The 121,896-nt window shown below is 41.3% G+C and overlaps 5 protein-coding genes across 12 annotated transcripts in view; 1 reads left to right on the forward strand and 4 right to left on the reverse strand.

Moving 5' to 3' along the window:
• LPAR3 (lysophosphatidic acid receptor 3) overlaps positions 1-6,955 on the reverse strand; it is an 11,199-nt gene extending 4,244 nt beyond the window's left edge. The window contains exons 1-2 of the mRNA XM_066325139.1: positions 6,436-6,955; positions 3,172-3,929 (exon numbers count right to left, since the gene is read on the reverse strand). Coding sequence (XP_066181236.1) covers positions 3,172-3,907 — 736 coding nt within the window. The 5' untranslated portion in view covers positions 3,908-3,929; positions 6,436-6,955. The remainder of the gene's footprint in view (positions 1-3,171; positions 3,930-6,435) is intronic.
• A 14,616-nt stretch (positions 6,956-21,571) lies between these two features.
• MCOLN2 (mucolipin TRP cation channel 2) lies at positions 21,572-42,506 on the reverse strand. Of its 3 annotated transcripts, none has more exons than XM_066325140.1 (14): positions 42,421-42,506; positions 39,018-39,177; positions 36,793-36,966; positions 33,127-33,271; positions 32,532-32,619; positions 32,306-32,402; positions 31,753-31,852; positions 30,173-30,288; positions 28,936-29,085; positions 27,500-27,601; positions 27,229-27,351; positions 24,654-24,860; positions 23,577-23,692; positions 21,572-22,324 (listed from the first exon to the last, which is right to left on the reverse strand). In XM_066325140.1, the coding sequence occupies exons 1-14, from the start codon at positions 42,468-42,470 to the stop codon at positions 22,288-22,290; spliced, it is 1,665 nt and encodes a 554-aa protein (XP_066181237.1). In that variant the 5' UTR covers positions 42,471-42,506; the 3' UTR covers positions 21,572-22,287. The 3 variants fall into 3 exon arrangements, with proteins under 3 accessions (XP_066181237.1, XP_066181239.1, XP_066181238.1); XM_066325142.1 differs by lacking the exon at positions 42,421-42,506 and adding an exon at positions 42,249-42,280; XM_066325141.1 differs by lacking the exon at positions 42,421-42,506 and adding an exon at positions 42,036-42,096.
• A 3,949-nt stretch (positions 42,507-46,455) lies between these two features.
• On the reverse strand, positions 46,456-66,137 carry MCOLN3 (mucolipin TRP cation channel 3). Of its 5 annotated transcripts, XM_066325147.1 has the most exons (15): positions 66,077-66,137; positions 62,283-62,614; positions 58,003-58,232; positions 56,011-56,178; positions 55,290-55,443; positions 54,733-54,817; positions 54,556-54,652; positions 53,877-53,976; positions 51,873-51,985; positions 51,646-51,795; positions 49,631-49,732; positions 49,397-49,519; positions 48,659-48,865; positions 48,167-48,296; positions 46,456-46,991 (listed from the first exon to the last, which is right to left on the reverse strand). In XM_066325147.1, exons 2-15 carry the CDS (start codon positions 62,335-62,337, stop codon positions 46,972-46,974), a joined length of 1,734 nt encoding a protein of 577 aa, XP_066181244.1. In that variant the 5' UTR covers positions 62,338-62,614; positions 66,077-66,137; the 3' UTR covers positions 46,456-46,971. The 5 variants fall into 5 exon arrangements, with proteins under 5 accessions (XP_066181244.1, XP_066181246.1, XP_066181242.1 ...); XM_066325149.1 differs by lacking the exons at positions 62,283-62,614; positions 66,077-66,137 and adding an exon at positions 61,198-61,299; XM_066325145.1 differs by lacking the exons at positions 62,283-62,614; positions 66,077-66,137 and adding an exon at positions 58,778-59,170.
• Positions 66,138-67,109: 972 nt separating this feature from the next.
• Positions 67,110-87,808, forward strand: DNAI3 (dynein axonemal intermediate chain 3). Of its 2 annotated transcripts, XM_066325144.1 has the most exons (22): positions 67,110-67,209; positions 67,449-67,487; positions 69,953-70,134; positions 70,675-70,779; positions 71,593-71,724; positions 73,118-73,317; positions 73,542-73,658; positions 74,335-74,519; positions 74,953-75,077; positions 75,181-75,270; positions 75,709-75,819; positions 77,200-77,328; positions 79,304-79,377; positions 80,795-80,942; positions 81,662-81,749; positions 82,390-82,520; positions 83,852-83,915; positions 84,271-84,401; positions 85,060-85,264; positions 85,666-85,757; positions 87,003-87,130; positions 87,704-87,808. In XM_066325144.1, the coding sequence occupies exons 1-22, from the start codon at positions 67,110-67,112 to the stop codon at positions 87,708-87,710; spliced, it is 2,583 nt and encodes an 860-aa protein (XP_066181241.1). In that variant the 3' UTR covers positions 87,711-87,808. The 2 variants fall into 2 exon arrangements, with proteins under 2 accessions (XP_066181241.1, XP_066181240.1); XM_066325143.1 differs by lacking the exon at positions 87,704-87,808 and having other exon boundaries at positions 87,003-87,490.
• A 5,318-nt stretch (positions 87,809-93,126) lies between these two features.
• SYDE2 (synapse defective Rho GTPase homolog 2) lies at positions 93,127-119,977 on the reverse strand. The gene is made up of 7 exons (XM_066325151.1): positions 119,854-119,977; positions 115,745-116,458; positions 106,011-107,110; positions 103,171-103,297; positions 97,785-97,966; positions 96,686-96,917; positions 93,127-94,538 (listed from the first exon to the last, which is right to left on the reverse strand). Exons 1-7 carry the CDS (start codon positions 119,960-119,962, stop codon positions 94,036-94,038), a joined length of 2,967 nt encoding a protein of 988 aa, XP_066181248.1. The 5' UTR covers positions 119,963-119,977; the 3' UTR covers positions 93,127-94,035.
• Positions 119,978-121,896: the final 1,919 nt, after the last annotated feature.

Here is a 121,896-nt window from a genome sequence, read left to right on the forward strand (position 1 = left end):
TGAACTGACACGAAAATCTCAATTCCCCCAACTCTCAACTGTAGGGCCACAGGAGGAGAACACCCAGAGAGGACAGGGATGTTTTGCTGGAAGGGCTGCCAGCCACAGCCCAGCCTTCCCAAGGGGGGAGCAGGAGCAACTGGTAGGAGCAGCATGCCAGCAGTACCCAACCACACAGAGCCTCCTTCCACACAGCAGCAGAGGAGAAGGATTTTGTGCTGAATGTCCCATGAAACCAATAGAGCACATGAACAAGAATGTTGGGGTTTATTACGCTTTATCCGACACAGCATCTTGGAAAGGGCTTTTAGTTAAGATGAAATCAGGCATGTACTCCAAAGCATTTTCAGATATTTTGGGAGAAAAAACCACATTAAAAACAACTGCCTTGTGTAAAACTTACATGCTGCATATAGCTCTAGGTTCTTGCATCGATGATTATACACAGAATTTTGGAAGAATCACTTTGGTCACTTGGTGACTCCTCTGGTAATTGGAAAGTCCAGAAAACAAGCTATTTGGTTTTTAATACATTTTGCACCCAGCGCTTGAATGACTTGGCCAGGAGACAACATTTCAAACTGTTTAAAAAAATAAGTTCTCATTCTTAGAAGTGAATGATTATAAAAAGCCCCTCAGAGTCAAAATTTGGAGAACTGATATGAAAGAACATGCGAAGATTCATTTCCTCTGACCCATAAACTTGAAGTAGATTGTACACTCAGCAACACCAGCACTAATTTCACTTCTTTGGAAGCAGAGTCTGTTTCAGTTTTGTCTCTGACTGACAAAGTAAATATATAAAATTATGATCTCTAAAGTAGCACCCAGGCTAAGTTAAATTTGCCTGGCTCAACACACAATAACATTAAATGTTCTGCCTGAATTATAGTTCAATTTCATGGCTGAAAAGCCATATGCTGTGAGTAAGAAGCAGCTAATGCCAAACTTCATATCAACACATAGCTCTAAGACCCCACTCCCTAGTAAAAGAAAAATCAACTTCAAAATGAACTTTTAAGTGGGGTTTATTTCCACAAGCAGCACAGTCACAGAGAACACTGAAGGCTTGCCACAGGCTAAAGGACCACGAGGGATGAGGGGATGGCAGCCACCATCCCTGTCCCTCCAACTCCCACATCAACTGCAGGGTGCAGTTCTGCCTTTGACAGAAATGGTCGGAGAACTGCTTTTTAAAAGTGCTGTTTTCTCTCTTTCCAATGCAGCAGTTAACTGCAGTCTACTCATCCCTATGCATTAGGGCACGATCACATTTGGAGCAATTCAGAGTTTTCCTGCTGGGATTTTCTCCTTCCAGGTGGATGGTTTAGGTTTCACTGCACAAGAGCTTAGGTGGAGCAGAAGATCAAACCTTGCTCTTCCAAGTCAAGGGCAGGGGGACAGGAAGAGCCACCAAATTGATTCTCAAAAGGAGAACAGCTGGAGAAGGATCTAGAAAGAAAAGGCTCTGGCAGAGGACAAGCCAACACCAGAAGACACAGAAGTATAAGCGAGAACTTTGTGCATGCTTGAACCATCAGTCTACTTTCTTTTATAAGGTCAGGTACTATGAAGTTTAATGGATTTTAGCTTCTGAAACTTTTTAAGACATCATTTGGTAGACAAAGGTGTTATTTAGCACAGCACTATTATTTCAGAAAAAAAAATAAAATCAGATACCTGACTGTGCAAACAGCATCCAAAAACTGCAAAGAAAAGAAAGTGCCCTCAACTTGAACTTCCTACCCTAGCAAGTCTCACCTCCATGAAAAATTACAATTTTCTCCAAAAGCTCTCTAATACTACCATGCTGCAGTATGACACAACTGAGTCCCAGGTATACATGACCACCACCTTTCCCAAAAGCTCCAGCTTTGCTACATTGGCTGAACCAACCTCAAAGAGGCTGTTAGAGCAGTAAAGGCATATTTGTGGGTTTAGAGTCCACCACCACCCTAGTCCAGCTTTACAAATGTCCAGTTCCACCTGGAGCCCTGCTCACACCATATCTGGTTTCCAGGACACATCTTGCTCAGATTCAAGTAATTCTGGGGAAAATTAACTGCTAAAGATGGCATTTGTTCCAAGGATCAGTCACTTGCTCAGTTCATCTCTAATTTAATGTGCACTACATCAATAATGTGCAATCCCCAGATGAAGTAATCTGAGCTGCTCAAGTATCAACAGTGTCTTTAGGGTAGAACTCAGGGCAAATCTCATGTTATGATTTAGAGATCTAAGGCTAGACTGTACTGTCACCCTGAGCTTTTTCAGCCTTTTGATGTTTGCATTTTTGTAGTAGAGTTTCTCACAAATTTTCAGGTAAACAAAGTGACGCTTACATACCTCTCCAGAGGAGAGACAATTGATGAACCTCTAGTTTGACCAGTGTGGTGGGAAAGGTGTCAACCTCATTGTCCAATCCCTGGTCATTTTCCAAAATCTATATAAATCGAGGTCGAAAAGTAAATCTCTTTTTACTCTGACGACCTGACAATGTGTGTGTCGTTCTTTTCATGTACTATAGCAACACTGTACCAACATTATCTAAAAGTATTTTGCACCATGCAATATCCACAGAATGAAGGTGAATCCTTCCCTTGAAAAGCAAACCTCTATCGAAATCACAGACCCACCAACCATTCTTTCATTTCCCAAGGAAGGTGCATTTCTAGGGGGAAGAATTTTCTATATCCAGGAAACAGCCAAGAGTAAGATGTGCAAAGAAAACTATCGACATCCAACATTAGTGCTCATGGCCTTGTGCAAATATTAGAAAGCATTATTTTGAAAACATTCTACCAGGTGGTTATAAACCTTCACAAGCCTTTCTCAAAAGTGATTTTGTATCTTCCTGAAAAAAAAAAAAAAGTGCCAAAAACCTTTACCTTCACAATTTGTGTTTTGTAACAAGGCACCTACTCTTTTCTTCTGTGTGTTGACCAGTCCTCTATCTCATGTTTCTGCATAGTGCAACAGCTATTTCATTGTCTAAAGCACACAGAAGTCTAGGTGCCTACAGCACTTACAAGTTCAGTGAGGGATTTTTGTGTTAGGAGGGCTGAGCAATTTTTTGTTGGTTTGATTCAAACAACAACTAAACCAAACCAACACAAACCAATTCGCTGGCAGTGCCAGCCTTGCTCACCATGGTTTGTCTTTGTCTCTTACCTAAGACAGTCATGACAGTCTTCATAAGTTTCACAGGGGTTCTCCTCCGGCTAATGGACCCGCTAGTGTGTGACGACAAGACATTGGTTTTCCTCTGGACGTACATGTAGATTCTTATGTAAACCACCACCATAATGAAGAAGACAACCAGGTTTAAGACACTCCAGAACACCAGGTAACTTCTGCTGTAAATAGGTGCCAGGGATGAGCAGACAGTAATGTCACAGAGGCAGTTCCAACCCAGGGTCGGAACAGCACCCATGAAAATGGCAATGGCCCAAATTGAAAAAATTAGGAAGGTGACTCTCTTCTTGGTGAGGTTGCTGTGGATCTTCATGCGCATGATGGACATGTGGCGTTCCACAGCGATGACGAGAAGGTTCACCAGGGACGCTGTCAGGCTGGTGTCCAGGAGACCCTGGCGCAGAAACCAGCGGTTGACCGTCAATGTCTTAGACACCGGGCCCGTGTTGAACATCAAGAAGACATAGGCAATTCCAGCAAAAAAGTCTGCGGCTGCTAAGTTGGCCAGAAGATAGTAAAAGGGAAAATGAAACCTCTTGTTCTTCACCACAGCTGCTATGACCAATGAATTTGAAATAAAAATGAAGAGGCAGAAAAATGTCCCAAAGCATAGAACACCAATGAGCTGCGGTCCTGTCCACTCATCCGCCGTGTCTGTCTTTGTCCTGTTGTAGAAAAAGTCCATGCGCTTGTCATAGTAGCATTCATTCATCCTGGATTAAAGCCCCTGCATCCTAGGAAGGGTGGAAGGGGAAAAAGGAAGATTAACAATCAGCTAATATTCCTTGCTTCAATCAGCATACCTTCCTTTTTGGGGGACAAGGGATTGTGACAGGGACATGAGAGGGTATATACATGGGGGCCTTAAGTAAAAATTCAAACTGTACAGGGTAGATGCAGAAGGTATTCTGGAGGACCATAATGCATAAAGCTTGGATGAAACAGGAATTTTTAAAGATTTTCCTACTTAAAAAAATTCCAGCACAGTTCTTTTGCACTAGCAGTCATACTGTACGGGCAATGAAGTGGAAGTTAAGAAAATTATTTTCTGGAGGTCATGGAGAAAATCTGAGCAACAGCCAAGCCATCCTTGCTGTGAAATCCCATGTTTCAGCCACAGCCCCATCATTATTTCCATTTCTCAGTGTAGCAAGTTGGGAAAGGGAAGCATAAATCATAACTCTTCCATTTTGCTGACTAAGCAATAAAAGGCCCATTACAGAATTTTTTTTTTGCTTTTTCAATTTTATATTAATAAATGTAAAAAATGTATGCATATAAGATACTACAGGCATATATATTCTGAGCACATATCTGTTATTTTCTACTAGAGGACTTAAGTAAATGTGCTGAAAAGGGAAAAATATTTTCTAGATACTTGATTATTCTAAAGCCAGGAATTATTTTACTGGGCTCTCAACCCACAGACTTGTGAGCACCACACAGCCCAGTTATCTTTAAAACCAAAATCCAGTTCCCTACCTAACCACAGGTTAAAGCCAGCCCCAGGAACAGCAGTAGTGCAGGGGTTTATTTCTCATACCTATTCAGCACTATTTTGGACACAGGGTTATTAAACCTGATGATGAGGGAGTCCAAGTTCCAGATTACATCACATTTCTGCTGCTCTGGTGAGGTCAATGTCAGCTGCCTTGGCAATTTTACTGCCTTTTTTATGAACCAAACTGAACCTGGACTAATTTACACAGGAGATCTGACAGCAATTGCTCATGGCTGCTGGACCCCATGCAGGGTCTCACAGCACAGAAGGGAGGGTTTGTGTCTGATCACAACTAGCCCTCACACTCACTGTCAGTATCTGAAGAACGGTTTTAACAACCCATTAATAGATTTTGCACAGTTTTAGCAAAACCCAGGAACACAGCCATCGCACAAGATCCTAATCGCATTAGATATTATACAGAGTGGCAACCAACAAAATACCTAGAAGAAGTGGTTACAGGCAGAAAGATTTAAAAAAGCACAGGCTTTCCACCTCTGCAGCTAAAATTGTTAACAGATAAACATCAGGTTCACTTAGTCTGTTATTACCTTGTGGTTATTTTACAGTTAAATCTCATCTCCCCAGGGACTGAGAAGCAAATTAAACAATCCCCAGCAGGCTGGCTAATGCACCATTGTTATATTAAAGGTTCTTTCTAAGCTTTAAACTAAAAAGGTCCACCTTTTGTCGTTTATGTTATGCTGTGTTATTTAAAGCAATATTTACAGTAATTTTAAAGCAAATCACACTATTCCATAATTAATATTTTCAGGAAATTTATCTTTTTTACTATTCCATCTTTCTGAACTAGCTCCTTAGCCTCTTTTCCTTGATTTTTCTTAATTCCAACCCAGTAGTCAACATGAAAACAGGCCACTGGATATTGTCGTCCATTATCCTCAAAAACCTGGCCAGCCACTTTTTATACAAAAGACTGAATTACTTCAAAGCTCATATTTAAGCACATAGTCAGAACTAGAACAGCTACTTAAGGACAAGAAGTGGAAGGAAGTCAAGAAGTACAAGAAGTAAATCATCCCTTGTGCTGAAATATTACAGAGCATCCCTCCATCTAAAAATAAAAAGCCTCAGCAATGCGGATCCACTGCAATGAGTCAACTGGAATCCAACGCCCACTGCTCCCTGTTCACGGCACCAAGGGGGAGCTGGGCAGTCGGTACATTCCCCATTCTCACCTAGGAAGTACTCGACAATCCAATTCAGTCTGTAAGTGACCAGAAGTCCCTGAGGAGCTGCAAACAACAGCTACTTGAGCAGCCGAGTGCTGGGAACCCTGCCAGCAGAGAAGCTCAGCTCTAACACATCAAGGCAGCGAAGGACTTACTGAGCTTGACATTAAGCTTTTACAGAACAGCCCAAATGCCTGCAAATAGAAGTAGCATTTTGGGCAAAAATGGCAGGGGAAAAAAAATCAAACAAAACTGTGAAAATTACAGGGAAGGTCTTCTGAACATGTTGTATTCTACTGTGTAATCATTTCAACAGATGAATCTCTTCCTTGCAGTGACAGGAGAGTAAAGAAATCTGCAGATATGGGGGGTTTTTTGCATCTCATATGTTTAAAAGCTTAAAGAAATCCAAAATATCAACCATGAATTTATTCTAAATACTTCAGCTTAATGATGTCTCGTTCTTATCAGAAGTAGTAACCAAAGAAAAGAAATATTTACACATCCATAATTCTCCACTGAAATAATTACAGTACAAACACTTACTGTCACACAGCAGAGCTCAAATGACAAATGATTTTGAAAGAAATGTCTTGAGGTGTTGAGGTAAGATGAGAAGGAGTAGAAAAGCATCCAGCTGAGGTCTCAGGGTCAGAGGGCAGACTCTGGAGCTTTACAAATGGAAGTTGCACCAAAGCAGAAGCTGAACTGGAGCTGGTTTACATGCCAGCCCTTCGAAGTGGAGATGCAGCCCTTGGCTCTCTGCACCAGCCTGTGTGCAAAAAGCACAACAGCAGGGCCTCGCAGAGACCTGGGCAGTGGTTGTCTTCACACCTTTATCTGAAGTCCTCCCAGCAGAATGAGCCTGGTCTCAGGGGAGCTGTACAGCCGTGACAGAGCTATGCAGCTGAAACCTCAGTGGTCCTGCCCCAGTCCGCACCAGGCACAAGACGTGGGACAGGGTAGCCCATAGTTCCTGGCATGTCACATGTCCTGGCAGGACTTCCTTCTCCAGGTCTTCTCTTCTGCAGCCAAAGCAGAGATGCTTATCTTAATCGGGGCAGGTTTAAACTTAAGAAGAAAAAAAAAATAACCCTTAAACACAACCCTTTATTAAAAGCAATCCTTAAATATTACATATTTCAGATCTGTTTATTAAGTACACAAGAATTTGAGTATTCAGGAAAAATATTGTTCAAAGTTAGTAGAAAAACAAGCAAACTTATCAGTCCAGACAGAGCAGAAAGCTCCGCTGTTGTGCTACTCACTTTATGAAGAATTGCTGTATTTTGCTGTGAAATTTGCCCTCCCAAGCTTGATAGTTCTTGGGTTTTTTTATGAGAAAAGAGAGCAAACAATCTCTATTCACCTGTTCTAGGCCACTTGGTATTTTCCATCCCACCTTGCAGACCTCCCGCAGCTATCACACACTCCATATTCTACAGGTGAGTTGAGCTAACAGCTTGCTCTTTTACTTGCAGGCAAAAACATTGACACTTGTCAAGTGACAAAGGCATACCCTTGTCTAAAAGGTTCTTTTCCTCACTTCATTTAATTACCTCATTTCAACCAACATTGGCCACAAAAATCACAAACTGATGGACTATGAACTGCATTTTCCTCTACCACTCTTGAGTAAACGTTCAAGATTTTTCTCTTTGTGTGTTTTTTTTTTTTTAGGTGCTTTTTTGTTTGTTGGTTTGTTTTGGGTTTGTTTTGTTTTTTCTTTGAGTGGGAAAAATCCTCTGTTCCAAAAAATCTTAAATGATTTGGGATTTTAGTTAAAAATTTTTCAAATGCAAAAGTACACTTTAAGAAATCTTCCCAATACATAACATCTTGAACTTTGTCTTAACGACAGTTTGTATATTTTAATTGTCTACAAATTCCTTGATGAAAGTATAACTCCTACCAAGTCAGAATATGCTCTTCATTGTTCTTTAAATAAAAATCAAGAATTTGTATTAGTATGTAGGAATCTATTACACTAGCTACCTGAATAAAGTGAAATAAAACATCACCTAGATAATGTTTTCAAAAAAAGTTGCAAGCTTGGTTGTTATTCAATTGGAAAATTGCTTCAAAAAATTCACCAAAAATCGGTATATTTATAATGAAACTTAATATCAGTTGTTTAAGTCAAGGATTTTGCTGATTGAAACTGTGATTAAAATTAGCTTTCAATAATTTTGATTAAAAATTAAATCTTGCCTGTAAACCAGCTCTAAGTCTCATTATTAAAGCAAACATTCCTGAAGGAAAACACAAATAGTATTTTAATGATGAAGTCATTATAAAATTTAGCCTGCAAGCCATAATGTGATTCATGGCACACCCCCATGGTTTCCTGCTTCTTCCCTGTCCATTAAAAACCAATATGTTTCAATACATTGGCTACAACTTTATTGAAGGGCTGGCATCAGTTTGGGGGACTTTGATGGCCCCTACCCTGTTTCTGTATAAATGCAAGAGAGAGCAGACAGGCCTGGGTTGGCACAGAAAGCTGCTGTGAGAGGATGCAAGTCAACCTTAGAGATGGACTGAAAGGTCCTGAGAGCAAAACTGAGCCTACAAGGAGGACGAGAGTGGTAAAGCCCTTTAGCCGGGCAGAAAGTCATCTTAGGGGAAAGAGAGAGGTGTTTGCCCAGGCAGACCTCCAGCCTGGTTTACTGTTGGTTTTCCTGAGCTGGCACAGGAATTTCTGTGCAGAATTTCAGGGTAGTTCAACATCCAAAATTACACACTCTGGAAAAGGAGAGATCACAAAGCCAGTACAGTCCAGGCAGGTCTGTGAGACAGCACAGAGGAGCAAGCTGTGCCCAGGCTCAGCCTGCAAAGCAGGCAGGATGCCAGCTCTACCTGAGCACTTTGCCTCCTGGCTCCCTTTCTCCATTAGCAAAGATTAGGTATTAAATACAGATCTCTGAGAGATTTTGAAACTTATTACAAAAGTTACTCTGCAGAAAGCTGAGTTTATCACACTGAGTGATCACAGGCAGAGGTGGCAGAACAAGGAAGAGAGTCACTTGAAATAATCTCTTCCCATTCAGACTGTCACTGCAGAGAAATATCAGCATACTTGCACATTTTCCTTCAGCTTTTTAAATCTACCTTACAAGGAGCAGATAGCTCTTGATAGAGCACCTCCAAAGGAGTGTCTGGAGGCTTGCAGCCTGTGCAGCCCCTACCAAGGGCTCAACACACCACTGCATTTGCCTGCCCACACCCTGTGCCACAGGCAGACACAGACACCCTCTGTCCACTCCTCTTCTGGATAAACCACTGCTGCTGCTTTTGTTTTTTCTCATTACTGAAAAGCTCTCTCTCACCTTATTCCTCAGAGGAAGGCACAGGCAGAAGGAAGCCAGGGTGCTGGGCAGCCAAAGCTATACATACCAGCAGCAGCAGCTCAGAATGGGAATTGGTTCCTGGTTCCCCTCCACACCCTGCTACATGTATGGCCACGGAGGAAAATACAACCACATGATTGCACAGTAACCCAAGAAACCCATCCAGGTTACCTCAGCTTAGAAAGAAATACCAGTGTAGAAAAGGGTGTGTAACACAGCTGAAGCCAAAAATGTTAATATGTAACTGTAAGGAAGAGTTTTGTAAGTGCCCCGGCTCACTTTTAATTGTCTTCAATAGTTTATTGATATTACAACCAAAGTCAATTTAGAGAAACAAACTGAAAGGAAGCACAGAGAACGTGAAATTATGCGCACAAATATATCTAAACTAAAGGGTTTTTTTTTTTTATCTGGTAATACTAGAAGATGTAATTGAAGCCAACATTCATTTAACAGGTTTTACAGAAACAAATTATCTCAGAAATGCAACTGTTTTACATTTTGTTTATTACAGGAATTGTGCAGGCACTGCCTGTACTTGAAACAGCATGGTACATGGTACACTTCAAGGACCTGAGAATGTAATTTTTCAAAAACAATTCTTAAATGCAGATTTACAAATTGAAAAAAAAAAAGTTATTAGTAAAAAACTATGAGGCCAAATTAATAAGTTCTTCCACTAGAGAACTTGCTTATTAGAAAGGGAATCTACTTGTAGTTGCATTTGGCTCTATTTTTTTTTCTTTAACTGAAGTACCTTCAAGTTCAAATAACTGGCTGAACTCAAATCAATCACTCCTGAGCAGCATTATTCCATTACCTTTTAGACTTAAGGAGAGCAAAGTGCCACATCCATTTTCTCTCCAAGCCTGTTTCACATACATAATGTTAACTTATGGGAAGTACAGCAGCACTCATACTTCCACCGTGGTTCTGGGTATTTCCAGTAATAGTCCACTTCTGTGGTGTCATCTTTTGGACCGGGAATGGAGCACAGCAAAAGGAGTAAAGAGGATTCTTTGCTAACTCTTTAAGTATCCGTGGTGGAAACATTTAAAGTTTTTATTTATCATACATCCTGCATAAAAGACCAATGCTATATGGTACAGCAGAGAGCCTCAAGAAAAGTATTAAAGCTACCAAAAATGTAGAACCTCAAGACTAAATATTTAAAGTTGCAGAGAGAGGAAGTAGTACCGCCAGCCACGAACCACAGTGCTCTGTACACACAGTCTGATAAGAGGCTTAAAAATCACTGTCAAGGCACACAAGTGTCACCCTGTGCATGTAAGTGACAGTGCTATTCCTCTGCAAACTGCTGCAGACTGACACCAATACTTAAACTGTGAAACAGAAATACAGAAGCATCTCCACCAAAGTATTACAAAGCTCAGGCTCCAGCTCCTGAAATCCCTTTAGAACAAACCTAGTCTCGTGCACCAAGTTGCTTCTGAAAGCTCTGATACATTGCAGAATTTTCTAAGGAACAGATAGTAAGTAACTCACTAGTTACCACAAGTTTAGACTTCAGACTTTGGTAATTTAAGACTTTCTGAAATTATGGTTTGCTAGATCTATATATGGAGTTCAAACTAAAAACTTTGCTGCAAAGCCTTCATTTAGTCTCCTTTAAGTGTGGTTCTGGAAGGAGCTGGCAGGTCATCCTATAATGGGGAAACAGACACAGCATTTAAAGTATTTAAAAGTCATTCAAACAGTCTATGCATTGTGAAACATGCCTAGAAGAAAATACCTGTTCTGCTTCTAAAGTAATTTTCCTGTTTCTGCAGAACTTCTAGGTCCTCTCACTGATCACTACCAGCTCCATTTTACCATTCAACAAATCAGCCTCTCAGTCACAAAACCTACAGAATGTGGATACAGACTATTATTTCAGCACAGTCCCAAACAACTCAACTTTTTCTCTTTATTTTAAGCACATACTGACGAGGACTTAAATCACACTACTCCTGATCAAAACAAGTCACTTGACTACATCTGATCTGTTAAGAGATTCAGAGCCTGGATTTGCAAGCAAATGTGTCAGTGGAACTGTTAGAAATAGCACACTCCAAAACAAATTTACTCGTGACATAAAAGCTGGCCTAATGGCATAATAGTAGAATTCAGGTAGATCAATCTTTAAGACTAATAACAAAGGTAAATGTATTCTCTACGGTGTCAAATCATATATTCAGAGATTCTATTTCATTATCTGATAGCATAAAGCCTGTGTTGGAAGACATTCCTAAATGGTTAATGGTCAGTGCAGCACAAGAGGATAAGGACACAGCCAGTCTAACTTGACTGAAAGTTTAACCTAGCATTCTGAAAAAAAAAGCTAAATACATCTCTCAGCTTTACATGGTGGTAAGAACTGCTGCGTCTTTACTGATTACGCTGATTTGATTTGTGCGGTTGATTTGTTTCTTTGCTTTTAGTTTAATTTTCAATAGAGATAAGCCTAGTGAAATCAGATTTTTCCCCATATGGGTTTGAGTTGCGCTTTCTATTGCACCTTTTAGAAGACCATAAGAACATGCAAGAAAGCACGCACTCAGCACAGCTTAAGGAACAAAGCTAAAGCAATGCAGTTTACCAGTCTACAACAAGAAACATCTTTTCCTAGACTAAGATAGGAGAGCAGACCTAAGTACACGGTCTCTAGAAGCACAAGGGTACAAAACTGCTTCCTCTCCCTCTTCCCCCCCCCCCGCCCCGACTTTGCTTCCTTAAGGGAAAAAACTTCTCACGCAAAATAATGTCAGTGAACTTTTTTCCCTGTATCGCACAGATTAAAATAACACCGTATTAAAAAATCCACTTAACAGAAGACCCTTTGCCGGCGCCCGCAGCCCCTACCAGCTGCCCTCGCCCCAGCAGGGCCGGGCCCCCGCCCCCAGGGCTGTGCAAACGGAGTCTCGAGTGGATGGAAACTCACGTGTGTGTGTTTGTACGGGGGTGTCCGGGTCCGCACACACCGCGACGGCTCCGGCACAGAGCGGCAGCCCCGGCGCTGCCCCGCCGAGCTCGGGCTGCGCTCCGGGCGCTGCCCGCTCTGCTCCGGCACCACCGCGGACAGTTTCACACAACTGCAAAAAGTTTAGCCAGCCAGACTCCCTGGAGGACAGGCGCATTCCTCCCGGAGCTCGTCCAGCCCGCAGTCGCCGTGTTCCCAGCGCTGCCCCCTTCACCGCCCGCCCGCACTCACCGGCAGCCCGGGCGCGGAGCGAGCAGCGCCAGCGCCGCCGCCAGAGCGGGCCCGGCCCGCCCCGCTCCGCTCCGCCCGCCCCGCTCCGCCCGCCCCGCACCGGCCCCCGGCCCCCGGCACAGCTCGCCCGGCCTTTGTCTCCTCCCCGGGGCCAGGGCTGGCTCTCCCCCGGCACGGGCGGCGGAGCAGAACGCTAGCGCGACCCCTGAGCCAGAGGGAGCTGCGCGAGTCTAAAGGGCTGCGCTGCCCGAAAAGCCCATCAGGAAGTCCACCACACATTAGGAAACAAACGCAAAACCCAGATAAAATTGCGATAACTTCTGCGAATAGATCCGAACAGTACAGAAAGGTAGAGCACCATACGTAGCTGTTCTTTGAAACATAGTGTAAAAAGCAAACAAGAACCACTTCACACTCAGCAGTGCTGCAGAAACTCGTTGGCTCATGCCACCTCCAAGGGGCAGGACTGAGAACACACAGCTTTGCAATCAGATAAGTCAAACTCAAAAGTAGACAGTAGTACAAACTGAAATTTGTCTGTGATCAAATGGATCTGACCCATTGCTACCTACCTGAATCACTTACTGAGGCCAGGCTTGTGCCCACATAGTGCAGACCCACGCACAAGTCTGCTCTGAGCTGAAGAGCTGACAAAAGAAAATCTCACCAGATCTCTCCCCCAGTTCTCCTGGTAACAATTACAGCATGAAACTTCGGGTGTTAAAGCCTAGGTATTGTCTTGCACGTGAGCATCATATATGAAATGCCAAACAGACTTCATTCCAAATTTTTTTTCTGTTTTTGTCAAAGAAAACGGAAAACAACCTCAGATTAAAATCCAAAAATCTTATTGACCCTGTTCCCCTCACTTGAATGCTCACCTTGAAGATGGCTCAGGAAATTTTCTTCTCTTCCTTCCTGTCCATGTCTTTCTTATACAAGCTTCTCACTGTCTCATCCATTTCTATCCTCCTTTTTGTTAAATCCTATAAGCAATTAGCAAAAGCTTCTTACTCCCAGAGAACAAGACTATGAAAGGCAACAGCCCTTTTCAGAGCACTTTGCAAAGTTTATGTTTGAGTCCTGCTTCCGTTACTGTGCATGACCTCCTGAGCAGCTGGTGTGGGACCACCTATCAGCCAGCAACTGTGTTCAAATCTGTATTAATGTGCAGAATTCAGTCAACATATGCCAGATTCCCTGTTAAGTTTCACCTCAGTGGAATAGAGAGCCAGTAATAGCCTCCAGCAAGTGTCTCCTATCTCTTTTTCCTAGAGGAAAAAAAACCAGAACACCATATGGTGAAGATAAAAATTGGTTTCTACAGCACATTAGTGACCTGCTCTAATATGGTAGGGCTGAAGCAGCAGTCTAGCTAGCAAGCATTTCATATGAATTTAAACCATTAAAAAAACAAAACAAAAAACAAAACAACAATACTGGACAAGAAAGCTTTATGATTCCATTACAGAAATTAAGTCTTAAAATCAGTTAAGAATTATTAAGTATCCTCTGCATTACTTTTGTTGATAATGCTTTCCCTCATTCCCTGAGGGATTCTCTCACAAACAAGTCTTTATCTGAGCAATGGTTTTGGCAGGTCACATTAAGAAAGAGTTGGAGCCTAAGTGAGGAGCCAGGGCTATGGGAGGCACCTCACCTGCTTTAGAGAAGAGAGGCACCAGGCCTCTGGAGGTGATGAGCCTGTTATACTGTTCATACACTACACAACTAATTATCCACACACATGCTTTAGTGTCTGCTTTTGCCAAGTTCCAGTCTCTAACCCACGATTTCTCCCAGTACTGGGAGAAAGCAGAGCAGTAAGGAAAACACAATTCATATTCAGACATGTTGGAACTGTTTGATTCAGAAAGAGAAACTCCAGAAAGCTAACCAGTAAAATAGCAGCAAATTCAGAAAACACTAGCATCTTGTACATAACCAAATAGATTGTACATTGTAAGGGACAGGGGCACCTTGGCAATCAGTTAATGCTGATCCTTGTGTAGTCTGCAAAAGAGTTTTGGGTTATCCAGGGCCCCAGAGCAAACACCAAAAGACTTAACATTACCTCAAATAAGTTCTGCAGATAAACACTGGGAGAAAAGTTGACTCTTCTATCAACAGTGGAAGACAATAATGCTCTGTTCTACATGACAATTGATGAAAAAACAATTACAGAAAAACTTTGCTAAGAGCACAGTGTCTTGGTTGTTGGTAGCAATTTGAGTTATAGCCACAAGGTGTAGTAAGATTAGGCCACAGCAACACATTGCACAGACTGGAATGGGAAAAAAAAAAATCACTGTCCCAAATACATTTCAGCAATAGAAGCATTCAAATGCGCAGAGCCTGGATGCATCAAAATCCTGACACGGAAAAATCTGTTCTAGACACCTAGTTGCAGCCTAAGCAAGCCAAAATGACATTCACTTTCAACAACAAAAAAAGTTTGTTACAAAGGTAAACACTAGGCAGGAGGTTAAAACAAACAAACAAACAAGTTGCCACTCATCTCACTCATACCACGGCAGCATTTTGAATTGCCTTTGCCGTTTGAAACACTAACAAGCCAGAACCTGCAGAGAACACCATTAGCAGTAAGAACACACAGCAAGACCAAGTCTGAGCCACCACACAGACACCATCGACTAAAGAGTGTTTTTTTTTAAGAGAGCAAATAGTGGAGAGACAAAAGTGGAGCATCTAATATAATAGAAGACCCACCCCAGGAACCAGCACTCCTGAAAGCTTCCAGAAATACCTGGTTAACATTTATGCACTACTATCCTGGAAATGCTTTTAAGTTCCCCAAAGTCTCCTGTTCCCATGTGTCCTGGGTTGTAGTTTAGGGTGTATTCTATCACCATCTTCAGTTAATGGCCCATCAATGCCTTTTGCATGACTCAGAGATAACTCCCTCCGGGCGTTATCTCTCTCTTTAATGGGCCATTAAGGCTCTCTTCCATGACTCATCATCCCATTGTGAGATGCTCCGCCCATGGGGAAGAGCCAAGCATTCTCACCTGGATATAAGCTGGGATTTGGGACAGTAGAAGCAGCCCTCTTCCACTGGATTCCCAGAGGACCGGAGCTACCAGACCTTTCTACAAGATTTCTGTTTCAAGAAGACCACCTCGTCTGGACTGTTTCCATCACCCTGATCAGGTTGTATTCTGACTCTGTCACTGATTTTTCTTTTTGTATTTATTTTATTTTATTCTATTTTATTTTCCTTTTCTTCTCATTAAATTTTATTTCTGACTTAGAGCCTCTTACTTGGTTTGTTTTTAAACCACAACATATTTTTGGCGCCCAACGTGGGGCAGAGGCAATAAGAAAAGTCAGAAATTACAATCTTATTGAGGACACCTGTCTGTTATGATGCCCAACATGCTTACATGTGTCTTATACCTATCTCTCTATATTTTTCCAAACGTGGGGCACTATCTGCCGGCATTAATGCTCCTGCATAGACCAGGATATGGTACTAAAATTGCTTTACTGGTCTATTATGTCAATTGCTTGATAAAATCTGAGGCAATGAACATTATTCAGAATATATACCCAGTTTTGTATTCTTGTTCTAGTCTAGGATGCTACGTCTGGAGCCTCAACAATCTCACCCAGCCCCTGTGGGGAGGAGTAAAGAATGATTTTTTCCAGCTTTTCAGGAAGGACACAGCAGTTTTTGAAAATATTGAGTACCCTCTGGATGCCAAGGACAGCATGATGTTCTTGTTAGTCTTGCTTGGTTTTCTCTGTACAGCCCGCACCATGCTTAGAATCAAAACACTACATGGTGTGTTGGAGCATGTTCTTAAAGAAGTAGAAGAGGTAAAAAGAAGCAAAGCAATAACATCGACGACTACACAGACTGTCACAGAGGAAAAAGGAACCAAAAGTGCTGTCAGCATCTCCACACAAACCGTCACTGAACCGGAACAGCCTAAACCAGTAGCAGTTGCCACCACTCAGAAGAAGAAATCAAGGAGCAAATCAGTCCGCATAGCGACTGACGAGGATGGAGCAGGACCTTCGCACTCAGCTGAAGAGACAGAGACAGAGATCATCACCCGCTCTCTATCTCTGGGTGAGCTGCGTGACCTGCGAAGGGAATTCACCCGCCAGACCAACGAGTCCATCCTCACCTGGCTGCTCCGCATCTGGGATGCTGCAGCCAATGACACCATTCTGGATGGAACTGAGGCCAGGCAACTGGGATCACTGTCCCGCGATGTGGTCATTGACCAGGGAATTGGAAAAACCCAAGAAACTCTCAGCCTCTGGCAGCGACTGCTAACAAGTGTGAAAGACAGATACCTTTGTAAAGAAGACCTCCTAGTGCACCAAGGAAAATGGAACACAATAGAACAAGGTATCCGATGCCTAAGGGAATTGGCTGTGCTGGAGATCATTTTTGCAGAAGATGAGAGATTTCCTAAGAGCCCAGATGATGTCCAGTGCACATCACGGATGTGGTTGAGATTTGCACGGCTTGGACCAGAAATGTACTCGCGTTACCTGGCAACACTGCAATGGAGAGAAGGTGAGGACAAGGTGGGTGTCCTGGCTAATAAACTAAGGATTTACGAGGACACTGTCACCGCCCCAGTTCGTGCCCATGTCTCATCTGTGGAAACAAGACTGGCTGAGCAAGTCAGGAACTTAATTGAAGAAGGCCATCAGAAACTGAAAAAAGAACTTAAGGAAGAAATTTACGATATTTCACCAGAGCCGACGAGAGTCTCTGCGATTAGGAGCAGGCGTCCCCCAGCCAGGGAGAGAGGATACACACCCCGAGGTAACCTTTGGTCTTTTCTTCGGGAGCATGGAGAAGATATGAAGAAGTGGGATGGAAAACCTACCTCCTCCTTAGCAGCCCGGGTACGTGAACTGAAAAGAGAAATGCCTACAACAAAAAGCTCATCTAGAATCAGTGTTGCTCCGGTCTCTCGTGCACAGAACTCCAGACGTTACAGGAATGATGATATGACTGATCCTCTTGAAGGAACCTCAGCAACTCATTTACAGGAAGAGAACAACGTATGCGATGACCAGGAATAGGGGGGCCCTGCCTCTAGCCAGGAAGAGGAAAGGGACAATCGGATCTACTGGACTGTGTGGATCCGATGGCCTGGCACATCTGACCCACAAAGATATACGGCATTGGTTGACACTGGGGCCCAATGTACCATGATGCCATCAAGGTATGTAGGAACAGAATCCATTTCTATTACAGGAGTAACAGGAGGGTCCCAGGAACTGACTGTATTAGAGGCCGAAGTGAGTTTAACTGGGAAGGAGTGGCAGAAACACCCCATCGCAACTGGCCCAGAGGCCCCATGCATCCTCGGCATAGACTATCTCAGGAATGGATATTTCAAAGATCCAAAAGGATATCGTTGGGCTTTTGGGATAGCCGCAGTGATGAAAGAAGGCATCAGACAATTGAATACCTTGCCTGGTCTCTCAGATGACCCCTCTGCTGTGGGACTGCTGAAAGTAGAAGAACAAGAAGTACCAATTGCCACAGCAACAGTACACCGTCGGCAATACCGCACAGACAGAGACTCTGTGATCCCCATACATGAGATGATCCGCAAACTGGAAAGCCAAGGGGTGGTCAGTAAGGCCCGTTCACCTTTCAACAGCCCGATTTGGCCGGTGCGTAAGTCCAGTGGAGAATGGAGACTGACGGTGGATTACCGTGGTCTGAATGAAGTCACGCCACCACTGAGCGCTGCTGTGCCAGACATGTTAGAGCTTCAGTACGAGCTGGAGTCCAAAGCAGCAAAGTGGTATGCAACCATTGATATCGCCAACGCCTTCTTCTCCATTCCTTTGGCAGCGGAGTGCAGACCTCAGTTTGCCTTCACCTGGAGGGGCGTGCAGTACACCTGGAACCGACTGCCCCAGGGGTGGAAACACAGCCCCACCATCTGCCATGGACTGATCCAGGCTGCACTGGAAAAGGGTGAGGCTCCAGAGCATCTGCAGTACATTGACGACATCATCATATGGGGGAATACACCAGAGGAGGTCTTCAAGAAAGGAGAAGAAATTATCCAAATTCTGCTGAAAGCTGGTTTTGCCATTAAAAGAAGCAAGGTTAAGGGACCAGCTCAAGAAATCCAGTTCTTGGGGGTCAAATGGCAGGATGGTCGTCGCCAAATCCCCACAGAGATAATCAACAAGATCACAGCCATGTCCGCACCTACCAACAAAAAGGAAACACAAGCTTTCCTAGGTGCCATAGGCTTTTGGAGGATGCACATTCCTGAGTACAGTCAGATCGTGAGCCCTCTCTACTTGGTGACCCGCAAGAAGAATGATTTCCACTGGGGGCCTGAACAGCAACAAGCTTTTGTTCAGATCAAGCAAGAGATTGCTCATGCAGTAGCCCTGGGCCCCGTCAGGACGGGACCAGATGTGAGGAATGTGCTTTACCCGCAGCTGGAAACAATGGTTTGTCTTGGAGCCTTTGGCAGAAGGTGCCTGGGGAGACTCGAGGCCGACCATTGGGATTCTGGAGCAGAAGTTACAGAGGCTCCGAGGCCAACTACACTCCCACAGAGAAGGAGATCTTGGCTGCCTATGAAGGAGTTCAAGCCGCCTCAGAAGTGATTGGCACTGAAACACAGCTGCTTTTGGCACCCCGACTGCCAGTGCTGGGGTGGATGTTTAAGGGAAAGGTTCCTTCCACACATCATGCCACCGATACCACATGGAGCAAATGGATTGCCCTCATTACACAGCGCGCCCGCATTGGAAACCCAAATCGCCCTGGGATTCTGGAAGTTATAACGAACTGGCCGGAAGGTGAAACTTTTGGATTATCGTCTGAAGAAGAAGAAGAAGAAAAGCAAGTAACACGCGCTGAGGAAGCCCCACCATATAATGAGCTACCGGAGACTGAAAGACGATATGCTCTGTTCACTGATGGCTCCTGCCGAATTGTAGGAGCTAACCGGAAATGGAAAGCTGCAGCATGGAGCCCCACACGACAAGTTGCACAAGCTACCGAGGGACAAGGTGGATCGAGTCAAGTTGCAGAGCTTAAAGCTGTCCAGCTGGCTTTGGAAATTGCTGAACGAGAAAAGTGGCCGAGGCTTTATCTCTACACTGACTCATGGATGGTAGCTAATGCTCTGTGGGGATGGCTGAATCGCTGGAAAAAGGCCAATTGGCAGCGCAGAGGAAAACCCATCTGGGCCGCTGACATTTGGCAAGACATCGCCGCCCGAGTAGAGAGGCTGACCGTGAAGGTTCGACATGTGGATGCGCATATACCCAAAAGCCGGGCTAATGAGGAGCATCGCAACAACGAGCAGGTAGACAAAGCTGCCAAGGTGAAAATATCACAAGTGGATCTAGATTGGCAGCACAAGGGAGAATTATTCCTAGCTCGTTGGGCCCATGATGCCTCTGGTCATCAGGGAAGAGATGCAACATATCGATGGGCCCGTGACCGAGGGGTGGACCTTACTATGGACAGCATCTCACAGGTCATCCACAGCTGTGAAACCTGCGCCGCAATCAAACAGGCCAAGCGAATGAAGCCTCTGTGGTATGGTGGACGATGGCTGAAGTACAGGTACGGGGAAGCCTGGCAAATTGACTATATCACCCTTCCCCAAACACGCCAAGGAAAGCGGTACGTGCTGACCATGGTGGAAGTCACCACTGGATGGCTGGAAACCCACCCTGTGCCTCATGCCACTGCCCGGAACACCATCCTGGGCCTTGAAAAACAAATCCTGTGGAGACACGGCACCCCTGAGAGAATTGAGTCAGACAATGGGACCCATTTCAAGAACAACCTTATAAACACCTGGGCTAGAGAACATGGTATTGAATGGATATACCACATTCCTTATCATGCACCAGCTGCCGGGAAAGTTGAACGGTGCAACGGACTATTAAAGACTGCCCTGAAGGCACTTGGTGGGGGAACCTTCAAGAATTGGGAACTAAACTTAGCCAAAGCCACATGGATAGTTAACACCCGAGGGTCTGTCAATCGAGGTGGTCCTGCCCAGTCTGAACCCTTACACACAGTGGATGGAGACAAAGTACCTGTGGTACACATGAAGGGCATTTTAGGAAAGAGTGTTTGGATTAATCCCACTTCAGGCAAAGGCAGACCCGTCCATGGGATTGTCTTTGCTCAAGGACCTGGCTACACTTGGTGGGTAATGCAGAAAGATGGAGAAACCCGTTGTGTACCACAGGGAGACTTAATTTTAAGTGAGAGCAGTGTGTAAGGTTTCATTCTGTATGTATATATGCATTCATCTGTAAGAATGTATTGATTTAGGCATGTTGTAGATGGTAATAGAATAAGGGGTGGATTGTCCTGGGTTGTAGTTTAGGGTGTATTCTATCACCATCTTCAGTTAATGGCCCATCAATGCCTTTTGCATGACTCAGAGATAACTCCCTCCGGGCGTTATCTCTCTCTTTAATGGGCCATTAAGGCTCTCTTCCATGACTCATCATCCCATTGTGAGATGCTCCGCCCATGGGGAAGAGCCAAGCATTCTCACCTGGATATAAGCTGGGATTTGGGACAGTAGAAGCAGCCCTCTTCCACTGGATTCCCAGAGGACCGGAGCTACCAGACCTTTCTACAAGATTTCTGTTTCAAGAAGACCACCTCGTCTGGACTGTTTCCATCACCCTGATCAGGTTGTATTCTGACTCTGTCACTGATTTTTCTTTTTGTATTTATTTTATTTTATTCTATTTTATTTTCCTTTTCTTCTCATTAAATTTTATTTCTGACTTAGAGCCTCTTACTTGGTTTGTTTTTAAACCACAACACCATGGTAAAGTGTTTGTAAAGAGGAAAGTCTTTGTAGCTGACCATCCTAAAGACAGTTAGGACGTCACCCAAACAAACCAACTGCAACACTCAGTTGCTACATATTTTTTTCCAATTAACAAGTGCTTGAAATAGAAGTAAAATTCCATGGCACTGTTTTTGCCTGAATTTGTCCTCTGGATTATGATAATACAACAGTACAATTTACCCCTCCCCCTAAAAAAATCTTTCCAGCAGCCTTCAAATAATGCTTACCATGAAAATTTCCAACCATGCAAAAAAGTATTTAACTATAGCTGAAGCAGTAAGTTTAATCTGGACACGGTACAAATCAATACTGTGGAAATAATAGAAAAATCAGCCAAAAAAAGATAAAAGGATAACAAACTGCTTTTTAGCAAAGCTGTTAAAGACTGTGACCTATAAGTGGTTTGTGTTAAAATGATACACAAGAGGGAAAACAGCAATCACTTTCCACTTTTGTGCAGCTTTTTCGTTTCACATAAATTTAATCCAAATAAATGAAATGTGCAAGTAGAAATGACAGGGTGAATACATCAAGTTAAGTGAAAAACTCCTCCCTTCTTGACTTCTTTTTATTTAATACTTTTAAACACGGGATTATTTTTTTATGATTTTCACATAATTATTTTTCTTATTAACAACAGTTGATTCAAGGCCATTTTCCTTCCTCCTCAAGGTCATTAGCAAACAGAGCTTCCACAGACAGTGCTCAAGGATCAGTCTTCTCTAATATGACAGAACTTGAGGAAAAGATACAGAAGTCTTCACATCTCTCCTCCAGAAACAGCATCTGGGTCTCCTGTTGGTCAGCCAGCTGCTGTCACATTAATAGCTTTCTTCCTCCAAAAGCCTTAATTAGCTAAGATGTGTTTGTTCAGGAGGCAGATCCAGATGGCAGGTTCCACTGCAACTTGGAGAACTACCCTTCTCTGTACGACTATGCTTTCTTGGCATATATCAGTGTGAATTTCAATGTGCAGCCATCAATTAATAAGGATCAAGTTGTCATCACTCTGTTGTCTGCAAAGAAAAAAATCACAATTCTCCATTCATCAGGGAATGCAATAGGAAGCATCTACCCATAGGAGCTCTGTTTAGATCTCTGTTCTCTGCTCTCCCATTTCCACATGCAACTCTAAAACCTGCACTGGACAATGATGCAAAAGCTGCTACAGCAGCAAAAGCTGTAGATTTTCACTCCAACTACCAGGCTTGTGCCCTCAGTACTGCACAGTATACGTGCTGTGGTGTGTATTTATTAAGCTCAAGCACAGAAATCTAAGATTTCTGCAGAGTGACTTGCAGGTGAAACCTGAAGCTGGACCTAGCTGGAATTCTTGTTAACTAGTTGATTTTCATGTGCCCCCAGCAACCACTGGGATACCTGCCCATCTCACATGTTCCTTTTTTGGCTATGGGGTCCCCCTCTTCCAGGGTACACCAAAAGTATAAAATTGCATTTCACAAAAGTATCAGTATATAAGTATACAACTATCCAACTGTTAAAGGGGGATTCGTTACACCAGTTGTGATTAAGTGTTCACATTTTGGTCTGTTCCTTCTCCCATAAACTGGCTTCTTTACACAGTGCCCACAACCATTCTGTGCACACGAATGGATTATCCTGGACTGCCTAGGGACAGTGACAAGATCCCTCCTGTCTCTAACAGGGCTTCAGAGGTGTGTTACATTGCCTCAGAAACAGAATTCAAAGAATAACCTCTCAGACCAGCAAGCACCACATGAGATGCTCATCTCTCATCACCACCTTAAGAAGGACCACTGTTACAGTGCCTTCAAGAAGGCATTCACCAGTGTGTTTTCAATATTCTGGATTCAAACAGTTTGCTCAGACACAGCATAGTTCTGGGATTAAGTACGAACCTCTGTCTCAATCACCCTCTCACTTTCTGCTACTACTCCAAGCTTAGTAGTAAAGCTTTTTAGAAACAGACAGTTTGAAGCAAAGACTTGGTTTGCTCCAGGACCCTTGGTAGTTTCATGCTATACTCCACAGTCCTCTCATCAGCTTTTGCATAGTGGTTTTCATAAGAGTATAACAGTTAAAACATGTTTAAGCTCAGAATTGCTCCCTTCGCATCATCAGCTGACTAAAGATCTAACGTGAAGTAAAGTACAGGAGGAACAGCAGCATCCAAATATTACACAGGCTGAGTGCTTGATACTCCAGCATTTGTGAAGCAGCGCTTTGCAGTGAGAAGGTAACGGTTGTACTTCTCAGGAAAATACTCATTAAAAACACCCTACTGACCTCCTGCAGCAGCAGATTAATGGAAAAGAAGTTCTGTCTTTTCTGTAGCCAGCACTGCTATGGTCTTTTAGAAATTCATGTAAATCTGTTGCTGGAAAACCACTTTGTTGGTATTTCTGAAAGAAAAAGCATTTCATTTACAACACAAGAGAAATCACTGGGCATGAAGCATTCTAAAATTTCCTCCAGAGTGACAGTTAAACCAGATTACTTGATTCAATAATTCAACGTTGCTGTAGAAAGGAAAAAACCCATTCCCATCCTAGAAAAACTACATAGCTTGCTTTGTTCCACCAACAAGGTAAGTGACAGAAAATTCACAGATTGTTCACAGGTTCTCTTATGTTTTGTTTGCTGCCCATATGGCCAAGCAAGTGCTCCCAGGCCATAATGGTATTGATTCTCCCTTGTTCACAGTGAGCTGCTGTGCTGCTACAAGTACCCTGGGCTCCTTCTCCCTAAGAACTCTAATTCTGGATTTGAAGGGTTCCAGTGTGACTATTCAACATTGCCATGCTGAAGAAGTGCCACAAAACCACCAAGTTCAGCATACTGAAACAACTCCCAACTGATGTGTGTGGAACGCTCAGAGAGTCAGTAAAACACCACTTTGCAGATCAGACTATCTGCCTTCCCACTCCTCACTGAGGCTCCCAGTATCAAAAAGGGCAGAGAGCACTTCAGGTCAAGAACAGAAGGTAATTACCAAAAACTTTGGTTCACTTTCAGACACTCCATACTGGAAATGGATGGCACAATTTTAACTTGAACGAGAAGTAGTGCATCTCTCAGAAGACATTTCCTTTTAACAACACATTTCCAAGCAGCACATTAAGGCAGCCTGGACGCCTAAATGACTTTAGAGTTATCTGCTTGAACCTTTCCAAACTCCTGCCAAAGGACATCTTTGAGATGTCAGCAAACCCAGCCACCCTTCCAATTTTTCAAGAGACTAAACGAAATGATTTTAATAATCTTATCACACACCAGAACCAATAGTAGGTGGTATGATGTTGAGTAATTAACAAGAATGAATACAAAACTGATTAGAAGTGTAACAGAAAACAAATGCTTTACCTTTATGGTGTCATAGGAGTCAGTAATGAGTGCAATAAAAAGGCTGAGGATCATGTATATAAACAGACTAATGAAAGAGTACAGATATAATCGGCTGAACATCCACACCAGCGAACTCTTCTGTTGGATTTGAGCAAATGTTGCAAACATATCATCACCATTGACCAAAGAAAACAGACATTCAGCCACTGTGTTCAGATCTTCAAACTAGAAAATGAGTACAAATTATTAGTCGAATGTGAAGATCAATCAAGACTCAAAGTTTGAGTTTTACTCAAAGCAGACAAAAAAGCCAACCCAGGCAATCAAATGCTACCACACTTTCTTTTACATTCAGGCCAAAATACACATGTCAGTAATAGACTTGTGATGTTCAACAGGCAGAACAGTCAATAACTGACCACCACAGAAAGCTCCTGAATTACAAGCAATTCTAGACCTGGAGAAAAGTATCATTCCACTTCCCAAAGCAGAGCTAAAGTGAATTCACGTGATCTATACAGTAAATCAGTGGTAGTGTGCGGGGAACACAATCCACATTCTCTGGCTTCCCAGCTCTGGAGCATCACTGAAGTATAGGTAATAAATCAATACTGTGTTAAGGGGCCAGCATTATCAAATAACATTCAGAACTCAAATGGTCTAAACTGAATTAACAATCTGTCACTTAGAAAGCCCTCTATGAGCTGTAAGTACAAGCTATAGCTCTGTTATGAAACTACTGGAGTACATCCTGTATAAAAATCATGGTTTAATTTCAGGGACAGTTCTCTTAAATTCCAAATTCCATTTCCCCAAACTGTAATGTGTCTTGAGGCTAAAACCTTTTTATCTACCAGGTAAGCCCACTTCCCATTTTGCTCTGCCCTTCCAAATAAGTGGATTTCTTAATGATAATTTATTGGACAATATGTATTAATAGCCACAATAAAACATTGTGCATTACCAATGAACTAAGACAATTATGTCCCCATAGTGAAAACAAGATGTTATGAAGTATCAGCTTGTAAGGAGAATATATTGGTGCATAGGAATAGCAGGTCTGGTTTACACCTATGGCTTATTTTATTATTCTTTTTAATTGAATTTTGAAGCCATTGTGAAACTCGGCAGTACATTCTCCAGAAAGAAGGGAGCATGGCACAGGTTATTTTTGAGCAACTCAAGTTTTGATACACTGACACAGAGAGAGACCTGCTAAGGACTTCTCACCTGGAAGGCCCCGGACTGACACAGCACAAAATGCAGGATACCCACTCCCTCTCTCTGACTATAGTAGAGGGTGTATTTCTATATTTTTGAGTATAAGGGGTTCTCCAGTGTTTCTGCACATCAGGGAAGACTTCCCATTTCTTACCAGCATGGCTCAGGATGGAGAGCCCCAGGAAGGCAGCCCTGGGCAGGCCTGCCTTGCACAGTGCCACATTGCCTTCCTGTGGGACACTGGGGAACTGTCAGGAGTGGGAATCCTCCACAGCTACAGCTGCTTTCCTTGACATTGATACATGATATTTAGGTAAGAGGTAACATTTTCATAGATAAGCATGTTGTTGACTATCCTCCCTTGGGCTCAGATAATGTACTTGTTGCAGGGAAGTTACAACAGTAATTACGCTGTGCCTTATAATGTTATAAACAATTGAGCCTCCAGTGTGGCAAAGGATCCCACTGCATCCCACATCCCACAGAGAAATGCATTGTCATCAACTTGGAACGTGCACACTGACTACCTACACTGCTCAAAGGAGAGACTTGCAGTAAGTCAGAGCAATGCAAGCTCTGGGGGCAGAGGAAGCTGAATCAAGCACTGCAGCATGTCTGTTACATACACACTGCGTGCACCCAGAGATCAAGAATAACAAATCAGACATTCGTTATTGGGCATTTGGAACTTGCCGGGGCAGGAATCTGCCTCTATTCAAACTGTCACATAGAGCATCTGCCAAGAGGAAAAGCAAACAAGCTTTAGGCTTGTTTTGCTTGTGTTCTAGAATATACAAAGCCTTACTCCTGCACCCAGGTCTCAGAAAAGGCATACCAGGCACACACTTTCATACTAACCTTAAGAAAACAAACAAACAAACCCACAACACACCCCCACACAGGAAGCAAAGCAAACAAGACAAACATTCATCCATCCCTTTATGAGTCATAGTTTAGGAGCTGAAGTTACATGGCACTGGAAATATTTGGAAAAACAAGGCCAAAGCCAAGGAGATTAAAAAAAAAAGTTACAGTGAACAGCCACAGTTATTTAGTGCCTCTTTAACCCAACTGAAGTGGGATTGCCAGAAGAGGGCAGAAGAGACAGACCAACACAGGTGGCCCAGACAAACCAAAGTGCCTGGTGCTGGAGATCACTTCAAGCACACAGTAAAAGCAAGAATAGGTATTTTGTTAAAAGGAACAGGTAGAAGGAGGTACAGAGGGAATGAGAAACACTCATGTTCACATTACAGCTTTTAAACAGACTTTTTCATTTAAGACACATTTCTGTTGATTTGGCTAGGAGCTGTACACACACAGAGATTATTCCCATCGTTACACTGCAAAAGGAGTGATACTGCTGCTGTACCTTCTCATGATAAGGTCCCAGGACAATCCAGCCACAGAAAGTATAGCCAAGATAGATCATCCCAGCACAACAACAAAACCTTAGCACTTTCGGCAACGATGCCTGCATTGTTAAAATGAGCACCTACAAATGAGAGTGGAGAAAAGAAGAAGGGGGGCAAAAGCAAAAAATTAGAGAATTCTGGAAAAAAGTGACATGTATATGTGTGTGTCTATATATATATATATATATATATATGCTTTAATTGTTAGACATTTGATTCCCTCCTTACATTGTAGGTTTGAAAATATCCCAGGTATCTGATGACTCCAACCCAGACAAACAAAGTTGATGTTCCAAGTAAAATGCTGCAGACATCGTAACTTGTGAGGTTCTGAGGGATCCAAACAGAGCAGGTGGTCAAATTACAAAGCAGTAGATATGTCAGCTTGACAGCTATTCAAGTTCCAGCAGTTCTAACAAACAAAGCAGGGCAGTCTAATACTGAAAGCCTGTTGCTACATCACAAAAATTAGATCAATGTGAACTGCAGTTATTTACTGAGATAATGCAAACACAACACTGCTGCAAGCGGAAGTACGCCTATGCTGAAATTCTTGAAATTTTGCATAAAGTGCAAAGTCTGGAAGAACAAAAAAAGCTCTTAGTTTGGTTACAACAGTCTCAAAACTAGATTGAATAACTCAAAATTTTTGTTTAAAAAGCTTACTATTTGCTGTTAGGCAAAGAAGCTCTCATTCACTATTTAAAAAAACATGAGCCATCATTTACATGAAAAGTGACCCTTGGGACTACAGCCCTTCGCATGCTTGCATACATTTACATCTCTGAACAGGTTCTCTGCCAGCGTTCAGAACCTTAGCATTGTTTTACTACAACCAAATTTACTTGCACTTTACTTTAGAAAGCTTGTACTTGTTGCAGTAAATGCAAGAGAGCCATCTAGCTCAAGTTTTCCTACCCTCAATCCCCACCTCACCCTACAGCCAGTGATTCCCAAGTGCTTCCTCTGAAGGCCACTCTGGGATGTGCCCTTTGAGCCTCAGTACACATGAAGCAGAAGCAGCACACTACCTACTCTGTTTTTCCCAGAACACAAAGTTTTGTGAACACACGAATTGTTGACACACATCTATTGAAGATTAAAAAAACCACACCACAAAACCAACCCCAAAAGCCTCCTGAAGAGCTGCCAGCTGGACAAAGCACATTGATTTCAGCAAGCCCAGACAGGGAGGTTAAGGATGAGCACGTGGTGACACTGTCTGTGCCTGTGCTTGCCAGGAAAACAACCTGTGACAGCCATGTTTCCAGTCCTACAAGCCACCGAGACCCCTGTTTCATTCAAGGGGATGACTTGTGGTTTCCCAGTACTGTATGTGCTACTACTTCTTATAGAACTGACAACTCAAATTGCTGGGTCTTTCTCTTAGGAACTGTCTACCCACAGGCCCCATACCTGTGGGATTAGGGTTCTTAGCACTGAGGAAATAAGATGTTTAAATATCTTACATGGTCTTACTGAAAGGTTTTGGGGAAGAGTGACTGAAAGTAGTTATGAGATAAACTATCACTAGGAAATGGACTAAAATAAGCAAACAGATGACTATTGACTATTATAGCTCACTTCCACCTGCCCCCTAGTTAAAGCACATTACACACGGTTGTAGCAAGATTAGTATTTTGGCTGAACTACGGAATTCTTACCTTGGCTTTTATTTCCATTTTTAGGATTGACCCAATGATTGTCATCACATCACTAATAATTACCAGGACATACCACCCATTTAGGAACTCCAGGCGATCAGCATAGCAGACACGGCGCTTGTGTTTCTCCAAGAAGAAATTCACAAATCTCTATTGACAAGCATTTAGACGGTTAGTTACAGGTTGCCTTGGATGAAAGACATGGCAATGTTCAAGTTCCACACAACCTCTTTTCCTATAGTATTCACTCAAACAGTAGTTTAAAGTTAATCCTCAATAGCAACAGAAATTAATAGGAAAAAATTTAAGATGGATTTAGGCCAGTGAAAATGAACTTTCCACAGAACATCTGATTTCATAACCCATTCCCACTAACCTAACCATGGCCTGTTATCCCCATGGGTTCCATCCACCTCTAACAGAGCAAGGCCACTCAACTAAAGAAGTGAAAAAGAATTCAAATGCAACTACAGAGCAAGAGCTCTCATTTCCATTAGAGCAAACAATATCACCTCTATGCCCAGCACTGCCCATCTGCTTTCATTTGCTCTTTTTGCTCAGGAATAAAAGTGAAGTGCCTGTTCCTGAGAGCAGTTTGACAATGCCCCTGTTGAATCATGTCCACTTGACTCTTGGTCTTGTTTCTAAGCTACAAAAAGGATATATTGAGCTAGATAAACAAGTAGTTGTGTTTTCATATCCTATCTACCCTGGACTCTTCTTCTAACTCTCATGAGCCAGATGTTTACAAAAAAAATGGCCAGAATTAGACAGTGTGCTATGCTTTACATTTTTTTCAGTTAGAGCTAGCTTTGAAGGATGTTCATTACGGCATTAATTTATGACTAGACCTCTATGAGAATTCTACTCTGAAGACAGGGAAGAAAGATTTGTGGCTTGGAGGTGCAGGACACATTGCCTGTTTGCAGCACAAAGACTCAGATGTGTTTTTGTCTAAAATCCTGGAGAGCGGAGGGGGATCTTTTTTTCCCATTGAGAGATACAACAAAATACTTCAAATTACAGCACTACACAAATAGAAATAAAATCTATTTGCAGTTAGCAATTGTCCACCAAGATACCTACACATCCTTTCTAGAGATAACAGTAAGAGGGACATCTTGCAACAGATTTTCTCACTTTAATACTCCATGTTTCAAAATGTACCCCTTCACAAGACTAGCAGCCACAAAGGCAGAGACCAAATAAGCATTAAGGTCTTCAGCCCTGTGCTTACCTTCTGTAGTCTCCAGGCAAGAACAATGGATCGTGTGCACAGGATGAGAGAGGCCAAGCAACTTAATATGACAAATCCATCAAAGACTAGAATATATTGAGTGTTTTTCTGGAGAACTGTAAAGAGCCAAGGAAATAACACTAAGGTTAATCTTTTCACATGTCTTTTAATGCAAGTTTTGTGACATTTTGTAACAATTCACACTCAAATACTCTCAACCCAGAGGCAGATGGGTTACAAGCTATATTCTCCCTGCAAGCATATCTTCAACACAGCTCAGCCAAGACAGTCATGGAGACTGGGCCGCAAGAATGAAAAATACGTTCAAGTTCTTCAAAATAAACCCAAAGATGAGTATGTTAACATAGGTATCCTCCTTTTTACCTGTCCATCTGTGCTTCCACAGTATTACAACTACACGAGGCAAAAGAAATGCAGATTTGGTCTGTATCAACACTATTAAATTTAAAAAAAATTCCACCTTAGTCTGCAATAAGAAACTTCTTGGACTTTCTGTACTGTTTTCTTTTCATCCACAAGTTTAAAAGCCATCAAGTGAACACAAATTAGATGTCTTCCCTTGCTTCCTCGCATCAATGGTCCCTATCTTTTCCGTAACATACATTTTTAACTATATGAAATAGAGGGCATCGCTCATTTTTAATTGTGCCAATAGCCCATCAGCTCACCATTTTTACTGAATTATGCATGCTTCCTCAGCTGGTAATTAGACACAAAATAAACTACTCTGGAAAAAGTAGTTGAAAGAGAACCACAAGAAATTACTTGACAGAGATGTAAGCCAAGGCACTTTGAGGTTATTCAGAATATCCTATAAATTACCACTTAAATATCATACAACATGGCATTATCAGAGAAAAGTTGGCTTTACCAAGGGAAAAGGCAGGACACTTGACATTTATTAATCCAGATACTATACAGCACACTGAAAAATATTGTTCTATTATAGTCCTTTAAAGCAAGTCAACACATGGGAGAAGCAGCTGCACAGTTACTGCACAGCTACTATTCCTTTAAGAGGCCTTTAGTGCACATTCCTGAGCTGTCATACCCAGCTTTAACACTAGAAATAAATGACAGATGCCAGCCTTTGTTCATACACATCATTTAATCTACCAGCAGTGGCAGGAAAAAAAAAAGTGAACATGAAAAACAAACTTCAGAAACAGTATGCTTCAATCAGGTAGAAGAAAAAAAAATTGAAAGCTGTAGGTTGGAAATTTATCCAGTGTTAGTGGATTAAATTGAGTTATCTCAGAACAGCACAATTAAAAATCTGTGAAGAAACATTCATCCTCCTTGCAGGTAGAGCTCACTGCTAACACACACTGGTGTGCAGAGATGGTCATGTAATCTCACAACACCCTCACAAAAGGAATTATTTCCTAGCTCTTGATTAGCAAGAGATAACAAACTGCATTAGGCAAGCTGCATTATTTTACAGGCAGAGGGATGAAGAGGCTGGGGAATGTCTTACTGGACAGACTTCTACAGACCAGGGAAAGCAATGGGAGATGCATACCTGCTGTTATGTAAACACACACACACACCATACCTACCAGAGTTAAATATGTGCCAGTCTTTGCATTCCTGAATGTCAGTGTCACTATCAAAATAGATCTTGATTTTTCCACTGTGGGCTCTATTATTGAAAGTTATCTGAAAATACAGAGCTACATCAGAAACAGGACTAGCAAGATTGTATGCCAGAAAATAAATCCTGCTAAATGCTTTGGACACAGTGTGCATTAATATTGTTGACCAGGCAGGCTTTAAGAAAGTTGTCACCATAAATGATGGTGTAGACATAATTTGAGTAGATAACATGTATTGCCTAATGAGCAGTATTCCAAGAGGCCAAACTTCACACTTAGTCTTTAGATGAAGAACACTTCCTTGTCCCCTTTTCTCAGGTTATCAAGTTACCAACTAGAATATGTTACAAAGCAACAGGGTCCCATGGCAACACCTTTTCAGCAGCCTTTGGGAAGGAGGAGTAAGGCCAGGACATACTGGCCCTGCTTCTTTTGCAGGCTAGATATGAGGATGACACCTAAGCCTAAACTCTCATTACATACAGTGTTGGAAATGCTACAACCCATTTTCACTTACAGTATTTTGAAATACATAGCAGTCAGGCAATTCACGGGCATGGATTGTCTGTAGAGCAATGCCTTTCAGCTTGAAGGAGATTTCAACCTGTATTAGCCTGGATATTCGAAAAAGAGGAAATATATTTAAATATCACAGAAATATACACAAACTGCACAAATCAGAACCCACTATATTAATATGAAAGGACAAGTTGGAATAATTTAAAAAAACCCCATCACTTTACCTGTAAAACTCAAGATTGAAAAAAGAAGAGTTCAGCTTCAGTTCTGCCTTCTTACCAGTTAGTTCCTTTGGCTTTAAAAGGATACATTCTGGAAAGACAAGAGGAAACTATGTTATCATAAAAACTTCACACTGAAAGTAGCATTAAATTGATCAATATGTACAGCAAGTCTCAATCAGGGAAAACATTAATTTTGAGCTAGTGGGGTCAGAAGCAGGTTTGTGTACTAACTCATGAGCAGTTAGCAGCCAGGACTCAGCTCTGAGAGGCACTAAGGGCACCCACCCATGGGAGGTACAGACTGACCAGCATCCAGAATTCTGTATTTGAACCTCCTGCAGAGAGGGGGAAGAGGTGTGTTTAAGAAAAAGAACAACAAAACACCACCTCATCATCAACTGCAAAGATTTGTATGTGATTGAAGAGTCTCTCATAATCACAGCTATCTTTTCTAGGCAGGTACTAAAAACCAATGCAAGAAGCATGGTAATGTTCCTGTGATTGCCACACAAAAAACTATTCTATTGGTTTTAAGCTTTAGAAATAGAATTTAAGTACTCTACACCAAGACATTTTAAGTACAGCAGTACTGTACCTGTTTCAGTAGAAACATCTGTGTTCAGTGTATCATTGGAAGGAAGCATTGTGCCTCTCTTGTACTGTTGTTTACAGACTTTTAAACCTGATTCTTCATGTTCATAACCAAGTGTCCCCAGGGATATGTTCTTTAAGTGCCTGTACTAGTTTAAAAACAAAAACAGAAGTTAGAGAAAGCCATCTTTTTTTTTTGCATTAGATAGCAAATAGAAACCTCAGTTATAAGTATCAAAACAGGGTATTAAAATAAAAAAAAAATCTTTACTTTTACATAAAAGCTTCCCCCTCAATTTACAGACAAGAAGGCTGCTGGCCACTAATTAGTAGTGATCAGCATCCTGGTGACACAGTGACCGGGAACCTTGCGCCTCCTGGGCTGCCTGCAGATGACCAGCCATGTGTCAGACAGCTGTTAATTAGATGCCTGGCAAAGACTTCAGTGCACTATTGCTGCTAACCAAACACCCCCAGGGATATCTTCACCTCATGAAGGGGATAGTTTTCACACCACTAGAAACTTGATCATTGTACACGTGATCCAAGTCACGGTTCTTATCAAATCCACGCCAAGATCAAAACCAAAGCAGCTCCCCGTGTCACTACAGAAGAGGGAAGCCATGCATTCACTATAGAGCCAGCAACCAGTGAACACACAGAGAGCTCGAGCAGCCTCCAAAAGTAACTTAACCTGCCTGCTTTACACAGGCACAGAAGTAGCTGAAAACATGCCAGTGAGGAAGGTACATTCTTTTTCTGCTTACTCCAAAATACAGCACAAGTCACCTTCTTCACTTGCAAGATGCGCTTGAAAACAAGGACTAAAAGTGAAAACAAATAAAGCTGTGCCAAACCAAGCATTGTCCAAACATGGATCAGCCCTGAGCAACACCAAGAACTACATTCTGGGCCAGTCCCCTCCAGACTTACTTTCCACACAGCCTTGGTGTCTGCTGGAAGCAAGAATCACCCTCTGATCCCTGGAGTCACACCTTCCATTCCCCGCACAAGTGAGGCAAGCCCCCAGGGCACACCTCTTCTGGTAGCTCTTGGCTCCTCTACAGCTGATCAATGGACTAACCATGAAGGACAGGAGATCAAGGACTAACCATGAAGGCAGGTGCCTGCCAGCTCAGTTTCCCAAGAGCTAACACTGACCAAGAGAAGCCAGACAGACCCATGGCCTTTTGGGGAAGAAGGCATAAACACACAGCAATTCATTAGTTTTTATTACTACGTGACCTAGCAAAAGAGCTCAGGGCAGCATACAGCAGTGGTCAGCTCTCAAGAAAGCATTTAGCTTTCTTGGAGGCCTGAAGTAAATAAACCTGGAAATTCAGGTAAGGTTTCCTTTTACTCAAAAATTTGTTCAGCTGGCTTTGATAAAGATTAGTCCCTTTTCATCTTATCATGAATTTCTTTATTATGCATCATTCATTGTCATCCTATTTCCCCCCTCCTATGGGCATTGTGGCCATTAGCTCATCTTGTGAGGTACAACATCCCACCAGTCATTAACAACCACACGCTCCAGGTGCACAACTGGAACTGCAACAGAAACTACCACACTTCTATCCAAAGTTGTGCCTTGCAGTACCACTTCAGTACAGAGTTTAGACAGCCCAGGAGTAAAGCATGGCCTCCTCACCCTGTCAGCCTCTGAACTCAGAGCAAGCTAAGGAAGCCATATCTGACTAAGGCAGATCAAGTGAGTGGAAACAGCAGTTAGTTAGTCACAGCTCCTCATCCCACTGAGGACATCTCCAGATCACTGCTTGCAGCAGCTGTTGCCCCACTCATGTGTGCTCTCAGGCTCTGCCCTCCTGACAGCACGAGGTGCTGGGCTACCCACATGCCACTTTCAAACAACATTATGAAACAATAAAAGCAAAATTTCTGATTATAAATTTCCAAACAGCCACAGAAGAGGCAGAACAGGCAGCAGGATATCCTGGTCTTACAGCCTCTGCCACAGGGCAGAGCACAAAAGTAACAATTTCACACAGCTGCTTCATAATAGAAACTTCAGCTTGAACCCAGTAGAGAAGCAAGGGAAACCTGTGTACTCTTCCAAGTGTAAAACTTATATTTGGGGTTTTATGTTGCTGGTCTGTTTGGGTTTTTTTCCAAAGTGTTAAAATATCCCCAGTGGTATACTACACAAAGGCCAAAATTTGGTTTTTACAGCTCCAGCTTTGCTGTACACAATTACTATTTTCTGTAACGTCATATCCTTCCGCTTCACTCACCCAACCATGCATTTCAAAAACACAAACCAGAACACAAAATCCCATGTCTTCTAGCTGCCCATCTCAAAATAAAAAAAAAAGCTTTTCTTTTATCTTACGAGTCACCTAGATTGGTTCTTCCCACAAGGTACCCTCTACATACAAACAAAAAAAAAGGCAGCAGTAGTGATAATGTTCACCTGACAGCATGCTTTTTAAATTCTTATACATGATATAAAAGTCTCAGGAATGACACAGGACACTAAAGAACTCAGATTTCACAATTTAAGTCTCCTTAAAGGATATGACTACATTTATACCACACAGACATTTTATGAAGAGACCTTTTTCTGATGCCTGGCTCATTCTTGAGGATATAAAGCTATTATTTCTCTATTGTCTTGAATCTGGAATTCACCTCAGTCTTAGTGCCTACAAAAGAAGGAAAGTGAAACAAAGCAAGCAAGGAAGAAAAAAATAAGAAAGTAAGCATGGTTTATTGCAGAAACAGTGGCAATATGGAGAGTTCAAAGAAAGATTGAGAAAACGACTTCACCATTCATTTAAAATGCCAGGAATGAGAGTCTTAGGTCTTGTCCAGCACACTTGATCTGCTGGTGGCTCTGCTGTAGCTTACAAGAGAAGACAGGAGAGCAGCAAGCCCCACAAGTGATTGACAGTGAGCTTTGGCAATTCACAGCCGTGCAACTCTCAGATGCTGCTGAACACAGCTGCAGTGGCAACACTGCTTTAGTCCAGGTGCCAGAGCTCATGTGCCAAGGCCAGTGAAAGTGAAAGGTGGTTTAAAGCCACTTTTAATTCATTCAACGTTAATAATTTCTGGGTTTATCATCATTCCCAACGCAAGAGACATTCCATATTCCAGAGTCTTTCATCTCATGACTTCCAAAGGTGTTAATATTAAATACAAAAACATTTACAAAATTTCATCCTAGGTTTATTCCATTTTCTCTGAAAATTGTAAAGGGACTGTTCTTTAAAACACCATCCCTAACCAGGGTGAATGCCTCTACACTCCTAAGTACCATATTCCCCATTTTGAGGCCTCCAGCCCTCACTACAAAGCTGCAATTCAGGACAGCTGTCAAGGACATTTTTAAAAGCATGCATAGTTATATTCAGGCCCATATATCTTCAAAGTAAGACCTAAACCAAGATTCCAGTTCATGAAAGATGACCAATTTTCAAATTTTCTGGATTGTGGTATTAAGAACTACCTGAGTAAACTTCTGGTTTGGATTCATCTCCAAGAGACAAAAATTCAGCTGTAACACAAATTTCAAGACACCCTATCTAAACTGATCAAGTGAAATACCAAACTGAAATTCAAGAATGGAAACAGAAAATCAGAAACTTAGCAGAAGTTTGTAGCTGTATCTGCAGCCTTAACACAGTTATAAACACACACTCACACCTACCTGATTAATAACATAAAAAATGCTATCATAAGCATCCTGTTGTGTATATATACTGCAGCTGTAGTCGTCTTCATCAGTTCCAGAATAGCCTTTCAGGAATAGGTGTTTAAAAGCAACAGTGTTTTCCTCTTTGAATGAGACCACCAGCTGGTTACTCAAACCAAAAAAAACAAGCTGGCAAGAGAAAAAAAAATGGATTTGAATTTTGAATAGTGGTCAAGCAGTAGCATTTTGGAATGAGCACTAAATTACAATAAATACAAACCAGACAGGTGCCTGATGCTGTAACTCTGCTGGCAGGAGCTGAGAACCTGTTAACTAATGGCATAAGATTGCCAAAGCCAAGGTTATCACATGCAGGGTAAGTGAAGCAGAACTCTTAGTGCAGCACCTGAACAGACAGCTATATCACTTGCAGTTCTAGATATCATGGACCAACAACTCCAACTGAGATTTGCAAAAACCTTTGTGGAGGATGCAAATGGCAGACAAGCTAACATAACAGCACAACCTGCTACCCCTGGAATGATCTGCTTTGCTATAGACAAATTCCTGCACCTTTCCTACCTCCAGCACAGGATTCCAGCAAACCTACGTGAGACCCTGCAGCAATAAAAAATATCACCTGCCTGACTCAGGTGCTGCTTAAGGAAGCTATAACAAGAGGAACAGCAAACAGCAGAGTTACTACTGAAGACTACATGTTCCCCTGCCGTATGGATGTGCCCATTTCCACCACCACCACGGAAAATAAACAGAGTCTAGAAACTGCTTGGTTTTTCAGCAAGAGCTTTTTCATAGGCACAGCAGCAGGAGGATATCCCAGCTACGGTGCCTATGAAACATCCTGGAAGCCCCAGCTATCTGCCTGACATCTGAGCAAAACCAAAGGCTGAGAAGAAAAGTCTCAAGCAGCAGTCCAGAAAATCTTGTGCCCTTTGAAAACCAAGCAGCAGAGCATCCTTTCAGCTCACAAAGGATAGTGGGAGACTGGGCAGCAGACAGAAAATCACCCCCCAAAATCAAAGTCTGTAGGTTAGGAAAGATGGCAGTACTGAACCTTTTCAGAGACATGTGAAGTTGTATTTTGTATCATCATTCACATGCACAGTTTACTGTCCTGTGTTCGAAGGAGGAGGAACAACCCACATATGAGGTGCAGCTGCCAGTAAAGAACGCCAGGGCACCTCTTCCTTTCAGCTTGCACTGTGCTCACGCTGCTCACCACCTCCCTCCCTCACACACTTCACTACAATCCCTGTTCCACCAGCTCTATCTCTACAGGTCACAGTTGTGCCAGCACTAGTGTAATTCATTTATTTTAATTAGCTTTAGCTAATTAAACAACCACTCCATCCCACTCCTGCTGCAGAGAGAGGCCTGTCAGGATTTGGGCACAGCACCAGCAGAGACCAGACCCCAGAGCCAGCCATGGTCAATAGAACACCAGCACACACGAGCTGGGGTTGTACTTCGTTTCATTCATAGCAGGTAACTCAAACACAAACCAGGGATCCCACAACTCAGCAGGGATATTTAGCTGCTCTTGCAAACTGTCATATGGCAGTCTTGCATTTCAAAGGTTCAGAAACCGTAATTTCTACCTATGTGTGTGTCCCATTTTGCTTCCATCCACACGCAGTCACAATTAGAGGATTGTAAAATAACCAACTGCACTGTGATACCAGCACAGTTTACAACCACCCTCTTCTTAGTATCAAGCAGTACATGACTTTTCAAATGCATTATTTGATGGCAGAAGCAAGAGGCACATCCAATTCCTGCAGCCCAGCTATCCCATCATCATCAGAAACCATAGCATCTCTACACTGAACATGGACACTTTAATTTTCAGATTAGATATCAGGAAATATCACATTTGAAATAGTCCAGTGAAACTAATCTAAGAATGTAACAAAAAGCAATACTGTGAAAACAAGCCTGAGGACAGTGCTGAACTTAGTGGGAAGAGTAATTCGCTTTAAAGTATTATGTCAAAAATGGCAAAAATATCTGGTCAAACACTGCCCCAGAAATCTCCAGGAGACTTTTGTAGTTTATGTTATTCTTCCTCATGGAAACACCTTTCATAGTATGTTTTCTTTATGGACTGAAGTGGGAAGTTCAAGCCAGTTAACAAACACCAAGGATGCTAAAGGCCCAGAAGCACAGGCCTGCTACTCTTGCACATCATTGCTTCTTTAAGAGTAAAAACAGATGATTACCTGTGTTGTAACCATAAGTATCTTCAAAATTTGCAAAGCCAGTTTCCATGGTATCTGACGTCTTGCTCTGTATTTTTCACATGGATTCATGAAGTAAAACTTCAAATCCTCTTTCAAAGCCTTCTCTTTTAGATCTAAATCTGATTGAGTCATCATATTTCTGCCACAAATAACATATTAATTAGAAACAAACAGAATGCTTTAGCACACTATTTCCTCATTGCAGTATCACTTCAGATCAACACATGACATAAAAGGTCCAAAATAGCTTTTGGGTTATTTTATGGAAATGTAAAAATATTTCCCTGTGATCACATCATTAAAAACCATTTCAAACATATTGTTAAACCACAGCATTTAGAGATATAATTAACAGGCATTAAATAAGAAGGTCTCTAATAGAAAGAAATGTAGACTTGCTATTATGCTCTTAAAAATCCATTTGAAACAAAGAGACACCACTATAAACATATTTGTCTGAGTAACCACATTCTAGCAGAAGAAAAAGGTGTCTTAAAGATTAAACCAGAGCAGGCTTCACACACACTTCTGCTATGAACATGCAGCTTCAAGGGTTAAATACCTTGGCAGTTATTTATTGAAATACCTGGGCACGTAAAACTCAGAGGACTAAGTCCAGAGGACTGTTGTTTTAAGTTTCTCCTTCTCAGCTGAAAGGGACATTGAAAAAGCTTTCCCCATCTCCTAATCATTTCAACCCTGCTTTCCGGTGTCATAAATTTTGTAACTTTCCTACTTCACACACAGATCAGAACCAAATTTGTCATCTTTTTTTTCCTCTCTTTACATGTTAAGAGGATCATATCTGACACCAGCTGATTATCAGTCCCATTTACCATTCAGAATATTATTCCCAATGGTCTGAATTTTATAAAGGATAACATTTTATCTGAGAACTCAAAACTGAAAGCATCAATTCCAAGTTTTCAGGTACTTGTAATATTTTTTCATTTTTACTTTTTGTGTCCTCACCGGTCTGAAGTGCACAGATATTTAAGCTCAAACTGCAGCTCACAAAGCACATTTTATTTGCTAGAGCCAGCTGTCCCACAAGAAGAGAAATTTCAGTTAAAGAAGCACAGTAAAACTGATATCATGGTGTTTCTTCAGAAGAGGAAGTGAAAACAACAAAAAGCCTGTTTTAATGTTAAAAGCTCAAAAGTCATCTTTCCTACACAGGCTTAAATCAATTTTCCATGAAGATGATGAGAGGCAGGATGATTTCGGTTTGTGAGGCAGGAAAAACATGGGAAGCTCCCAAGAAAAAGAAACCGTGGGCAGCATTCCTATTTAAGCTTACAATAAAAACATAGTGTTACTAAAGTTAGTCAACTTTAGTAACACCTAAGATACAAAAACTTTGAAAGATGTAAACACACCTGACAGAAGAGCATGTCATAATCACAGTTGTGAGCATTGATTAAGGAAACAGGGACATACATTTTTCAATCCTGCATTGACACACAAAGACATCACTGCTCCTGTACCAGCTTCTCTCCAACAGGCAGCAGCATTTTTGTGGCTAAACAGTGAACAAGAGCTAACCCAGAGTGAAAGTGATAGGAGGAGGTAAGAAAGAAAGAAATAAACAGAAAGAAAACAGAAGAAAACAGTGTTCAGCTAAATCTGGTCAAGCTTTAAAGCATGAAGGTATGACATAAGAACCACTCCAAGACTTCAGCAAAATCCTCCCCTAAGCTTCCAGTAAAAGCATAGTAGAAGCAACAAATATTTACAAACAAAACAAAACAACAAATAAACACACACACACCAAACAGGCCAAACCCCTCCAAATCAAACAGCAAACCCTAAAACAAACATTATTTTTTTGTGATATTCAAATACATACCATGAAAAACAATGGTTTACTCAAAGATGTGTACCAAGACCTTACAGCTAGTCCAAAAACTTGATGTTGACTAAGAACAGCACTTTCACCGTTACACAACTCTCATTTGTGGCTAGGGATTATTTTTGTTGGTGTCTTTAGCTCCCTTTATTAATTAACTGGAAAAATTATGAGCAGGAAATTTGTCAAAGAAAGCAACACATTTTCTAGCTTAAGAGAGAGAGCCAAGATTCAAGCCTGTATCACTATTGGAGTTTGTCTTCCAATAAAAAACAGGCATTCTCTGGTGTAGTATTTAAAAAATAATTAATTTCTTAAACAGGTAACAGGGCAACAGGTGAAATATATCAACTGTTTTTCAATTCATTCATTTCTAGAATAGATTAAAAATTACATCCAAATAGACTACACTAAATCAGCAGAACTAGGACCTCCAACCAAAGCACCAAAGAAGTTCAAAAGCTCTAAGAGATTACCAGTGACTTACCATATTTATAACAAACCATCCAGTTCTGCCACAGGGTCATTAGCCTAAAAACCTAAACCTAATTGAAAGAAACTACCCAGCTCAAGACAGAGCAATGAAGCAATTAAATTCTGACACACTAGCGTAATTAACACCACTCAAGGGCTTTCCACACCGTGTTTTGAGAAGTCTGACACAACCAAATGTTTTTGTGAATGAAGACCAAGTGTGTCTAACGCGTGCTTAGGTGCACACCCAGGTGTCATGTGTCTCATCTATTTTAACTGTTATTAAATCAATTCTAACAGCTGCATTACTGTAACCAACATTTTACTGCTGTAGCTGGTAGGACAGTTCTCAAGAAAGAGGATTCAACTGTCAGGACTACAATTTACAGCTACCTATTATGAAATACACTTGTAGTAGTCAGCTCTTCACCCAGCAGAAAAAGCAACCTCGAATCAGGCGGGTAAAATGCGCTTAGTAAGTGAGCGCTGTCACTTTCTTTAGTGAGTAACTCACTACTGTAGCGATACTAACAGTGTCCATCAGAGCTCCGTATCAGCAACATTTATCTACTGTGTCTTGAAGAGCTATTAACGAGAACGATGGGGTGCTAAGGGGGCAAGAAAGAGAAAAAACGCGGAAAAAAACCCCCATCACTGAGTTGAGTTCTACATACCAGCCTGGGCAACCCCAGCTTCACCTCCCCGATCTCTACTAAGCTCCGCACTCTGCCAGAGGACGGCATCGCCTGGCGCTTCTCAGAAAGGGCGGGGAAAGGCCCCAGCGCAGGGGTCACACCGCCGCCCCCCGCCCGGCCGCCGCGGGAGGAGCGGGGCGCGCACGGAGCGCTCCGCGGCCAGCCAGCCTCCGGGCGGAGGGCAGGACCTACCTTGTGCAGCACCCGCCACACGAGCGTGCCGCGACACCCGTGCCCGCTCCCTGTGCCCGCTCCCCGTGCCCCCGGCCCGCGCCCCGCGCCCGCCGGCGAAGGAGCGCCCTGACCCGCCGGGCGGGCTGACCCGAGGGCTCGGCGCCGCGCCCCCCCGGCCCGCTTCCCTCACCCGCTGTGGGCGGCCCGCCCGCCGGGGAGGGACTTGAGGGGGATCTCCATGGCCCCGGGCTCGGGCCGCTGCCCGCACGGGGCAGGACTCCGGCGGAGCGGCCCAAGCCCCGCACCGTGCCCCGCCGGCCGCGCCGCCTTTATGGGCCCGGCGGAGGAGGGCGCCCGCCGCCCACGTGCCCCGCGCCGCCCGGCCGCGGTCCGGCTGCCCCCGAGCGCGGGATCCGCCGGCAGGAGCAGGGCTCGCTGCTCTCAGACGCGTGCTGTCGCCCATGGGAATGTCCCCTGTGGAGGGCTGAGAGTTGGACTGGATCATCCTTGTGAGTCCCCTCCAACTCAGCATAATCTCTGATTCTGTGGTAACAGTAGTTACCTTCCTGCCAGCTAGTAGTTGTAGACACGGAGATAACATGCAGGGAAGACTGCAGGTGAGATTGGCTACTACAGAATTGGTCGTTTTGCAGATCAAGGGGTATTTAGTTCCTCAGAGAATGTGGTTTATTGCAGTTACTCCAAACTAGGGCGTTCAAAACAGAATGTAGACTCATAAGAGGCATCATTGCAGCAACTGAGCTCTTTACCTGCCCACACAGTGGGTATGGGCAGCACAGGATTCTTACATAATGCTCTCAGATGATGCTTTATTTGGTTGTGGTCACACTGTGTAAGGAAGAAGTAGGAACAAAAGCCCAGACAAACATCCATATGCAGTTTCTTAACATTAGCTGCAAGAGCATTGTGTCAGCTCATGCATGAAAGTTTTCTTAAGGCTTCCTCTGCTGTTAGCTACTGCTTGAGGTAGGAAGATGTCCCTCACAGGTGCAGCCACAGGTTTTGTTTTTTACGACAGTGTCTGTGTGTTGTCCTACCTCTTGTCTCCGTTCCTGTTCCCCCATCTGCCAGATAAATGATGCCTTTACACATTTTAATACTGGATAGGTATGAGCACATCTGAATTTGATTTCTTACTCTTTTGCATGCATGCCGATTACCGTCCCTTGAGAATGTGCTTCAATCCAACATGGAAACTGGTACTTAGAAATAAGTGAGCCCACCACCTCTTCCTCTCAGTGTGATTTCATTATGTTAAAAGATCTGGGCTCTGCTGAAAACAAGAAGTTCTCCCTAACTGTATATGCAAAACATTGGTATTGAAGTAAGCCTTGGTGTGAAAACAGCTGTTGCCCAATAAAACACTCTGCAACTTATTTTCATGAGGAAATATTGACTACCAGTACTTTCAGGTGACTTTCCAGGACCCAGTGAGAAGCAGAACAAGGAAAATCTCTTACCCCTCCACAGTTTCTTGGTCAGGGCTGAAAGCCCTATTTTCCTTAGGAGAGAACATTTAAGCATGAGTTTATCAGATGCTTTATCTGCTTCCTTGTTCTCCCCCACTGCATTTTACAGTTCTATCTGTGCCCGCTTGATTGTATCAGCATAAAGATACCGATGTCTCCAGGATGCAGCTTTACACGTGCTACCAGCATTGCTAATGCTGAGATCCCTGACACTCTGAAGTCACAAGGGGGTTTTTTTTAGAGTGAGATCATTGTCACACATCTTGGCTCTGCAAGGCAATAACCAGCACATCATATGTTGATAAGATTAAAAAGCCTCACCACACACACAGCAGCAGCAGCCACAGATCTGGCAGAGCTGTACTTCATCTCAAATGCAGCCAGCGGCTAGAAAACACAGGATTGACTCACTTCTTCTCAGGTGAGTAAATACTCAGGCAGATGAAGATCTTAAACACCAAGGATCAAGCAGGTCAGAAAACTGAATAAGCAAGCACTTGGACTGCCAGCAGTAGCACCAAGGTGAACAATACGTGTTTGAGTGTCTGCTTTCTTCTTATAAAAACCAGAATGTGTCAGATATAAAATACAAGCAGCATTTCTTTTCCCAGTCAGAACTGGGCATTTTTATCAGTTGTAAGCCAGTAACCCCTCAGGGTACTGTTCTTCCTTCCCAGTATAACAGCCTGCACCCATACCCAGAAATACATGATTACTAAATTGCCCTGCAAAATTTATAAGCAGTTGTCCCTTCTTTTCTCCTCATCCAGTCCTATCCTTCACTTTAAACATCCTTCTCCTACTTTTAGATAGTTCTCCCCTCTGGCTCTTTCCTCCCCAAACCCACACAACTCCCAGCAATGCTAAATTAGAAGTTGTGGACTACAGCCGAAGTTACACAGACCATCGTCTTCCAAATAACTTCTGCATCTCAGTTGATTGATTTTTTAGCTGTAGCACAAGCACAGGTCATCACTTAAAGACTCTGCCAGGGATTTCACTCCTTCATTTCAGGCAACAGAAACCAATCTTCAGTGGAAGACTTTGCCACTTGTATTATGAATAGAAAGAATCTTTATTTTTTCCTGCTTTGTGGTCACCCGTTGTAGCTTTCCATACCTTATGCTCATACTGCAGGCTTCTATTAACCTGCTTTCTCTCTATTATTGTAAAACTCTGTAAGAACTTGATACTTAAGAGCTCTGTCAAATTTTGTCAAAACTTGCAGTCAATTTAATAAGTTAATGGTGACAAAGCACATGTTCTACCGCATTCTAAATGAAATCAGACCACTTCTTGCCTTCTAACTGTATTAGCAAAGTATTCCAAACCTGTTTACAAAATATACCTGTATTTTAAGCGAATTATTAATCTTAGCTTTCTCTTAACTCTGTATGAAAAAGCCATGTAAGTCTGCCTTCTGCATTTCATTGATCTTAAAGTGCTTCCCACCCTTCCCAGAATTCCTTCCATAAATTACTGTATACTATTGTGATGTGCACATTATATCTTGAGTGTTGTCAAAGACACATAAGGGGTTAATTGTATCAAGAGAAAACATGGTCACTTAATTTTTGCTTTTTGAGGCAAGACCACCTTGAGTCTTCTCAAAAAGCTTCAAAAGTCTTCGGTCTTAGGTGAGTGTTGAAAGAGAAGGACCTCAGTATGCAAAACTTTCAGATATTGTGCATAGTCTGTTCTACCTATGCCTTGCATTTGGTTTGCCTTTGCTGAATTTGAGGAGTGTTTTTAGTGTAAAGATAAATACCTGAGTATTTGTTTCTATGGCAAATTCTGAAATTCCATCAGCTGGAAACAGGTCCTTGCCAGGGTCCACAGGAACTATCATGACTCCAGGAAATCCAAGTTTACACACTCCACACTCGTTTTCATGCCAGAAATTGCATAGCACTATTAAAAAACAAAGCTCCTATATTAACTCCTATGTTGCTCCTAGCAACGTATTTATTCTGAAAATGAACACTGACACACCCCATACTTACTGCAGCTGTAAGTGTTTATTGTAGCACATTTACAATGTGTAAGCATTCAGACAGAACAAGTTTAGTGTCCTCTGCAGCACTATACATTGTCATACACAGCTACAGCAATGTTGCTCACAAATGCAAGTTCTCTAAAATACACTTCCCTTTAGTTTTCTATTCTGCTCCCAGAGTGAATAGACTGTAGAAAATAAGGCATTCATTAAATAGCATTACAATCAACAAAGAATATAAACTAAGTTGTCAAAACTGAACTTTTATAAGAGCTAATGTTTCAGCCAGCCACCAACAGTAGTAGGTTATTAGGTTGCTAGGAAACATCCAGTTTCTAAAGTGTGGAGAGATAAGACTCTCAGAGACATACCTCCTGTGTCTTTAATTTAGTTTAGACTTCAGGTTTACAGACTTGTATGACAGGGAAAAATTTCAAATTTTTATAAAACAGGTATTTTGAAAAAGGTTTTGTCTGATTTTTCCTTTAAAAATGTAAGATCCAAACACTGATAAACTGAAGACTGTAACTGACCCTGCCCAGTGCTTGATACATGAGAACATGTCTCCTCTCAGTTAATCCCTCAAACTTCAGTTCAGCCTGGCATATCCCAGCCTCTCTGAGAATAGATTGCCACTTACATCCAGTGGTACTTGTGTTTAAAGAAGTATTTATTTTGTGATTTCAGCTATTTTTGAGTGACTTGTGTATCAACTCACTGTAATGACTCCAGAAACAAATTACACCAAATTTCATAGTATTTATTTTTTCCGTGAGTGCAAATAAACAAACAAACAAAAAAAAAAAGCTGAGGGCTCTAGTGAGCATTCATTCAACAGGTCAGCCATAGACAGATAATGCCTGCAGTACTGAGGGCTAGGTTGGTGTTCAAAGCTGGAATTGTCTGGCACTAGTTCTACTTATAGTTGAAAGTTACTACATTTATGTTCTACTCTTATAATCTAGCCAAGTCTCTGAACACAGACAGGTTTTTATTCCCTTTGCATTCTAGCACAATTTAACTTAGGAAACAAATAAAATAAAACTAATATAAACCATCCCCAAGCCCCCTGAACTAGAAGTGAATGCCTAATCAAAGAGTCTGTAAGTTTAGCATAAACTTCTGCCACAGGCTTACACTGTTTTTTGAGAAAAGCAGATTAAGTCTTCAGAGCTAAGGTTTTCCACCAGCTCCATTGTCCAGTTCTTCCAGTGTGTGCTGCTTTAAAGCCTCCATGATATGCTCCCTCAATCCATTAAATACGTTCACTACAACCTGTACAAGAGAGGAGGGGGAACTTGTCAAGTTCATGCATCAAAATAAGAGTTTCACCATACAAGGAGACTTAAAAATGCAACTGAACTATTAATAATTTGACATCCATTGACAAGAAACTGCTCTGAATACTAGAAAACATTTTGAACACAAGACTGCTCTTCTAGATGCCTGATCCCCCATGCACAGTCAGTAGGAAAATTATTATATCCTCACCCTGTCCCATCGTATGCTGGCTTTCTTGTCTTGTCTGAGAGGTGTGTGCAGAAAAGGAAATATTAACATGCCCATGCCCTTTACCCAGGAACAGGATGCCCTGCTCTGTGTCATCCCACACTTTTATCTCCAGTAAGACACTCGGTCAGAACAGGGGCTGGCTCACAGCAGGCTCTGTCATCTCACTGCCCCAAAATATGGTCCCATCGCCTCCCTCTCACAAATATGTTCTATCAGACATATAACAATACAGCACCAGAAAAGCCCAACACCAAAGAGTTGCACCTTTGATTTTTTTAATCAAACGGCAAATATTTTTCAGCTCCCCTACTAAAAGACTCTTCAGCAAGGAAGACTCAGACTTGCTGCCAGCCAGGTTAAAGATAAACCACGTATCCTGCAATCAGTATTCCCGAAGAAACACAACTTCAAATAACTGAAGCATTTTCTCCATGATGGAAGTTAGGCAATGTTTTCCAAGTGCTGTGATAGCATCGTAAACTGCATGCTGTCTTAAAAAACCTTGACAAGCTGATTTTCCCCCCAAGTTTCAGGCCTGTTACCTACACAAGGTGTAATTAAAAAGTGGATAAGAGAACACTGAATGAGTTCTCTAAGTCCTGCCTGTTGCAGTGAGCACAGGAAATGTTGATGCTTACACATTACATATATGGGGTTCCCAAGTTACTATAAATATTATCTGACTTCCTGTATAATTTTGCACCTGTTAAGTGATTCTTAATTTGGAAGTTCACTCACATCTTCTAAGAAATCTGTCAGCTGCAGACATTTTGCTGAAGTGCCCTGTTCATTAGAAATAGTTTGGGATTTCTGTGTGGGTTTCCCCCACACATACAGCTTCCCCCAAATTTTAAGTACTTTTCATAAACAGTTTCCATAAAATTTTTTCAGCATTTTTTCCATATATCTTAATAGATAATTTTAATATCGATACATACCATTACAACAACAGAAGAGAGATGCAGAACTTTCCTCCTCTAACCTGTACCTCCCAGAGTTTGGTGAGTCTTTGCACTGTGATATAAATCTCCGAAGTTCTGTCTCAGGAAAGCCATCTTGCTGGTAGTGCTAAAGAATGGTACTTAGTTAAACCTTTACCAAGGCTAGAACCTACAATAACCCAAATTCCCCCCAGACCACTTTTGAGACACTGCTCAAATCTGAAATTAAAAGATTCATAGGACCTAATGTGAAAATACTGGTTTTTAGTTATTTAGCTTCCATTGGAGCAGAAAAACAGACAGACTTTTTAAGAAAAACAAAGTAGAGAGGGATTAAAAACCCTCTTGTCCTCACTTTGGACCCTCAAAAGTAGTCATTATATTTATTCTTGAGATTGGCATGCACTGCAAGTTGAAATATTGAGGGAGGTGAGAGTTTTGATAGCACCAATCTTGCACTGTTATTCCAGATGAACAGTCTGTGCTTACCTTGACTGTTTCATACGTATCTGTAATGAGTGCAATGAAGAGACTCAGCACCATATAGATAAACAGACTGATGAAGGAGTAGAGGTAGATCCTACTGAATAACCAAACCAAGTAACTTTTCTGCTGCATTTGTGCAAAGGTGGCAAACATGTCATCTCCATTGATCAGTGAAAAAAGGCATTCAGAAACCATGTTCAGAGTGCGAAACTAGAGAGTAGGGAAGAAGACAAGGAAGTGTCACTGCTTTATTTGACACAAAGACTGTACCTAACACAAGGAACATACACCACTGATGACTGGCTGCCTCAGATCAATTCCTACACCCAGGGGATGATGAGGTGCAAACAGCAAAACATCTGAGGAACAAGCAAAGTTTGTTGCTTCCTATACCCACATGCATGCAATTCAGATAAGCAAATTTCTCTTTTAAGAGGGACAAGCATAATGTCTCCAAAGTTTTAGTCTGATACCAGTGTTTTGCAAAATGCAAATTATTTCTTAAAATATCAGCATGTGATTGGGAGTCATGGCAGCTTCCACTTCTGACTTGGAGCTTTCATAACTTGAGGAAAGTCTGATTGAGTCATGGAAGTCAGACTCCTCAAACAGAGCAGCATCATGTTGAAGATGCACTATTTTTACATTAAGGGAAGCCTTGACATGGAGAACTAGAAAACAACAGTAGTAATCTCTCATTCTCTGATTCAAATTGTCTTTTTTTCATGGACAGAGCATTACCTTCACGTGATATGGTCCCAGCACAATCCATCCACAGAAACAATAGCCCAGGTAGATCATAGCAGCACAACAGCAGAACCTCATGACGTTGGGTAACGCTGCTCGCAGCGTTAGGATGAGAAGCTGCACAAAGCAATGCAAACAGTTAGAATTCAACCAGATACTTCCTCCAGTCCTCTTATAGCAACAAACAGAATAAATACCAACAGTATGAAGATCCCAGGAGATCCTTACATTATACTTCTGAAAGAAACCTAGGTAGCGAATGACTCCAAGCCACACAAGCATAGTGGATATTCCTAAGAGTATGCTGCAGACATCGTAACTTGTCAGACTCTGAAAAAAGGCAAGAGAAGAAGCAAAAAGTAAGAAAGGAAAAAATTATGTAACAACTGACAGGCTTTAAATTGTGACTCCTGTTACAACAAGATTTGTAAAGAACGTTTTTCCTTTGGCAAACTCTCCTAATTAGAAATTAGTTCGAGGCAATATAAATTAGAAAGATGTCCCACTAAAGAGCAGGGGCACTTTCAAGTGCAACTCATGAAATGCCTTTACACGTGGCTGTTTGTAAAACAGATTCTAACAAGATTACCTTTATTTGCAAGGCAGTTGCACTGCAGAAGCAGAGACACCTCCTCTGTGCCCAGCTCACCAAGATCTGCAGTGGCACTGCAAACGTTTTTATGCTGCTTCCAGACTTGCAGAAACTGTTTCTGGAATCTGCATTGACAGATTCCTCAGAGCATCTTAGGAATCTCTGCACTGCATCCCAATGGACAGTGTAAACATGACACAGAATAAAGAAAGTTCTTCCAGTATGTAGGAAAAGCTCTTTATAAAAATTAGCATGGCTTGCCAGCATTTTCCTCAGATACTCAGGATACTACTTTGTTATGTAGTTGGGAACTATGAGCTACATAAAGCTATCAAGGAAATGACTAATTAGCTTCTAACGAATTCTATCTGGAACTTATATCTATTGGCACTTTACTGTTTCTTCCACCTACAGATACTAGCCTGTTTTCATCCAAATTAGCATGTACTCTGTTCCTGAACTGCAGCTCTACTCTGACATGGACCATGACAGCTTATCTGAAGTTTTCATTCATTTCTGTTTCTATTCTCCTAAGAATAAAACATAAATAGATATTGGCAATGGATATTGGCTAATCTTTCCCATCAGCATAATTCATTTAGAGCTTGACAAGAAACAAATTTAGGCTACTTTAATGTGAACCTCTTATTATTCAACTACTTTCATACAGTAACATGGAACAAGACCTTGTTATTATGGTCCACAAGGCTTGCAAATTGGAGTGAAATGTACCTGTAGAGAGGAATTTTAGTAAAATACTCTTACATATATAAATAGATGTATTTATAAGATAAGATACAGGAATCCCAAATGCAATATCTTATTCCAATCTTGTTCTCTTCTCCCAAAGTGGGATGAAGCTATGTCTTATATTAGCCAACTTGCTCACAGATTCTTTCTGCTCTCAGTGAACTTATAGGTGCTGTGGTGAGACAGGGCAATGTGTACGGGGTGTTTGTGATAGTCAGGCCGTCAGCAGATGGATTTCAGACCCATCCTTTCATCACTACTGTCCAAAGTCCACTATGTTGCAATTTCACACTTCAAAGACTGCTAGAGATATTGTGAAGAACAATATTATCTGAATATCAGAGTGCTTCAGGATAGCATATAATAATAATTTTTCTTCCCTAATTCTTTAAAATGCAATGTTCTACAAGTTTTGAGGTTTGTCCATACCAAGTTTATTTTAGAAAGCAAAAGCCCAGAACCTGCTGTGGCTGACTGTTATGTATGTGCTGGAAAACAGAAACTGAGAAAGCAGCAAAGTGATATTTAAGGAGACTGTTAAACAGTTGTAAACAGAGTTCCAAAAGTTAAATGCTAAGTTTGAAAAAAATCATCAAATGAGCAAATATAAGTGAGAAAGGGAGGAAGTCACAGTCAAAGTTTCAGAGATGAACTACATTTTATTCCTCAGAGTCACTGGGAGCAAAGATAATTCAGTACTATAATATAAAGTGATATTTGGAGTTTTTAAATCTTGCTATTAGAAACAATATGCATGAGTTGCAATTCTGGAGGAGAAGATAGAGTTTTAAAGTGCCATGCCACTCAGGAGCAAGTACAGCCAGCCTAAGTCCTCTGAGAGATTTAAACCTAGGTTGGATAGAAACAGTTTTGCTCCCATCTGACAGTGTGAAAAGCCTACCTTAGCTTGTATCTCCATCTTTAGAGTTGATCCAACAATAGTTAGAACATCACTGACTATAATCAGGATGTACCATCCATTGACAAATTCCATTTGATCACTGAAAGATACTTCTTTCTTATAATAATATAGGAAAAAGCTTACAAATTCCTAGGGGAAAGGAGGAAAGAAAACAGTTAATCAAGCTTACACATGACAAGGCTTTCCAAAGAAGGAGATGTACCCACCCTTTGGAGCCAAATTCCTTTAATCACTGATCGTGTGCAAAGGATCAATGAAGCCAGACAAGTCAATATCACAAAAGCATCGAAGATCATCATGTAATGAGTGTTCTTCTGTACTGCAGGAACAAAAATGTACATGTTTAAGTATACTTCTTGTTGACCATTACTGAAGTAAAAAATCAAGTTTTGATGTTGACTTTATTTATACAACTGAATTAAGAAAAATCTTAGCATTTTTTCCCACGAAAGTTTATCTGACATATTCTATGAGAGACACAAGTGCATCTGCATTACAGATACCATTTCAGTAAATTTAGGAGGGTTGACACCACACCAAAAACATACGAGAGTGTGAGCGCTTCTTACAGCCCTGCAGGATTATAGGTGAGAGTTAATCATTTTACAGGGACTGGAATGGCCTTTGGAGTCATTGAGGTGCTCAGAATTTTTTTTTCTGAATCCTAGGAACTTTATAATATGTATCTTCTCTTTCAGACCAGTATTTGACAGTCAATTTTTCTGTCCTAGGGCAGTGCAGATAACTTGTACTGTTGCTCAGCTAGTCAAGATCAACATTGAGTTAGACATGAGTTCTCCATTTCTTATGTTACTAAAATTCACATTCTTGATCATCTAATGTTAAACATTGCACCAAATCTGGTTTGTTTGTTTGACCTACCATACAGCTGAAAATAGGTTAGACAGTAGAAGGATTAGATATTTAATGCTAAAAGATGGTGGATTGAGAAAAAAAATCAAACAAAAAAGCGAAATTCGCAAGAGCATGCACCAATTCTACAAAATGGGCTGCTGAAATTCTAGTTGACTTCACAAATTGCATTACCCAGAAGAAAAAGCCCACCCAGTGTTTCTTTGTCACACTGCTGCCGTGTGTTTTTACCATGCAGTGCAGAACAGCAATAAGCAGTTACTGTGCAGCTGCAGCCATTACATGTCTACGTTTGCCTGGATTTCAGGCCATGAGAGGGGCACTCCGGGGATGGATTTGGGGAGTGCTGGAGGATTTGGGGAGCGCTGGAGGATTTGGGGAACGCTGGAGGCGCGCTCGGCACCAACGCGGACCGTGGGATGGGCGCCGGGCCCGGCGGCGCCGCCTGCTGGGCACTGCCGGCACCGCAGCGCCAACCGCGGGCACCAGCGCTGAGCCCGGGACGCGCTTCCTTCGGGCATCAGGAATTAATGTCAGTCTGCATCTTTGCAAAAACACCGGCCACCCTTTTCCCCTACCAGATCTTCATTCCCTAACATAGGCATAGCAACAGGGAAAGTGGCAAAGTAGAAAGAAAGGAACTGGTTCAACCTATTGCAAAGTGGAATTTAAAAATGCTGGAAAGCTTCTGACTATCAAAGGGATTATTTTTGCCAATGAAAAAAGATGATATTTTGACCAGGCCAAATATCTGCCAATAAAGGTGGCTCATTCTTGTCAGTCACTATATAAGAAATTTAACCATCCTGTGCACATCAGTTATAGCCAAATACACAGCAAATGGCATTTAAGAAACAATAAGAAGAGTTTCCAGCCATTCCATTCCAGAAAGCCTTACCAACAATGCTTTCTTATCTCTCCTGGTGCTAAGTCCTGAAATAAGAGTAAATCAGCTTCAACTTTCCACACTATCATGTGTCCTGTTGCTTGGTGCTAGACTGTTTCACAACTCTGCCTTAAGAAATCAGCAATGTAATTTCAGAGGCAAAAGATAGAAGGATGTACAGTGAGGCATGGAAAATTTTTCATTTGACATTATCAATGGTGCAAGCCTTGAAAACTGCTACAGAATATAATGGTGTGGGCTGGACTCCCATGTTTTCAGATCAGAGGTTGAAGAATAACAATTTCCTAGAAAATCAGATTTAGAGTGCGCATATTAGAAAGAGATTGTATGTCAATGGTGCCTCACCTTTTCATAAATAAAAAAGTTTACAAACATTGTGCCAGTGGACACAGTTTCAGTATTAAAATTTGAACACATTTATGTCACTTACTTGATCCAGAAACGTGCCAGTCTTTACATTCCCTGATTGCTATGTCATTGTCTAGACTTATTTTAATTCTTCCACTGTGTGCTTTATTATCAAACAAAATCTGTAGTATTAAAAACAAAAACAAATGAAAAAAGGTGCATGTCTTTATAAAGTTAAACAATTACACATGTATCCCACTGTATTGCTAAGCCTGCATAGTGATGCAGCATAGTTTTGTAACTTCTCCCTTTGGAGAATTAACTCCAGTATCTTCAAATAAATGCCGTCAAAATGAAAGACAAATCTGCTGAACCATGTATTTGCCACAAATTGTTTGATCAACTAGCTACTAGGTGAAATACTTTTAAACTACATTCTCATTCCTCTGTTATCTGAAAACAACCTTTACCAGAAGCATCTCTCCAAAGAGAAGAGATTTACACTTCCACTATACTTCAGATGGATTAGAGCACAAGTGGCTGTAAACCAAGCAAGTACTTCAGGACTACATCAGGAGCACTCAAAGCTTAACCTTCCACAGTACATGCTGGTTATTTATGCCATAACAGAGTAATCCAGTCATCACTGACCCAGTGGTACTCAACACTCTTCAGAAAATACCTATGCTGACTGTGTGCAGTAAACCAGCAAGTCATTTTCTGGTTTTGAACAGAAAGACACGTGGCAGGCTTCCACATACCCGCAGAGTGAAATCATAACAGTCAGGGAGCTCGTGGTGACGAACGGTCTGGAGGTTGATTGCCTTCAGATTGAACATGAGCTGCACTGCCACCAGTCTGCAACAGAGCTCCAGGTTAGCCTGGCACAGAGAAAATGCACCAATACCCCAACACAGGAGTTGTTCTTTCCTCCTCACCTGGGGAAATCCAGAGTGAAATTCAAATTGTGCTTTCCCATTGTTGCGTTGTGTAATGGAGTCGTTGGCTCAATGTACAAGCAGTCTGGAATGGATAAGGACTCACAACAATATCTCACGGATTATCAGGTTCTTTAACCGTAATCTGCCTGTCCCACTCCCGAGGCTGTTATGAGCTGTTGGCTACACCAGACAAGATAGCACACTTGAGTGAGGAGTCATCTGAGAAGCCAACTGACAAATACACTGGCTTCCTTGAACACCAGCCAAGTTATTAATCATGAATTCACAGGGAACGCTCCTGAAAATTAGCCCCAAATACTTGTATTAGATGGCCATGAGTGCTAAAGGCTCATCACTTCTTTGTGGCATTAGACATTGGAGGTGAGGGCTAGAGGTTAGTTACACACAACTTTTCTTACCAGTTTTGGCTGGTAGCAAATTCAATATAAATCATGTGATAAGACTATACCATACCATAAAGTTTTTAAAAGAATTTATCAAAAATGTGGGTCCTGTCCTCCCAAAGAACTGATAGAATAGATTAGGTTCATCACCAGTCACAATCTCTGGGTCTATATCAAAGGTGTCGTTTCCAGGACAGATGATTCCTCGCTTGTAGAACTGCTGACAAACAGCCAGAGGTGTCTCTTCTGCTCCCCTCTTCTCATAAGCATGATTTCCAACAGAGATGTTGGGCAGCTGGAGGTACTAAAGTTCAAAACAAGCAAACCAACTTAAACAGCAATGAAACTGTTAGTCTCTGAGGGAAAAAGCAACAACAACAACAACAAAAAACCAAACACAAAACACAAAAAAACCCCAACAAAACAACAAAATGACCAAAACAAAGCAAATCAGAAGTGTTTGGATGGATTATAATCCATCTCTTGTATTTAAAAGGTCACCTAAAGAGCTGTGAAATCTAAACCACGCAACAGCTAAGTCCTCAAATATTTTAAGGTATTTGACAAAAACACTAAGTACAAGATTTGGACCTAAATACCTTTTTGCTTATTATGTTTTTCTCTTTACAATCCTTACTAGAAAGCCTAATTTGTAATTTGCGAAGAATTCTGGCTTAGATCCAATGAGTGCTTTTTGTGTAGAACTAGTACACTGATTAAGGATGTTACCACACTACAGTGCTCCAGCAATGACAGAAAACCTAAATGACTTGACGCTTCAGTCTTAAGCAATTGACACAGTTCAATTCAAAAAAAGCTACCCAGAAAAGGGCCATATATATATTGTACATATTGCAGCAACAATCCCTACCTGGTTTATTGCAAAGAATATCTGGTCGTAGACATCTGTTTGTGTGTATACAGCATAGGTATCATCCATTCTGTCCATATACCCTTTCAAGAAAAGATGCTTGAATGCAACAGTGTTCTCTTCTTTGAAGGCAACCACCATTTGATTGCTCAATCCAAAAACCACCAGCTGAAAAAGATATTTATATTTCCTGTTCAAAGACAAAGTAGGCTTCTGGATTAATCTATGAACCCCGTTTTATGAACAGCCAGTCTTTTGCCTCACTGGCAGACATGGCAATTACATGCAGGCCACTCCATTCCACAGCTGGTCAAATGGAAGTCTGACTTTAAGGAAACAGTGGATTTCATGAATGTGCCTTTAACATGTTTACAGCATCTTGGCCAAGGACTGGCATTTTTACAAAGAAAATGATACCATCTCAGGTTGGAGCTCCCTGTATACTGTTACACATGCTTTGTTAGTTCGGCCTGGCGTCAATTGACTTGCTCTAGAGGAATATCGTTGTTCCTCAGCTAAAAAGGCAGGATGAGACTTAACAAGACCCCACCTCCAAGTCCTTACTCCAGTGCACAAAAGGGAAATTGAGGACAACTGAGGAAAACAAACATCTCTCAATCAAGTTTCAGTGAAAAGCACTTTGAGAATAACTTACCAAAGCTGTGCTTGTAACAAGATAACACCTGAAGCTGGTAAAAAAAAATGTATTGCAACTTGTGGGGGTGTACTGCAACTGTTTATGAAAAGTGAGCACAAAACTCTGTTAGCTACTATCCAGACTGGAAAAGGTTTTTAGAAGTACATGATGTACTTTTTCTGGGAGCTCACATTTCTCTTGCCTATTATTTCAAATCAGTGTCAGGTGTCAGCTGTATTGTGAAAAAAATTCATCAGATATAGGTCTGAATCAGTATTCTACAGATTAGTTTTATGGCCATGGTGCAAACTGAATATGCAGGTTTGATAAGGGTAACTCAGTTACAGAGATACTGAAATGCTCTGTAGGCATGCTCAGCATGCTCAGCACACAGGAATACATCAGCAAACCAACACTGCTCAGACTGAATTAACTACAGGCAAATTTTCTCTGAAAATACAAAATCAGCATTAGTTTCTTTCTTATGTGGATTCTTCCATCACCAAATCTTACTTTTAGTTGTGAAATGGGAGAGATGGCAATCAGAGAATGATGGCACTTTTGAAAATGAAACAGTAAGGGACACAAACATGCTGCCAGATGCACAGCAGAACTCGTATTTCTGCAGTTTGTGCAATCATTCATGCAAATGGAAACAAAACATTCTTTTCTATACATGTACTGTGATAGCACTGGCATGACCATAAAGGGAGATCACATGTGGCAACTCTGAAGGATCATCTGAGGCCTTAGAAAGGTCTTATGAAAACTTTCCTCTGCCTTAAGCACAGAACTTCAAGACAAACAATTATGTTTTGATCACCAGATAAATGTGTTATATGAAATCTGTGGTGCAAGGCTGGTGAGAGGAGGAAGGAGGAAGAATTTCTGAGGTTTCTTTCAATGCAAGAGTTCATATGCCATATGCAAGATATAAGCAAAAGTCATGAAAAAGTCACCAATTTCGGTTCTCATCACTGTGATATTGAAACAGAAACAACTTTTCATTCCCTCAAACACAACAGTGAAGCAGTTATTGCGGTAACAGATATATAGAGACACCATCTTTTGGGGAGAAAAATGGCAAAGAAAAAAAAGTAAAGTAAAAAATCAAATAAAAAGTCAAGCTGAGCCCTTAAACATGGTTCCTTTCATCTGTACTCCTGGAAGGCTATTGTTTTCAGTCCATAGTTTTAGGAGAAAATTATGCCACCTGAGATCTAAGCTACATATATGCAAAGAAGATAATTTTGCAATGTATCCTTTCCCTTTCTCTGCACCACACAATGAATAGTATGTCACCTGCTTTCATTTGACTTCCCATAGGCTGAGTCCCTGCTTCCATAGGTACTCACCTGAACTGTAACCATCACTATTTTGAGTAACTGAATCCCAAGTTTCCAAGGCTTTCTGCCCCGGGCCCAAAATTTCTCACACGGGTTCATGAAGAAAAATTTTAACTTCCTTCTAAGCTGATCTTCCAAAAGCCCCTCCTGTGATACTGATGAGTGTCGTTTGTAGCTGCAAAGGTTTTCATCGTCACATGCACTGCAGCTGCTCACAGCCACTTCAGGATTTTCCATTTCTGAAAAGAAGAGTAGCGATTGTCAGCTGAAAAACATGCAAGCATCAATACAGTAGCAGCAAATCAGTCTGCACTAACAACCTGTACTCTGATGGGGTTTATCTTCTGTGAAAGGCACACTTTATATGGAATTTCAGGCCTTTCTCTTATTATTGCACACATTCTGCAGAACTCCAAGAAAAATATGGGCAAGTTCTTAAATTTGCAGTTAGGCTGCCAGGATACTTATTTAATAATTTCTGTCCATTTGAAATTACAGGGTCACTTCCTGAAAACTTCTTCCTCTCTCACTTGACAACAACAGCGTAGGCAAGACATCTTGACTCAAGAAGAGCACCAAAAGCCTCTCATGAGCATTCACTCTTCTGGAAAAATTATTTAGTCCTATAGCTAGTATTTTCCACCACACCTAAAAGCTAACGTCCAGTCCCTGAAAGAAATAGAATTTGCAAGAGATGCAGTGGTTTTCTTATACATTACTATTAACATGGTTCGCTCTTGGCAATGGAGATGGAGCATGACAAATTGCAACTCAGATAAATTACCTGAGAGCATTAACTTGTCATTTAGGATAGGATAACATCTTTTTCTTTTGCCATAAAAGACCCAATGCAAACCACCAGCGATAATGAACCAAACAAAAAGACCAAGAGGTAATTGAATCACGATTAGCCAAAGAGGCTCACATTTGAATTCAGTATGAGGGGAAAAGATTAGATAAAGATGAGATACCTTATAAATATGTTTTGAGACATTACTCTGCATAGTCTTCAGCATGTTTACATTTTGATTTGTTACTAAATTCACTTACTCCCAAACATTTTATAAATGCTTTATAAAATATTTAAGGACTAGCCAAGAATATTTATTTCAGATAGAAGACTGATCACATTAAGAACAGTGAAGACAGCCTAGGCTGTGAATAAAAGTGTGCCTAATTAGACAGTCTATTTTTGATTCCCATAAGAACAGTTTTACGTAGAACTCAAAAGAATACCCAAGATTGATTTTTGCAAATGTCCAGTCATGTCCAGTCTCCTCCAGCAGCCCCTGCACACAGCAGAACAACAGTCTGTTTCAGATATGATTCGAGACCTTCAATTTCCCCAATTGTCAGGGAAAGCAAGAAAAGTTTTGAGTCAGCAGTGTGACACTTAGAACAAGCCTGTACAGAGGCTGAAAAAAAGTTCAGGTCCTGTTTTATCTGACTTCCATTGTCCTGCATGATAGAGTACAGTCAGCTGTGGTTTCCACTCATCTTTCTCACAGCTGATCCAACATTTCTAAAATTAAGCCCTGCTCTACCGCTGCAATAGGCCTGTCAATATCTCTGCTGGAATTAAAAAACAATAACAAAAACAAAAACAAACCCACAATAACAACAACCCCCACCGCCTAAACCCACTGCTGGCCCTGCCGGTGGCCTCGAGGCGCCGTTCCCACAGGCGCAGCCCCGCGCTCCCCCACAGCCCGGGCCGGGGTCTCGGCAGCCCGGTCACAGCCGGGGCGGTCACTGCGGGCCGGGGTCTCGGCAGCCCGGTCACAGCCCGGGCCGGGGTCTCGGCAGCCGGGGGGGTCACAGCCGGGGCGGTCACTGCGGGCCGGGCCGGGCCGGTCCCGTCCCTCAGCCGCCCTCCCCTTGCCGTCCGCTGCGGGAGGCTCCGGACACCCGCGGGCTGCCGCAGCCTTGCGGATGGCCCCGGAGCCGGCGGCGGAGCCGCACGCATCCGCATCGCCGCCGCCGGCCAGGCCGGAGCGAGGCAGCCGCTGCCTCTCCCGGGCTCGGCGGCCCTTTACCGTGGCACCCCAAAGGCGAAGGCTGGGGGCCGAGGGTGCACCCCCGCCCTCTCCCCCGCCGCCAAAGGCTCCCGCGTACCTGCCGGCCGTGGCCGCTCCCGCCGCTGCCCGGCCTCGGGGGGCTGCAGCCGCCGCGGGGGCGGCCGTGTGAGCCCGGTGCCCGCAGCGCGGTCCCGCAGCCGGCCCCGCTCCCTCCCGGCTCCGCTCGGCTGGGCGGGAGAGCCGCGGCCTCCGCCAGCCCGCCCCGGCCCCTGGGCTGGGCTGTGCCGTGCTGTGTGCGCCGTGCCGGGCTAGGCTTGGCTTTGCGGGGCTGTGCCGTGCTGTGTGCGCCGTGCCGGGCTAGGCTTGGCTATGCGGGGCTGTGCCGTGCTGTGCACACCGGCACTCGCGGCCTCTGACACCTTGTGCTGCTCATCTCCCTCCTGCCGCACGTGACAGGCGGCTCTGCACACTGTAATACACTTCCCGTAGGATGGTAATGCCGGCTCCAGATTTATTGACACAGGTTTCTCCACCAGGGAAAATAATGTGTATGTTATAAATAGCTGTGTCGCATTAAAAAAAAAACCCAAACAAACAAAAAAAGCCCCAAAAATCCCTTTCAGGTCACAGAACTGTAGTTATGAAGGGCAGCTAGTGGTACAGTGGATGTGCTCGAGTCATTCCACTTATACACAATTAAGCTATTAAAGTTATTAACTGAACTTCAAAGAGAATGGGCTCCCGCCTTGGGTCTGTGCTAGTCCCACTGCACTGTGGAAATGATCCCTTTGGTATTGCTGCCTGAGAATAAACCCCGGGTTATAACTGCTTACAGTCTTCAGCTGCCTAATTTGTGCTGCAAGTTCCACTCTGAACAATGGTATAAGAGGAGAAGGCAAAATAAGGCCAAGACCAAAACAAGGAGCATAGCAGGCATTTTGAGAAAGGGAACTTCCTGACTGTACAGATTGAGACGGAAGACAGAACGAACTCTCCTGCTTATCATAAGAAGGAGTGGATGGACTTTGGAGTGGCACCAAGGACCAGCACCGAGCGCTCCGCACAGAGAGAAAGATACTGCGGGGCTCCTCTATTTTACACAGGAAGCAGCAGCAAGGCAAACCAAATTATTTTTATGCATCCAAAACACAAAAGATACAGATTGCTAATCTTAATATTAACAAACCGCATCGAATCGCCTCAGTCCCAGCGGGAGATGGGCTCAGCACTGCCCGGCAAACACCGAGGCGATGCTTGGGCGGGGGTGCGCGGGTGGCCCGGCTGCAGAGGGGACTGTCGCCTACAGACCCCATCATGCCCCGCGCCTCAGAGTCTCGCCGGCACCGCGTCTCCCGCGCACAGCATGCTGGGACGAGTAGTTTTTTTCTGGCGCGTCCCTGCAGGCTGGCGCCGTGGGGGCGGGTTTGCAGAGCGGGGCGCTGATTGCCTGTCCGAGCCGTCAATCACGGCTGGCCCCATCGCCATGACAACCGCGCGCCGCCGGCGCCGCGCCGGGCCGGGGCCGCGGCCGCGCAGGTAGGGGACAAAGGGCGCGAAGGGGACCCGGCCGCGCTGTGGAAGAGTGAACGGTGCCCGACCCGAGAGCACACGGGTAGCAGCCGGCAGGGCACAGCCATTGGCACGGAGCCCGCGACTGCCCCGTGCGGCCGAGGGGCTGTGCCCCCTCTTCCCGCGGCGCCGCCAGCGGGCCCGAGGCGGCAGCGCCTTCCTCGGTGCGGCTGAGGGGCTGTGCCGAGGGCTGGGGACGAGACCGCGGCTGCAAACGCTGCCCAGCCCCTCCGCGCCCCCGGGCTGCTGCAAACCCACAGCCCCGGCCCCGGTCTCCACACATGGAATTGTTACAGCCACCCGGCTCTCACATTTCCAAGACGAGATGATTATATTTCTTACCTCTGCTTAAAGAAGTCTTATCTAACGTAAATTTTTACAATATAGCGTTTCTGTTTCAAAAGTCGTGACAATGCAACATATTGTTACTGTTTGGCTCCTGGCAGGACCATGATATGACAACTTCTATATCATACTTAGTAACTTTTAAAATACCAACCAAATTGTTACACTGTTTTAATAACCTAGACTAGCTGTACTGGCTCATACCAGAACTTCTGTCCGGGCAAGATAATAGTGAAGCCGGATTTCCACGCTTTGCACCCTTTTCTTGTTGGATTTGTAGTTTAATTTCTATAGCCAGATGTATTATCATTATTTTTAGTAGCCCTCAATTTTTCATCTGTCAGTTTGCCCTGTTACCTTCTGAAATTGTGTGCTTCTGGCAGCAGTCCTGTCCACAGGCAGTATATTCCATCACTCACACGCTTATTGTGCAATGAAAGACTTCTGCAGTCCTGTTGTTTGTTCCCAGTTGTTTGTTCCACATCCATAAGCTCATGTGATGCCCGCTCGATCTCGTGTTACGACCGTGAATCAGCATCTCCTGGTCACTTTCTCTGTCTCTTGTGATTTCACTGAGTTCTATCATATCGTATTCAGGCTAAAAATTATCCTAGTTTATTCCCAGTACAAAATATGTTCTATGTCTTCAGTCATACTTTTTATACATTTTCCAATTTTAATAAATTTCTCTTTGAGTAAAAGAAAGGAGAGAATCAGAACACGGTATTAACCAACATTCTAATGAAGTTTTCCATTTTATTCTCTTATGGCTTTCTTATTAATTCTTAACCTAATTTTACACATATTGTACTTATCATTCCAGATACTTTAATGGCAGCTACTAGTTTCTATCAAATAACAAAATCAGCACCAGGTTCAAATAAGCCTCTTTTAATGAAAAGTTGTGTAAACCAGGTACATTCAAATTGAACTATTTATATGCTGGAATGATTTGACAGTCATCAAAACTTCAGCTTTACTCCCAACAACTTATACAATGAAGTTGTGTCCAAATATTAATATTAATATTAATAATTTTATTAATTATTAATAATTTTAATAATTATTTGCTCTTTGTGTAGACCAAAATAGAATAAATTTAATTAAAGGCAACATTGCATGTGAATTTCTGGAGAGACAAAGTATTTTCAAGATGGTATTTTTAACAAGTTCCTAAATGTTTACCAACAGAAATGTGGTTTTTAGCTTGCTAGTGATACAACAAAAAAAGCAATTAGCACATGATTTTGATCCTTTCCTTGTAGTATTTTTGTAAAATGGACATGCATCCAATTCTTCTGTCATTCCAAATTATAGTAAATTACAGTCCTAAAATAGTAATGCACACAAACTTGACCTTAAATCATTCAATTAGGCCACTAATGAATCATTCTGTGTCCTCAAATCAGACAGCATCTTTTGTAGAACTGATAGCTAATTAGTTTTTGCCTTTTGCGGTACCTAGCAACTTCACGTATTTGTTTATAGCTGTAAATGTTTCAGTACATTAAATGATTAGGAGAACACTCTGATCTTATTTTTTTCTCTTAAGCTTAATGTTCAAAATATTAGAGCCATCTGTAAACAAACTAGGCTATGAAACGTCAAACAAAGTTGTCAAATATTTACCAAGGTTTTAGCAATTACAAAATGTAACACTGTGTTCTACTGAAAAACTGCCGAAAAATTAGACTGAACATAATTAATGAAATCTAAATATTACCTGCATTTTAAAAATAAAATACATGGCAATATTTATGACAATTGATTTTAAAAAGCTATAATTTTATATAGATTTTGCACTCTTAAATTTTCAAATTATGTTAATTTAAATGTTGTTTCCAGCCTCTTCTCAATCATAGAATCATGAATTTTTATAAACATAATGGAGAGACATAATACATTTGTGTGTGCCTTGACAAGTCCTCTTTAAATAAGCAATATAGAAATATCCTTAAGAGAATAGGAACTAACTATAGATTTAAAAATTAATCTTTTTGGTCCCATTTTTAGACAGTCCATTAATATAGACTGACTTTTTCATGGCTAGGATTTAGTATTTTGTATAAAGACTTAAGGGAAAAAAGCAAATGCCTGAATTAAGAGGTAACTACTGAAAATAGTCGCTTTTAACTTACATATTGGGACTTTTATTCTTTTATACTTTTTTTGGAAGAAGCGAGGTGCAAAAGTCAGCTCCTCAACACATATTTTTAAAGTTCTCAGTGTTCTTCAGTTCCTGAAGGGAGCACCTGGAGGTTACCATATTGCTGTGTAAAAACCAACTTTGCATATAGGCTCTGTAAATGGCTGTGGGCCTGGTTATGCTTCCAGAGAAGTTTGTGGAAGCTCTGCCTTGGCTTTCTCTGTTTCCTGACCACTGACAATCATATGGCCACAGGATGACGGAGGGGCAGGGGCGATACGGTGTTGGGGATATTGTAAAAGAGGATAAGTAGTTTGTAATTTTCTGTCTGCTTTCCAGCTGGGAGTCCTATGCATCCCAGGAGGAAGCACAAACAGTCCCACTGACTGCTCTATTCATCTGCAACCCTTAAACAGGGGCACTTTTTGTATTAACAAATGCAAATACATGTACCAGGCACTGACATCAGCTTTACCACCACGACCCTTCTCTCTGTAGTGCTGCATCTACCTCTATACCTCACCCTTTCAGTGAAGGAGGAGCATCTGATTACTGGGACACCATTTTCAAGAATTTGAACTGTTTCTATAGGTAAAATATACTTGAAATAATTTGAAAGGAAAGGGATGTTTTTATTACAAGTTATTTTACTAAACATAGGATATGACTTATGTTAACCTTCTCAGTGTTTCCTCCATTCATGTGACTTAGAGTTCAGGATACTCAGAGGAACTCACTCACAATTTCCAGACTGGCTTTGTTGCAGTGCATAATTATGAAATGGTGAAGTAAGACATTGTGACTGGAATATATATAAGATGGTTCATATTGTCCTTCAACGAATTTCTACAACAGTTGCCCTCGCCTCCTATCCTGGAAGACTGTCTCTCTTATACAGAGGCATGAAGTTTGGTTTCAAATTAGGATAGTCACAGAAGCCATTTACAAAACGGATCACAATTTTTATATGTAAAATATACAAGAAGATAGATAAGAAACAGCTTTACACAGCTTTCTTTCTTAAATAAGGAAAAAGTAGTGTCTTTTGACCATTTGAATTGATATGCACTCTCAGCCACTTAGGTAGGCCTAAGTGTTTCAGAACTATAAGCTAAGTATATTGTATAGGGACTTTTGAAAGATTATACATATATCAGATAATATATAAAAATATACTTTTATATAAATATATAATTTAAACTATATTGACTATTACACAGAACTGTGTTAATGGTGTTTCTACTCCTGTACTTAACAAAAAGAATGAGGGCAGAAAAAATTCCCAACTTTCTCCTTAGGTTCATTATATATGATTGAGGGCAGGGGGGTGGTGTTAAAAACATCATCCCATGCACAGCAAAAGTTTCAGGATTCTGAAACATTCTGAAACATTAATTTTCTTTGCATTGGTATCATCATTGCTTTTTGGAAGAAGCAGAAGATTAAATTACTACCATTCTTCAGAGAGATTAGTGAAGGGGACTGCATTTGCCATAATCAAGAGAGATTAAACGAGAGAAATACACTAACATGCCATGGATGCAGTCTGCCACCTGTGATCTGCAAGATCCAGTATGATGCAGAAAACAATCTAAGGATTTATAGAGTATATTTTTCTAGTTTGATTGGATTGAAAAAGAAAAATGCATAACTGTAATAAGAGTGTCAGACTCTGCTCACATCAAAGCCAACACTGAAATTTACCTTGAGTTCATGGGAGGCCAACATGTATCCCAAACCTTGGCTATTCCATCAGGCTATCATCCATGATCTTGCCATCAGTGCCCTCTCCATACTAAAATTTAGATCAGAAGCTAAGATTGCATTGCTGGCTTCTGAAGTATTTGAGAACTGTGTTACAAAACAATAAAACACTGTTTCTCAGTCTGGGTATGCCACTGAAATTGCAAATGCACAGGCCACAGCATGTTTGTTTTACTGCTCACTATTTTTAGGCTGTTCGTAAAGAAATCCTCAAGATGGAACATTTATTTTATAAACTCACCTTTTCACCTTAAGCATCTTGACAGTAACTGTGCTGTTCATGTGCACAAGCAGACAGGCTGTAGCTCCTGGAAGAGATAATCTGAAATAGTTATGTCACGTCAGCGTTCTTGAAGGTGCCATCTCTTCCTGTCCAATCTGCATCTACTTTCCTCTAGTTACTGGTAAAATTGTAATAGCACCCAAATACTGTATATGCTCTGTAAACATTAAAAAAATGGTTCCTCTCCCAGTCAGTTTACAATCTTAAAGTGTGAACATGGAAGAGGGAGGACACAAAGTGAGATCCCCATTGTCCTCATCCCATCGGAATGACTCTGGCTCTTAAATACTAACATCAAACAATTTTAACACTTCTAAGAGAATTTGGCCCATCCTGATTTAGTTGCTCCATCGGCTGCTATGTGAGCACCTCCCACATGATGGTGCTGTCCAGCCTGAGCAGCGGGCAGGCTGAACTGCATTTCTTCTTGCCTTGGAACTGAGTCTTTCCTGCACTACTGTTCTAATCCTTTCTCCAGATACTGGGATGAAGGAGAGCAAATGAAACGAGAGTAGCCTTCTATACAATATCATCTCCTGCTGTGTGGTTGCTACATTTGATGAGGCATACATCTTCTTCCCGAGTTTGTCCTCCACTGAGCTACACTGAAAAATAAGCTGGAAATTGAAATGCTTTGTGCAGCTGAGTAATGATTTACACTTACAAACATTGGGACTAACATTTATAACTGAGCACCCATGCTCTTCCCACTTTATCTCAGGTTCTTAGATTTCAGTAAGGGAAATCTCTATCCTAATTTAACCTGTCACTATTTTGGACAATCAGTATTCATTTTTAAACAACCTGAACAAAAGAAGTTTTTCCATCCATTACACATTATATGAAAATACAGCTTATGATTTAAAACTGTGAAATGTACCTTTAGCTGAATATGAAAATGTTACTATAATGATAAGCTACATGAAGTCATGGACCAAATTTTTCACTCATACATGGTGCATTCTGTTGTCTATTTAAAATTATTAATGATATGTATCTTTCTCTAGAGACATCTGAAAAAATGTCAGAAAGTCTCAAATCGAGCAAGACCACCTTGAAAGGTTCAAAAGCGTCATCACAGAAACAAAAAGGTAAAACAAGCTAAGGAATCATGAAAAGGAACACAGCTTGGTATGTAAAGTACAGCCACAATGAAACAAGCAGCAATCTGGGCTCAGATGGGATCTACATTAATTATTTTGGCTCCATACATTAAAAAAATTAGATCAATTAGAATTTTTTATTTTATATAAATAACTGAGAGAGGTAAAATTACTTGTTATAGTTCTGTAACCAACACTACTGATAACATCGTATCATTATATTTCAGGTAAAAAAGATGAAGTTGATCTTTCTATGGCCAGTGTAGGTAAGTGCTAAGACTGAGCTTTAAAGTAGTAGTTCTGGAATAATCAAAGTATTTTGAAGCTTCAGTGTTACTAATGCAAGGAATAAAAATAAAATGGTTTTTTTATGAATGGGAAAATATATAAACTATTTAGAAATACAGCTACCACAGTGATTATAGTGGCTCTCTGAGTATCAGGCAGTGCATGAAAATGCACAAAAAGTGATCCCTCAGATGATTAAAGTGGTACTTTTAAAAATGTATTTTCAGTCTTCTAGGAGACAGTATGAGAGAATTGTACCTCCACCTACTGGCAGATAAGGTTAGAGCTCTAACAGCTAAACTGCTGCTAGGAACCTATTGCTGAAAGCAGGAAAACAACACTGGTATAAGCAAACACTGCCTATGCAGGATTTAAACTCCATGCACACACTCCTTAGGCCTGCAAGTGTTCTTTACTTCTTCCTTAGAGTTTCTTGGTCTTTTGTGAAATTCTTGTAGCACTAAGAGCTGCTGGCTGTTACAAATGATACCGGTACAGTTTACTCATAGAAAAACAATGTGAAACCTATGATCAGATGTTACATACTTTTTACTGGAAAAGACCATTCAATAAAAATTTTTATAATGTAAGAACTTCAGTATCAGCTCCTTATATTATAGGTTCTGTTTTCAGCATTAGCATTTGTGCACAAGGCTGTGTACATGATTCAGCATTTAAAAAACAGTAGCATAAAAGTTAATTGTTACAAACAATAATGTCTAAACCAACCGTTACTTCTGCCTGGGATTTTTGAGGTCTGGTGTTAGCGACAGTGAGTTTGGACCAGATGACCTGGAAGCATCCACACAGAAATCCTGGAAATCTCCAAGATATCAAAAAGGAAAATCATGCAATATTGATTACAGTTTGTGATGGAAGTGAACTAATGGCCTGTGCATGCTACAAACAGATTGTATGTGCTACGAAATAATTAGTGGACACTAAGTAATCCATACTTAGAACAGTGTAGCATGCACCAGAAACATCAGGCATGCCATTAATTTTAGTGAGGACTAGGGCAGAGCAGATGCAGTGGAGTAGCAGCACTGAAAGATTTTAAAGGATAAATGTCAGATTCATCAAACATAATGCATTATGTGATAGGATTATGCAGAGATTAAGGAGGGTTTATCATTTTGTTAGTCATTGTTGGCTTAGATTAGAGATGACTTCTCAAAACATGCTGACACAGCTGGTCACAATCATCATTTGAGGTATGTTAACTTCTCTTCAAGGCATGCACAAAGAGGAAAAACCCCACAGGTGCTGGGAATTAAGATAAAATACTAAGTAATTCAAACTAAGAAAAGAGACTGAAATAAAGGCAGAAAGTATCAGCTATTATCACAACAGCCAGCACATTTCAGTACAGAAAAACAGTATACAGTACACACGTCCCTAAGTCTTTTTGTTCCCAGTTCACCAAAAAGATGAACATCTGCTAACCTTCTCAGGCAAAAATGTGGTGGCCTTCATGAGGAATGTTCTTACTAGGGCAGCTGAGACAGAGCATGAGTCTGCTAGCAGGGCAGTATAGCAAAGAACAAGTCTCAGGGGCAGGATTAAACTAGCTGGGCCTAGAGTGATCTCAGCCACTTAGAGCTGTAATGCAAGCTGGAGACAGAACATGTAACATGAGAAAGACCAGCATTACATACATTGTCTTACATACAGCTGGCACACACAATAAGAAGCACTACGTATTATCTCCAGATTGAGTGTTTGCAAAGCATAGCTGACAGGTCATCTAACTGCACCCAGCCTCCCCCAAACCAATGAATATATCTGTGATAGTGCCAGGATATGAAATGTCTTGTTCTGAGTTAATATGAATGAACCTAACAGAGATCATGTGTGTAGAAAACAACAGCTATATATTCTCCAGTAAAAGTGAAATATCTGACTTTAATCTCAGTGAGCTTGCTTCGGTCTCATTTGATTAGTGAGAAATAGTCTCTACCCCACTCTCAACTCAATGGGAGCAAAATGAAAGTCCAAAATCAGAAAAGCATCCTTACTGAGGAGAAGCCTCACCTAGATCAAACTTCGGCTTAATATGGTGCTGCCCTACAGGGAAGGACTACTGAGTATTTATTCAAAGGCTTTCTTAAGTCAGAACCATGTGGTTTTGCCCTTAATACATTAAACCCAAGTCATTAAAGATTTTTCACTGGAGTTGTTAGTAACCTTTTGATGAAGAAGAAAAAAAGCCCCTCATACCAGGGAAATCATATTTATTATGTGCAAAATGTTGGGTAGAGAGTTTTCAAAGGTTTATAAAGTAAATACAATTTGTATTTCATGCCTTCCAAAATACCAAAAACAAAGCTGAGAGATTCAAAGGCATTATGCTAGAAACACTAAAGACATAGGGTTATCAAAGTATATGCACATGTTTAAACAGTACTATTAAATTATCATGCAATTTTGCTTTTTTTCATAGGCCACCCAGAAATCTTTCCTTTGCTTTTGACTGAAAGCACCCAAGAAATTTTTAACTGCCGACCTGATGAAGATGTCACAGAAGAAAATTGTTTCAAGTGTATTAAAAAAGAGGACATAATTCAAGACCTGAAAACAAGAGCTAAAACTTCTGATTTCCACCCTCTTAAAAAAGTTATCCTTGTATGTAGCATATTTCATCTCACTTTAAGACTTATGATCTCAGAGTGTCCATTCTTTTGAAGAATGGATCTGTTCTTGTTTGACTCTGTCTAAACATACTGATGCTGCAATATGTGAGTGTAAGAGGTCATGGACCATTGTTGACTGAAAGTTTCTCATGGCTTGCCATGTTGGTTTTTTTTTTTTTTTTTTTTTTTTTTACTAACTTCAGATTGAAAATATGCTAAAAGTAATATAAATACTATTAGTTTTGATTCTGTGAACTGACAGAGCTTCACATATTTGGCTTCCCCTAATTCATGGCCTGTTTACTGAGAATCATTAAAACAGTTTATTTTCTGTTTGTCTGTATGTCTGTCTGTACAAAATAAATGCCATCTATTCCTTTCAACTGGCACATGAAATTTCCCATTAAGAATACAAAATCAACCTAAGATACTAAATGGGTGGTAGCTTTTCCAGTCACTTCATGTTTGTTTTGAATATTATTTTTTTCAGTTTTCCACTTTTTTTTTTTTTTTTTTTTTTTTTTTTAAATAGGAATATCCAGGGGAAGAACTCTTGCTAGTTTTTGATCCAAACTTTGAGTATGGACAGGACTTTTACATTGTTTCTTCTGAAGAAGCCAAGGAAAACTTTCTAAAGGTAAAATCCAAGTATACAACAACATTGCTTTATCAATGAATATTTCAGAACCTAGTCCAAACAAAGATGTCAGGAATGGTGTTTTTGATCACCTGATATTTCTCTAATGCTTAAGCTGATCATGGAAAAATATATGTATCACTGTAAAAATGTATTTTACACTGAGAAGGGCTACATTAAATTTTTGTATTTTACTTCAGAGGGCCAGTATAACCCCCACTGCTGATTAATAATCATTAGTTTTCTCTGCCAATACCCAAATTTCTCAGACATAAAAATAACAGACAATAAATATATTGACCATTTTCAAAGAAGTATTATACTTATTTTTCATAATATCTATGAACATATTCTTCAAATCATGAAAATGTTCTTGAGTTCTAAAAAGCTCTAGATAAATAGAAGTTGTAGGAGAATGTTTATAGAAAGATGATATAATTTTTCAATATGAGTTTGCCATCCAGCATCAAGGAATTGGGAGAAGCAACAATTAAGAAAAGTAAAATGCAGTTCCAGGCCAGAGGGCCTAATGGAGAAAACCATAATAAATTCTTTTAATATAAAATTATTTGCTTTCAAGGCAACAGTATCTCTTTAGTAGTTAAATATTAAATATCATTGGAAAATTCTAATGCACAAAATGAACGGGATCTAAGCCAGCCCTACCCAGGGACACAGCATACCCAGACTCATTGCACTGAGACAAAAGTAAAGCATGTGTGAGTGAAGACTGAAAACTGGGTTTCTAGTTAATACTTACATTTCAGTAACAAATTTTTGAAAAGTGCCATTTCTCACTGTTTGATGTCACAGTCTTTAGCAACTACGGAAGAAAGAGAAGAACCAGAAGAAGAAGAGGAAACTCTGGAAGTCCACAAACCTTGGGTTTCCCTTGGCAGCGAAAAGGAAGTTGAAGAAGAATCTTTTAAAGAACGAGATACAAAGGTCAGAATCAACAGATGTTTGCCCATCAAATAAATATAAATCCCTATGTTTCAGTTCCTTTAAAATAAAGTCAGGAAACTGGAAGCTGCAATCCTAGTTTTTCTTGAGGTCTTTCAAGAAAACTTACAGAAAGAAACAGAGAAATAGCTAAACTTTAAACAAAAGCTGAAAGTACTGCAGAAACTTTTATTTTGAACTCTGTTCTCTTTAAGTCTTGCAAATAACTGGAACTGCATTAGACATAACTACTTTTTAAGGCATAAATTCGATAGTCCTGATTATCTTTTGTCATTGGCACCTCTGTTTCCATGAAACTCTGTTTCTAATATATGGATGGCATTTCAGTATCATGCAACACTTTTTAAGTATCTACAGGTATTACAAGCTGACTTTACAGAAGGATATATTTGATTAATTACATCTACAGATTATATATAGAGAGAGAGACAGAGAGAGAAAATTGTATGTCCAAAAACTAGATCCACTCACAGCTGTCACCTAACTTGTGATGTGTGGGGCATCTCTAGGTATCTATCTGTCTATGACTGATTTTTGCTCAGTACCTAAGTCCATCTTCAGGGAAGACTTGGCTAAGTTTTTATTGTTCTTAGGAACTAGATGTTTTTCTTACACCTAAAAAAAGGTCTGATTTTTCTAAAGCTATTTGACAGTCATTCAATTTAACACATTCACGATCCAAGTATTATGTATTCTGCATTATTGGCAAGGTCCACTCCAAAGGATTTTTAGCCTATTTTCCTTTCCAGTTCTGTGGGAGGTGCTGGGAAAAAGTACCTGGGTATGAATCCAAGACAAAGCAACACTTCTCCACTGCCTGAAATCAAGTGCCTACTTCTCTTTGTGGGTAGAAGTCAAGACATGTCCCTTTGTCCTTCCTAGTTCTCAACATAAGGAAACTCTACCAGACATTTTTTTGCGTCGTCTTCAGAGTACTTTTCTCACCCTAGGCTCTACAAAGAAAGTTGAAATACCTCACCCAAAGTTGAGAATTCCACCAAGAGGGAAGAGCTGAAAAGTTAGGTCTTGGAAGCCTCATTCAGTATTACATAAGGCTTCCTGCAAATCAATCCTTTAATTAAATGTGCAGTTTTGATATTGGATGAATTAGAAAATGTAATTCTCTTGTCCTACTAGCAGTAATCAAAAAATTCTACACTTTTTGTTTTACAAATACAAATCTGTCTTCTATTGCATATGTAGTTTATTCATATGAACACTTCAGAATTTCAAAAAGCAGAAACATGAGTAAGCTCAACACAGAAATCGTTAATAGAACTAATTCTACAATTATATTAATGCAGCCATTTTAGAGAATGAACTTTCCAAAAGCTTTCCTTTCTGCTAACCATGGAAATAAATGTATCTTTTCCAGATTAAGTTCAAGATCTCTAGAGTTCGCAGGAAGTTTGGGGCACCAATTACATTTACTGACAAGAATGCTTCTGATGACAAGGACAGCTATGCTGAATGCACGGCCTATGAAGATGATACTTTCAGTATTAAAATGCTTGAAAGGGATGTGGGGCTGCAAATAGTTCCAAAACTAAGAGAAACTAGTACTCAGACAAAATGGTAAGTATTTATCAGCTTATTTATTCAGCTATGCACTGTTTCTTAACTAAAATTCTGGAGTAACTCAGTTAGAAACTGATTACTAGAACAAAATGGGATGCTCTGTTTGCATCTTTTTTCTTAAATCTTTTCTAAAAGGTTTGTAGATAAATTATATATTTAAATTTTGCACTGTCTGTGGAATGTTTTCTATACTTACATTCAAATTTATTCCAATTGGGTAGGACCTATCCAAAAAATGCATCCACGCAGTATTGTCCTAGGCAGTTGTCAGATGAAGCAAAAGCAGAGAGTCTGTCATCTGAGACGCTGAAAAAATTTCTTACAGCAGTACATTTAAGGTAAAATTATTGCAGCAATACATTTAAAGACTACCTGAAATAATACAGAATACAAGAAAGTACTCTTGTCTGAATGGATCATTGGTCTGGTCAAATACTAAATTTATTTTTTGTTTCTATATACTTTTTTCCTTTTTATTATTAGAATATTAACAAATAATTACTTAATCCTTGTTTCTATGAAAATAACAATGAAGTTCATGCTATATAGATACAAATGTTGCTTTAAATAGATATCAGAACTGCTAAAGTCCATAGTGATACATCTTTTCAAACAAACTGCAAAGCTGATCTTTCAAACACTGCCTACTCAAGCAGAGGGTAGTGGAGCGAGCAAAGGTGCTGTCCTACCCATGATTATGCCCTTAGCCATGTCCCATTAAGTGGGACAAATCCTACTTAATGACATTTTTTGCTCAAAGAACTGGACAATTGCTCTGTACTTGGTCTACAAAGAACTAGTTAAATTCTTGGTGCAGTAGCTATTTCTGTTTAAACAGAAGAGTGTTTCCTTGCCATGATACATCACTGAGGAATTAATACCTGACTTTTTAACTAATGTGATCATAATTTTGTGAAAACCAGAAGCTACCTCTTCACAGAAATATTTGCAATTCTACTATGAAGTAGTCACATCTGGATTATTGAAGTGTTACCTGTTCTTTTCACAAAACAGAATGGAAATTGCATTGCAGCAAAATGAAATTATGAATGTTTTTTTTGATGACTGGAAGGCCCTAGCCGAAGACCAAGAAGAAGGAGAGCCAGATGTTTATCTTAAAGCATACCAATCATTTACAGATGTGCAGTATCTCAAAAACAGAACAATTAGCTGCGTTCGCTGGCATCCGACGATTTATGGTAATGCAGTTACAGTACTGATTTGAGTCTTCAATGGGTATAATATGACAGCTATAAAATATGCATCTTTCATAAAATCATCAGCTTTTAAATTTAAAAAGAAATCAAAACTGATTTAGTATCAGTATTTAGTATCCTCAATTACACCATTGAGGAGCACAAGCGAAAAAAGAGGAGTTTTGTCTTGATACATAGGTTCTATGACTCATTTTAAAATAACCTCATGTTAAGCAACAAAAGTAGTCTCCTCAAAGCTGCTCTGTAAAAAAAAAAAGAAATATACATGGCTAGTTTGTTTGGAGTTTCTTTCCTGCTTTGTGGGGCTTTTTTCACAGTATTCAGAAGATATAAATATAAGTAATTTAGAATAATTATCAATGTGTTGAAACTTGAATTGTGTCTTTTGAGAAAATTTATTTTCTCTTTTGATTAGGGATTATAGCGCTGTCAGCAAGACAACAGCCTTTGTATGAAGAGAAAGTTAACCTTTCTAATAAATCATTGCTACACAAGTCAGTTATACTTCTCTGGAGTTTTTTTGACCCTATCTGCCTCCAGGTAGTTAATAAAGACTTTTAAATATGCCAAGTATTTATATAACATGAGAACAAACAAATGGTGTGACTGTATTTCTCAACTATCTTGTTTTTCTTCTCTGTAGTTGGTGTTGAAGGCTCCTGAAGATATTTACTGCTTTCAGTTCAGTCCAAGTGATCCAAATATCATTGCTGGTGGCTGTGTCGATGGACAGGTTTTTCACTCTTTAAAAATAAAATTGCATATTTCTGTATTTTCTTCCTGTATAAAAATAAGGGTGAAGAGATGTACGCAACATCCGTAGTAACACATAGAGACAGAAGACAGATGTCACAGAGTCTTGAAGCTCTCCTTTGCTGGACTGAAGCTATGTCTGGTTATTCCATAGCTGAATAACCATATGATGTCTCTTTGTAGTAATGATAAATAGGTCAAGTTGTAAAGACTTTTCTTAGAGACAAATGTAACTTTTCTGCTGATTGCATCACACTGAAGAAAAAATAATTTAGACTTCATAAATTCTAGTGCAGAGAGTGAATTTCTTCTGTTTTCCCAAACCTCCATGTTTTGAAAAAAAAAAAGTGTATTAATCCACAGCATATTAATACAAATATACAAATATTATTTGTAATATACTAATTTCTCATTGTAGGTTGTACTGTGGGATATTTCTAAACATGAAGAAAAGCTGCTTAGTGCAAAACCTGTTGCTGATGAAATCATTGACTCGTCAGAGGATGAGCCAAGAGCAGGAGCAGCAGAGGTGACTGAGGCCATTCCAGGGCTGATGGTGGGATACTGGAGTACAGGGGTTCCCCAGCAGTGAGCACTGGCAGCACAGAACAGCAGCTGAATCCTGGGCTGCATCCAAAGCAGTGTGGCCAGCAGGGCAAGGGAAGGGATTCTGCCCCTCTGCTCTGCTGTGGTGAGATCCCACCTGGAGCACTGCATCCAGCTCTGGTGCCCCCAACCCAAGAAGGACAGGGAACTGTAGGAGCAAGTCCAGAGAAGGGCCACAAAGTTGATAAGAGCACTGGAGCACCTCTTCTGCAAAGACAGGCTGAGAAAGTTGGGGCTGTTCAGCCTGGGGAAGAGAAGGCTGTATGAAGGCCTCATAGCAACCTTCCAGTATCTGAAAAGAATCTAGAGGGAAGCCAGAGAAGGACTCTTGGTTTGCAGCTGTAGTGACAGGACAATGAGTAATGGGTAAAAACTAAAAGAGGGGAAATTTAGGTTAGATATTAGGAAGAAATTGTTTACTTTGTGAGGGTGGTGAGACACTGGCACAGGTTGCCCAGGGAGGCTGTGGGTGCCCCAACCCTGACAGTGTTCAAAGCAGTTGGACAAGGCCTAGAGCAACCTGGTCTAGTGGGACATGTCCCTGTCCATGGCTGGGACTAGATGATCTTTAAGATCCATTCCAACCCCTTCATATTCCATGATTCTATAAAATCAAGATAACAGCTGTTAATACGGTAAATGCTTCTTCTCTGAGTATATTGCAGTGTATCTGTATGTCTGTGGAGGAAAACTGGGTGAAGGTATCCTGACTCAAAAGACAGGAATACATAATGCTTGCAAAGAGACACTAGAAATTATAAGAAACTTGATGAATTCATGAAACTGAACTATTATCATAATTATCATGGTCTAATTTCTACATTACTACAGCTTAAAAGGTTTACTGCATTTTGTGCAACTTATGTCTCAGTGAGTCTGTTTTCTAATGGGCACCAATATACCCTCCACTCTTACCTTACAAAGCCTGTGTAAATACAGATATTGTTTGTTACTGAATGCAATACTGTGTTTATGAACACAGAAAAGGTAGCTTGGAAGATGAGAAGATGATTTCAGTGGAAAAAGACAATAAGGAGGATAAGCAGAAGAAAGACTTAAGAGGAGAGGAGACATTAATGATGTCTGCATGTTTGTGGAGGCATGCTGGAATTCTTTTTAGAGCTTTATATTCAAAGGCCTGTTTTGATGCTTTCATTTTTTTTTTTTTTTTTTCCCCTAAACAGAAGGTATTCTATAAACTGATCTGAAACATAGGAAAAAAGTGTTAACCTTTTATTCTTTGATAGATCTACTGTTTTATTTTGAAAACACACTAAGATATCTTTTCTTAAAACATTTCTAGCCATCACCTATGAAAGTCCAGCAGAGTAGCACAGAGCCATCTCTAGTGAGATACTGTGCAGCCTCTTCTCTACCATATGGTCATACAAAGCCAGCAACAGATGTACATTGGCTAGCATGTAACTCTGAGGTGAGTTTAAAAGTTCACTTCTCTTCTTTTTATTGCTTTTCTAATCTACTACCTCAGAAATTCTAAGGTAAACTCAAGAGAAAATATTAAATAGTTAATTATTTGTATTCATTATTTCTCACAGTATTTAGTAAATACTAGTAATCTGGTGCCTCTTGTCCTGTCCACAGCTTTACAACTGTGCTGTGCTCTCAGCCTGATATGAATCTACTCTGGAAAAAATTTACTTAACTTGACAGAAAAGTATAATTCAAAATTATAAGCCTTCCATATAAAAAATGTATTGAATTTCTACTATGAGCAATCTAGCCTGTCACTAAGAATTCCAAGAAATTACTTCTATTACCTAAATATCTGGATACCCAAGAACGTTGTTATTGTCGTCAACTTAATTTTTCTAGATGCTGCCTGTGTACTCCAAACTTACTTTTTCCATTATGGTTTTAAAGCTCCAAAGCACATACAGTCTGTATATATGTACTGAAAGCATCCAACAGGAACACTGGGTGCTGATTTACTATCAAAGTATTGCAAACGGTGCTAAATTAAAGGTAGTCAAATGCAAAATAATGACAGTGGAAAAGCAGGCCAAGAAGAAGAAACTTGAAATCTTTAAAAGGTTTATGGAAATTATACATCAATAAATTTTTGAAAAAAAAAATAAATTAAGACTTCACAGATACTACAGTCCTTAGTGGCATTTCCAGAAAAGTAAGAAAAGGGGCACATATATATCATAAAATGTCAGCTGATATCACTGTTCATTATTATTTTATAATAATAGTAATAGTCATGGAAACTAACTGGTACCAGATGTAAAGCATGAAGAAAGGGATTGGATAGCAGAACATTGTTATGATTTTTGTTGTTTGGGTGGGGTTTTTTTAGTCAAAGTTTAGGCTCAGAAGGCTGTTTTTGTGTTCATCTGGGATAACAGATACAGGACACTCATGCTTAATAAATAACACTAACAAAGGAGTCATTTTGCCAGTATTTAGCAACATGCACTGGGACATACTTTTTGTTATATAAACATGGAATATGTCAACCTTTGCATAACATAGCAGTTTTTATGGCACAGTTCCTAAAATCAGCAGTTTTATAATTACATATTAATGAAAAATTATTCAAAGTTATATCCAGAACTTAATTCAGCAGTGCCTGGCTGCATTACTACCATTGTGATTCCAGGTAGACAAACTCATGAATGAAAATTAGAGTAGGCCTGATTTGGCTTAAAAAAAATAAACAGCTGAAATTTTGCCACATACTTGATAAGTACAGTTTTTGTCAAAATATATTTGGGTTTTTAGATACTGGAAGTTAGATTTGATTAGCCTATAATCCCTTGTTACCCCTGACACCTTTCCTTTATTTTCCTGAGTAATTAAAATGAATTTGCTATAAAGCAACAACTACTTGGTAAATGATAAATAGTATAAAACCTGCAGAACCTCACATACACAAACTCAACTATTAATAATTAACATTTGAAGGCACCACTATAATCCCACAGTGAGGCCTAGCCAAGTGATAATTTAAGATAGATGACCCATGGTGTAAACTTGGCAAAGGCACATCATTCCCACTACACTGAACTGTTGGAAATAAATTTCTTAATTACTGACTCTTTAGTTAAACTGCAAAAAAGAAGTTACAGACATGGCAAATTAAAGAGGGCCTGACTTGCAGTGGTACAAGTAAGTATTTATCCTGCTAAGTTAATTTAGAATTTTAGGTGTGTATTGGGCAAAGTTGGTATCAGTTCACTTGAAGAACATTTGTAAAATAGCTTGACTTTATTTTTTGCTTGACTGCAAATTAACAAGTCCTGATTTTCAAACCTTACCCAAGCAGAAACAGTGACTTCATTTCTGATAGCCTGCTTTTTGTGTTGAAGTACTTATGTATCAGAGTGTGATTTTTGTCTTTCATCATCTTCTTCTCCCATAACAATTATTACTGTTATTTTCAGGACAACCAAAAGGGTGGTACTTCTGAAAACAGAGATGAAAATTACCTGCAGCTTGTAACCTGCTCCCCTGATGGGTATATACAATACATACTCTACAAGACATCTTCCAGTTTCCTTTCCAAAACTTTATGACCCACAATCCATGATTTAACTAGCACATTTCTGGACTCCTGTCAGCATATCCTGAGTGGCTGAAATTCTGAATGCAGAGGATAAGCATTTTGCATTATTGCCCAGTTAAACCCTTTACAGTAATGGCATTAAGAGTTTATTAACTGAAAACCATTGCATATATATGTTTATAGTCTGTGTACACCCCCTTCAGAAGAGTGTTGATCACACATGCATTAGCCTGGAAAGCCACAGCCCCACACTTACATTTGTTTGTGGGACATGCACAAAAAGCTGTTAAAAGACTCTAAGGCCTATTTCTACACATTTATTGTAAACTATATATAAATTTGGAGAGTTAGCTGGCAGAATTACTCTTTGTGAATCTCCTCTTGTGGACCAAATAGTCATGATATTTGTATTATTATTCTGTGTGAAAGACTAGCAAGGGGGCAGAATGCAGAAAGGGGAAATAAATGTTTTGCTTTCATGATGTCAGAAGGCTTAAGGCTTCAAGGCTGCATGGCTGGGCTGAATCAAATATTTGTTAGTTACATCAAAGGGAGAGTCAGAGAGAGCAAAATTTTATAATGATGCTAAGTTATTTTTCCTAATCAAGTAACAGAGAAGACTTTGAAGAATTAAATGAGAAGATTGTAAGTGCATTTCTTAATTAGTTTGCAGTGTAATGCAAGTAATACACATAGAAGAAATTATTTTAACTACTCACCCACCAGGGTTCCAAACTGAAAGTATTTGCCTGACATTAAGAACAGGGAAGTCACTGCAATGTTATACTTGATGAGCACAGGTCCCTGAGCAACTCCTGTTAGAAAAAGGAAAGAGATATCAGCATTGAGGATAGTTTCATTGGCTATATCAAATCTGTGAGTGAATGTCCAGAATAGAACAAAAGCAACAATCAGAGGGCTGAAAATTCCAATGAGATGACAGATACGAGCGGGACCATTTGCCTTGAACGTCAGCAGATTAATTGGTACACACAAAAATTGGGACTGATCTTCAATTTGAGTTACTAAATTACCTGCTACAGCCTACTAGAATTTCACCCAGGCAGTGCCAGTAAGTTGACCCAAAAACTGTCCAAAAGCAAATTGTATGAATACTATCTAGGTGCTCTGGTATATTTAACTGACAAATGGGTAAATAAAGAAACATATTTCATCATTTAAAAAAGAAGCGATTAATTATCTAGCCTTTGTCTTTCAGAGACAAAGAGTAGACTTTCAGAGTCTCTACTGTTATATAAGGCTTGAAGATAAAAGGTTAAAAAAGCTTAAAACTTTAAAATGTAACAAAAATTGCATGTAGCTGTAAACCAAAACACTGCACAATATACATTACACAATTATTTTGCAGCTCAATATTCTTTTGGGATATTCCATCCATCGAACATCGTGAAAAATTTTTATTTGAGAAAATGAAGGAGGAGAGAAGATCTCACATGCCTGCTGATGTTCCAGATACTGATGAGGAATTAGATCTTTCCTGGAAACCTCTCATAAAGGTAATGTCCACAAATACAGAATACAGGGATCGAGCTAAACTGTAGATATGTCCAGAACTCCATAGGAATGTATTCTTTTGCTTCCCATTTCTATTTTTCCAGCAAATTTTGATTTCCTTGTGATTTTTTTTCTGATTATGAAATGAAATACTTCAACATTCTTTTGAAACTTCAATAAAATGCATTCAAAAAGCTAATTCATCAGAAACAACATGACTGCTTCTAAAAAACTGCAGTAGGTGCAAAAGTAGCTGTCTAAATAGTGTAAGTTCCTGTCAACCTTTTCAGATGCTCTGCTGTCTATCTCAGTGCATCCCAAATGGTGGAACATGGTCATGGTCAGCAGAACCATAATTACTAGCAAACCAATATCCAGTCTCATGAAAACAGTCATTACAGTCTGTGAAAAAAGGTGAGGCTGAAAACAATGTTAGGCAAGAAAAAGAAGTTATAATTTTAGGCATGCTGATCTGTGCTGCTGAGAATACCTGCAGCTGGCACAGTTTTTGAACAAGTATGACCACCGGAGCTGGGTTGTTTGAGCTTTTTTGCTAGAAACAAAGCAAAATTCTTACAGGAGAAAGGCAACACAAAGAGCATTTTCTCAATGCTTGTATATGAGTCAGAAAATACTGTTTGTGGGACAGCAGAAAGTAATTTAGACTTGTACCTCAAAGATCTGACAAAATGGTTTAGCAAATACACTTCTTTCTGAACAGATAAATCTGCATGAAAGGAATACCAACACAGAGTATGGACCCATCAGAATTAATTTAAGGGAGCTGCAGTATCGTTACAAACCCCAAGGTAATATTTTTATTACACCTTACGGAGGAAAATGTTTTCAATAAGCTTGTATATACATAATAAAAGCTGAGCGAAAAAATACTGTATAGCTAAACACACTGTAGAAAAAGATTTCTTAAGTATAGTGGCACTCAATGGTGACCTACATGTACTGACAGAGATGTACATGTAAAAATCCAAACTGAGCAATTCCATATACACAGTGACTCTACCCAGCTTCACTTAAAAGCCCATGCAAATCCCTCACCCAATCTCTTTATCCCTGAAACAATATGTCCTTTTCAGCCTTTACAGAAAACTATTTTTAGAAACACAATCCATTCCCTGGAGCAGAGATGTTAGCTCCTGGTTGTGGCAGCTCCCACGGTGACAGTGGTACTGTGTAAAATCGTCAAAGAACAGGATAGCACTGCCCTAAGTATGGTCTGGATAAAAGAAGCTCTGACTTCAGAGCTGCAGCAATGGGGACACTCCACTAGGAAACAGTAAACCTACAGAACTGCTGCTTTACTTGGCAGTCTTTCTTCATATCTCTTCTTGAAATTCCCCTTATCCACAAACTACCTTTACAAGGCAAAGGATTTGCTTGGTCTAATAAATTCCAGGTGTAACAAAAAGATGTAAATGTTTTTTTTCCCAGGGAAAGGAAAATCTCGGAGTGCACTAAGAACACCCATCAAAGAGAAGCCATATACAGAGATGAGTGCTTTTTCAAGCAAAAATTTGGAAGTGCTAGAGAATATATCCACAGAGTTTTTTGTTGGAAACGAAGTAAGTGAAAATAATGTATTTCCAATTAAAATGTTAATCCAAGATATCTGAAAGACTGAACAACTAAATAACAGAGTTTTCACAAATGTATGGACTTGCATGTTTTCTTCAGGTGTAACTAAAAAGACCTCTCTGCACATGCCACCTTTTACTTCCATTTCAATACTTTCAGCTACATGCTTAAAAATAATAAATCTCCAATATTCAGTAGACTATGAACTCTTATTTCAAGAGCAGAATTAGAAGACATTTCCAAAATATGTTGAGTTTAACTACCCATTAGTAACCAATAAATTCCAGAACACATAAGATTAATAATTTTTTGTGTGTTTTCCCACATGTCATGTGAAAACATTTATTCTACAGTTTGCCTCAGAACTTAATTTCACTTTAGGAAATCCCAACTATTCATAGCCCTCTACCTACTCTATGCTACTAAAATTCATTGGTCTTTCCCAGTTCTGAGTTCATATGGAAATTAAAATCAAGCTTTTAGCTACCTTTTTGCTTCCAGTCACCTTTTGCCCAAATAATGGAACAAAGCATGAACTATCAAAACCAAGCACATAATTCTGCAGAAAGGACTGCCTACATACATCACAGCAAGTAAAGCTGTTTTGGCAATACATAACTGAAAAATGGTGATGCAAAACTTTACTGTGTTTTCAGTCATTGGCTGCAAATTCAGGTTTTAATTTACTCAGAGCATATTTAATGATGGTGATGCTTTTCCCTGGTCTTAAAAATTGAGAGCCAGACACAGTTAAGGGATAAGGGGTTTGACTCGGTGTTTTAATAAAGATCCTTCTTGGTGCACCACTTTGCCAAGGTGGAACGTGCAGCAATGCACACACACAATAGATCACCTATACAATTTATAGACCTTACAAATGAGCATATCCAACAAGGGTGCCCCAATGGGAGGCCTGGATGAAAGGTGTGATATTCCCCCAACTGAGGAATTCCCCCTGGATGGGCCCAATCTCCAGCTTACAGGATATGTTCTAGAGAGGACCTTGGTTTCTCAAGATGGTGTAAGGTTTGCCAGCATCCTACTATCAGACCTTTAGGATGTTTGGTCTCCTGATGTAACAGAACACTATAATTATGCTAAGTTATGAAACCTAAGGAATTACAAGTATGCATGCTAAGAATAGTAAGGATAATAAAAGTTATAGAAAAGATATATAAAAGAAAAGGCAAAAAAAAATCCTCTTTGCATTAGTGGTTATAACTAAGAAAAGTCCCAGCTTAAAAACAAGTCACTTTGAAATGAGCCACCAAGCCCTAACATTAGGATTTTCTTTTTTTTTTTTTTTTTGGCATTACAGAATGGAGAAATTGTTTATTCTGTGTGGAAAAAGAAAATTGGTACTAGTTCAGCAAGACCAGTTAGTAAGTTCAAGTTTCTTGATACCTGTTGAAGCCTTAATATGTTACTAAAATATTTGTTTCTATATTCTGTCTTTTTAAGGTTCTTGCTCATAGCTCTAATAGTCTCTCTCGCTGATAACACCTGGATTTAACAGTGCACCCTCAAAAGTGCAAGCACTTTAGCTGGCATGACAAAGCAGCACAAAGATATTGGTACAAATCATGGAACTAACTAGTTATTGTGCCAAAACAAATTCCTATACCTTGTGAGCAAAAAAAAGAGGCTGATATCTTCCAGGCCTGTGGTAAGTCCTACAATTTTGTTTCTTGATCTCTAAGGCACTACTAAGAAGCAACTGCCTGTTTCCTCCATTAGGTCAGAAGCACTCAGAGAAATATGCCCTCCACACTGAAACTATCAACACGCTCCAGAAATCTCCATTTTTTAAAGATATCTTTCTAAGCATTGGAGGCCAGAAGTTTGCCATTTGGAAAGAAGGACTTACAGTAAGTTACTTTAACACAGCTGTAACATTTGTGATGGGTATACAAGACAGGACTGTAACAGGCTCAGAGACTGTATTTTCAGAAATATGTAAATCTGGAAGCTTCATATTTTAGAAACAAAACAGATATAAAAGAAGCTTTCCATCCTCTTCTCATCAGAAAACTATTTTAGATAAAGCTTAGTAAACTTGCCTTTTACAGAAAAAATGAAGTGATTTTCCTAAATTCCAACCTTGTAAAAAACATGGCTTACCAACTACTCATTTCTCCTGCTAGGGAAATGCATCTGTAGAACTTGTATTTCAGGACAAGGTTTTTCATCATGTGAAGACAAAGAAACATGGGGGTTTTTAAAGTTTGTCTCATGTAGGAATCCAGGTTAGCTGCACCTGACAAAATCTCCAGACCACAGGTTTTAACAGCAGACAGACAGATTACCTGAAGAGACTGGAAGTGAGACATCAGGGTTTTTACTTCCCCACAATCCTTTTTACCTGCAGCTGGTGGTAGGAATTTTGCCATTGGTACATTTTTCTGTAATAGGATCATTTAAATAGTGAGCATTTTCCAAAGACAAGAGATCTGAAGTAATGAATCAATACTACTGTTTGATTGTTGGGTCTATCTTTTATTTGTTTTTAAAAAAAAAAAAATTAAGAATGGACCAATCCTTCAGTCAAGCTGCTCTGCAGGGAGATACACTGCGGGACAATGGTCCTTAACAAGACCAGGAGTTTTCTTCATTGGCAGAGACAATGGAAATATAGATATTTGGGACTTACTGAAGAAAACTCATGAGCCATCTCATTTCCAGAGCATCACCAAATCAATCATCACTTTCATCAGCCCCTCCAGTGCCTCAGGTGTGTGGACGGTAATTGCACTTTATTGTGCTACCCTGTTTGCAAAATGGCCCAAGACTCCAAGACACACCAATCTTATTACAAATTTTCTCATATAAGTACCTACTTCCACAAATTTAGCTCTGTACATACAAAAATGGATACATAAGTTCTAAGTGTATTAGCATGGTATAAAAGCAACTGAAAATATTTCACTTTAAAATATCTGATAAAGAAAAACTTTAAAAGATCAATGAAATAACAGAGCCATAAGATTGCTTTTTTTTTTTTGCTGCAGTGAACAATAAACTAAAAATACCAGAAAAATAAAAAAGAACCCTCTGTAGCTTGTCTTTGGGTGGAGGTTCACATTGCTGTTGGAATTTGGATTGTTTATACCTTTTTTGTCAAATATCTTTCAGCAGAGCAGCATTTTCTGGCTGTTTCTGACAATCTTGGAGTTCTGCATATTTTGGAAATCTGTCAAACACTATGTCACCCTTCAAGTAATGAGGTTAGTAAGAATTTTTATTAAATCTCTTTGACACTTTATCCTGAAAACTCCAACACAGAAACAAGTCTGCCTAGACAAAAATGCCTTCAAATGATGGCAATTAATTTGAATCAGTACAGCAATGTTTTCCAAAGACCACCTGTAGCCAAGCTGGCTTTGTATAGAGTTTAGGTAAGAGTCAGCTAAAGGAAATCTCAATGACAGTTGGCAGAATTCCACTGTTCCAACCTGGCTACATAAAAAACACAATTAAGAGGTCAGCATTTTCTGCCACATCCATAAAATGACACCTTTCATGCAGTAAAACAATGTTTTAGAGAGCATAGTAATGTATATATACTGAATTCCTTTTTCTTTACACCTTCTTGTCCACATTTGTGTTACATTTTTTCTTTTATATTTGGTAGTTCAATTTAACAGGTCTTCATTTCTGGTTCTAGTTCAGTGAAAACCACATTTTGAAAACTGTTACTAACATTTTCACTCATTCACACTCTTGAAATAAGGACTATCTGTACCAAAATGCCACTGGAACAATGCAAGCAGTTTAATTTCTCTTTTCTCTCTACACAGTTTTCACTTTTTCTTTTCCCCCACCTCCCAGCCAAAGCTCGAGCTATTGTGTCAGTCTAGCAGTCTTGCCTGCTGCCTGGTCTGTTATCCTTAAATCACAAAACCATCTTCCCACTCTATTGCAGTTTTATGTTTATGTAGGTATTTAGCTTATAAACATCCCATAAAGGTTTGCCATGCACAGAGCTGCAGCAGGTAGCAGCAATAAAACATTATGTCAGCAGCTTCATTTTAGTAGAAATAAATTCTCCAAAGCAAGGCAGGAGCTAACAGAGTGATATGAGGAAATACATTACTTCTGCAGAGATTATCTGTGGTTTGGAACTAAACTCTTTAGGGTGCAGAATTATCAACCAAGGAACAGTCACTAATATTTAGATTATGTTCATTGTAACTGAAGTATTCACTGAAAAATACTAGGCTGTTGAAGGGACTAATAAAAACTAAAACACAGAATCTCAGATAAAATAAATGCATAGTGTACTACCAAAGTATGGTTTCTTTGTGCCTGAAGTTGGTCACATCTTTATATTGTTTTGCTGCAAACTACTAGGATAAATATAGATATTTATATTTCCAATTTAGATAAAATATTAATACCATTCAGAGCATCAGCAAGAGATTCTGTATCTCTGAGCATGTAATGATCCTTCTTTGTCACTGTGTTTACAGCATGCCAGAATACTTGATTACTTCGAAAGAGAAGTCAAATATCTGAAGTACTGTGAAGAGGAATTTAAAGAGTATCAAAAGTTTCAAGCCAAAACAGAATTGAAATGCAGCTGGAGACAGAGACAACAGTATGTTATACTTGGAATTATGAAAATTTTCTATGATGCTTTGTATCTTTAAAATGCACCTGTATTGCTAGACAGGATTTTCCACAGTATTTTCAAAAAATCAGGATGGACATAATCAGAATTGCTTAGCAGCTCTTTATTTCATATTCACAGTTCTTAATGGAAAAGATGATCCCAGTTCATGTGGTGCATTTCTTGGTCAAATGAACCCCCTACAAGAGCATTAGAGCCTATGGACATTTAACAACTATAAATTTGCTTTTTGTTTAACACTTGTTCCTCATTCAATAGGTTACATTTTGTCGACTTCCCTATCAACATTGCTCCTTCAACAGATTCCAGCTTTCCACTCTTTACTCACATATGAATTTTGCCTATCCATTCTTTGGTAAATGGTTTAATAATACTAAATAACTAAAGTGGCATTTCTTTGGCTGGCTGATGTAGCCCACGCTGATGCCTACTTTCATTAATTTGTGACAGCACTGACACAATCCACTGGAAAGCAATGGGGTCACATACAGGTTTCAAAGCTTAAGGGTGCTTTATTGCCTGGTATGTTTTTTCCTTCAGCGTATGAGTACAGAAAACAAAAGAAGAGATGGAGGATCAAGGAAATGCACATTATACTGTGTTTCTGGAGCTGGAGAAGCAGAGAGTAATGGATTTAGAGACAAGAAATACTTTCCTCGTTGGATGCTTAGAGCCCATTATAACTGTTAGAACCAGCAAGCTTCTTCTTGGAAGACCTCTATTACAGCAGAACATGTTTAGCTTTGGAAATAAAGAATCTTGCAGCAAGAGATTATTGTTTCATTAACCTTATCTGTTTGCTCACAATGTGGTTAAAGAACAATTGATTTGGACCCAGTTTCCCAGACTATTTTTCCTTAATACAGTTATAATGAATATTCTCTTTAAAGAATAGTTTTCAAAGCTCTCTCAGGACTCTTTTACTTGCTATCATCATTTACAAACTTACTGTTACTTAATCCTGGCAAGTGCTTACAAACAGAAAATCAAATCCATTAAAATATATTGTTCCCTCAAAGAAATCAGTATTACTTAGAACAAACAGCTTTTAGTAAGCTCACTGTAGCTGTGCATTTCTGTTAAAAGACAGAATCCCTCAGAGAGATCAAATGTTGTTACAGAACTTTTAATATTTATCAGTGTAAATAAGTAGCAACTCATGAATATTAATACCCACCCTCCATCCAGAGAGGACTCTTTGGTAAGTGGTTCTGTTGCTACTGGGTTTCAATAGCCAGGTCAGACACCATGTAACTGAGCAGAGCCTGTCAAGCAGAAATTAAATCTATCAGAGGAGGACAGATTAAACTCTATACGGGTGAGTTCACTCTTTCCATGACTCACCAAACTGTTCGAGGGTCACAGACTCCTGTCAAACAAATGTCCATGTGGTCACAGCAGACACTAAAGCACAAAAGACAACTGACACACAGGGGATTTGGAGAGAGGATCTTCAGCTGAAAAGCAATAGCCAGCCCCAGTGCTCTGCTTCATCAGAGTAAAGCACAGCCAAAGAGAAAACAGGATCTGTGTGAGGCTCCTGTGTCCCAAAATAAACACTGCAAATTGGGGTTAGGCAGTGTGAAAGACATGCCCCTTGAATTTTCTACTGCCAGGATCTCCCTGTCATGTACTTTTAGCGCTTTGATTGAACTTTGGTCAGATTTAAGAGAGGTTTGGAGACACTAGATAGGACTTGGTTTGAAAAATGGTCTCTTGTTTGCTGCTTTGAAGTTTAAATATTACAGCAATATTCCTTGTCCTTCACATTGAACTAGTTCTAAATTAAAACCAAGGAAAATTCAACAAGCATATCCCTAGCACCTGCAGCACAGTGTTTGCAGTTAGAGAGCAAACAGGAAGAGAACACTGCTTCTCTGCCAAATCAATATTTAACTAACAGCCTGCTCTATATAGATATGTAAATATCATGCAACTGACTAATTAAAAACTCACCTCTTATCAGGCTTGGACTTCATTAGTACACCACCTCAGAGCATCTTCCACAGATTCCTTTTGATTAACAAAGCTGCAAACTACATATAAATAGGTCAATCATATGGTCATGGCTTATCTGGACAGCCCAGCCAACCCCCTCCACTGCTGTCACTACTCCCCAGAAGAGGCAGTGGCCTCAATGGGAGCCTTGTTCACCACCACAGAGGCACTCTTAAGAGATTTAATTAAGAAAATATTCCAAAACACAGAGGGATTTCAGATGGGTTTTTGTAGTGATGCACCCTACACACCCAGCAGGTGCTTCCAAGTAGAGAAAGAGTTTCAGTTTACCTCTGACATATTAGGAACTTTACCTAGATTCTTCCACAGCCTCCTGACAAGGATTGGCTCAGTGCCAGTACAGGGGCATGAATTGAGCTCTGAGAATGTAACTCAAACCCCCTTGGTGATCTTATTGGCTGCAAGCCAGGTTATCCCTCCTAAAACATTCAGTATTTAAGAAAGCACAAAAGGAAGAAAAAGCTTTTCAAGATGTAGCAGAGTGTCTGAGGTTTCTCAGGCGCCTGTGTGTGGCTTTTTATTTGCTTTCTGAAACATTTTGTTGTATTTTTCCTTATTAAACCTTTTGATTTACAGAACACCCTCGAGGAGCAGTCTGGCTCAAATTATTTATAGCCACTTTTCTGCAAGGCTGGACCCTCAGAGTGTGGGGCAAATCCACAGGTGTTCATAACAGTAAGGCCAAAGAGGCAGCAGATCAGGATTCTGCTTATCAACTCCCCTCCCTCCCTAGAGCAAAGTAATTTGGGGAGCTGCAGGAATGCCCAATGGAAAGGGAGTAATCTTCCTGAGAGCCATTGGCCTCCTCATCTCTGTTCCCAAGTAACACAGGAGACATGAGATTATACATCCTCCCAGGATCCTTTTTATCTGTCTAATACAATTTTAGGTGTTCAAATACCTGTAGGGTCAGCTTTCCATCATTTCATGTTGGGCTGTTCCAATACTGACATTAAGATGACTGAAGATGTTGAGACACAACTGGCTTTCCTGCTTGGTTCTAACAGACAAGCAGAATGAAAAGAGTAAATTCATTATGTAGGTTGACATTTTAAAGCAAACTTATCATAGTTACATGACAGTGCAATATCAGTCCCCCCGCACCCAAAACAACCACCTTTCAGCTGGTGTTAACTCCAGAATATGAGACAACAGCTTCCTATGTCGAAATTACTGTCAAGAATCCCAGTACCCCCATCCTATTCCTTGGGATGGGGATGAAGGTGAAGGGGTTAAGATCTGACAGCACAAATACCACGTGTCTCTGCCTAATCAGATGTATAGATTTATTCTGTAAAAATCCTGTGTATCTGTTGGGGATGTTTCCCTCTATTTTTACAACATGTCTGAATAGCTGCAGATCCATTTCTTGTCTGGTGCATTAACAAACATACATATAGGTTACACATTTGGGAAAGACAGACGTAAAAACCTGAAGCTTCTGAGCATGTAGGTCTTCAGTGGCTTAAGCCAACCTGAGGTCATGCCAATTCCACACCATCCCCACCACTTCTTGCATGCTCCTGTAATAAGCACTTTAGGAAAGAAAAAAAAAAAAAAAGGGGGAGGGGGAGAAGTGAAAGGTGAAGCAGCCACACAGCACCAGCAGTGTTTGGAATGTTGAAAATCCTATTTAAACAAGCAGGAAAGGATTAAAACTCTACAGATGGGCCTAGTCCACTCCTAAATCCACCTGAGTGTATCATATCCCTAACACTTGGCAGCAAAGACTGGCACAGACCTACCTTAACATTTCTGCTTTTCCCTGGGGACTGCAAACTACAGCTCTTGGTAGTGACCCAGCCCTGCACACCGCCATCAGTGGCTTCTGCGTGGGTAAAACCATCTGTATGGATTTTGGTGCAAACCTTGGAACTGCCTCTGGAAAAGAACCTGCACCCATTTTCTTTACCTGGGAAGCAGAGGTCACGCCTGAAGGAAGTCCACAGACTCCAAGGACAATTTGCTCTCTGAACTCCACTGCAGGCTCTGCCCTCTGCAGTTAACCTCTTCCAGTGCCTGGTGAACAGGAGCTGCTCTCAATGCCAAAGGAGTCCCACCAAGCTGACAACAGCACAGGTCAGCACAGCAAAGGAGGCTCCTGGCTCTGGCCACAGGGTTTGGAGGAGCTCTGCCTTGCAACCACACACAGTCAGAGGCTGCCCTTTTGTGTAAAAAAGTTAACTACTGCTTTTGGTTTTAATCTCCCAGTTTAGTGTTCCTAGATTACAGTAATTCCCACAGTAACCCTGTTCCTTAAGAATCTGTAACAATCACAAAAAGAATGCAGCTTGTCCAGATTATAGAGCTAACTATATGAAAGATAACAGTATATGTAAGAATACATATAAAAGGGATAACATGACAAAAATATCCCTTGGGAAATGTCTCATTAAAGGAGGATTTCTAAGATACAAAACGTGTTTTACAAGTTGTTATAACTAAATTACCAGGAAATGCTTGAGTAGTATAATATATGAATGTATTTTTATTACTTCATGATATTAATGTGAATACAATTTATCAAGTCACTAATTTCCGCTGTTGTAATAATAAAATTGATAGAGAAGTCCACTGCTGCCCCAAGTTACAGGGCCCTCCTGGACAAAATGCTCATATGCAGTCAAGAGGTAACCACTGTACATCATCTGGATTATTTCAGGCAATGAAAGATTAATAAATAAATTTAAACGCACACATCTTTCAAAGAGTGCTAATGGAGTTTCTAATTATCTAACTCAAACACTGGGTCACTCTAGACATGACAACAGAACAAAATATCTGAAAAGCTAAATGAATTAATTCCATAAAGACATGTGTGCAGACAGTGCAAATGGATGACATCTGCTTAGACAGGTTTAAATAATCACGAGCTAGGCACAGATAGATTTTGTTCTTAATTCAAATTTTATTTAGAATTTAAATTTATAGTTTAAAAAGTATGCACATTCTGTAGGTATAAAAGTTTACAAAAATACATCGATTTATTGATAAATGCTTCAGGTTAAATTTACATTTTCATTCATATCATTATATTGCAATAATTGTTTTGAATCTTTTAACACTTATAAAAATAAATTAATGAGATTGAATAACCCATTGGAACCATGCTAAAATAATTCCTTAGAAAAGAGGGGTGAAGTTTGCCATAGCAATTATTAATTCCTTGCTACTGTAAATAAATAACTCTTCCATTAAGCAGTATAAGGAAGTACAGGTTAGCAGAAAAGCACTTACCCACAGGGTGAATGGAAAGCCATGGTGGGATGTCAAAAATCGTACCAAAAGGCTGTAGAATTAGTTTCTACCCTGCCAGCTGACAGCAACTGACCTCTCAAAACATCAAAACTTCCTCAGCTCCACCTGCCCAAATTCCCCCTTCCTTGGGGGTGTGCATGTGACCTGTAAAGGACAAGGAATTACTCTATGTCCTTTTGGTTATCTAAACATCTGTATACAATTTGGTAACTATTTTTAACTGAATCAAGAATGTGTTTCCTTAACATGAAATGTTTAATGGCTCACCATAAATGACCAGAGATAAAAGAGGCTCTGAGCAGATGGTGATAGCTAAATCTAATCAGGTCACAGTGAACCCACCCAAACTCCCTAGGAGTAATATCACTCCATCCATTCAACCTCATGTGACAACTCTGGTGTCCATTTTTGGGAGAGTAATCAAAAAAAAAAAAAGACAAAAAATAACTGGCTTTATGCTGAACTTGCATCTTGCAGCTCCAGAGCCACAACCCTTTACAGAGGGCTCAAATACAACTAACTACCAGCAGCAGCCAAGGGTACCACAACAACAATACATGAAACTGTGGCAAGGAAAAAAACCGTACCAAAACATCAAGAATAAAGTAACAGGTTATAAAGGAAAAAAACAAAAAACCATTTTTTTAAAAGTAAATAACCTTCAGACCTTCTTTATGCGTGAAAAAAACCCGCACTGAGCAGGAAACAAACAATGAAGTAAGGAAAAAAAACAAACAAACAGAAAGGGTAGTGTGTGTGTGTGAGAGTTAATAGTCAACACCTGCAAACCGCTGTTCCTGCAATACACAAGGTCATTTACATTAATCATTCACCCCACCTTCTCTCTGGCCATGTTTCTGTGCATAAATCAAATGCTGTGTTACCCAAAGCGTAACTTTGTCCTGGCACCACTGAACACGTCTTCCTAGAAATGGGAACATTTCAAAATTCTGAGATCTTTCCTTTTCAAAGATGGCTACAGACACATGCACATTTATACATAGATATATACAAACAAGGTTAGAAAAATATTTATTTTTGCTTGTTTAAATAATTACTGAAAAGTGTTAATACAGTAATACGTTAATATTTGTACAATTAAAACTTTATATATAAATATTATATAAAGCATTTTTCATAGCAGCCATTGCATATATAGTAAAACAAATCTATCTAAAGTCCCTGCTGCAAAACTTAGGCCAAGCAGCGTTCATCCTCTTTTGAGAGGATCATCTGTACCGGAGCCAGGAGTTCAGGAATGAGGAATTCTGCTGCCACTGACAGCAGAGATGTTGCTTTATCTTCTATCAGGTACAGCCCAGGCCACCTAAGTGCATAGTGTTTTTAGGGAAAAATACCACTACATGGAATCACATCACAGTCTAAGCTTGTCTCCAACACAAATCAGGACAATGCCTTCAAACAGAAAGGCAGAAACATTACGGAATGCCTTAAAATGTGCTAACACATTAAGGTGGGCCGTGGCCTTACCACAAGGTGTTCAGGGGCACCATCACTCCTCACACAGCTAGGGAAGCCCAACAAGGGGCATGGAGGCACAAGGATTTAATAACTCATGTCATGCAGGACAGGATTTAATAACTCATGTTTAGTTTGTTTTTATTGAGTTCCCTTTCCAGGTTTCCTATGAGAGTATCGATACTTTCCTGCAGGTCCTTGAGGTGTGCTCTGTGATCCACCGCAGAGTCTATAGCCTGCACTGTCAGGTAGCTCCCAAAGGGCTGCTCTGCGGGGCCAGGCTGCGGGCGGCTTGTGGGGGCATCCAGCTCCTCGGCTTTGCTGCTGTCATCCCCGCTCTCTGTGTCCTCTGAAGGGACATCATCATAGTCTGCCTCACCCAGGCAGTCCCTGGGGTTTAGGAAGTAGTTCTCCCCACAGCTGCTCCAGTCCCCAGCATAGCGATTGCTCGAGGGGCTGTCTAGACCTGCTGGCCTCGGTCTGAGCACCCCCGACATCTCGGTACCGCTCAGGTTCAGCATCTGAGGTCTCTGCCTCTTGGGTCTCAGGTAATTTAGGGAGGATGAGTGCTCAGGAATTGCATTCAGATGTGCTGCTTCTTTGGCAGGCGAGTGGTGAACTAAAAGAGAGAAGTTAAACCAGTCAGAACTGAATCCATGCTGCAACAAAGAAGTCCATGGCAGACGCCCACTGTCCTCCCTCCATGTCCCACTAAGAGCACGCACGAACACATGCAGTCTTACAGCCAACACATTGCACGGGTTTTGCCACTGTTTGATATAAAATAATTAGGAAAAACTACTGTAAAATATCAAATTTGAAGATTCATGCCAGATTCAAATTGCAGCAGAGAAGCCTTTCTAAAAATAGAAACTCCGAGAACACCATTTAAATTCATCGTACGAGTCAATCACCATCCAGCTCTGGGTCAAAGAAAAGCACACAGCTCAGCTCATACACTTCGTCCTGGGTAAGGAGTAACAGAAAGCAGGCCCAGCAAAAGAAGTTAAAACACAACAAAAATACCACCACTGAGAAACACCTGTTGTCAGAGGAGCTGACAACACACCGAACAGAGCCCTCGTGCTTCTCTTCTGCCCTAATGTTTTGTGCTACTAAAGAAGCTCACTTGCAGTAATTTTTCTGTGCAGTCACAAGTCCATGGCAGACATACACTCACACAGCTTTGCTGGCACTGTTACATGAGCTCACAATTGCACAGCACAAGTTACCAACAGGCTCCTCTGCTGTTACACGCTGCCTAAGGCAAACAGCACGTCTCTTTTCACTGACCTGTGCCTACTAAGTGAGCCGCAAAACTTCTGGTTTTGTTCAGACCACTGGTTCTTGTAATGAGCAGCAGAGTTCCTATTCCCATTCACCACTGAAAAGGCAGTGTACACAAACCCATGCAGTTCACCATCTGACCCTCCCCTTGTTAGACTCCCCACACACAAGCACAAAGATTCAGTCCTGAAGTGTGTCCAGTCCTTCTCCTTCTGGATCCACATTACAAGGTCTCTCCAGGGGATTTTATTTTATGTCTTGCACAGCAACATGCAATAACTCTCACTGTTTCCCCCTGCCCCCCTTACTATAACAAAACTCCTTCTGTTTAGACTATGCTCCATTACGACGAAGGGCCATGGGTTAACAATAACTTGCCAGTGTTACATGGTCTAACCAAACAAGGACTATTTGTTTTCAGTTGGAAATATACGGAAATCGAAGTATTGCACAACACGCTGGTAATCAAGCTGTCTCAAACCACGGATGATTAAATATAAAGGACCAGACTGTGATCCTTCCATTCAGTCCAAGTGTGCTGTTTACACTGAGTGGTGTTCACCTACTCAAGTCTCTGCATTTGTGTTTTACCTCTTAACACAACATCCTGCACAGTTCTTGCAATCCAAGGGATAGGACTCAGCCTTTTCTTCTAAGTGAAGGAAAACTGTACTACTTACCCTATTCCTACCCTCTTAGAGCAATACACACTCCCATGTGTGTAGCAGAGCTACATCCACTTGGTTTTGTAGTTCACAGCAGCCATGCCATAACCCGTCCCCAGGGTTTCAAGATTAGTTTCTGCACAGCATTTGCTGCCCAAACAGCTCTTGGTCTCTCCCTTCCTCCACCTACATGCCCCATCTCTCCTGCATAGACTCACTCATCTGAGTGAAAGCTTCTCATCATTTTTGGTGATCAGCAGCTTTGGAGCTGCCCACCTGCAGCTGACAGGTGAGCAGCAGCATCTTCAGTCACCTCAAATCCATCATGGAGCAGCAATATTTTTCCTTATGCAAAGCTCTACAAACACAAGTAGAAGTTGCAGAGCTCTTATCTAAGGATGCCTTCAACTATGCCAAATTACAAGGATGGAAATAAATTAACCCCATCAGGACAAAGCTGGAGAGCAGGAAAAAAAAATCTCCAACCTCCCTAATTCAGATGTGAAAACTTTAATGTCACTGGGTTTGTGTTTTCTAGTGTCTTTACTCACATAAAGTCTTCACTATTTCTTACACTATACTCAAACTCTCCTACTGGTAAGAAAGCAATTAAACCAATAAACTTCCCGTTTAGTGGAGTACCCAAATACAAACTGTCATAATCTCTTTAGATTAATAGGTGGTACTATAGTACCTCACATTTTAGGAATTCTGATTCTGCTCAATCATCCTGTGAATTAATGTACAGTGTCACACGGTGCAAACACACAGCAATGGTTTGACTTTTTTTCCTTGACTGGATTCAGGACAGTACCTGGCCACAACTGAAGTAAGTAGTGAAGAACCTCTATGTGCTTTTTGAAGTCCAGGGCACTAGCAAGCTCTTCTGAGTCTGTGAAGACTCTGTTGTTATGGTTGGTGGTCTCCTGCCTCTGGCTCAGTAACACAGGGCCAAAACACACAGCTAAATTCTGGCACGTCATCTTATTCACTTCATGGTAAGAAGCCACCAGTTTCAGGTGATCCAACAGCATCTTCAGGGTGGCCTAAAGAAAGAAATACTGCTCAGGAAACCAAACACTAAATAGCAGTGGTGCTGGTCACAGCTCTAGAGGGAAAAGATCAAGACTGATAGCTCTGGTTTTACTACCAACACCCATCAACAGAACATCCAAGTGCTGAATCACAAAAGCTGTATCTGACTATTACAGAGCGGACCAATTAAGACAGACTTTCTGGTAAAACCCGGTTTGTTTCGCATCTGAACTCAGTTTCACACAGGTGAGTTTTCTCACAATGAAAAGGGTACATCAGGAAGGGAGGAGAGGCTGCAGAAGCAGTACAGATGATCCAGGTACACTAGAAAATAAAGCAAGCCTCGATATGATGTCAGCATCTGAACAAGCTTCCAGGTAATTCCAGGTACCATGCAGGCCCCTTGCTCCCTCTCTCCTCTCAAAAGGGGCTGTGGCTTGCTATGCAGGAATTCGGCAGGTAACAGTGCACAGCTCTCTTACACTGCACAGCACAGGAAGCAAAGGCTTTATTGCACATACTTAAGAAAGAGGAATGAATTTGCCCAGGTAATTACAGCATACAGATCAGAGAGCTCCACAGAAGTGGAACAGGACAACACACAGGAATAATCATTTATCTAATCATGTAAAAGTAGAGAACACAGCCTTTCATTCAGTTTTAAAGAAACAATATAAAATAAAAACTAGAGCAAATCCAGAAACGCAGACCCTCCAATTCATTGCAGCACAGAATTATTTTCAAATATGTGGAGCATCACAAATCCAAGCAAATCACTTGATCTGATAAACAGTTCTGAGACATTTTATATCCAGTGTGAAAATGTCACTTTAGTTTCTGAAGCTTGTGATTTACTTGAATGTGGTAACACTACTCACCTTCTCAACATCTGGCAGGCAATCCAGAAGGGCTGCTGTGTGCTCAGAGTCACCTGGGTCATTCTCACACCCATTTGCTGTCATTTTCAAGGGATTTTTCACCATGGCATCCAACACTGCTTCGTAGAGCTGCTTGGTTATCAGGGGAGAGGGCAGCTCTCGCAGATAATCCTTTAGGACACCTAGTGAGACAAAACAGCTGCCTTTACCAAGCTGCAGATTCACTTTCCAGCAATTTCTGGGAGCATTAAAGCACATCAACCTCACTCACTCCGTAAGAAAATCCTCTGTGTCAGTGACAAACCTTGCACCCAGGAGTGAGGGATGGGAGGACAACACCAAAAGGGCACAGCAAAGGGGGGCTGGAGGGGCTGTTGGATGTGCAGGAGTGGGGACACTGGCAACCAGATGAACACCTCTCCAAGTTTCCCTCATTCAGGATGAAGAGGGATGAGGAAAGGGCTCAGAACAGTCCACCTCCCATCCAAGGCAAGGAGCTCCTACAAACACCAAAGTCCAGCTTGATGAGCCCTCCTCTTTTATATAAGCCTAGCAGTTACTTCTGCTGTTCTGTTTATTTTCAGCTATAAAATGATGAGCAAACATCCCAGCGCCCGTGGCACACACAGCAAGGCACGTGGTGTCTTCCCACCCAGCCAAGCACAAACCAAACACGTCCTCACGAGAGAGAGCCACCAACTCCCCGCTGCCCCCGGGTACCCTGCGGCCCCAGCACCCCACACACTGCTGCTGTGACAGATGTGACTCACACCCACCCGAGACACTGCCTAACATGCCCGGGCACCCAGCCCTCCCTGTTGCAGAGGAATACTGCACCATTTCGGAAGCTAGGGATGTGCTGGGGAGAGGCTGTTTCCAGGGATTGCAACTACCAGGCAAGCGCCTTATTAACACCCATTCTTTCCAAAGAACAATGGAGTGTTGGCATTCTTGTAAGCTGGCTTTGGAACCTGGCTGATACTTCATTTTGAGAGGGGTTTCAGTGACTGGAAGAATAATACTGAAAAAATCCAAGTATGAAGGCTTGTAACAGCAGCCTCTAGAAAAGACATAGTAAGATGCTATCCAGGAGCAATATCCAATATGATCAACAAAAAATTCAAGGCAACAAGCCTGCTTCCAAACAGTTTTCATTTTCCTTAAAAATTTGCTTTCTGTGCTACAAATATCTACTAATTTTAGCTAGATCACAGCTGCATTTAAATACTTTGTTAGGAAGAAATGCTGGATTAAAAGAAACTATTTAAGAGCAGGTACTGCAGTTAAAAAAGCAGCCTGTCCTCCAAACAGGTTAAGTTGGAAAGGCAGAGGATTGTTTTAGCAAGCACTCCTCACAACCTTGTAAAATCTCACATAACAGCAATTACCATCACACTATGCTATTTAACAAAGCAACAGTTTTCATTAACTCAAGTCTGTGTAACCAAGCTGTAAAATAACTGCACAGCATGGGCTTTGTTACAAGGTAATTTCTAAAAAAAGGTACAGCGAACAGAAGTTAAGGTTTTGCCCTTCACATGCAGAATGCATGTAAGAGTTGTCTTCAACCTGTATAAATATTTTCATTTAAAAAAGAATCCTGCACTTGCAGAGTGCTGCTACTGAAGCTGAGCTGCAGGAGCAGCACCACCTGAAGCAGCAGTGCCCTGGTCCTGAGCTGCAGCACAGGCACAGGGAGCCAGGCAAAACCATCTCTGCAGACACCACACAGCCCCCAGGAGCTCACTCCATGCTTAAAATGGAAACATGCCCTCAGGAACACAAAATACACCAACAACCATTTCTTCCTGAAAACATATTTCCCCTGGTGGGTTGGTGGTTTTTGTTTGTTTTAAAAAGAATATGCATTTTTGGTACTTCTCCACTTAAGTGGCTACTTTTTGTTTAGTAACTTACTCATATTCCTCTCTTCCCAGCAAATATTTTTTCTTCCCTGAATTCAGAGGCTCATGTTCCCTATGTGGATTAGCTGGTGAAAATATTTATGAAACAAATGTGGCAGATGCTGGTGCTATACAACACGATCTGGGATATTTTCCTTTTTTCATATGCAAAACATTAGCAAGAGATGCTGACTTCTATCAAGTTCTCTGTTTCAGTTGTGCTTTTTTTGGAGGCAGAGGCAGAAATCAAAATCAGCTTACAGTAGGAAATTATATGTTCTAATCAAATTAGCTTATACTAAACACTCACAACTGTCTATTAATAATTATTTAGCAGGAATTCCTGCAATAGTGTCCACAATCATAGAATTGGCAGGTTCCCACCTGCCAAAGGACTTTCTCCTGTTTAGCTCTGGATGACAGGATGGTTTGGGAGCCATGAATGCCCCTTGACCTTTCTAAATCCTTTTGCTATTCACTTAGCTAAATTAGCCCTCTAAGAGGCTGTTGGGTTTTTTTTTCTTTCCATGAATCTAGTTTCCTGCTGCTGCCAGCCCACTAGCACATTCCTCTTGACACAACCATACACAACAAATTTAGACAGAGAGCAGAAATTGCCATCCACTTCATTAATTCCTCATTTTTCTGACCCACTGAACTGTTAAAGAGTATTGCAAGCTTTATGCAGAGATATGAACTCACGTGGATGCCAACAGACAAAATGCAACAACATGGATACAGGTCAGTTCCATGAACTGCCTGCATGCCTCAGTTTTGATCCATGAGCCCACTTCATTGTGTGTAAGCCTGTGCCAATCCCAAGAGTATTTCTAAGTCAAGATTTAATCATTAAATGTTCATTCTTTAGTCTTTGGAGAGCTGTCAAAAAAAATATTATTCATCTTTTTGGAAAGAAGCGCTACTCAAATTTCAAAAAGGACATAAGGCAGCACTTCTCTTCAAATCAGCCAAGATTTATGCTGAGGATTCACATTCTGTGGAACACATGTTTTGGCTGATAGAAGTATAAATCATGTGCATCAGCCTCAGCCTTAAATAATCAGGGGAAACATTCCCTCTCAACCCAACTCCCTAAGCACATGCAGTAAGTTTTTTGGGCTCTTTTACTCTTAGCACTAAGCACAGTGGCTAACTCAGTTGTCCACAAAAACTGTAGCTTACTCTATCAATCAGTTTCCAATAATTAGATGGCTGCATTTTGGTCAGTGGAAGCCATGGATGCCAACAGTCCACAGAGCCCTGCAGTCAGTCGTGGCAGCACAACACTGACACAGGCAGCTCAAGCACAGCTGCAGGGCTACCAGGGAGAAGAATCTGCTTTTCTAATGTAATTCCTTAAAACCCTTTTTCCTTGTAAGGAAAGCAGCATGTAAGTAAACTCTTCCAATAGAAGGCAAACTAAAGGATGCCCAGTATACTTTCTGTAAGGCAGAAAACAAAGCTGTAGTCTTTTCACTCTTGCAATGCAAACTCTAGATGCAAGATAGTGTCCTCCAGCAGTACCACCACCAAGCCACACCTGCATGGTCACCAAAAGATCATCACCAGCAGTGAGGCTTGCAGGAATGTATATGGAAAAATGTACCTCAATATTTCAATTTCACAATCCCAGCGCAAACTCATGAGGGAAAGATCAGTCAGACTGTGCTGCTGCTCTTCCAGAGCTTTGCATTACCACTGAGCTCTCCCTCCAGTTCAGACTTTGGCTTCAGCCAGTTCTGGTTGGTTCTGAGTGTACAATACACTCAGGAAAATCGAAATGCTTAGGTAGTGTTACAGGTTCTGTTGTATACAGGTAAATATTAAACTCCTATACCCTTTACCCTATGATACTCCTGGAACCATTTCTACAAATACTAATTTATTTTAATGATTACTTGTAGCATGGAAGTGCAATGCCATTTTTAGTACCTAAAATTTTTAAAAGTAACAACACAATTTTCAGTACCCCAAAGTTTACATGAACCAAGTTGCAGTTTGCCATTTATCCGCTTACAAGTCAATATCAGACAGCTTTTGCTGCTGGCAGAAAGCAACAGAGCGGTTTTACCCCACCATATGAGCTGATGACAAAAAAATTGAGAAAATAGGACTTCAGTACTTTCTTGGAACAATCTGATCTTCTAAGTTAGCACCACTTTTTCTCAATAATCTATTTATAAAGAGAAGAAAACAAACCAGTTTAAAAGACCATTTATACTTTTTACCCTTATTGTACACCTTGTTTACAAAAGCTGTTTAACATCAGAGTGAAACACTGGCTGGACTTGATGATCTTAAAGGTCTTTTCAACCTAAACAATTCTATGATTCTATAAATACAAGTTTCTGATGCTGAGAATGCTGGTACTTGTGAACAACACTGAACCCCACAGCAAAATCCGCCAAGGCAAGTAAGGCAAACTGACTGGCTGCACGCTCTGAACCAAGAGTTTATGTAAATGTCATTGAGTAGTATCTTCTGATAACATGTTGTATAATTACAAATGTAATGAATAAAATTAATTCCCAGTACATTGGAATGAAATAAACCACCAAACAGGGCATAACTCTTCTGTACAGCTGGATGTTGGATATTACAGAAAGGGCTTTGGCACAGAAAATTTATACCTTGACTACTGTTACGTTTTCCATCCCTTGATATACAAGGGCAGTGAATGCTTCTGACTAATTTCTCAGAGCAACTGGCTTACCCAGTGATGCCTGAAATTAGATCAACTTTAGCTTACATAACAAATATCAATAGTTACAAAACCGTTCCAGTTTTTAGTAAACCAGAAAAACCTCAACAACTTACTTTAGTTCTGCAGTGTAACTCCTGCAAAAAGAGCCATGTAAGGAGCTCACATAGACAGGTTTCCCAGGACCTTCTTATCTGTGCCTGGAGCTTGCTGTGTGACACCACTAAAGGGCAACTTCAGGGAGCAGGAGAAAGCTTAGCAAAGGTTTTTAGAAAAGCAGTGATCAAATGAAGGCACCTTCCTGCAGCTCTAACTAGCCTGCACAATACAACAGGAAATCTGTTTCCATAATTCCTGCCATCTCCAACATCAAAGGGAGAACAACAGCTGATCCAAAACAGGTTCACATGGTGTGGAGTCACCAGCACAGCAGACTGCCTGATCACAACCAAGCTTTTCCAGATCTGCTCCAATACAAACCAATGGCAGAGGTTTAACCCACTTCAAGACCCAGCTCCTTTCAGACTTCCCTCTGTATCTGGTGGAGCAGTTACTGAAAGCAGGTCCTTCAATGTCTCCCCTTCCCTAAAAATCACTGCTGCTCATGCATATTTACACATGCCCACAGTAACTGCACTCATTCCCAGCCAGCTTTCACCAGCAGCTAAAAGCTGGTTAAAATGACAACAGAAAAAGAGTTCAAAGCACAATTTCACTCTTCCAAAGGTACATGAGGAACATGGCAGAGCTCTGTTGGATGAAAAGCAAGTGGAAGTGTTACCTGTTATGACATTAATATCGGGGTACTGGCTCTCACAGAGAGTAACAGTCTTGCTGTCCCTCTCGAAGGCCTCTCGGAGCTCTTTCTTCACCGCTGCAGAGCCACAGAGCCGGTACAGCCCCACCACCTGCAACACAAACACGGGCCCCACGTCAGCCCCCGGCTGCCCAGGGAACACCACTGACCCCGTGGGCTGTGCCCCACAGAGCCAGCAGCCCTTTGGGAATGCAACGTGGGACAGCCAAACGGGGCAAACCACCGGCACACACAGCATGGCACACCTCCCAGGACACACCAGGGAACTGTGGGGCTGTGCTGGGAATGATGCTCCTGTTTTCTCAACACTCAACGGGCTGAGCAGTGTTTCATTGACATAACGCAAGTTCCGAACTGGAATTGCTTAATGTTTTGCTTTTACGCAGAATTGGGAAAGAAATACAGATTGAATATATATTTTCTTTCTCACCCTACTTACTCAGATCATCATTATTTTTCCTGTATAATTGTTCAATTATACAAAATAGAATTCAAACTTCAGCAGAAAGAAGTGGGAAACGTTTAGAGTTTTATGTAAAGAAAACTGCAGTACAAATACAGTTATTAATCATTAGCAGAAGAAAAAGTCATACAACTGACTCCATACTAAAAATGAGGCAAGTTGCAAATCAATTAATAAACCAACACAAACCCAAAATAAGTGAAAACAGCATTAGATTATATATTTTCTGACAACATTAGATTATATGGCTAAAAAACTAAAATTTATTTTTATACCCTTAACCAATTACAAGAAAATTATGTCTACTCCATTATTACACCTATAATATGTTGTTCTAAAGTTAACAAGATGCTGACTTCCATGAGTTTCAAATTATATTGGAAATTTTATGCAAAACAGGTATTATTTAACAGGCTTAAGGTGACAGGAGTGAAACCCACACCACTCGTGGATTGAATTAGCAGTTAAATCATGTGCTTTCATGTATTGAAATTTTCCATTTTATCACTATTTTTCATTTTCATCAACACCATTTACAAAAAGCACTCCTATGATCTTACAAAACTAAATCTTAAAAATATTAATTTTATTTTAATTAGCATTATAAGCAGCTGTACTGAGCAGTAAAAGACTAATTCAAAACCACCATGGACTCAAGACAAAAAACTACCCAAAACCAAACCAAAGAACCCCACCTATACTATCTTGAGACCACGAGAATGCAGGTAAGCAAGGAAAAGTATTTTCCTGGTCATATATTACATTCCTGTTTATATAAATGGAAAGTTACCCAATGGAATTTGTAATCCTCCTTTCTCAAGACTGAGTATGATCTAATACGCCTAAGACAATTTCTTTTAAACTTTTAAAGTTTCCTCATGCCACATCTGAAATTCAGGTGGAGATTATGCACCATGACAGTATTTGCAGTCTATAGGAAAGTAAAAAACCTCAGACAAGCACATGGCTATAAGAAGTTAACAGTGTATTTTGTAGGTTTGGTTCCCCTCTGTGCAAATATAAAAATATATTTCATGCTCAAAAGCATCACGTACATTCAGATAACTCAAAACCCAATTGCTTCATTACCACTGTTGCCTTGATTACTCAATATCATTTGCATGACTAAGTGCTAATAAGCCCATAATAAAATGCTGAAGCCATAGGATACATATACTGGAAAGAATAAAACTTCTCTTACAGTGCTTTGGATGTTAGGAGAAGTATCCACAAGAAAAATCATAGAGTTTATATCAGCAATGACTTTTGGCAAAAGAGCCACACAGAAGTTCCATTTCCCTCTATAGTTCATGACCTGGGTTATAAACAGCAGAGCTAATCTCATCACACCTGGAAGCATATCCAACCTGTCAGCAATTTAAAATAGTAACAGTGGTAGGTGTCACTACTTCTCAGTTTCACCTGAGTGAGAACAGGTGCAAAAGACAAGGAGGGCTCACCTACGCTATGGAAAAGCAGGCAAGAGTCCTCCCACCAGTTTCAAATGAATTGCCAAGGCGAATATCTGAGCATAGGACTGTGCATAGTCCTTCTTAACAGACCTCTTGTCTAGCATCCATAACCAGTGATTTGTTTCCATAAATCATTTCTCATACATATTTTTGTTCATTAGATTACATCAACCAACAATGGGATGAAAAAAGAGACACTGGGCACTTCTGCTTTGCAGCAGTCCAAATTTTGAGAACAACCTGAAGAAAGACAAGGAGCAGTGGTGTGAGGAAAGAACTAATTCAGCCCCTCAGGGAGTCACCCTCAAGCTAATGCTGTGTACAAAGTAAGGACAGAGATGGGTCTTAGGCACGCTGGCTTCAGACTGCACAAAAAGATGGGCTCACTGTGTCACTGCACACAGTGTCTCAGCTTTGGGCTGGAGCAAACAGTGAACCGTATCATTTTTGAATTTAGATGTGTGTCCCTACAGACCAATCCATGTCTCAGGGGCCAAGCAGTTTCAAGTTCTCAACTGAACTCTGCTTTCTGAAGGTGACTCTACACACTGGGGGCTGCAGGTTTGTTTCACAATCCCCTTCTACACACTAGGGGCTGCAGGCTTGTTTCACTGTCCCCACACCTCAAGCTCTGCTGGGAGCAGCTCCTGTGAGCAAGTGTACTTCCCTACAAAGGCCAAGATGGAAACACTGATTGCACACAGCCGTTATACTCCCCACATTACAATGGCTAGTGTTCACCAAACACAAACAAGCAAAGGAAAAAAAAATTTACTTGTAAAGATGTTTTTAATTCCCCCATTTCCACTGCTACAACAGCTATCTCAACACAGAAATACTGACAAAAGAGATTAAAATATGCACAGTACCTGACAGCCTCTCTTTTCAATCTCCAGAATGCATTTCTGCAACAAAAGTGGCACCATCAAGCCTGCATTTTCCTTCTCTACAACTTTTCGAGCATCTACCCCAAACATCACAGGCTCACGGTCTGCATCAGGGCCATCGAGAGAGTTCTCCCACTGCTCCATGAGCGACAGCTTGACATAAATGAGCCCCCTGGGCTCCAGTTTGACAGCCAGCTGATGTGTTTTGGTGACCCTAAAGAGAGTGGGAAGAGCCACAGTTCCATGACAACACACTCGGTTTTTCCGTGGGGTGGGTTCCCAGCTGAACACCACCAGCTTTAAGTGCTGAGCGTTTTCGATTTCTATGTTGAATGTGTGGTCCATGTCAAGAAATGCTGTCCTACATGTGAGCAGGGCAGTCCTTGCTTTGTTTACTGAGTCAACCTGTATTGCACAAAAGACATCTTTTGAGTCTATTCGTGGTGGCTTTAAGTCTTCAGCACCATAAAAGTGAATGCTCATGAGTCCAGAGATGTACTGAGAGCACTTGGGTTGATCAGAAAAGTTGTAGTGTCTGAAGGCATCAATATCTATTTCGGGTTTACCACCATTACTTGGGAGGCTCTCCTTTCCTTTTCCACACTTGGTTTCATGTCTGTGTTTACCTGATTTTGTAATAAGTTCGGGAGAATCGCCATCACTGAGGTAACCACCTTTGTTGAAGGACTTGGAGCTCCTTGAGCTCTTTTTTTTGTAGGTGTGTTGTGAGGACACACTGCTGTCAAGGTGGTAACGGCTTATCACATTCCTGCTGGCAGCTACAGCTGAGTTTCCAGAAGAAGGCAAAGACACTGTATGGCTTGTATCCCGGCAGCTACCTTTCAGCAGGGAAGGAGGATTATCTGAACTACTATGGCTTGAAGTCCCCTTCACACTCAGCTTCCTACTCAGTTCTGGCAGCTTTTTCATTTTCATGGAAAGCTTCCTCACTGTCCTAGGAGATTTAATTCTATCAGGGAAAGGCCAGTTGATTGATCCGCTTTTTTTCAGGGGACTAGGACTTGGAGGAGAAACCTCTGTGGAGGGTATATCAGGCTTGCGTGCAAGAGCAACTCCAAACCCTTTAGAAGAAAAGAGAAGAAATAATCATTTTCAAACTGAAATTCTCAGTGATGAAAAAAAAAATCTTGAACTTGGGAAAAACACGTTAATTTGTCATAACCTGGTAAGTACAATTCATTCAGACAACCATCACTCATTCAGTCAGATGCTCACAAGCGTTCAGAAAACTGTGCTCTGCTGACTCGTTCAGCCAAATTTGGCAATTTATTGTCAAAAGCCAGATTTGTTCTGCTCTATGGCGCTGAAAGGGCCAGGAACTACATATAAACAAATGAGCAATCGCTGCATTCAGCTCAACCCACTTGTGCTGCATCCTCCATACAGGCACACACAGCCACATTCCTGGGGCACAAGTGCAAGGAAACCAGACTTCATGAAAAAATCCTGGAAATATGGCAAAGGCACCCTTGTCTACAGAGCAGTTAGCTACACAGCCAATACATCAGTGTTGCCACTCCTCTTATGCCTAGAGGAAAGACACTTGTCTCTAGTAAAGAATATGGCTCTTTGTGTCCCTCTATGACCTCAAAGAACCCTAAATCTCTCCTGTGTAGATGCAGGCAGTCTCACATCTTTTCTTTCATTTCTCTCAGCCTCTCCTTTCTGCAGCAGGATGTAAGATTTATTCCTTCCAAAAGCTGCATCCTGCACTGCCTCATTTCATTGCCTGCCAGCAGCCTTCCATTTTTCCTGGCACTACCATCCCACAAGAGAGTTTAAAGTTAGACAGCTCCCAAGTGACATCCTCAAAGGAAATCACCCCCCTTTCAAGGTACCAAAAAGAAAAGAAAACAAAACAAAAAAAAACCCAAACCAAAACAAAACCAAAACAAAACAAAAAAACCCCAACAAAAACCAGCAAGTACTGATGCTAAAAAGAGGAGAAAAACCCCAGAAAACAACAACACTCCCTCAATTCAGCAGTAAAGAACAGCTAATTAAGGAACACAATTAGACATAAGCCAGTACTGCACACAGACAGGAACCTGTGGTTCACCTCATGCTCTAATACTCAAGGAAATGCAAATACCAAGTTTTGCTCAAATACCAAGCGCTTCTCACTTCTGCCAGCATGAAGCAGTAATAACTGCAAGAAAATGTATCAATTTACCTGAGTTGAGGAAACATGCAAGAGGGAAGCTGAGGCCAGAATGGTAGATATGAATAAAATTACATTATTATTTTCACTTAGAGTCACTTTTCTTCCCCTTAAGAAATAAAGAGTGGCTCTTGCTAACAACACCAAATCACTTATCATTTTTCAAATGCTAGCAGCTCCCAAGAGGACTGGGTAGCCTTGCCTGTGCAGGCTGGGGTGCTATAAGCACACCAACCCCGTGTGATGCAATTAGCTTCAGGCAGCTCACAGAGACTCAAGGGCCTTTATCCATCCACCATTCCCCTTTGCAGGCCATGGAAAGGGAGACTGTTTACAGCACATAAAAAGAAAGAAAGAAATGCTGTTTTCACAAGATGATCAGTAAACCATACTTATATGATCTATAAACCATACTTTATAGAGGTTTCTCCATCAGATTTGCCAAAGACTTACTGCTTTAATTCTAAACTAACCACTTCAAGTCCACAGTGAGTGATTCTTACGAATGCTTTGTGCATTCAAATTAATTTTTACCATTGGACTGTAACTTACTTTTTATACTTCACCAAGCTTAAACAGCTAAATCAGGCAATCTGGTCTTTGACCAAAGTCATTTGTTGTGGTTTTGGTGTCGTCCCCACTCCCCTCACTTCCAAGAAAAACCCTACAACGGCTAGTTCTAGTTTCAATAGAAGTTTGGACTAAGTAACTTTTGGAGACAGTTGCTTAAAAGAGTATCTTTATAAAAGGAAGTTTCAGTTACGAAGAATAATGCATAGAATCTGTTCTCCAGAGGAAGAGAAGAAAATTCATTTAATCCTGCATCTCATGGAAGTAGTTCCCTTGCAAGGCAAGGGCTATTTCTAGCACGCCTGCTGTGCTTTTCTGGCAAGCAGCTAGTTAGAAATGTGGTGTTTGATAAAGGCAGACAAAGCCTTCCCTTGTACTGCAAATCACCGCACGGTCCCACTGGTGGGCTGGCGTGGAGCGCTCTATAGCAATCAGTGCCACACTGCAGCCTCTAACATTAATCTTTCCTTTCTGTCAAAAGTCTCTGGCACAGGCTTGGAAAAGCAGGCCAGCAAATTAAACTTCCCCCCCAGCTCATTAAAACCAAAGTCAATCTAACACTATGACTTTTATGTGTCCAGCTTCTGCTGCGTTCAGCACCAAACAGTTAAAGTGAAATATGTGGCTGGAGGAAACTTAACAGTCGAGCATTATGCAGGATGGTATTCCCATCAGCACTGAGCCACATGTTGTTCCACTAAAGCCAGCAATGTGCTGAGGTATGCATGCAATTTTAAAAGAGTGTACATGACAACTCTGAACAAGCTGCAGGAGGAGTTGTAGCACAGTCCAGTAACACTTCACTTCCCAGCCTCCCCATCTGACACAGCTTTCTCACAAAGGGTGACAGCAAAACTGAGTTGCACCTCTTTTCTCAACTGAGTTATAAGACTGTGCTGCAAACAGCGAACATGAAAAAATCCTTACAGAAGGGTGGTAGGAGAAAACCAAACACAAGAGGCACCTGCTGCACCAGGACAGCACAGTGATGGTCAGTTTTATATACACAGCTGACCAGCTGTATGTGTACATAACATTTATCTTTTACAGTGAGAACACTCAATCCCTGGAACAACCTGGGACATGGTAGAGTCTTCACCACTGCAGGTTTCCAAGCTGCAACTGCACAGTGCAGGGGGAGGGTGAGTAGTCTCATTCAGGCTCCTTGTTCCACTAAAGGGTGAGACAGATGATTATCTGATGCCCTCTCCAGCCTGGGTTGTTCTATTATATGTCTTTAATACATTTAGCTTGTGCCTTCTGACACTTTAGCAGCAGAAAAAAAATACAGAAAAAAACCCCCAAAACAAAACTATTAGAGGACAACGCAACCCAAGCCAAAATGAACTGACACCCTCAGTAACTGTGTTGAACATCAGCTGTGGGTTCAGGTTGAGTGTAAAGCTACTTTTTATTTTGCTCAGCACTGTGGCTCTGTGAAAGCATAAAGCCTTTCCATGACCACAGAAACATGAAGAGCCCACACTGCTTCACAAACCAGGCCCCTCTCCCAGCCCGTCCATGCAGGTGTCCACAGGACAGTCACTCATGTCCTCTTCGACCTGCCCCTACACAGCCCTGCCAAGGGGAGATAGGGCTCAGACTCAGGCACTAACAACACAGCCCCTGCCAGACATGTGCAGTAAACATGCTTGTCTGACCCTGTTTAATGCTGTTTATATGTGTTTGGGCACATATGTCACTGTCACACACCGCCAGCAACACACATGGTTTTACAGGCACATTGTACTACCCTGTTATATATGTCACATTCCTCATTGCCTAAGATACGGTTTCTGAGTTATTTTAAAGTTACTCAGAAAATCTGCAATTTATTTTTGGGCCGCAAGTCGAGGTGAATAAGTTGGTCAGAAAGCTATCAGTTGCTTACTATACTAAGCTACTGAAGTATGAAACAGCCACTCTCACAACTAATGGAAGTGCTGAGTTAATGTATTAAAAGTGAAAAAGCAGCAAATCAAAATATAAGAGCCCAAATATCTCAAAATCGTTCTTGTAGCAAACAATGGGTCAAAGAGGGCTACTGTTTTTCTGTGGTAGAATCCACAAAAAGTACTGATCTGGATCCTCAACTGACACAAACTGTACATCAACTCTATTGATGTCAAAGGCTGTTAAGTTTCTCAGGTGCAGGCACAGTTCTAGATCTGTTCTAATATAAAACTTCAGAGCAGAATTGTAAACGGCACTGAGAGAACAACGCATGATATATCAAACTGAAGCAACTTCAATTAAGACATAAAGTAAGCATCACTTCTTATCTGCATCAGCAACTGGTCAAAAGAAAATTAAAAAACTAAGAAGCACTTTAGAAAACTGTGTTAGAAAGCAATTAATTCTATGTAACATCTTAATTATTTACCTAAATGAATGGAAGAATCTCTGCTTTTAACATGTAAAGAAAAGTCTTTTTTGCCTCTATATAAATTTCTACTTTGACAAATGCAGGCCCTATCTCTCACAAGGCTTCAGAGTCAAAGAATGGAGAAATTATTAAAATGGTTAAAAAAAAACCCTCAGAATTTTGTAACGTTCATTTTCTTTCATTACTATATACAATGATACTAATAAAACTGTGACGGACACATAAACCAAAGGATCACTTTTACAGGAGCAAAGAGAGAAAACACATTGCTTAAAACAGTGCATTAATTGAAATGGGAGATGGTTACAGCACACCCCCCAAAGCTCAGGTGAAGGGGGTGACCACTGCCTGCTCCTCACCCTGGTGTGATCCTCAGAACATCCACCGTGGAGTACCTCACTGCAGAGAGGAGCAAGCACGTGTAGCAGCACTTTACTGACCAGATTTAAAGAGTTCAGTATCTCCAAACCAGCATGAGTTTGTTGCAGATATTTTAAACATTAATGACCCTGCACATGAACCACAAGCAGCTCTGCTCAGACGCTGGAGCTGCACCAAGGCACTCGCGGAGTGCTGCGGCAGGGCCAAGCATTGTCTGTTCAGGCTGCTCTCACGAACGTCTCCTCTCCTCACTGTGTCTTTCACAGCATGAAAAGCAGCTTTGGCCCTATTTTCCCCATCAGAGGATAATAAACAGTCACTCAGGACAAATCAGAAACTGAAAAAGGCAGTAATTATTTTGACTGAACTGCTTCCATGCCACAGTGCTACAGCCTGTTGTTTCTTTCACCAGCAGGTCTTTATGGCATTGCCACCCCACGAATCCAAAACAATGCATGAATAAGCCCTTGACCTCCAAAAGCATGTGCACAAACTCCCCAAAAACCCAACAAAAAACCGCTTTCACCTCTGCAGGAGAAAAGGGAGCAGAGAGATCTTCCTGCCAAATCCCTAACCATGCTGGCATCTCAAGCATCACGCAAGTATTTCACATCAACGCACTTCTGTCTTGTGAAACCAAAGCTCCTTGCACTTGAAAAACAGGTAAACCACAGAGCATCTTCCATCTGGGGAAAAAACACTGAATTTCAAAAACATTTGTAACACGTGGAAGGAAAGGAGTAGATAGCATTTGCTGCCCAGTATACCCTATATATATTGCTGGAAGCTTGCCTGCAACATGTAAGCATGCAAAATATTTGCATGCATTGGCCCCAAAAGATGTATTTGGAAACCAGGATAATGGTCACAGTCTAAGTGGAGAAAGAGACCTGTAGTTTTAATAGGAATTAAGCCAAGTTCCAGTTGGCACATATCCGGGTTAAGTGGGAATATGGGATCCATCTTCACTTGCCATAACATTGGAAAGTAATTGTTTACAGTGATTCTTACCAGGATTTTCCACCCAGACAGCTAACTCAAGTACATTTTTAGTAGCAAAAACACAATCCAGGTCTTGGCAACCTTCAATGCATAGGTTGTACCAGGATGTCTCACAGATACAGACACATGAGATGATTCCATTCATTAGGTAGACACTAATACCAACAGTAATCCTCCCCCAAAGCAAAAATATTGCAAATTCTCCAGAAGGCACTGTTCAGAGCTCCATGGTGTAAATCTGTCTCAGGAGCCAACACTACAAAGGGGTGCTTTTCTTCAACAATTTGAAGGTGATATGTATATTTATAAAAACATATAGTTAGGAGTTCAGTCCTAAAGAGTTATAAAGAAAATTTACTTTAACATTTTACAGTGAAAAAAATTTCTTATATTGCATTTGTAACAAAAAAAAATTTCTATTTTTCAATCATAATCATTTTGCCTGTGCAAGGGGACACAAAATTAAAAACAGCCTTCAGAGTTCTTTCCACTTAAATTCTTCTCCCGCAGACCTAGGAGCCCAAGCTGGGCTGTTTCTACATTAATAACTTGCAACCATGGTACTTTCTTACTCCTACCTTTTGGGTACGAGTTATAAAGAAAATAGATGAATTACTTTCCCAAGCTCTGCTATAAAGATGCCTTATTTCTAATCGGTTGGGTTTTTTTAAAGACAACAAGGCTAGAATTATTCACTAAGGAATTACCTGACAAATCCTATTAACATAAATGGCACTTACTGTAGAAAGTAACCAGATTAATACCAGGAGCTAGCAGTGTAAATGAAGACTATGGGACAAATTAGCACCTCTACCACTGTGATCCATTGTACTGGTAACAGTTACAGGAAATGCCTATTTGGTGCTCTGTTTGGACAATAACAGAATTCTATCACTTATTCTTTTCCTTAAAAAATCTCCTGTCTAATAATGACTCAAAATAATAAGCAAAAAGAAAAAAAAGGCATTATTATTTTCTCTCTACAAACTTGGAAATCCAAGTAGGGCAAAAATGTCTGAGGTTTTAAGGGTAAAATTGTTTCCATTGTCCAAAGAAGAAACAGCAAATGACAAAATGAACAAACACATATACATATAGTTGGTTTTTGTACTACCCCACTTTTTACTGTCTATGCTTCCCAAAATCTAACATTGAGGCTCCAGTGGTAACTAATATTGACATATATAACTCATATTGATAACAAAGGTAAGCAGACTTTTCCCCAAAGCTTTAATTTCTTATTTGACAGGAGTTACGGCTTAATGTACCCTGCTCTCTAGGAACAGAGACATCCATTTCCTAACAGCTGTATAATTCAAACAAGGTCCTAACACAAATAAAGTCAAATTGGCCATGGTGCCCTTCATGTAGTAATTTTATATAGATGAGCTGTCATTTTAAATTTGACTGAAAAATAACTGTAGATACTTTAAATGGATTAAAAAGAACTAAGCCACTTCTCCATAATAAAGCCAATTACTGAGCAGCAGGGATCCACTTCATCATCAATTAATCTATTCAGTGTGATCACCACCCAACACACATTGAAGGAGAGCTGCATTTGAAGTACTTTAATTAACTAAATGCAAAACAATCAGGTGAAATTTGTAACTTTTCTCCCAGTTTCAGGCAACTCTTGAAATGGACAACTTTGCTTTCAGAAATAAATGCATCTACAGTATGAAAACAAGTTTGACATTTTTCTTCTTACAGAAAGCGACTAACTTCTTTAAAAAAAGAAACAGTTACCCACACATAGAGAGATTAACCAACTAAATGGAGGTCAAGCAGGTTGCAGGACACACATAGCCTTCCTAAACAACCACGCTTACTGGTCTCTACAAAGCGTCTAGAGTCCCAAAAACGACAAAAATCTACCAAAGAACACATTATCTCATCTGTCTTGCAAGCAAATAAAACTGGTCTAAGTATTTAGAACAGCTATAAAGTGAGCTATTTGTAATAAATGCCCAAAAACTTTAACACACTTTGCAACTACAAATATGCTTATATCTGCAGCATTTCCACGAAAAGAACAAAATGTGAGCCCCCAGAAGACCAAGAGTTTTTTCTTCTGCTGTTTACAGCAGTTGCTCTGGTGCCTTTGAAAACAAACCCTGTTCCCAGAAGTAATTTCTACACCAGGAATCCAGACACAGCAGCTCCCAGCACACAGGGACATGGGGCCAGAGGCTGCCAGGATGGTGAGGCTGAATGGAGACAACCCAAAAAGAAGCCATTCCAGAAGGCAATGCACACCTGGGCTCCCACACCAACGTTTCAGGTCTCCCCTGATGCACCAGGCAGAAATACAGGCTCTTAAATGTCAGTGTAAAGTATAATCTTTCTCCAAAGAAAGGAACCTGGAATTCCCTGTCTCCTGAACTTTACGCTGTTTCTAACTTTGAACAGGACACTACAGTTAAGGTCAAGATAATATGAGGCACATAAGTAATTAAAAGTAATACCTTTTTGCAAAGGGTTGGGAGGGGTTTTTCTCCTTACTTTTGTTTGGCATGGTTTTATATTTGTTTGGGGTTTTTTAACAGACTGGGAAAAATCCTTAATGCGATGCTGAATTCACACACTAATGGAATTATGGAAACGAGACTATCAAACACTCAGCCAAAGATAACAAGGAACAAAGAAGCTGGCTTCTGAAAGTGAAAACCACTCTTCTCCAGTCTATTAGATTAGCCTGAGACAGTCAACAAGACAATAATTACAGAAAGAGACGTGATGAATAGCATTTATATGGTCTACCAAAACGTCTTTATTAAAAAGTCCCAGACAGCAAGTTAAAGAAACTTCTGCAGACATTAAGTAGCTTTGAGGCAGGAATCCAAGGCCAGGGCTAGACACCAGCTGACAAAGGAAACCCAGTGTGTCCTCACATTACCAGGCTTGAGCAAGCTTGTTCTGTAAAACCTTTGTCTCCAGTGAGGTGGGGGCCAAAGAGAACACAGGCCAACCACACCTGGACATGCCATGAACAAACTGACTGAGAAACAACTGTGCCTCTGCACTTAGCAGTCTCAAAACCTGAGTCACTTTCAACGCACTTGACACGCATTTCCACCCAAAAAATTTGCTTGATAATATCAGAGGTAGAGAAAGAGAGATACGTAACAAAGGTTTATTACTCCTCTAAAAGACAACAGAGGTCCAAACACTTATGTTCCTGATCACCCTTACCTGTGGAAGGGCACTTGAAGGCAGGATTGTCCTCTGCTGTTGGCACACCAGGAGCCTTGCAGGCGAACTTGTGCCAGTGCTGCTGCGTGTGTTCCCCGGGCGGCGCGGTGTCCGCCGGGCTCCCCTCACCGGGCTGCGCCGTCCAGCCGCCCCCCGTGCCCTCCACAGAGCGCGTGGGGCCCTCGTGGGGACTCGGGGCCGCCCCAGAGTCACCCCCAGCGTGGGCTTTGTACCGCACCGATGGGGAGCTCACCGCAACGATGCTATTCACAGCAGACGGGGGGACCCCAGGCAAGTCGGGCTCATCATCTTCAGGGATGGGGTTGTACCATATTTCTCCTTCATCGTCCGCGTCGCCGTCGTCGCCGCAGTCCGGGGCAGCGCGGCTGAGCGCGGCGGCGCTCGGCAGGGCACAGCTCCGCGCCGCCGGCTCCCGGCCCGCCGCCGCGCAGGGAGCCCACGGCACCGCGGGCTCGGGCAGCGGCCCGGGAGACTTGGGGGCCGGGATAACGGCCCCGTGCGCCTCCTTACAGGCATTTTCTCCTTCCAGAGGAGGAGGAGGAGGTCGTCGGTGGGTGCTCTGCTGCAGCCAGCTGCGTTTCTTGGAAACGGTTATGCTGTTCACCTGCGGCCTGTGCTCGGGCACCTCACCGGCCTGGGGGCACTTGGGCTCCTTCCTGCTTCTCGAAGCTATGTAAACATTTTCTATGAAATCTGTTCCCAGAAAGGAAGGCAAAAAGAGAGGGGAAGACAAATGTTTAGAATATCATTTTGCTTTTGACAGATGAACACATTTACTGTCATATAACACTTGCATTAGACCTCATCCAAAAGAACAAAAGATAAGGTGATATGATCACAAAATTAGATTTGAGCCTGTCAAAGCAGAATGTGCACATAGCTAACAAAGAGCCAGGCTTCTTTGGCTGTATTTTTAACACCACGTAATTTAGATAAATGGCGGTGGGATAGCTCTGCTGAAAGGTCACGCATACTTCCACAGAAATGGCTGCCTTTTTCTGCCAAGTTCAGGTGCAATTGGTTTGAAAAGTTACTACCCAGTACTTCTCCAGTTTAGTTATGCCTGTGAAGAAACAGTCCCAACATACTGCTTAAATGGCTACAAAAGTCCCACATAATATTAATTCCTAGATTTCTGTATAAATAAAGGTGAGGATATGTCTTGCACAAAAACCTCCAGAAAGGACTGTCTTTACCAGCTTCATCCTACAATCAAGACAGAAGCATCCCCGGATTTGGGAGGAATAAAACACAACACATCATCACAAGAACGAGGAAGGAGAAAGAAGAAACGTAGAAAAGTTTTTGAACAACAAAAATTTCATGCAACAAGTAAACAAATTCCACTGACTGTTCCCAAAACTTGACATTTTCATTGAAGCAACAGACAAACATTTAATTGTGGAAAGCACCGCTCATACTCAAGCCCCCTGTCAGAGCACATCCAAGCTCCACTCCACAGCAGTGCCATTCCACCCTGGCTGCAGCATATGCCGGCCAGGGAGCTGCAACCACTGCACTAGGACTGGGAGAAAAGCTGCAAATGCATCCAAATTAAAAACAAGGAACAGGTCAGACAACCCTCATGCTGCTCTGCACAGGAGCACAACCCAAACCGGGCTCACTCAGCCATCGAGGCTGAACGGGGATAACTGGATTCACATAAAACAGACAACTTCTTTTCACATGAAGCTCTCCGCAACTGGAAATTCCAGATGGAAGCAGCTATTTGTTACTGCTTGAACATTATTCTCAGCAAAGAATTATTTACACACCAAAAATGGATGTTAAAATATGGACACCTCTCTGGAGGATTCAAGGAGCAGCTCTGTAAATCCAGCCAAGTTTGCTGTAGAAAGGGAGACATGAAAAAGATTCATTTGAACACCTTTCCCTTTGACCCTCTTTTTAGGTTTGTACTTCAATGATGGAAGAGATCCTTGATAAGATCTGAAACATCACCATTTTATTTGATGAAAGATTCATCATTTGGTGATTTTTCAAAAGCATACAGCTTGCTTGTTCAGCTAAACTGCAGTATTATCACTGTCTGTGATTTGAAGAATTAAAGAATTAACAAAATTAACCATGCTCCTTTTGAAGCCTTTGCACACCTCCACTGAAGTGCTTTGCTACACTGGGGCCTAAGTCAGTCAGCTAGCAGAATCTGAGGAAAATGTGAATACAGACCTCTGTCAAAGTTTCAGTGATTTGGCAGCAATTATATTCCTTCCCCCACCCACAGCCCAGAAATGGAAGCATGCTGTTCTAATGGTTCATCCTTACACACTGTCACACTACAATTTCTAGTAAGAACTAACCAAAAAGATAGGAAACTAATCTGCAATAGACATAGGGTTATGCCTATGTTTCCAAGAAGACTATTTGGATCAGGGGCTTCTCAGGTAGGCATCCTTCTGCCAGTGACAACCATCCCGAAGTCCTTGCTTCACTCCAAGGATAGCCCCCTCTCTGGTGACATAAATAGATGGAGCATCTGAGAGCTGTATTTCCACAAACAAAAATATCTGCTACTTCCTGCTTTGCTGGAGAAACATGGGTCCTTCCGCACTGGTTAGGACAGCCTGCAATTCCCAAAACAACGGGCCTCTAAGCAGCACAGTGTGCCTAAACTAACATCCAGTGACACATCTGGTGTCATCCTCAGGCTACCCTTCTAGTCCTAGTCCTAGCAGCAGAAAACTTAGTTTTCAACATCCACCCAGGTATCTGCATAATGAGCCATCTGCACAAGCTTAGTGCAGAAACACAGCCTCCACCAGCAGGGCTGCTCGCAGGGACACGCCACCTTCCACAGGACTCAGGATAACCCCATCTCTGATCAGCCACATGCTGCCAGAGGTCATCCATTGGGAATGCTCACTGAAACCAGTCCAAATGATACACTTACAAATACATCTCCCAACTGCAGGTTCTGCAACTGCTAGCAGTATTTGCAAGCACTGCTTCCCCTTTATTCGAACTTGGCCCTGATCCTGAAAGCCCTTATGCCTGTGTTTATTTTAGTAACAATCTGCTTCACGTACAAGTATCTGCACAACCAGTGGTTCGATATCACAGAGCAAGTTTTCAATGTTGTTAGCTGTTACAGGAGTGAGTCAATTTTAAATAAACACAAAGCTCTGAGAGACATACAGGTCAGGAACCTACTTTTTGTTTCATTCAAAGAATGCTGCCTACTATTAGCCTTTTCACATATATATTTAATATTATATTCAATATAGTTAAGACCATGTCTCCACAAAAATACCAAATATGACAAGAGTTCTTTTCCAAAAGGCTTCAATATGGTGTCCCAGGAAAAAAAATCAGGTATTTCTTTCACCTTTCACTCTGTTGACAAAAAATTAAATAAATCAGTAGTTCAAGTTAAGTCACGATAGTAAACAACATGTATGCTCAGAAATCCAAGCTTCAATGTTTCAACTCAGCTGAAGTCAAAACTGACATTATGCCAACTCTGTGGGCACAGAAAATACTTCACTACACTATCATGCCTTGCTTTCCCGATTGCATGGAAGCAAGGAATAGCTTTATCCAGCCTCTCCATATATGGATCAAACAATTCTCAGTTCTTCTGGCTGATATTTAAACACGTTCTCTTTCACTAAGTTTCCTAACAAAAGCATAAGAGATATAACTACCACACATTCAAATGGAACAACGATAAAACTGAAAATCGATATGTAAGATTTCCAGTGCATCTTTAAAAAGCGAACAACCAACCAACCCCAGTGGGCAAACAGCAGCCCGAGGAGTGACAAGCAGATGTGGGGAGACGAGACAAGGAGCAGAGACGCGCACACAGCGCTGGTCTAAGCCCCAGAAGCTCCCGCTTTCGTGAGGCATTCCCGCTCCCAGAAGAAGCGCAGGTACCGCCGGCACGCTGCCGCCGCTGAGGACTGATTCGAGACCCAAGCTCACGGCCGGCCCCGGCGCGGCGCTCCGGGCAGCGGGCACGGAGCATCCCGGCGCCGCGGAGCCCCCGCCCGGCGCTGCCCGGCAGGTGGAGGAGCGGCCGCGGGCGGGCAGCCGGAGCCCCGCGGCCGAGCCAGGCGCACACTTACCCTGCGGGGCGCAGACCCCGCCGTGGCGGTGCCCGGCGCCCGCCGCCGCGCCTCGCTGGGACCTTCTGCCCCGCAACTTGGAGAGCGTCCTGCGGAGCGGGTCAGCCATGCCTGGCGCTGCCTCCCCGCCGCGCTCAGCGGGCGCTGCCCGCCGGCCCGCGGGAGCGCGCAGCCCCCGAGCGCCGCGGCGGCCCCGCCGGCAGCCCCGGCCCCGACCGCCCCATGGCGCCGCCGCCGCGCGCGCCCGGCCCCGGCTCCGCCGCGCACATACTTGGCATAGCTGAGCGGGGTGAGAGGGCGCCCGCGCCGCGCATGCGCCGCCCCGCCCCGCCCGCCGCGCGCGGGGTCGCCCCGGGGGAGCCGGGGGGGTGAGGGGCGGGACGTGCCCCCGGAGGGGTCGGCAATGCCGGGGCCCGGAGCCGCCGCGCCGGGACCCCGGCTGTGGCCGCCCGAGGGGCCGGGAATGCCGGAGCCCGGAGCCGCCCCACCGGGACCCCGGCTGTGCCCGCCCGAGGGGCCGGGAATGCCGGAGCCCGGAGCCGCCGGGACCCCGGCTGTGCCCGCCCGAGGGGCCGGGAATGCCGGAGCCCGGAGCCGCCGGGACCCCGGCTGTGCCCGCCCGAGGGGCCGGGAATGCCGGAGCCCGGAGCCGCCGGACCCCGGCTGTGCCCGCCCGAGGGGCCGGGAATGCCGGAGCCCGGAGCCGCCACACCAGGCTGTCCCCGCCGGAGGGGCCGGGAATGTCGGACCCCCGGGCCCGGGCGCTGCGCGGGCACGGCCTCCCCATCCGTATCCCCTTCCCCACGGCGGCCCCCAGTGTCATCATCTCCTTCGGCAGCCATGTGCGTAGCTTTTCTTGACAAAGACCAAAGGAATCGCAGCATATTTTAAATACTTCTTCTCCCTTGATGTTGCCTCCCCCCCATCCCCGAAGAAACAAATCTGTGAGCTGAAAACCTATTTCTGCCCCCTGGGCTCAAGCTGTGCATGTGGCAGTTCTCGCTTCCCGGCAGGTTCTCCGCCAGTCCTGCGGCCTGGTGTGCGGGGATGGAGCTCCCCTCGTTCTTAGCAGTGTTACTATCCCAGCCCAAATGCCACGCGAGTAGAACGCAAAGAGCATTAGGACAGGGCAAATAATGTGCTGAGGCTGCTCAAGTGGGCAAAAATCCAGTTTTGGGGTACGTGCTGCTCAGCTGCATCCTGCATTGGTTCCATTAGCAAATGCACAGACTTTCAAAACCGATCTTAGGAGATGATATGGCATTGATTTTTTTTTTACCAAGATAAAGTACTGAGACAGATTTGTTGGTTAATTTGTACCTGAGTCTACATCTCCTACATTTAATTTCATTATAAACAGTTTCAGGAGTATATTTTGCAGCTTTTCACGTGACATAACTCACAATCTGCACTACACCTGTCTTGTGGTGAGTGAGAGCAGAGGACCCACTGCCATCTCTTACGCTTTAGCCATAGGTTGGCTGTCACTTCACTGTGGAAGGCAACCAGGTGCAGACAGGCATTCATTCCATGCATTCTGCATGCCCAGCACAGCACTCAAATCCTGAAGTGCTCACTTGCTTCTAGAGAAAGCAAGGTGCCACATATGAGCATCACACATATTCGTAGATTTCCTCTCTTACCAAATTTTGAGGTCTAACAATTTGCTCATCTGAAATTAAATCTTCCTGAAGAAAAAAAAATTAGATTAAATTTTTTGAATATTTATATGTGAGACACCAACAGTAGTAACCAGTAATACCTGTATTTCTACAAAGTAAAAACAACTCATTACAGAGCAGTTGTGATTTCTCTTCATCTAAAATAAATCTCACAATAGTTATCATATGTCACAATGCAACAACTTGAAATGCTATTTTGCCATCCTGTCTTTTGAAACCATTTGCATTCCTTTAAATACAGATATTGTGAAATATCTGTGTATGGATTTCAGAGCAAGATATAAAACCATTCCGAAATGCCTTTGGTTGGGAAAAATCCCAGATGTGATGGTGGTGGTTGAGATAGTCCCAATACTCACTG

Source organism: Sylvia atricapilla, chromosome 9, assembly GCF_009819655.1.
Source record: "Sylvia atricapilla isolate bSylAtr1 chromosome 9, bSylAtr1.pri, whole genome shotgun sequence".
Classification (NCBI taxonomy): domain Eukaryota; kingdom Metazoa; phylum Chordata; class Aves; order Passeriformes; family Sylviidae; genus Sylvia; species Sylvia atricapilla.

Excerpts from the sequence above, each read along its gene's own strand:
- MCOLN2 (XM_066325140.1), bottom strand. The coding sequence starts at position 42,470 with ATGGAGATCCCCCTCAAGTCCCTCCCCGGCGGGCGGGCCGCCCACAGC. Across the intron at positions 33,272-36,792 it reads TTTTTTATGTTATTAATCAG|TACAGGCACTTAAAGAACAT; the intron begins GTAGGTGTGAGT and ends TTTTTAAACTAG. Across the intron at positions 30,289-31,752 it reads CTGGCACATATTTAACTCTG|TTCTCCAGAAAAACACTCAA; the intron begins GTAGGTATGGTG and ends GGCTCTTTACAG.
- MCOLN3 (XM_066325145.1), bottom strand. The coding sequence starts at position 59,009 with ATGCTGAAGACTATGCAGAGTAATGTCTCAAAACATATTTATAAGGTA. Across the intron at positions 58,233-58,777 it reads TGACAAGTTAATGCTCTCAG|AAATGGAAAATCCTGAAGTG; the intron begins GTAATTTATCTG and ends TCTTCTTTTCAG. Across the intron at positions 56,179-58,002 it reads TAGTGATGGTTACAGTTCAG|CTGGTGGTTTTTGGATTGAG; the intron begins GTGAGTACCTAT and ends TATCTTTTTCAG.
- DNAI3 (XM_066325143.1), top strand. The coding sequence starts at position 67,110 with ATGTATCTTTCTCTAGAGACATCTGAAAAAATGTCAGAAAGTCTCAAA. Across the intron at positions 67,210-67,448 it reads GTCATCACAGAAACAAAAAG|GTAAAAAAGATGAAGTTGAT; the intron begins GTAAAACAAGCT and ends ATTATATTTCAG. Across the intron at positions 82,521-83,851 it reads AGTTTTTTGTTGGAAACGAA|AATGGAGAAATTGTTTATTC; the intron begins GTAAGTGAAAAT and ends TTGGCATTACAG.
- SYDE2 (XM_066325151.1), bottom strand. The coding sequence starts at position 119,962 with ATGGCTGACCCGCTCCGCAGGACGCTCTCCAAGTTGCGGGGCAGAAGG. Across the intron at positions 107,111-115,744 it reads CTTCAAGTGCCCTTCCACAG|GGTTTGGAGTTGCTCTTGCA; the intron begins GTAAGGGTGATC and ends TTTCTTCTAAAG. Across the intron at positions 97,967-103,170 it reads CGATATTAATGTCATAACAG|GTGTCCTAAAGGATTATCTG; the intron begins GTAACACTTCCA and ends TTGTCTCACTAG.